Source organism: Cyrtonyx montezumae, unplaced genomic scaffold (assembly GCF_038088225.1).
Source record: "Cyrtonyx montezumae isolate F1298 unplaced genomic scaffold, pur_monq_1.0 scaffold_22, whole genome shotgun sequence".
NCBI lineage: Eukaryota > Metazoa > Chordata > Aves > Galliformes > Odontophoridae > Cyrtonyx > Cyrtonyx montezumae.
In genome coordinates, this window is record NW_027071959.1 from 54,353 (window position 1) to 175,911 (window position 121,559).

Consider the following 121,559-nt stretch of genomic DNA (forward strand, 5'->3'; position numbering starts at 1 on the left):
GCGAGATCTGAGGCGGCGGCGGGAGACGAACCCCAAGGAAGGGGGCGCGCCCGGAGACGGGATGCGGGGCGCCTCACGCCGGTTAGACCAGGGGGCGGACGCCGCCCGGCGGGCTCGAGAGGCCGGGGGGGAGGCGCGCCGCCGCGTCTTCTCTCACACCCCGCGCCCTTTCCCGGCGGCCGGCCGACCGCCCCCCGGCCCCGCACCCTCGCGGAACGCGCCGCGGGCAGCCCGAGTCTTTAAACCTCCGCCCGGCTCTGCGGCCGGGGTGGTGGTGGGGGGGGAAAGGGAACGCGGCCAGGGGCCGGTCCTGCCCCCACACCAACCCCCCCTCCTCCCCCCCACCCCCCCACGACGCGCAGGCGACGCACGGAAACCTTTTCAAGAGCTAGGCTACGTTTGCCACCTGTTTAGAGTAGAGGTAAGGAAAATAATCATAACCCTTGAAATCTCCTTCAAAAATGTATTTACAATGACATTTACTATTGTATTTCCATCAAAAAACTCGCAGTGAAACTTAACTTCTAATCATGTCTTCACAATGATATTATAAACTCACAGCAGAACGTGGAAATTCAATTAATGAGTTCAGAAAACAGTATGTATTAAAGAAGAACAAGTACAGAATGGGGAAAGCACCCCTCGGGTAAGGCTTTAGCACCTGTTAACTGCTGTGCTTCACTGCAGAAAAGGAGTCAATGCCCAAAGGAGTGAGCAGCACTGGGAAGAAATGTAAACGGAACCATCTTTCAAGATAAACTTGAAGGTGCTGGAAAGCACTCAGAAGAGGCCCCTCAGTCATGTAGCCCTCTGTGGGGTAAATAACTCCCAGGGATGGTACTCCGCAAAGAGATAGTATAACCTCAAACTATGAGAAAGATTTGCATTCTGAAGGTCAGATCACAGCTCCGAAGGGCCTCAGGGAGATGCATCATAACTCTCATTAAGGGAAAGCCAACTCTTTTCCAGCTTCACAGACTGCATTGCCCACATCTGCAGGTACTGCAGAGGGTGACGGACACATGCCTGAGTAGATGTTCCTATACTCTGAAAGAGCTCTGGCTGCAGAGGATCTAACAGCCGTGAGGGCTGTTTCTGGGTGGGGGCTTGCTCTGAAGAAGGTGTCCACGATAAAGGCAGTTATATGTTTTCTTCTGAGAAACTCTTCCCCTCAAAAGATTAAGCTATTACTTTTCTCTCATTCCCCGATCATATCTCTCATGCCTGCAGACTTTTCACCTGGAAAGTGTTTCCTCATCTTTTTCCTGTTTCAACATACAGACACCAGCTCAGATGCAATGCATTCCTATTTGTTGATCAGAACCCATCCTGTTAGCAGGCACTGTGTAGGTGCCTGTTCATTTTTGCAAGTGAGAGAGGGAACACAAGAGAATCTCAATTGGTTCAGCAAGGAAAATACACGCTCATAAGAACAAGAGAGACTGAAAGCATTTTAGGACTCTCAGCTGTGTGCTCAAACATGATATATGATGTTCTGTTTCTCACTTTACATCTTTACACTCCCCTGGAAGCAGAAAATAGGAAACACAGCAGAAAATCCCAGTATTGGTCTTCCTTGTGGAAATTCCCCTTTGGTGCAGAGTAGCTGTGAGCTCTTTGCCCCTGGGCAGCTTCCTGGGCAGGCTGAGTGCTGAGCCTGGCAGGCGGCAGAGTCCCTACCCCGGCACGCAGCCCCTTGGGGCACAGCATTGACCCTGCTCTGCACGACAGCCCTGGGCACCCGGCTGCACAGCCTGCAGCCGTCCTGGGACAAGTGTGGCTGGGCAAGGCTGGGATGCTGGGGGAAGTTTTCTGCTGTGTGCCTTGCTTTCATTAGAGACAATCTTCTCCTGAGGGAAGGCCATTTGTAGCACCCATCTTTGTATATGAATGTGCACTTCTAGGAGCTGGTTTGGAAGGTGCTGAAAACTTTTGTTCCCAATGCTCAGCATGTGGTACAGCACAGGGAGCTGGAGATGGCAGGCTCGGGTGCTGAGAGCACTGTGAGGAACAGGAGTTGTCCAGGAATGGCACTTGGTATCTACAGGGAGACAGTGGCTTTGCACAGGAAAATACAGAGGACTTTACAATTGGTGGGAGCTGATTTCAGCCCCCTCGTATCAGAAGGATAGTCCTGACTAGATAAGGCCAAAGTGGAAGTTAGAAGAGGTGCTGGGGGCAGGAGGGGGGAGTTAAGGCTTTCATTTCATTACCTGAATTCCAAACAGCCTGAGCCAAACGCGTTGCCTCTCATTCAGATGGAGACCTCAGCAACCTGAGGCAGTCTGTGCTCAGCACTGCAGGACTGCTCCTTGTCATGACAGATCCATCATGCTCAGCCCAGACTGCCCTGCTCTCACACCGAGGGCTGGGGATGGCCCACAGCGTGGCTCACCGACTGCCTCCTTTCTGTGCATCTTTTTGCTTTTGTTTTTTTTCCTTAAAGGAAAATGTAACAAATAGCATTCCCAAATGAAGAAACTAACTCTTCTACCTGGTAATTCCTGGTAACTTGGCTCACAGTGCTTTTTTTATTATTATTATTTTTAACTCTTTCTTTCTGACTGCCAGACTTATGTCTGGAACATGTAACAACTCTTCTAGACAGAAGCTTAAAACATCAGCTTTGCACAATAACATAGGACCATAAGGTGCTGTTACTGAAACAGCCCTAGGCAAGGCTACAAGACTAAAAGAAGCTGAAGACAGGTCAGCTACTAGAAGCAGATCTTATTTATGATTCAAAGTAACCATGAAACCTCTGCTTAAATAAAAGAAACAACCCCACATCTGATGTAAGCACCCTTTAACTTTCACAGCTGTGTCCTAACTGCAGGACCTCCAGCTTTTTTTTAAAACATCAGAGATTCTGAAGTTCTTTAGCCACTCAGAACGGGAATAGCCTTGCTATTTATCAGTGAGCATTTATAAATCCTATATCTCTAGTATAGCTTGCAATCCCTGTCTAATGAAATGGATGTGCTTTATAAGGCGGGGTTGTAGTTAGTCCTGGGAAGTCTGGGAGGCTGCATGGGGTGGGTGCCTGGCTTTTCTTACAGTACAGAAAGCTTTTAAATTCTGAGGACAGTGGTATTGGTGTATTACAGAGTGCACTGGCCTTCTGTCCCTACTTCTAACTGAATGCTGCTATCAGCTACACTTGTGGTACAGGAGGGAATACTGTTTCACAGCGCACACATAGCACACAACTATTCTGCATGTGCCACGACTTTGCAGGGATCCCCTTGCCAACACAGAACTGAAAGGTTACAGCGAGCTGTGTCCTGCGGCCTTCAGCTTAAGGTCAGTAGGAGCACTAGCTGCTCCAAAAGCTGCAGGACCTGGCCTGGGGCAGATAGCTGGCAGTGCAGCTCACTCAGACATAGCAGCCCTCAGGGCTGTGCTCTGATGCTGCAGCAGGGAAGCCCTCAGCTGGAGCAGAGGTTATTCCCTGTTGAAGAAACTTACAGTCTGCAGCCTAACATGCAATAGTATGTCCCAGATTTAGTGAACCCTCCAGGAAAAGTGGCTTCATTGCCTACAGTGAGAGACTTACCTTGCCAAGGGCTGTGAGAATTGTTCCTGCGGTGAGCTCACAGCCTGCTTATGTGCCACACAGCCTGAAAGCTCTCTTCCTTCTCTTCTCTCCCCTTCACGGGCAGTTCAAGTCCCTAGCCCTGCTGTGTGCTGCACGAGTGCTGCTCCTGGGCACAGCTGTCTCTCTGCAGCACTGCCCACTCATAGAAGCTCCATGTGTCCCAGGTGCCCCACACAGCTCAGCAGCAGGGGATGTGATTTCTTCTTCCCAGTCATCTCCCCTGAGATGTCCTGGGGATTCCAGGGCTGACAGCTCCTGAAAGGCAGCAGGATCATCACTGCAATACATACTTTCAAGTCAGATCAGTTAATCACCACATGTCCACTGGATTCCAGGAGCATGGTTGGACACGTCTGCACATGAGTGAAGCAGATGTCCAATCTGGAAACCTCTGCTCGTGGCATGTATGACTAAGGGGACAGATCAGGACAGGGAGGGGTTGGCTTCCCTTATACAGCCCAGTGATGCAGCTCAGGCAGTGCAGACATAACATTACACAATCATAGAATGGTTCAGGTTGGAGGGGACTTTACAGATCACCTAGTTCTGGCCTCTAACCACAGGCAGATTTGTAAACCATTAGATCAGGTTCCCAAGGATCCCATCCAACCTGGCTTTGAATCTCTCCAAGTTTGGATGGTGCTTACAGAAATTTGTCCTATTACTATCAGATACTCTCATCCTAACTCTAGGGTTAGGCACCTCATCCACTGATGGAAACCCTGGGGTTGAAATTGGATTAAGTTCCCCACTGGACTCTGGCACTCAGGAATCCTCTTAGTTGAGTTCAGATGTGTACAATGAGGTGTCTGCTTGTGATCCCCACATCCAATCCTTGGTCTTTATTCAGCAGTAACTCAGTCGCTCACACACTACTCAGTGATGATGAAGGTGCATGGGGTGCTGGGGTGCTGTGTGCTAGTGCTTGCAAACTGTGGTGGAAAATCTCTGAGATAGACACCTCCTTCCTGAGCATCAGTTGGAGCCAGAAGGAGGTATGCTTGGCCATCCTAAATGCCACCAGAACCCTGTGCCTTTTGCACCTATCCCCATGGAGCATGTAGTGTTATTCCGCTGACCAAATGGATGAGCTCACAAAAGAAGAGCCGGATCTTCCTCTCTGCTCCATCTGTGGCATACTGTGGAGTTGAAGGCATTACAAAGCTATGACGCATCTCCATTCTTTCTGTGATGACACTTGAGCTTGCTCTGGGCTCTCATTTTAAAGGCATCAGAAGAAGCCTAAGGATATGTCTGTTCCCAGTTGACAGGAAGGTAGCAAAAAAGGTTGTTCCAGTTCTAAAGAAGAGCAAGAAAGAAGACCCCAGCAATTAAGGACCTGTCAGTGTCACTTCAGTGCCAGATAAAATTATGGTTAAAGTGATGTAGAGAGTTATTGAAAAACAGTTGCTTTTGGTCACAGCCAACTCTGGTTCACGAGGGGAAGATCTTGTTTAACTTCATGTCCTTTGGTGACACGGTCACCCATGTAGTTGATCAAGGGAAGCCAGTTGATGTTATATGTTAGGATTTCAGTAGAGCATTTGTTTCTCACGTTATCCTTCTAGAAAAATGGTCTGGCATATGGAGAGATAGAAATGCACTGTGATGGGTGAGCGTTTGGCTGAAGGGTCAGTAAAATAACCCAGTGGGTTATTGTAAATGGGGTTCCATCAGCTTGGCAAGTGGTCACTAACAGGGATTCGCAGGGCTGTGTTTTAGAGCCACTTCTCTTTAATGTTTTCATCACCGGCTTACATGAAGAACTAGAAGATGTTTTCAGGAAATTTTCTGATGATTTTGGATCGGGTGGAGCTGTTGACTCCACTGAAGGTGCATAGGCCTTGCAGAGAGATGTGGATGACTTAGAGAACTAGCCAATCACAAACCACTTGAAGTGAAACAAGAACAAGTGCCTGATTCTGCAGCTGCGTAGGGGCAACCCTGGCTGTACTCACGGAGTAGGGTATGGGACAGGATATTCTAGGATTCTGTGATAGTGGATATGAGCACGGTGATGTTGGAGTCACTGTGCTGTCTCAGTGCACAGAAGCTCAGTGACAAGAGCCATGTGACAAGAGACTTGGTGGTATGGACATCAGTGATGTCAGAATTACTGAGTTGTTGCAGTGGTCTGTATTACAGTGATGCCAGAGTCACTGGGCTGTCACAGCAGGCAGGAGTGTGTTGATGTTGGAGTTACAGCACAGAGATGCCAGAGTCACAGTGCTGTGAAGGAGAGATAAGGAGTGATGACACATCAATACAGACTGAGGGCTGATCTGCAGGAAAGGAGCTCTGCACATGAATTAGCATCAAACATGCCAAACTCTCCCAGTGAGGTTGTGGTGCCTCCACCTTGAGCCTGAGAGATCTGAAGTTCAAAGATTCATTGTGCTTGACTACTTGTTCAGACTGGGCCCTTCTCACATCCAAATCCTGTGATGAGGCACATTGCCCATGTGGGACTTGGTCCTCACAACATCTTGCACCCCACGAAGAGAGCTGCTGTTCCCTTGACTTTCACTTGATATCACACAAACCTCCATCCCTATGCCACAGGAAGGTCCCTGAGCCAACATGAGGGACAGGATCTCCCTTCCAATGCTCTGGGGATCAGGGCTCGGCCTTTCTGCTTCGTGAGATAACAAAGGGTTTTCTCAGCATCACAGCCATGATCACAGTCCCTTTGTCAGCCTGTAACCATGACTTCCAATGATCTGCTCCAACAAGTCCCTGGAGAGGCTGTGTTGATAATGGCCCTCCGTGGGGCCTATTCTTACTCCAAAGTCACTGCTACTTCTGACTTTAACTTCTTGAGCTCTTTCTGCTAACTTCTCTCTGCAATGGATGTTGGACTCAGCAGCAAATTTCCCCTGGGGCCCATTTCAGTCCAAGAGCCCTCGTGTGCCCTGTGCCTTCCTATCATCTTCTTCAAGTGTTCAGAACTTGTACAGCACGTTGGAGAAGTGTCTGGAGAGAGTCTAAAGATGAAGAGGCTCATGAACATCTAACAGGCCAAATTGTTTACTTAATTACAGTCTGGCTTCAAAAAGAATTTGGAGCAGCACTCAGCAATGGATGTTGATCCAGGATGTTCCCGAATTAATTTGTTCTGACACTGTGCAGACAAACATCCTCCTTGACTTTCCCACCCCATTTCTACTCACATTGGCCCCATGGGAAATGCATGACTTTTCCTCTGAAGTCACCCTCTCAGTGTTAAACCTCCTCTGCACGGACTCCACCTTGCTTTCCTTAGAGAACCAGCTGCACATGGACAAAGAAAGATTTATTTTTTTTGTGAACAAACAGAAAGAGACACGATGCAATTGAATGAATAGTAAAACAGTCTTCAACTGCATGCCATGTCCAAGCTGCATCTCATAAAGCTTGTCTTTCACAGGGAACATTTGTATAAGAAATGAGTTAGACAGAGATAGGAAGGGATAGATATAAATACAGTTAAGGAGTTGTCAAAAGAGTTCATTTGACTTTGGATAGATGGATGGAGCAAGTTCCAAACTCCCTGATGGTCACGAAGCAGCCAGGGAATTGGGAGGTATCTGAGTGAAGACCGAGCGAGGGATGGGGGAAATCTGGAGAGCAGTGGGAAGAGCATGTGTCCAGATGACCTGCTGAAAACATGCCCTGACTTGTGGTCATTTATTTTTTTATTCTCTTTTGCAATGTTACTGACATTAGCATCTTTCAGATTTATAGCTTCAAAAAGGAAAGAAGATCCATTTGTGTCTTGCACAGAGCCTGGTGCCCCCAAAACATCCTGCCCAGAACTGCCCGTGGTAGCCCTCAGGGTTTGCACTGACTGAGTCACACTGTGTACCGATCTCTTTTCATTTCCTCAGATCTTGTTTTAGATGGTCACATGCAGCACAGGATGCTTCATGCCCTGTAAACATCTGCTCTCTTCCCATCAGCAGTCAGCCATAGGGTCCCATGATAAGCCAGGCTGGAAGAGAACCTGGGGGATGTCTGCAGCCCAACCTGTCAGAAAGAGGGACACACCAAGTTGTTCAGAATTTGCACCTGATGAATTTTCCAAGCCTCCATGGGCAGAGACTGCAGAGCCTCATTGGATGACATGCACCAATTCTTGTATCAGCTGGTGGTGAAAAATGTGCTTTTCTGAAGCACAGGCCAAAACTCTTTTATCTCCCAACACACACCATGGGGAAGGGCTTGGCTTTGTGCTCTCCATCACGTCCTCCAGGTTCTGGCAGGCTGCAGTGAGATCCCCTTCAGCCTTCCCTTCTCCAGGCTGGACAGGCCCAGGTCCCTCAGCCTCTCCTCACGCGTGAAGTGTTCAAACCCAGTCCTCTTGTTTGAGCCTTCCCAACCCCAGTTCAGCTTGCTGACATCTTTCTTGTGTCGAGCCTCTGAAATGACTAGGCACTACTCTGCGTATTGCTTTCTCTCCTTCCAACCCAAAGCCATTCAAGGTTTCTGTGATTTCTGTCAGTCTCTTCCAACTCTGGATCCTGTTTCCTTAGGTGCTCGGTGTTCACCTCTTCTTGCATCAGCATTTCCCAACTGTTTCTGGCATTTAGGATACCAAGATGTCCAATCCAACTGATAAACAGTGAGATCAGGAAGGAAATGAGTATCAGTGATTTTTCCATGTCCTGTCTCACCAGGTTCCTTGCCCCATTCTACTGTCGGCCCACAGTCTCCCTAGCCTTCCTTTTCTTGCTTACACATTTCTTTAAGCTCTCTCTCCCTTTGATATGCCTGGACACGTTCAATTGCAGTGGAACTCTAGCTTTGCTAAACTCATCTCAGCAGGAACACTGGGAAAAATCTCTGCATTGCTCTGTTTGGGTTTGATCAGGGCGATCTTTCCCATTCCTGCAGGACTTCTGACATTGCTGCTTGGCTTTCTCTTCCTTGGAATGGACTTTTTCTTCTTGGAAGTTCTGATCCTTAGGTAGATAAGACCTTTTTTGACCCCATTCCCCTCAGAGATTTACCTTGCCTTCCGGTATTCCACAGACACTTGAAGAATCCAAGCTGTGTTCCGCTGAAGCCCAAAGTTGTGAGCTTCTCTTTTGCCCTCCCTACAGACACCTGAGCTCCACCATGCCATGGCTACTGCAGCCCAGGATGCCTTTGACCTTCACATTCCTCACAAACCCTCCTTGCTGGTGAGTATGAGATCCAGCAGAGCACCTCTTCTCTTTAGTTCCTCTTTGGCTTGGTCATGAAGCTGTCAGCCGTGCTCTCCAGGGATCTTCTGGATGGCTTATGCCCTGCTGTGCTGTCTCTCCAGAAGATGCTGGAGTGAGTATAGCCCCTGACTGTGACAAGGGCCTCAAAATGTGGGGCTCCTGTTTGTCTTTTTAGGTCCCCTTCCTCTTGTTCTTCCTGATCAGGAAACCAGTAACAGGCACTGCTGGTCTCCTCTTTAAGCCATTTCCATCAGTTCACAGTGGGATCCTCTCCAGGCAGAGCACAGTGTGCTCTCATATAGAGAGCAGTAGTAGTCCTTGACCACCCCCTGTGAAGAGTCCTTATCCCTCTTTTTCATCGCTTCACAGGTGGGAACCATCCTGCCATGTTTCGGTGATCCAAGAAGAACCTAAGTCTGCAAATGCAAAAAAGATTTCTAGCTCAAGGAGTTCATATTTTCGGTGTTCTCCTTAGTTTAAAGACACTTTAGAAAGCTTTCCATTCCCAAAGCATCACTGGATGTATCCTGGCTGGATCCTGTGTCTACACAATGGTAGTGGTGCTCAGAAGGTGGCACGCGAGCAACAGAGCCATTGTGGGGCTTGGAGCTGTCCAGCCAGCACCAACACTCCTAGGGCATGGCTTTCCTGAAGGTGCTGTGCTGCATTTTGCCAGCTGACTGTGGGTGTGCTGGAGACCCGAGGGAACTGCCATTCAAAAGAGAGCCCAGAACAAACTCAGGTGTCATCATTGAAGGAGCGTAGGTGTGTCCTAGCTTTGTAATGCCTTGAACTCCAGAATATGGCACAGATGGAGCAGAGACAATGACCTGGCTCTTACGCTGAGCTCATCCATTCGGTCAGCGGTATAACTCGGCATGCTCCAAGGGGACAGGTGAAAAATGATACTCTCAGGTGTCCTAAAATCAGAGCTCTGGTGTCATTTAGGATGGCCAAGAATACTCCCATTCACATTTGGCCCCCAGATAATGCTCAGAAAGGAGGTGGCTATCTCTGAGGTTGTCTACCGCAGCTTGCAGGCAGTGTTGCCCACATCTAGGAGCACCCCAAGCACCTTGTTCATCAGCAATTGTCTGTAAGTGAGCAAGTGACTCTCCTGAAATTTTTACACACGGACGGTAGTGAGGCTCTGGAACAGACTGCCCAAGGAGGTGGTGGATGCCCCAACCATGGAGGCATTCAAGGCCATGTTGGATGGGTTGTTGGACAACATGATCTGGGGGTTGGCAACGCTGCCCACGGCAGGGGGGTTGGGAGTGAGTGACTTTAATGTCCCTTCCAACCTAAGCCATTCTGTGTTTCCATTATGTGTGATTCTGTGATGATCCAGAAGCCTTTCAGAAGCTGTTGGCCATGGAGACTCATGGACATCTCCAGGGAGATGGGGAGAAGAAAATCACATCCTCTCCCGCTGAGTTGGGCTGGTCCCCTGCGACACAAGGAGCTCATACAAGCGGGCAGAGCTGCAGAGAAACAGCTGTGCCCGGGAGCAGCTCCTGTGCACCACGTATTAATGCTGGGGGCATGATCTGCAGGTGATAGGGGGAGAAGAGAGAAAGGAGAGGGAACTTACAGGATGTGTGGGATGTGAGCAGGCTGTGAGCTCACTGGAGCAGCATTACTCACAGCCTTAAACACAGTAAGTCTCTCGCTGCAGGCAATGCAGCTGCTTTTCCTGGAGGGATCAGTAAATCGGGGATATCTCATGGCAGCTCAGGCTGCAATCGCTCTGTGTTTCTTTCTCATGGAAAAAGACCTGCTCCATCTGAGGGCTTCCCTGCTGCAACTTCAGAACACAGCCCTGAGGGCTGCGTGTCCCACGACGGCTGCAGGCTGTGCTGCTGGGGTTGCAGTCGGGTGCCCAGGGCTGTCGTGCAGAGCAGGGTCCCTGCTGTGCCCCAGGGGCTGTGCCGGGGCAGGGACTCTGCCGCCTGCCAGGCTCAGCACTCAGCCTGCCCGGGGAGCTGCCCAGGGTGCTGTGGGGAGACGTGTGGGCAGGGCAGGGGACTTCTGCTGCCACAGCTGCTGTCTGGGGCAGGGCATCACAGCTCCACTGCACCCCAGAATGTTTCCAAGGGTTTTTTGCAAGAGGAGAGACAAGGCAGGAATTTTCCATTTGCTGTTCTTAGGGAAGGGAAAAGGGTTGGATTCAGGAATCTGAAAGGAGCTGGGAAATAGCAACACGTCTCCGAGAATCCTGCATTGCTCCTTTCTCAATCTGCCGTTCTGTGAACAGTCTCCTAAGATGCTTTCAGCCTTCCCTCTCCCTTGTCATTTACAGCAGACATGAACACGTGCTTACCCTGCCAACAGGACACTTTATCAAAGGCAAACCTAATTGCACAGAGTTTGGATTGAGAGCTCTGAGAGTAGACGTGGTAAAGGTATGGGATGTGGAAACTGACTGTCTCTGAGGATGGTCTTGATTTGTCATTGTCTTCTGAACTCCTAACAGCAACTCCACGCCCAGGAACAGCAGAGCAGATGCCCAACAGCAGCTCCATCAGCGAGTTCCTCCTGCTGGTGTTGACAGACATGCGGCAGCTGCAGCTCCTGCACTTCTGGCTCTTCCTGGGCATCTACCTGGCTGCCCTCCTGGGCAACGGCCTCATCAGCACAGCCGTAGCCTGCGACCAGCGCCTGCACACCCCCATGGACTTCTTCCTCCTCAACCTAGCCCTCCTCGACCTGGGCTGCATCTCCACCACTCTGCCCAAATCCATGACCAATGCCCTCTGGGACACCAGGGCCATCTCCTACGCAGGATGTGCTGCACAGATATTTTTCTTTTTTTTTTTTGTTTTCAGCACAGTATTCCCTTCTCACAGTCATGGCCTATGACCGCTTTGTTGCCATCTGCAAGCCCCTGCACTACAGGACCCTCCTGGGCAGCAGAGCTTGTGCCACCATGGCTGAAGCTGCCTGAGGCACTGGGTTTTTCTTTTCCCAGCTGCACACTGCCAATACATTTTCTATACCACTTTGCCTGGGCAATGTTCTGGACCTTTTTTTTTTTTTTGTGTGTGTGTGTGTGAAATTCCACAGATCCTCAAGCTCTCATGCTCGCAATCAGACTACCTCAGGGAAACTGGATTTACTGTGGTAAGTGTTCTTGCCATATTTGGGTGCTTTGTATTCATAGTGCTGTCCTACGTGCACATTTTCAGGGCCGCGCTGAGGATGCCCTCTAAGCAAGGCCGGCAAAAAGCCTTCTCCATGTGCCTCCCTCACCTGGCCGTGGTTTCCCTGTGTGGGCACGGACTTCTTTGCCTACCTGAATCCCCCTTCCCTGTTCTCCCCATCCCTGAACCTGGTGGTGTCATTTTTGTACTCAGTAGCGCCTCCAACACTGAACCCCCTCATCTACAGCATGAGGAACCACGAACTCAAGGATGCAGTGGGGAAAATGATGGCAAGGACACATTTCAGCAGGGATTAACTTCTCATCTTTCTCTACAACTGACTCACTGTTGTTCCTGTAGGAGGCTCATATTACGCATTTTCACCTTTAAAATGCTTATTTATTTCTATTAATTGATACTTTTTTTTTCTGTTCATATATATGTGTGAGTGCACAATTTATATTATTGGTTATTATGTTCCTAAACATGCGTTTGGATTCTGTCTGCTTCTACTGAGGCATCACGCTGCTCTCTATCTCCTGAAGCCCATATGAATTCTGGGTCAGTGCTGACTCTCACACAGCCTCTGTTCTTATCTCTGTATCTATAGAGAAATGAGATGCCAGCAGGCACTGTGGTGATACAGGCTGGATTAGCAAAAGGGATGCACGTTTTAGCCTACGGACCAATATATTAGTTCATCAAAAGGAATCCAATTGTGCTCATCCTGAAACTTTTTCTTGGGTTGCTCTGGTTTCGCTTAGGACGGCCAAGAATACTCCCATTTAATCTCTGTCGAAACCGGGTAGACGTCACCGCAGACCGCAAGCCTCCCCAGCAGCGCCCTCTTGACGCCTCCTCGGATCGCTCAGCTCTGTCGGAGTAGGGTAGACGTGGCCGAACATTGCACGACGACCCTGGGGCGCCCTCTAGGCGCCTCAGCTTAGCACGCTCAGCTCCGTGGAAACCGGGTAGACGTGGCCGAAGATCGCACGGCGCCCCGGCTGCCACCTCCGTCTTTGGCCGCCGCCGCTCGCGACGAGAGACCGAGTCGTCCGTAGCCGGGAAGACGTTTCCGGCGTTCCCTAGCGGCACCAGCATCGAGACACGGACGCCACCGTTCGAGACGCGCGAGACGGCTGTTGTGTAGACCTGGCCGGCATTTCGAGACGCAATGTGCAGCGACCTCTTCCCGCCGCCATTAGGGAAGCGAGCGACGGATGTAGCCGGGTAGACGTGGCCGGCATTTTTAAAACGCGCTGTGATTTCTCACCACCGAGAAGCGCGTTTCTCCCCCCTGGCTGGGTGGCAGGGGCTATTGTGGCTGGTAGGTGTCATACTCCAATATAAAGGAGGGAGAGGAGGTTCTTTATATGTATATGTATACCCGATGGCGAGATTAAGACACAACAGATCAAATGTTAGCCCAACCAGTTTATTACAAATACTAGTTGCTTAGGGATATGGGGAAGGGAACGTGGGCAATAGAAAAGAGATGAAAAGCAAGAAGACTTGGCAGAAAGCAAGAGAGATATCATCACCACCATGGATCCAGCGAGGTTCGTGGTAGGCCCGTTGATCTCAGGAACTTGTCTGGTCACCACAGGGGATGGGAGATGGCAGCAAGCAGGCCTCAGGGTCCATCCTAAGTCTCTTTGGGAGTTCTCCTCAAAGATTTTTACTTTGGGAGTTCTTCTCCAAAGTTCATTTCTGAAAGTTCTTCTCCCTCCCAAAATCCTTAGTTCAGTGAAGGCCTTTTATCCCTCATTTCTCAGGCGTTTATTTGTGTCACATATCTGGCCCTACAGATAAGCCAGCAGCAGATGTCACCTTCATTGCCATGCAGGAGCATTGTCTTTGTGGTGGTCAGCTTCTCCAATCCGTACCCCCACGGAAAAGACTATTTGCACCTATTTCTGCTTATCTTTACAACCATAAGCAGAGACAATGGCACCATAACACCCATCCAGATAACCGGCAGTTATCAGTCAGAGTCTTGTCACCAGAAAAGGCCTTATGAAGCAAACTTTGAGACAAAGAAAAACAGTTTCTGTCTTTCACACCACCCGTGGCTCAAAGATTGCTTGAAACTTATGCGCAAACATCTGTCCAGGGTGTTGAGGGAAAGAAAAAAAAAAAAAACAAGCAGAAGGAAAAAGAGTTGTGGGGGGAGTAAGGAGGAATTAAATGTTACAAAATTGCTGTAACAGATTTCTCGGGCTTAGTTACAAATGTTACTCTGATCTGTTGGATTTGTCCATCATTAGTTGAAGCAGTTACAATGTGCATTGAAGATACTGAATAAGTTGAATATAACAAGGAATCATTCAAGGAATAGACAGAAGGTTTGCAACAACACACAATAGTTAAAATAGAATACATTTCACCTATGAGCCACCCGGAGGCCAGGGAAAATAAAAACGATTCGAGTCCAGGCCTTTCCAAGTTTGGACAGCAACATGGGCAATTTTCCATATACCCTGGGCAATTTGTTAAACAGCTTTACCATTTCCATCGATTTTAGACAACAACTAGAGTTATTCTCTTTGCCACAAACAACCTATTCCTTAACAACATACCAAGCACTAACTGGTTTTGTAATGCCATTATCAGTACTTGTTGCATTGGTGATTTTATTTCTCAGAAAGTATATCTAGTCTAATTCAACAATACGTGGATTTGCCATGTAATGTTTTCAAAGATCATAGATGGAACAAACATGTTTTCTAATAGGCTGAGTGAAGGTATAACTTCACCACACTGCAATACTGCATGTTGCTTCAAGGTTAAATATGAACAGAATTGTCATTTAAGCATCTCAAAAGTGACTGAAATGCTGAGAAAGATATATACCAGTTTTGCAAGTTCAAGTATTGTTATTGTCCATAGAACTTTCACGGGATAGTGTGTTTAGGATATCCCATAATATAAAACATTAGAGAAACACACACAGAAACATCACAGAAACATACACCTTACTTAACAAAACATAAACACTTTCCAACAACCATGTTTTGGATGGAACTCCTGGACTGGTGTTACAATAAACATCATAATGGGTTTCTTTTTGTGGCCACATCTGACCAACATTAGATGGGTCCCTTGGTTCATTTCCAAATTTATCAGGAAGTTGGAAACACCATAGCAGAGTTACATGCAAATCATAATCAGTTTGATAAAAAGAGGTGGAAGAAGGGATCAAAAGGAATGGCATTACTGTGCAGGGAGTAGCCAGTAAGCCAGCAAAACCTGTGAAAACTCAAACCCAAGTGTGACGCACCTAAAGACAACACCCACACCCACAACAACCTGAAACACGATACTATGCAACCCAAATACAATGTAATACAGTGTAATCAAGAGGTATAGTCAGCGTTCTAGTACGATCAAATCTTGAGCATTTGTCCCAAAACACAAATGATTAAAGTCAGCTGTCTGCCTTTCTGTGTCCAGCGGGCGTCTTCTGTAAAACAAAAGAGGACATCGTCTTGCCCTTTTGGGGCTTGTTAATATGGTTAAAATGAGGGAATAATTCTGTGAGTGGTACTTTGGTATTCTTTTCCCAGGCATCCTTAGCCTTCTAAGCGTATTTAACAGGTCGTTTCCTTTTGTTGTAAGTTTTCTAATGTACATCCACCCTCCTCCCCCCTACTCACTTGAGAGGGGTGAGAGCATTAGTTTTCCTGCGGTCCTAGTGCCCATACTGACTCCAAAGTTGGGGACACTTCGAGGTGGAGTGTCACTTCTTTCGGGCTTTTGTTTTGGCCAGCCATTAACTAACTTCTCTAATCTGTCTGTAGGCAATCCATCCATTAGTTCTCGCGGAATGCCCTTCTGCCGGCCCAGCATCCAAAAACTATTACGTTTATGATTTATATTTTGCCCACTTGGTTTCACTGAAAATGAGAACCTTTTAGATCTGTGGGGGTCCCGGTTAGATAGGGGAGGGGTCGAATTGGCCAGTGCACTCCTCACTGCCTTTATCTCAAATTTACTGTTGGAAGAAGTCACTGGTCCATATTTTCTCCCATAGTTAATTAATTCTTGGACAACCTCCCCCCACGTCCATACTTTGCATCCTGACTGCAGACGATTAGGGGTTGCAGCACCTTCTGAAGCTGCCTGAATTCTTTCTCCCTGAGGCATAGCCTGTATTTTTCCTTGTAGTTGTATACCTATAGGTTTTAATGATTCAGGAAGCCCCCTTATTAAAGGAGTCATCCTCTCAGGATCAACAGGCATCATCATAGGTGATTTATGGTGGGGCTGCAGCTGTCTATCATACATCATTTGCAGACAAGCAGCCTTTTGAACACTTTCCACTAACTGATCAACTGTCCCAGTAATGGCAAGGGGGTCTCCTCTTTCTAAAGGGTTAAGACCACCTGCCCAATAGGCAACTCTCTGTGTTAGGGACCAAGGAGCACAATTGTTACCAGTAGTTAAAAATACTCCTGGTCCCCAATAGCTTTCAGCCTCTTTTTCGGTTAAAAGTATCTGGTCTCCACCCGTGAGGCTGACCCTCCATACGCACTCTGTTTCTGATTCTTTAGGAGAGCGGCCAAAATCTCTTTTCAATTTTGCTAGCTCAGTAGCAGAGAAAGGGGTTTCTTTAATGTTCATTTGAGGATCTAAATCCTCACCATTATCGTATGAATACTCAGTTTTTATTAAAGGATGCAACTGAGCTGGGGGAGCTTCTAATTTGTCAATATTTGCCTTTAAACCTTGCAATTCTTCCCTTGGATAAGTTTTCTCTTGAGGTGCACTAGTATCACTAGCATCCTTACCCGTTAACACTTCCCTTAAGACCATTTGCAACAGATCAGAATTATGTTTTTCCCTTTCTAACTGCTTCTCTAGGTTTGCAATTTGATTTTGCAGAGATTTTATCAGCTCCTGACTAACTGATTCCTGCAGTGCTTGTAAAGCTTGGCTCTCTGCTTTAAGCTGCTGGTCGCGGAATTCTATGGCTGCAACCAGAGCTGAACCCAATACCGCACAAATGAATGCCTTCCCTTTCCCAGCTCGGGTACGAGCGTTCTTTTGCAGAACATTAATACAGTCTGAAACACTCTGCAAGTTATGCCAGTTCTGCCATGCCCACTCTACCCCTGTTAACGAGGGTTTGGCACCGTGCTTTTCTAAAAGGTCAAATAACAAATCTTCACCTTTCATTGTGACTACACTGTCACTCATTTTTCAATGTGCAGAAAGATCTACACGGAGAAAGAGAGAGGGAACAGTATCCAAAACTTTGAGTCAAACAAATGCAATTGCTCAAATCACTCCTCTGTTTACTGAGAGGAGTATGCAAAAGTCAAAGAAGATCAAAGAAAATGCAAATACGTAAATCGCTTCTCACTTCCCTGTGAAGCCACAGAGAAAAAAAAAAAAAAAAAAGTCAAACCCCACACCTAAGTTATGAAGAACCCTTACATTTCGAGAATGCACAGTAATCTTCATCTTTGGGATGAGGTTCAATAAGACCAAGTGCCGGGTCCTGCACTTTGGCCACAATAACCCCATGCAATGCTATAGGCTTGGGGCAGAATGGCTTGAAGAATGTAGAGAGGAAAAGGACCTGGCAGTGTTGGTTGATGCTCGGCTTAACATGAGCCGGCAGTGTGCCCAAGTGGTTCACTCTTCTCTGGGTGGAGAACTGGCTGGAGGGCTGTGCCCAGAGGGTAGTGGTTAATGGAGTTAAGTCCAGCTGGCGTCCTGTTACAAGTGGTGTCCCCCAAGGGTCAGTTTTGGGGCCCATCTTGTTTAATATCTTTATTGATAACCTAGACGAGGGGATTGAGTGTACCCTCAGTAAGTTTGAAGATGACACCAAGTTGGGAGGATGTGTCAAACTACCTGAGGGTAGGGAGGCCTTTCAGAGGGATTTGGATAGGCTGAACATCTGGGCTGAGCTCAATGGGATGAGGTTCAATGAGAGCAAGTGCCGGGTCCTGCACTTTGGCCACAATAACCCCATGCAATGCTATAGGCTTGGGGCAGAATGGCTTGAAGAATGTAGAGAGGAAAAGGACCTGGCAGTGTTGGTTGATGCTCAGCTTAACATGAGCCGGCAGTGTGCCCAGGTGGCCAAGAAGGCCAACAGCATCCTGGCCTGTATTAGAAATAGTGTAGCCAGCAGGAGCAGGGAGGTGATCATCCCCCTGTACTCAGCTCTGGTGCGGCTGCACCTCGAGTACTGTGTTCAGTTTTGGGCCCCTCACTACAAGAAGCACATTGAGGCCCTGGAGCGTGATCAGAGAAGGGCAACCAAACTGGGGAGGGGTCTGGAGCACAAGTCTTATGAGGAGCGGCTGAGGCAGCTGGGATTGTTTAGTCTGGAGAAGAGGAGGCTCAGAGGAGACCTTATTGCACTCTACCACTTCCTGAAGGGGGGTTGTGGTGAGGAGAGGGTGGGCCTCTTCTCCCTGATAAATAATGACAGGACAAGAGGGAATGGCCAGAAGTTGCACCGGGGAAGATTTAGATTAGACCTGAGGAAACATTTTTTTTCTGAAAGAGTGGTCAGGCACTGGAATGGCCTGCCTAGGGAGGTGGTTGAGGCACCATCCCTAGTGCTGTTCAAGAAGCGTTTAGATGAGGTGCTAAGGGATTTGATTTAGTACTTGGGTAGGGACAGTGATAGGAGGATGGTTGGACTAGATGATCTTGTAGGTCCCTTCCAACCTTATGAACCTATGAACCTATGAACCTATGAACGGGACTCAAAATTACTTCCCAAGAGGCATACACATAAACAGTTCTAAAGACACAGTTAAGTTTCAATATGCGGAGTGATTCTTCCTGGAGAAGTGCTCACGTCTAAATTATCACAATTATCACTCCTTGCAACTCCAGGAGGCACACACAGGAAAAAAGGTTCAAATTTCACACTTAAAACTCAGTATGCGGAGTGATTCTTTCTGGAGAGGCACTCACATCTAGATTATCAAAAATATCACTCCGGGCAACTCCAGAAGGTACACACATCAACTGTACCTGGAAGGGCAACACTCTCACATCCGGGTATCCTGCCGACTACGCCATTAAAAATGTCACGCTCCAATATAAAGGAGGGAGAGGAGGTTCTTTATATGTATATGTATACCCGATGGCGAGATTAAGACACAACAGATCAAATGTTAGCCCAACCAGTTTATTACAAATACTAGTTGCTTAGGGATATGGGGAAGGGAACGTGGGCAATAGAAAAGAGATGAAAAGCAAGAAGACTTGGCAGAAAGCAAGAGAGATATCATCACCACCATGGATCCAGCGAGGTTCGTGGTAGGCCCGTTGATCTCAGGAACTTGTCTGGTCACCACAGGGGATGGGAGATGGCAGCAAGCAGGCCTCAGGGTCCATCCTAAGTCTCTTTGGGAGTTCTCCTCAAAGATTTTTACTTTGGGAGTTCTTCTCCAAAGTTCATTTCTGAAAGTTCTTCTCCCTCCCAAAATCCTTAGTTCAGTGAAGGCCTTTTATCCCTCATTTCTCAGGCGTTTATTTGTGTGACATATCTGGCCCTACAGATAAGCCAGCAGCAGATGTCACCTTCATTGCCATGCAGGAGCATTGTCTTTGTGGTGGTCAGCTTCTCCAAGCTGTACCCCCACGGAAAAGACTATTTGCACCTATTTCTGCTTATCTTTACAACCATAAGCAGAGACAATGGCACCATAACACCCATCCAGATAACCGGCAGTTATCAGTCAGAGTCTTGTCACCAGAAAAGGCCTTATGAAGCAAACTTTGAGACAAAGAAAAACAGTTTCTGTCTTTCACAGTAGGTACCTGGCTCAGTTCTGAAGGAGTACCGTGCAGACAGGAGGATGTCTCGCTTGGACTGGAGGGCGTCTCTTTCAGGTTGGAAGATGTCCATGTTGGATTGGAGAGCTTCTTGTTGAGACTGGAGGGCAACTCACTTGGTCAGGAGGGAGTCTAGATTGGACTGGAGAGTCTGATTGTCAGCTAAATGACTCTCTTTCTGGATCGGGAGATTGTCCCTTTCAGCTCGGAGACTCTCTCGCTCTATTTCAAAAACTCGATGCCTCTCTGGGATAGTATTGAATAAGGCCCGGTAAGCATAAGCCAGACCCCAAATACTTTGGGCCTCCTCAGATCTGTTTGAGCCGCAACATCCCTGTCTCAAATATCCGCATAAGTTCTCAGGATCTTGCAGGTGTTCAGGAGAAAAGTTCTATGACACCGGTGATGCCCATTTCTCTAAAGTCTCTCTTAAGTCCCTCCAAACTCCCTGCCAGTCAGTATTCTCTGGCTCTGGGGAAGGCTTTCTCAAAGTATTATAAATACAGATACTGATGAAGAGTACATTCAGGGAGACTGACACCACAATCATTATGAGCACTGGATGATGTATGGGAACTGCTGAATCACGGCCTGAACCACTGATTGGTCACCTGAGGTGAGCACCAAGTCAGCCATGGGGGCACAGGTGAAGGTGATATACCTGTGTGGGTGGAAGGGGTGGAGCCTAGTTCCTCCTCTCTCAAACCCCATTTAAGGGCTGACCACCACCAGGGAAGGATCTCTTCTTGGAGATCCCTCCCATGTGGAGTCCTCTGCGAGCCTTGTCATCTTAAAGGTGAGCCATCTTCTCTTTTGTATTACCTGTATAACTGTTTGTATAGAACTACTTGAAATATACCATCTTCTATACTATTCCCTGGTGGAGTATCGTCATTAGGAGTTATTTACTCTACATTTGGCGAGCCAGGCAGCTCTAACTAAATCCATAATGTCGTTTATTTGGAGTATATTTAAATGGGCCAAGGGGGAGAACGTTACCCCCCTAGAACAGATAATCCCTGGTCTAATTCCAGGATTCATGGGGTCACCCTACTATGGATTGGCATCCGTTATTGAGAAATGGGGACCCATGCGGGTTCCAGGGACTGCCGCTCCTTCTCCATCTTATTTGACTGACTACTTTGTAGGATTAGATAAAGACATACTTATTACCAAGGAGCGGCGGTTAGCTGCCTCTGCAGTAGCCTGGCCATTAGTAATGGCCATACTCAAGTTAGATGTCGCAAATGTTAATATGGAAACTGAAAATCAGTTATTACGAGACCGTATTGAGAAACTGGAACAACAGCTGGGTACGTTAACAACCAAAAAGCCTGGCCTAAATGTCCCCACAAGACAAATAAGGAATATATTGGTAGAAGACACCCCAAAATCAGAGGAAGAAGACTCTGATATGACAGGGGAAAAGATCTCTAAGGCAGATCTCGAAACTCCATCTATGATGGACCCATTCGAGATTCGGCCTATTATAACTCAAAAAACAAAGAAGGTACAGGATAGACCAGCAGGGGTGCCTCCTGACCAATGGCCCCCTGCAGAAACCTGCCTCCATGTGACCGCTCGTCCATACACAGCTAATGAGTTGATGGACCTAGTACAACGGTTCCATCAGAAACCAAGAGAAAGCATACCATCATGGCTCCTAAGGTTATGGGATGCAGGAGCTGAAAGTGTTTTAGTAAATGGAACAGAAATGTCAAAATTAGCATCTATAACGATAAACCCGGCATTAAGACAAAGATTATATGCAGCTGTCCATTATAATGAGGAAAACCATTCTATTATAGATTGGTTGATGGCTGCATGCCGCTTAACATGGCCCAATAAAACCGATATCCCTCTTAATACTGGTTTGTGGTCCTCTATGGAGGACCTCCAGACCTATATCAGAGAACTGGGTATGAGGGAGGCTCTGTATGCGGACACTTTTGAAAGCCCCGATACGGAAAAATTTACAGCGGGCATGAGAGATCTAATACTACAGCAGGCCCCCTCCCACCTATATGGGATGTTGGTTTCCATATTAAATCCGTTGGTGGCATCAGAAGCCATCGTACAGCAGGCAGCCCAGTTAGTAGCAGACTTAGGGGAGACGGAGCGCGTAAGAACCAGGCGTAATGTTCGTATAGTGGAAGATGCTGAGGCCTTCCCTATTAGAACTAAAAAGCCTGCTCCACGGATGCCCCGATCAGGCCCCGTACGGGTATCCCGGAGGACTATGTTTAATGATCTCATACGGGCTGGGGTTGCATTTACCAAAATTGATGGGCAACCCAACCATGTTTTGTTACAGCTGTGGAAACAGCTTAGAAATGATCAGAAATTTCAGAGTGCTCCCAGAAAATCGGGAGTACGAATTATAGAAAAAACACCAACAACAACCTGGAATTTGGCTGACTTTATAATACCGAACAGAAGGAAAAAATATCCGCAGGTGTCACAGGCTACAGTGCCTGAGCCACCTGTGGCAAAAGATTTAGATCTGGCAAAATTCATGGATTAACGGAAAATTCTGGTCCCCATAGGGCCTCTAGCTGTGACCGGAGGCCCTATGTAGAACTAACAATATTCTGGTCCAGGACAAATGTGCAGAAGGTGATGGCTCTAGTGGATACTGGCGCAGAAACATCGATTATATATGGAGACCCAACGAAATTTAAGGGTAATAGAGTGATGATTGGTGGGTTTGGGGGACAGACTATTCCAGTCACCCAGACGTGGTTGAAACTGGGGGTTGGGCGTCTCCCGCCCCGGGAGTATAAGGTGTCGATTGCCCCAATTCCAGAATATATCTTGGGCATAGACATTCTATGGGGTCTGGCTCTCCAGACAACAGTGGGAGAGTTCAGACTACGGCAGAGGTACATTAGTATCCGGGCAATACGGACAATATTGAGGGGCCATGCGAAACATGAGCCCATTTGTTTGCCAAAACCACGCCGGATTACTAATGTAAGACAGTACAGACTCCCGGGTGGACAAGAAGAAATATCAAAAACAGTGCAGGAATTAGAGAAAGTAGGTATTATAAGGCCTGCACACAGCCCATATAATTCCCCCATATGGCCAGTACGGAAGTCGGATGGAACATGGAGAATGACGGTGGATTATAGGGAACTGAATAAGGTCACGCCGCCCATCCATGCGGCCGTACCCAATATTGCCTCCTTAATGGACACTCTTAGTAGGGAAATTAAAACCTACCATTGTGTCCTGGATTTAGCGAATGCGTTTTTTAGCATACCTATTGCTAAAGAATCACAAGATCAATTTGCATTTACGTGGGGAGGCAGGCAGTGGACCTTTCAGGTCTTGCCACAGGGGTACGTGCACTCACCAACATACTGTCATAATTTGGTGGCACGTGACCTGGCTGATTGGAGGAAACCAAACAGTGTGAACCTATACCACTATATTGATGACCTCCTGTTAACATCCGACTCACTGGAAGCAGTAGGGGAGGCAGCAGATTCATTAACTGCCTACCTAAGTGAAAGAGGATGGGCTATCAATCCTCAAAAAGTGCAAGGTCCAGGACTGTCCGTAAAATTTCTAGGGGTAGTCTGGTCAGGAAAGACCAAAGTATTACCTGATGCCGTCATAGATAAGGTTCAGGCATTTCCAGTCCCTACAACACCAAAGCAGCTGCAGGAATTCCTGGGTATATTGGGATATTGGCGTTCCTTTATACCTCATTTGGCGCAGCTGCTGAGACCTTTATATAGACTTACCAAAAAGGGCCAATTATGGGACTGGGGGAGAACAGAACAGGATGCTTTTCAACAGGCGAAACAGGCGGTTAAACAAGCCCAGGCACTGGGTATATTTGATCCTACCCTTCCAGCTGAGCTAGATGTTCATGTAACTCAAGATGGCTTTGGCTGGGGCCTGTGGCAACGTCAGAGTTCTGTTCGGACCCCCATTGGATTTTGGTCTCAGGTGTGGCATGGAGCAGAGGAAAGATATAGTATGATTGAAAAACAGTTATTGGCTGCCTATTCTGCATTACAAGCGGTAGAGCCAATAACCCAAACGGCCGAAGTTATAGTCAAGACTACATTGCCAATCCAGGGGTGGGTAAGAGATCTGACCCACCTTCCTAAGACGGGGGTGGCCCAGGCACAGACGGTGGCACGATGGGTTGCCTATCTCAGTCAGAGGAGTAGTCTATCTTCCTCACCGTTGAAAGAAGAGCTTCAGAAGATTCTTGGCCCAGTAACGTATCATAGTGATGCACCAAAACAAACTTCGGTTGCTCCACCACAGAAGAGTCCCGTCCAGGAAGGAAAATATCCTATTCCTGAAGATGCCTGGTACACGGATGGGTCCAGCAAGGGCAACCCAAGTAAGTGGAGAGCAGTAGCGTACCATCCTGCCACAGACACAATCTGGTTCGAAGAGGGGGATGGTCAAAGCAGCCAGTGGGCAGAGCTGCGGGCGGTGTGGATGGTTATAACCAAAGAACCTGGTGATGGTATCCTGAATATTTGCACAGATAGTTGGGCTGTGTATCGGGGGCTCACTCTTTGGATCGCACAGTGGGCCACCCAGGATTGGACTATCCACTCCCGACCGATCTGGGGCAAAGATATGTGGTTAGACATATGGAATACAGTCAAACACAGAACTGTGTGTGTCTACCATGTTTCTGGTCATCAACCCCTACAGTCACCAGGAAATGATGAAGCCGACACACTGGCCCGAGTTAGATGGGTTGAGAACTCTCCATCTGAGAATATCGCTTACTGGCTACATCAAAAGCTGCGGCATGCTGGGCAGAAGACCATGTGGGCAGCCGCTAAAGCGTGGGGACTGCCCGTACAACTATCGGACATCGCTCAAGCATGCCGAGACTGTGACGCCTGCTCTAAGATAAGACCGAGGTCGTTGCCTGAAACTACAGCCCATCTTGCTAGAGGACACAATCCTCTACAGAGGTGGCAGGTTGATTATATTGGGCCTCTCCCTCGGTCTGAGGGGGCGAGATATGCCCTAACCTGTGTCGACACCGCGAGTGGGCTAATGCAGGCCTATCCAGTACCAAAAGCCAACCAGGCATACACTATAAAGGCACTCACAAGGTTGATGGCTGCCTACGGGACACCGCAAGTCATCGAGAGTGACCAAGGAAGTCATTTCACGGGTGCAGTGATACAACGCTGGGCAGAAGAAAATAATATTGAGTGGCGATTCCACCTGCCATATAATCCAACGGGGGCAGGCCTTATCGAACGTTACAATGGTATTCTCAAGGCTGCCCTGAAGACAGACTCTCAGTCCCTGCAGGGGTGGACAAAGAGACTCCATGAGACCCTGCGGGACCTGAATGAAAGACCTAGAGATGGCAGACCCAGTGCCTTGAAAATGTTACAAACAATATGGGCCTCCCCACTTAGGATCCAAATTACGGGCACCGATAATGAAGTGAAACCTCAGATTGGCAATGAGAACAACCTTCTGCTCCCTGCCCCTGAGGACCTAGAACCAGGTACCAATAGAATAAAATGGCCCTGGAAGGTGCAGGTAGGACCACGATGGTGCGGCCTACTTGCACCTTGGGGGAGATTATTGGAGGTGGGGGGTTCGGTAGCTCCTCCGGTTATAGGTACATGGCCTACTGAAATAATGGTTAACACTCCAGTCTTCATTGCTAAGGGGACCCCTATCATGTCTCTGTGGCAGATCAGGACACCCCCTTTGGTGCCTGATATAGTCGTACAGCCACAGACATCGGGTCAAAGGGTCTGGTACAGGCGACCAGGGCGTGCCCCTGTACAAGCTGAAGTGTTAACCCAAGACAGGAATACGGCCTGTATCTTGCCCTGGAAAGCGGATCTTCCCCTCTTGGTACCTCTAAAACACTTGTATTACTCCCCATAAGTCTATGAATCACCAGAAGGAATCAAAACAATACTGCAGTGTTCCAGAGTTGTTATAAGACCATGTGAAGCATCTGGTGATGGTCTAACCGGGACTGATGACACGTAAGATGGACCTGCACTGTATGATTACATGCTTCCAGTAGATACCACCGAGCACTGGCCCAAAGAAGAGTTCGACGGATGCGCCGATCATCACTCATATCAGATTACATCAGCATGCGTTGCGACGGGCAATTATGTAAGCGTCGCGATGTATTGGGTCTCTGTATCAAGGGGAACTCACCTTATGGTTACTTGATCAGTGGTTCATGTCGTGAAGGGGTGGAGTGTATGGGAACTGCTGAATCACGGCCTGAACCACTGATTGGTCACCTGAGGTGAGCACCAAGTCAGCCATGGGGGCACAGGTGAAGGTGATATACCTGTGTGGGTGGAAGGGGTGGAGCCTAGTTCCTCCTCTCTCAAACCCCATTTAAGGGCTGACCACCACCAGGGAAGGATCTCTTCTTGGAGATCCCTCCCATGTGGAGTCCTCTGCGAGCCTTGTCATCTTAAAGGTGAGCCATCTTCTCTTTTGTATTACCTGTATAACTGTTTGTATAGAACTACTTGAAATATACCATCTTCTATACTATTCCCTGGTGGAGTATCGTCATTAGGAGTTATTTACTCTACAGATGAGCATCCAGAAAATGCATAATGAATTCAAATGAGAGGCCAGCAGTCTGTTTAAAAATCACCAGTTCCATAGAGTTAGCAACTCCATCTGGAGTTAAACCCTCCGGAAGTGAATGCCACATTGTGTACGAAAGCCAGGTAGGTAAGTCCATCAGTGTTTTTAGTTTATCATATAGAGACCAAGCTCCATGGATCAGACTGATCCGCGGAGCGCTCGACTCCGTCGGAACCGGGTAGACGTGGCAAGCGATGGCAAGCCGCCCTAGCAGCGCCCTCTAGACGCCGGCTCGGATCGCTCAGCTCCGTCGGAGCAGGGAAGACGTGGCCGGACATTGCACGATGCCCCTGAAGCGCCCTCTAGGCGCTTCGGTTTGGCACGCCGTAATACGTCGAAACGGGGTAGACGTGGCCGCGGATGGCACGGCGCTTGGCTGCCACCCTCGTCCGCCGCCGCTGGCGACGAGCGACCGGATCGGCTGTAGCCGGGAAGACGTGGCCGGCGTTCCCAAGCAGCACCAGCATCGAGCACTGGACGCCAACGTTCGAGACTCGCGAGACGGCATTAGCTGGGGAGACCTGGCCGGCATTTCGAGATGCAACGGGCAGCGAGCTCTCGCCGCCGCCGTTCGGGAAGCGCGGAACGGCTGTAGCTGCGTAAACGTGGCCGGCGTTTTTAAAATACACGCGCTGTGATCTCTCGCCGCCGCCGTTCGGGAAGCGCGAGAGGTTCGCCCGAGACGGGCTCACTTAGCCGGAGACAGCAAGCCACCCGGCAGCGCCATCTCCAAGCCGCCGCAGAGCGCTCGACTCCGTGCGAGCCGGGCAGACCTGGCCCGGGGAACGCCAGCCGCACCGGGAGCGAACTCTGGCAGACGCCGTACGGGACACGCGGTTCGCTGCGGGGCGGGGCCGGGCCGTCCTGGTCGGAGATCCCGTGCGCTCGCACGGGAACCGCCGCCGATGAGATTTCGGGTGTGCTCCGGGTAGACCTGGCCGGAGATCGCGAGCCCCCGCCGGCAGCGCCCTCTGGCCGCCACTGCGCGAGTCGGGCGGAGCCGTAGGGGCCGGGCGGAGCCCTCCCGACATTCCCGAGCCCGAACCGGAAGTGACCGTCCGCCATCTTGTCGGCAGTAGCGTGGCGCGGTCGGGCGGGAGCGCGCCCGTTGCATGTCGGCATCGCTCTCCCGTTTGTTTCCTTTGACTCCCGACGCGGGTATTTGAGACCTAAGTCGCACCGGGCTCGCGGCGGGTGCTGCGGAGGGACCCGGGCAGAGCGGGCGGACGGGCCGAGGTAAGCCGTACGCGCTTGAAGGGGGCCAAGCGGCGGGAGCTCGGGGTCGGTCACGGCCACCGCGGGCCGCTGCACGGGCTCGGGGAGGAGCGGGCGGAAAAGCGCCTGACGGGGCGGGACCTCGACCTCCCGGAAGAACCGGGCGGCCGGGGAGATGGGTCGGCGCCGCGAGCGGGAAAAAACGGAAAATCGGGAAAGCGAGGCGCTACGGGCGTGCAGACGTGCAGCCCCTCTCCCGCCCCCAAAAGGATCTCTATGGGTCTCTATGGGAAACTGCGGGTCGCTGTGTGGGCACAACGGGGTTCCTGTGGATCTCTGTGGGGCACTAAGGATTCTCTAAAGTTCTACCGAGTCTCTGTGGGGCACTATGGGGTAGAATGTTCTCTTTATGGGGTCCCTATGGGGCTCTGTGGGGAACAGTGTAATCTCTATGGTCCCTGTGGGGCACAGTGGGGTCTCTGTGGCTCTCCTTTGGTCACTGTGGGGTCCCTGTTGCTCTCCATGGGGCACTAAGGGGTCTCTGTAAGGCTCTATAGGGTGTCTGTGAGACTCTGGGTCCCAGTGTGTCCTTATGGGGCTCTATGGTTTTGGATGGGGCACTATGGGGTCTTAATGAGGTATCCGTGGAATGGGTATTTTTTGTGGGGGAGATCTCTATAGGGATGTGTGGGGCATCTGTGGGGCAGATGTTGGGAAGGATCTGGTCCAGCTACAGGGCGGCTGTGGGGCACAGGTGAGGAGGATGAGAATCTTGGCGGCCTCATCAGGTGGGAGACATTCTCTGAAGTCTCAGTGTCCCTCCTCCGCTGGTTTGTTTCTTTCTTTGTGTCTCCTCTCGCTCTCTGTTTCCTTTTCACCAGGTGCCCGGGTGACTCTCGATGCAATTAAACATCCAGGACTTGAGACCTAAGAGGCCCGGTGAATGCCCTTCTGCCGGTAAAGCTGCTGCTGTGCCATGACAGACCCGCCTCACACCCCCCCCCCCCTCTTGAGCTGAAGGGCGCTACGGACGGACCCGGGCAGAGCAGGTGGATGGGCTGAGTCAAAGCCGTACATGCTTGAAAGGGGGGCCACCGCACGGGCTTGGGGAGGAGCAGGTGGAAAAGCGCCTGATGGGGCAAAACCTCGGCGTGCCCGCTGACAGCTTTCCAAGCAGGAGCCAGCAGTGTGCCCGGGCAGCCCAGCAGGGTCTATGTGTCCCTATGGGGCTCTGCGGTGCACAGTGTTATCTCTATGGTCTTCTGTGGGTCCCTATGGGGGTCCCTTTGGTGCACTAAGGGGCCTCTGTAAGGCTCTATGAGTCCCAGTGTGTCTCTGTGGGGCCTCTATGGGGCTCATTGGACTGCTAAGGGGTCTCTGTGGGTCTCTATGGGTTTTGATGGGGCACTATGGGGTTTTAATGGGGTCTCCATGGGACAGGTTTTTTTGGGGGGGAGAACTCTATAGGGATGCGTGAAGCATCTGTGGGGTGGATGTGGGGAAGGATCTGGGGCGGCTCTGGTTTAAGTATGGGGCACAGGTGATACAGGACTGATGTGGGAACCTGCACTGAATCTATGGGGGAAACAGTGGGGCACTGACAAACCCCATGGGGCAGCCATGGGGCTGATGGTGTTATCTGCCTTGCTCCTCTGCCCTGCATCTCTGCCCCACCCCACTGCCTTACAAAAAAGAATAAAAAAACCAACATCCCCAAAACAACCAAAGGAAGGGCAGCCCAAAGGAAGGACACCAGGCCAAGGCGGGTCCACAGTGAGGGGGATGGGGAGCAAGGTGGAAAAACCCCACGGCTCGCTCAATCGAGCTAAGTCCTGGTGAGCAGAAGGAAGGACGGACTGGCAGCTGACAAGACGATTGATCTCAGGGAAGGAAGGAAGGGAGGGAGGAAGGTTATGGGGGAGGAAAAAATCAAAAGCAATTGGCCGGAGGATCCGGGGTGGAGGTTCAGGGAAAGCTGGCTGCCGAGTCTGGCTGGAGCGTTGTGACTGGGAGAAAAAAAAAAAAAGAAACATGGTTTAGGTGCACAATACAAACGTACGTACGTACATACATACCTACATACGTATATGAGTTATATAAAAATAAAGAGACAGCCCTCCTGACCAACCACTCCCCCCCCATTGAAAAAAAAAATGACCAGAAATTGGAAAAACAAAAAAATAAAGGTAAATACGAGGAAAACAAATTAAAAAGATGAAAGCGTATTTTTATCTTAAGACAAAAAATAATAAATAAAATAATAATAAATAAATTATAAATTAATAATAAATAATAAATAATAAAAAGTTTGGTAAAATAAAAAATAATTTAAAAAAATTAAATATTTTTGTGAAACAAACAAATAAAAAATGAAAAAAAAAAAATTTTTTTGGGGATATAAATAATTTTTAAAATGAAAAAAATAATAAAAGGTGAGAATACATAAGTTTTCTTTTTAAAAAGTTTTCGTGAAAATAGATTTGAAAATGGAAAGAAATCATTTAAATTGTGGAAAATATATAAATAATTAAACAGGAGTAAAATTACTGCAAAAAAGAAAAATAATTAAAAATATATAATTTATAAACTGTCATGAAATAAAAATAATTTAAAATATATTTCGTGAAATAAATACATAAAAATAAATAAGTAATTAGAAATGGAAAAGTAAATAATTAAAAAATTGAACAATGAAAAAAATAAATTGTGAACTAAATAATGAAAAAATAATTAAAAAGAACTACTGTTGCGGTGACCCCAGGAGGATGAACCACGGCTGCGCCGGAACCCTTTTACAAATATATTAACAGCCGGAGAAAAACTAAGGAAAATTTCCCTCCTTTACTCAACGAGGCAAGCAATATAACCACAGATGATAAGGAAAAGGCTGAGGTTCTCAATGCCTTCTTCACATCTGTCTTTAATAGACAGGACAGTTATCCACATGGTACTTGCCCTGACCTGGAAGTCCGGGACGGGGTGCATAATGCACCTCCTGTGATTCAAGCAGAGACGGTCAGAGATCTTCTCCATCTGAACTGCCACAAGTCCATGGGGCCAGATGGGATCCACCCAAGGGTGCTGAGGGAGCTAGCAGAGGTGATTGCCGAGCCACTTTCTGCCATCTATCAGCATTCCTGGTTATCTGGAGAGGTCCCACAAGATTGGAGGCTTGCCGATGTGACTCCCATCTTCAAGAAAGGCCGTAAGGAAGACCCGGGGAACTACAGGCCTGTCAGCCTGACCTCGGTATCAGGGAAAGTTATGGAACAGATGATATTGAGGGAGATCACACGACACGTGCATGGCAATAAAGGGATCAGACCCAGCCAGCACGGGTTCACCAGGGGCAGGTCGTGCTTGTCCAACCTCATCTCCTTCTATGACTGGGTGACCAGACAGGTAGATGAGGGAAAGGCTGTTGATGTAGTCTACCTGGACTTCAGCAAGGCCTTTGACACGGTCTCCCACAGTATTCTCCTAAGGAAACTGGCAGCCCGTGGTGTGGACAGGTTCACTCTTCTCTGGGTGGAGAACTGGCTGGAGGGCCGTGCCCAGAGGGTAGTGGTTAATGGAGTTAAGTCCAGCTGGCGTCCTGTAACGAGTGGTGTCCCCCAAGGGTCAGTTTTGGGGCCCATCTTGTTTAATATCTTTATTGATGACCTAGACGAGGGAATTGAGTGTATGCTCAGTAAGTTTGCAGATGACACAAAGCTGGGAGGATGTGTCAAACTGCCTGAGGGTAGGGAGGCCCTTCAGAGGGATTTGGATAGGCTGAACAGCTGGGCTGAGCTAAATGGGATGAGGTTCAATAAGACCAAGTGCCGGGTCCTGCACTTTGGCCACAATAACCCCATGCAATGCTATAGGCTTGGGGCAGAATGGCTTGAAGAATGTAGAGAGGAAAAGGACCTGGGGGTGTTGGTTGATGCTCGGCTCAACATGAGTGTAGCCAGCAGGAGCAGGGAGGTGATCATCCCCCTGTACTCAGCTCTGGTACGGCCACACCTCGAGTACTGTGTTCAGTTTTGGGCCCCTCACTACAAGAAGGACATTGAGGCCCTGGAGCGTGTTCAGAGAAGGGCAACAAAACTGGTGAGGGGCCTGGAGCACGAGTCTTATGAGGAGCGGCTGAGGGAGCTGGGATTGTTCAGTCTGGAGAAGAGGAGGCTCAGAGGAGACCTTATTGCACTCTACTACTTCCTGAAGGGGGGTTGTGGTGAGGAGGGGGTGGGCCTCTTCTCCCTGATAAGTAATGACAGGACGAGAGGGAATGGCCACAAGTTGCGCCGGGGAAGATTTAGATTAGACCTGAGGAAGCATTTCTTTTCTGAAAGAGTGGTCAGGCACTGGAATGGCCTGCCTAGGGAGGTGGGTGAGGCACCATCCCTAGCGCTGTTCAAGAAGCGTTTAGATGAGGTGCTAAAGGACTTAATTTAGTAGTTGGGTAGAGATAGTGATAGGAGGATGGTTGGACTAGATGATCTTATAGGTCCTTTCCAACCTTATGAACTTATGAACTTATGAACGATCTTAAGATGCCGATGCAAGGACTCAGAGAGACATCAATATGATTATGCAGCTGAGCCAACTTTATTGCGCAGGTTACATACTTTTATACCCCTTGAACATATGCTATTTTTAGAATAATTGTTAAGCAGTGGTTCTTGCTCTGTCCTTGCAAGATAAGTAGTGTCCAATTAGTTCTTCTTTTCCCACACATACCAGGGCCATCTGGTTCCACAGCAAACTTACTCCCTCATCGTTGCCTGGTCAACGGTGCACTACTTCTCAAAATTCAGTAATCTGAACATGCTGTTTTGTTCGCACTGCTACAAAGATAAGCACACACAACCTCCTTTCCTAAGCCAGTTCTCCACAAACTACAATAAAATAAAACTGATTAAAGATTTGAATATATATATATTTGGATTTAAATAAATGATAACTAATTAAAAAATAAAAATTTAAAAAATACAATTAAAAACGGATGAAAAGTAAATAATTAAGAAAGAGAATAATTAAAAAGTTAAATATTTTGAGATAAAGAACAGAACTAAAAAATACAAAAATAATTTTTTTCTGAAATAATGATGAAAAGTGAAAAATTAAATAACTAAATATTTTCAAAGAATTTTTTTGAAATTTTGTGAAAGAATAAAAAAAATTAAAAAGAGCAAAAAGCAAATAAATAAGAATTTGAATGATGAAAAATTAAATATATATTTCGAAATAAATAAATAAATGAATAAATAAATGTTGCCGCAAAAAAGTTAAAGAAATAATGAAATGTTAGGTGGAAAAAAAAAAATACGCTGCAGCCCTGGGGACGGGAGGGGGAAGCGAGCCGGCCCACAGCTCTACCCGTCTGCTCGCGGCCGGCCAGGCAGGCAGCTCTCGTGGCAGACGCCGCAAGTGGGGGGTGGGGGCTCTGGAAGAGAATATTAGATGGTAGATAGACAGACAGACAGATGGACAAGGAAAGAGGAAAGGAAAGAAGAAAGGAAAAATGAAAGCAGAAGGAAAATTGAAAGGGGCAGGGAAGGGAAAGAAAGAAAAAGTCGGCCAGGTCAACCCCCTGGCTCTGGGCAGAAAAGGCCGCCGGGAAGCTCGGCCCGCCAGGTCTACCCCCAGCTGTGCCGGAGGGAAAGAAGCGGTGCACCCCGCCGGTTCAGCCGCCCGACCTCCCCCTTCGCGCCGCGCGGCGCGAGATCTGACGCTGCAGCGGGAGACGAACCCCAAGGAAGGGGGCGCGCCCGGAGACGGGATGCGGGACGCCCCACGCCGGCGAGACCGGGGGCGGACGCCGCCCGGCGGGCTCGAGAGGCCGGGGGGGAGGCGCGCCACCGCGTCTCCTCTCACACCCCGCGCCCTTTCCCGCCGGCCGGCCGACCGCCCCCCGGCCCCGCGCCCTCGCGGAACGCGCCGCGGGCAGCCCGAGTCTTTAAACCTCCGCCCGGCTCTTCGGCCGGGGTGGTGGTGGGGGGGGAAAGGGAACGCGGCCAGGGGCCGGTCCCGCCCCCACACCAACCCCCCTGCCCCCCCCCCCCCCCCCCCCCCCACGACGCGCAGGCGACGCACGGAAACCTTTTCAAGAGCTAGGCTACGTTTGCCACCTGTTTAGAGTAGAAGTACGGAAAATAATCATAACCGTTGAAATCTCCTTCTTCAAAAATGTATTTTCATTGACATTTACTGTTGTATTTCCATCAATAAACTCGCAGTGAAACTTAACTTCTAATCACGTCTTCACAATGATATTATAAACTCACTGCAGAACGTGGAAATTCCATTAATGAGTTCAGAAAACAGTATGTATTAAAGAAGAACAAGTACAGAATGGGGAAAGTTTTGAAAGTATTTGAGTATTTCTACTTTGTGTTCTGGAGTCTTTCACAACTTGACAGAAAGCTTTGTGAACATGCATTAATCCCACACCATTAATCTCTTGCTATTCAATACATATTGCAAGGCTTAAAAGAGGAAAGAAAAAACATCATAGAATTAGATTATACTGAGTTGGCTAATGTTTAAACTTCCCATAATGCTTACAGAATTTAGGTGCCCACCGTCCTACTGAAACCACTACTGCAAAAAGACAAGACATGGTGTTCATACAGAAAAGCACAGACGGTCTTACTTTGTGATAGACAAAAAGCCTAATGGTGCTCCAACTTGAGAATTACTCACATTAATTACTCATTCAATCAGACATTCACACATAACATCTAAGACTTCAAGAATATTAAACTAAAAAAGCTTTATTAAATAATTTCTGTACTCCCATTTACTCAAGTTTCATGCTTTTTTTTTCTTGTTTTATTTTTTGCTATACTAAATCCTGCTGTTTGATCACGCTCACACCAGGAGGAAAAAAAAAAAAGAAGAAAAAAGAAAAGCTGCCTGGTAGTCAACTTTGGCCACCTGGGAAGGAGGAAGCAGCAGCCAGATACAAATCTGCATCATAAATGACTGCCCATATGTTCAAGTACTATCACAACCAGGCTCCTAAAATATTTAGCAGCTTGCATGGTCTCAAGTTTCCCATCATTCCTCTACAATCATTCCTCTAAAAAATAAATAAAGAAAAAGTCACATCTTATCATCACACGTTCTGATGCTGGCACTTTCTAAGGAAAGTATTTCCCAAACTTCACTGGTACACTACTTTAGGAACAGCTAGACAACCCACAGGTTTATTCAGTTTCAATACCCACCCCAATAGATATGGCAGCTATTTCTACTATTTAAAGATGAACTTTTGTGCTCAGGCAAAAGATATGCATTAATTCTTGGAAATTCTGCTTTTACCTTTCAGGAATTCTTTCCTGGGTTCTTTGCCAGAAATGCTACATTTGCAAAGGAATCAGTAAGGCCAATCCCTCCACCCATTTATCCCTGCTGTCGACTCACAGTAACGGGGAGTGAAGTTTTGATTAAAGCCCCAAGAGCATGAATAGACAGCAGACAAAAGGAGATGAGGAATTCTGCAATAATTTCATCAGCATAAGATTAGGAAGAATAAAATAAATCACATCAATACCTGAAAGGTAAATTCATGTCTATATAGTTTATAAAGTTTGGCTAAGAGTTCTTCTTTAAAAGGGTTAGCTGTTATATAAAGTAGGATGATTAACATTTCAACCAAACGGACAACAAACCACAATGTAGGTTGGCCCAAACTACAGTGTTTTATTAAAATCTTTGCTGTTTTCATCTTAGCATAACCTACATTCCCCACATGCTTCCCTTTGTGACCCAAAAACTCCCACTAGATTCACATGCAGATCCTGGATTAGCAAATGGCCATCATCTTTCAAGATTTAGGGGTACAGAGAAAAAATTGAAACTATGGAAAACTGTCGAGGTATTTTTTATTTTATTCAGTATCACTAATAAAAGTCTATCAGCTTAATTTGAATTGGTAAATTTACAAGTTATTAAACATAAAAGCTTTATGCAGTCAAGGGAGTGCTTATATAGAAAAATGAATGAAAATGGCTTAAGTAAAATGTTTCACCCAAAGTGATTTCAGCTGCTGTCATAGCTGTGCAAATGCTTTTTCCACCTAAACTAAAAATACAAAACATTTACAAAAAAGTTCACTTTCTTGAAACAAAAGATAGTTTTAATTCTAGATTGTACAGGCATATATATTAATAGGTTTTTCAGGAAACAGTTACACAAAAATGTTCTCTTTGCTTCCAAACATTATTGTCTCTAAGTCAACTTAATTGGATTTAAAATCAAAATGGCATGTTTTGTTTCATTTTGCAAGAGTTAAGGAATTTTGGGGAAATTAAGGGCAGAATTCATCCTCATTATTTTTTCTCCCTTAGAACTTCATGCAAGTGCTCGAGACGCGTAGCAAATTTCATTAGAGAAAAGGACAGACCTTTTCTCCACTATGCACTGAAGTACCTAATTTAGAATCACGTACTTTAAAACCATAGAAGTTCATCTTGTCTACATTGCTACATACTTCTGCACATGCCATCTGACTTCTGCCTTCTGTTAGTCTCTTGTTCATCTCTTCTCACCGCTGCTACTAGTATTACTCATTCCTAACATTTGTGAGGGAAATGAAATGGGAACAGTAATAAAATCACCATAAATGACCTCTACTCATGCATCCTTCTTGCCATACTGTGTTAGAAGTCTGCTGTGTTGTTTCTCTTGTTTTTTAATTGAAATTACTTTTGATTTAGTGGTTGGAAAAGCTTGTGTATATTCATGCTGTGGGGTAAATAACTCCCAAGGATGGTACTTCACAACAAAATAATATAGAAAACAATACACGTCAATACATTTAAACTCAGCATAAAACAGAAGTGTTTCCAATATGCAATTTTCCAATTTTCCTCTTAGTTTATTTCTAGTTGTCTAGTAGCAGTTCACTGCCAAGTTAGGAAGACGAGGGGCAGTTAACTGCAAAGACTGAAAGAAACCCTAAGGAATGATCCCGATGGTAGAAATCTCGATGGTACCCTTATTACTTACTCTAAGCACCAAATCCCCTCCCTCCCACCTCCCAAGAAACAAAAACAATTGAGGGACAGAATTCACTTAAAGGGAATCAATAGGGCAGACCTTGTGGAGGCCTGCCATCAAAGCCTAGCTGTGTCAGTTGCACAGGAAGACACCCCTTTTCTTCCTATTACAAGCCATCGACGTAAGGGAACACTGTGATTAATATCAGGTAGTGTTAACAGCTTTAATGAAGGAAAAATATGACCACATAAAAGCCAAATGTCACAGCGCAGAAATGTAGCACCAAATCATCTGCAATTTATGTAAATGGAAGAATTCTTTGCCTTTGGCTTCCTTTCTGTTCCTCTAATCATCTCATTTTTTCACAAGACAAATTTGAGTATTTTAAAAACACTGTTGGTAAATCAACTTGAAAATTAATAATGTCTGTTGGTATAATAAGCAAAGTTTACCAGGCAAGCAAACAGGCAAACGGTGTTACTCAAAGGTCAGCACTTTGAGGAAGTTCTTTAAATTCTTTATTCCTAAACTTTAAAGCAATGAAAAGAGTTAAACTGTTTCATGAATACCTCCTGAACTCAAGAGACCATCATCCAATCAGGATCATTTGCTGTTCAAACACAGTGTGTATCAAGCAGAAAACCATGCCTATCAATTACTCAGGATAATAATCATCAAGCTTAAGACAGTGAAAACACTTCCATCAACTTTTCTGTTCAAGCTGCACAAAAGTCTTATCCTAAGACAAAACCTTTAAAGATGTATACAAAAACTGAATGCTATCCCTTTTCAACTCTACCACGATGGATGGACTTACAACAGCAGTACAAAGCAAGTGTGTTTTCTGTATTACTCAAGACTAATTTCCTACTACAAAGAGTTTGAGGTGCTTAATTTTCAGTGGCTGCTCAAATACTGGCCTAATATGGTTTCTATTTTGTCTTTAATACACCTAGGGATAAATTATCTCATCAGTTACAGGCACATGGCTCTCATTAACAAAGACAGCCAAGCACTTAAGCACAAACAAAATGTGGGTCTAGGAGATTTTTCATTACATATATATACAAGTCTCCGGAACTGGCATTGTGCTTATAGATGTGCCTTGAAAAAATTAAAAAAAACAAAAAACACAACTTCCAATTTAGCTCTTCCTTATTTTCTTTCCCCTCCTTTTTAAAAAGGAGAAATACACTTGGGAATGTAAAAGGAGATTTAAATATTTTGTCCATTTAATAGTTTCTGCTTAAAGCCACCTTTGGGAATAAGACACGGAAAATGTGGTTTGAATCAAAAAAGTCTACAGCTAGAAATGAGATGCCTTCCTCAAAGTTCATGAGTGGACGAAAGATGAAAGCCAAATAAATAAAAGTTGATTTGCTTACTTTGGTATTCATTCTGAGAGAACTCCAGAATAGTTATCAACTCTTGTCCACGCATTAGGATGTTCTTTTAAGTCAGTCAAGACTTCTTGAGCCATTTTCTGCTAAAAGGAAGTTTTGAGGGGAAAAAAGTATTAGGAGAGGATTATTTCAGGAAACATAGTACAATTAAATATATTAATATCATGTCACCTTTAAATCATATAATCCAAGACTTAGAACTGAACAAGAAGCAAAACGTTCACAGATCATTCAAGAAATGCACTAGGGCAAGACAGTCACTGCCTTACTTCCACTCTTCCATACTGAACGACTGCCCTAGACCAATAGCAACACGTGAGAAAAGCACACATAAGGAAACTATACTAGGAATGGATGGTATCTTCCGTTCAAGAAATCTAGATAACCAGATAAAATTTTATTCAGGGGCACCTCAGGCTTCTTTTTCATTTTATTTTCAAGAACCACAGAGCAGAATCAGAAGACCCCAGTCTCTACTCGAGAGGAACCCCCTGATATATTTACCGGCATACAAAAACAGGAACTGTTTATTGAGGGACAGCAGGCCAGCTGGTCATGCCAGTCCTTTGGTTCTCCCTGGAGACTGACATTGCCAATTATTATACTAGATACCATAGCTTCAGTAACTTGCAAAACCTACTGCAAACTGCATCACGTACAAGCATCAGACACTGCCTTCCAACAACGTGAACATCTTCTTAGTTACAAGAAACAAGTAACATGACAACTAACAGAAGTTAACTCACTCTTTCACTGCATTGTAGATCCAACTCAGTGGAATTAAAGCTGTTAATGCTCTAGCTTCCCCAGTTACAACCTTACTACAGATACACAGATTTATAGTTAGCTACAAGAATTGGTAGAAAGAAAGAGAGATATAATCACCACCGTGGATCCAGCGAGGTTCGTAGTAGGGCCGTTGTTCTCAGGAACTTGTCTGGGCACCGCGGGGGATGGGAGAAAGCCGGGAGGCTTCACAGCAAGCAGGCCAAGGGCTACTTCCAAAGAGTTTTTCCCCTCAAGGAATTCTCCGTCAAAGGTTTTTTCTCTTCAGGACTTCTCCGTCAAAGATGTTTTTCTTTGGAGTTCTTCTCCAAAGCCGTTAGTTCAGTGAAGGCCTTTTATCCCCCATTTCTCATTTTTCTTTCCTTTTCTCTCTGTTAGTGTGACATACCTGGCCCAACAGATAAGCCAGCAGGGAGTGCTACCTTCGTTGCCACGCACAGCATTATCGTCTTTCGCAGTGATCAGCTTCTCCAAGCCGAACCCCGAAAAAAACAGGCTTGTCTTTTGTAAAGATATTTCTGCGTATCTTTACCGCCGTAAGCAGAGACAAGCGGAAGTGCGGCCCCGCGCAGGAGCGGAAGTGCGGCCCCGCGCCGCTCTCGGCAGTCGCTGCCGCTGGAGGGCTGCACCGCCCAGCGGGCGTGTGGCGGAGCGGGGCCGGGCCGGGCCGGGCCGGGCCGAGCCGAGCCGAGCCGCGCCGCGCCAAGCCGCGCCGCACAGCGGAGATGAACACAGTGCTCGCTGTGGAGCAGTACGTGTCGAAAATGACCGAGGACAGCGGGCCAGGCATGGAGGGGCTCCGGACGGATCGGGAGACGGTGAGCAGCGGGCGGGGCGCGGCGCGGGGCCGTTATTCGGCGCGCGGTGACGCGGCGCTCCCCGCAGCCCGGCGCGGTCAGCATGGTGTACGCGCAGCCCGAGATCCTGCACGAGGAGGTGTATCTCTGTGAGCGCATCGACTCCCCCGGCAGGGAGCCCGGGAAGCACCTGAAGGCCGTCTGCTTCCTGCAGCCCACCGAGCTGAGAGCCCTCCCCGCGGGGATGGGGGATGGGGCTGAGCCCCTCTCGTTGCCGCGCTGTTGCTGTGTGTACCTTGAGGAGAACGTGGACTGTCTCATTCAGGAGCTGCAGGGGGTTAGAACAGAATTTATTTTGGTTGTAATGTACTGACAAATGTTTGAGGAACAGACTCTGAATCCACTGTGTCACTAGAGGAATCACTTAAGTGTTTTGGGTGCGGAGGGCCTCTGTGTTTTAGCTCTATCAGGACGTTCACGTGGTTTTCTCTCAGATCCCCTCCTTTTTCCATGCAAAACGTGTTACTGCCAATCTCTGCAAAGTTCAGGTCCATCAGGAATATTATGGGGGATTTCCAGAAGAGGAAACCTGAGGAGCTGCAGAAGCTGGAATCCATGGCAGGTATGAGGGTACAGACAGGACTTGTTAAAGCCCATGTGTTGCAGGACAGTGCAGGTCACTGTATGCTGACTGTATGCTGACAGTCCACTTCAGACCTCTGCAGTGAGTGATCTGTGGGGGCAGGAACCACTGCCCTGTGTTCAGCACGGTATTTTTTTTAATGGAGGTCAGGCCCTGTGGTAGGCCATTCTGCACCACTGCAGCACAGCCTACAAGCCTGCTCATTCCGACTGCTCCCTGAGCTGCTGTTTAGAGCCTGCTGGATTCCAGAAGCCCCACAGTTGAATCAAGTTCACCCACCAAGTGGGTGGCTAAGTGATAACATCAGCTCTCTGAGCACTGTCATCTGTCACCAAATGCTGAGCTGATTTTAATTGGTATAGACCTGTTGAAGTCACCACAGCTGTACAGATCTGTGAGCAGTTAGATGTGATTTAATAGCTTACATTTGGTAGAATTTTGGTGACCAGGTACTGTAGTGGGATTGTAACTATATAATGCATTTGCTAAACACAACCTCTGATGTTCTCTTGCTATGTTGTGATTTCTGGTTTCGGCTTGTGCTGCAGGTTCAGAGTCAAATGTTTGACTTCTAATCTGTCAGCAAATCATGTCTGTGCTGAGATCTTTGTTTCTGATTTTATGAGCAGATACTCTGCTGAAGACTTAGCACAGAGCATGAGTGTTGAAAGTTGGGTGCTTGGCACTGGGGTCCGTTTTGGAAAACGTTGGTCTTTTTTAGTTAGAGGTTATCTCGGATTCCCTGGAGAAAGGGATGACACAAACTTCTGGAGGTGGAGCAGTTGGATGTTACTGTGTTATGCTTAGAGGAATATGTGGCAGTGCTGGAAACTGGGTGGAGGTGCAGGGAGGTCAGCCCCCACTTCATGCTGTGGTGGTAAGGTTGTTAGCTAGAATCACCTCGATGCTAACTCAGGTCTCAGTCTGCACTGAGCGGTGTTTCTGTGGTTTTTAAGGCACACAGGCTGCCTGTTTTTGTTTACATGCCTGAATGGCTCTACTGTGTTTCTGTTAACTGAGAGTGACTGAAAACCACGTAGCAGCTAGAAGACAAAAGCAAAATGCAAAAATGGAAGCGGTATTTTTCTACATGAGAGAGAGAGATCTCTCTAGTTGCAGTGCCCCAGGCTGTTTTCTGCTGCAGTCTCCTTATGGCAGCGAAGGGGCAAAGTCACAGACGTGATGAAGAATAACCAGTGCACAATATAAAGGCAGAATTGTGCTCCCACTGATGAAACTTCAGCAGTTGCTCATGTCTCTGGTGGCCAAGGGCCCTTGAGCAGAGTACATTTTGGTTATTCTTTTCCCAGTCTCTTATTAATCCTGACACTGGATGTGAGGCTTGAGAGATGAATGGGAGGTTTTGAATCCCATCTCCTCAGATGGACAATAGCTTTTCTGTTTTACAAGCTTCCCACTTCTATAGGCATTGCTTCTGTGCTGCTAGCACAGGATCCAAAATCTGGCAAGCAGGCATTTCTGTGGGACTCTGTCTTTACCCTGACAGGTGAATTCCTGACCTCAACAAGAGTTTTCTTCATTACCCTCGTGAACTGCTCACAGCCAGGATGTTAGCCCATGTTTCTAAAACTGGTCTGCATCAGAGGGAAGATAACAACAAACACAGCTGAATCAGCTCAGTCAGTAACAACTGTTGCAGCATTGTTTCACATTATTTCTCTGGGAGGCTGGGAGAGTGTTGCCAAGGTGTGCTGGGATTCTTGGGGTGTTTGAAGATCATGTTCTCTTGCAGCATGGAAAAATTCCTCCTAGCTGGTTTTGTCCCTGTCTTGGAACTGCCCTTTCAACCCCTGTATGTCTGGAAGCTCTGCTGCTCTCCTACAGGTGAGCCAGTACAGGCTGATCTTTTGCTTTAATGTTCAGTGCAGGGAGAATTGTGGACTCTGTAGTGCTCTGATGTGGTTTGTTTTTTGGATGCTTTGTCCCCACGCGAACTTTAGTTTTCCACAAGAAGACTAACAGTGTAGCTCTGCTAGCACTCTTTTGTTGATGATTCATATTATGATGGAACCTGTGGGTTACTTTTGCTGTACTTGAGTTGGAAAAGTAAAAGGGCAGACATTAAAGGTTTCTAGGAGCATCATAGGATGCCCCTTTTGGGAGGAATGCACTGAGCTGGGCTCACTGTGCAGCACACTATGGTGTGTTACAGAGGATTACAGAGAATGCCCAGCCCCATGAAATCAACTTGCAGTCCATTTTACCCCAATAAATCTTATCTGCAGAGCACATAGAAAGCTCAGGTCTGTTGCTTATGATACGGTGCATGCAGTTTTGTTACTAGGCAGTGGGACTGATATTAGTCTGATTTAATGTGCTTTGAAGGCCCCTCCATTAATCCCACTTTGTATCTTGCTGCAGGATGTGTGGTGCCTCCTGCATAACCCCAAGGTGACAGAGCTCGATGCTGCCCGACTGGTGATGCTCCATGCCCTGCACTACGAGTGGCACAGCAGCAACAGCCTACCAGGGCTGATGGCAGATCTCAAGGACGGGTGTTTCAGAGAGATATCAAAAGGTAATGCAGTATTTCTCCTGCTGCTGGACGAATGGCAGGAGGGCACACAGCAGTCAAACTGTTCTTAGTTGGTGGCAGTGCCTGTTGCTTGCCTGGACTTTGCACAGTAATGTTTTCTGTTGAATTGCACCACACCTTTCAAAAGGAGCACGAAGCTTGACTGGGGCCTGTAGGTGTTAAAGGCATAAATAATTACTTAATTTCCACTTCCTAAATCAGTGATATTAGGAAGAATTCAACAAAGCATAGATGCTGTGCTTGCCTGGCATCTAGACTTGTGTATGGCATGCAGACAGCCTGGTGCACGCTTCCTTTCTCCCTCCTCCACCTCCTGCTGAGTAGACTATAGCTGTAGCAAGGAACTTAACCAGAACAGTAAGGGGGGCTTGGCTGGGAGGGAGAGGGTGGCAGAGCTTGACGAATGTAGTGAGGAGGTGGAGAAGCAGAATGATGTCAGTGTGTAAAAGATCTGCTATCACTGCATAGGACTGTGGAAATGAAAGCCTGTCCTTATGCAGGCAGAGCCATGGCACACACTTGCTTCTTGACTTCAGAGAATTCTTCTCTCCCTTCGTTTTTCTCTTAGGACTGCATCAGTCTCTCTGACTTCTTGGTCATTGTTCCAGTGCCTCTACTGAACCTGACTGAACAACTGCTTGGCATCTTGTTTCCCAGATTAATAGGACTCTGGTTTTGCCTCTCCATGTACAGCTAGTGCCTGTTGTGGAATATGGAGGGAAACGGGTCCTTGTTTGGTCCCAAGGATGCTGTAGCCATCACCAAACAGTTCCTCAAAGGACTGAAGGTATGGATCTGCCATCTTATGCCATGTGTTTTGGCATTCAGAGGTGTCATGCTCTAGACCTAGGGCTGTCTTCTTGACAGGGGGCCTACATGCTCCACGGCCAGAAGGGTGGTGGCAGGGGGATGGGCCTAGATAGAAGAGGAACCACAAAAACCACTGGCAATAATCTGAGGAAAATAACTTAGTTACAGTAGTGAAATACAAATTAAGTGGGATTGAAGCTAATAAATCCAATAAATGAAAGAGAGTTTTTGATACTGAGTCTCTGATGCTGCGTTGGCCATCAGGGAGCTGGAAAGAGACAGAGATCGTATGACCTCTCTGCTCTTTCATGTTTTCCCTCCCTCTGGAAGACAGAAAATAACAAAATGAAGTCTTCTGGGCGTGCCGTGTCTTTTCCTGGCCCATGGAGGCTGTAGTTCATTCTTCTCTTCAGAAGACAGAACTGCTGCATTAACTCTTCAACTCCAACCATGGCGTGATGCTATGAATGTGGAGTACTGATGCAGAAAACCATATAACCATGACACAGACGTTCAGTAGTAAGTGCACTGAACGTTTGAGGTGTGATTCTCATTTTAGACAATGGAAGTTGGTTGCTGAACAGCCCTCTAAGTCTCGACTCAGTGGTTAATACTTGTTATATCCATCAGATGCTGGGGCTCTTTGAGTGTGGGTTTGCTGATCAGCTCTCTTGCTGCCTTGCTGTATTAATTCATAGCAGGAGCTTCTTTTGCACTGTAGGGTGTTGAGAATACGTAAACACAGCACCAGCCTCTCCTTCATGAAACACTGGATCAGCTCATCAAAGGAAAGCTGTAGGATAGCCAGTACCCCTGCTTGGGTCCCAGCACCCTCTGGGACAGGTATGTGGGGTCTTGCTGGGTAGCGCCAGGAATTGAGTCACATCTGCTCCTCCCATTGCTCCCACTTGCTTTCTTGTTTGCCCATAAGTGAAAAAAATCAGGCTTGCCAAATACATGTTTCAATCAAGTACATATTTCATGAGTTTTCAGGTAGGTACCAGGGTATTAAAACTGAAATAGTCTTCTTTTCTCCATGTTCAGTGTTGACCAGAACATGACATTCCCGTTATATGTAGAGAGCTTAGGTAGGGATAAAGCCATTGCACCAAGCTGCCAGGATGTTCGGGTGATGGATTTCAACATGGCCTCTAACTTCAGTCCACGCCATCTGGTGTGTATTTGCAGAGAACCAAAGACAGTCCAACTGCTAACTCTCCCTTCTGAGCCAGTTACTATTTCTGATTAGAACGGGATCTTGCTGAATATGGTCGAGAGCTGTAATTGGAAAGAACTCTGTCTGTCTGGTTCAGTCTGATTTTGTTAGAGCTAAGCTGATCTGCTCTCAGTGAAGTCATTAAAGATAAATATGGGCCTCAAGGGTGAGGGCACTGAGTTGTCAGAGAGAGGGCTACAAGTTCTCTAAGAGTTTTCTTTATAAATCACTGATCTGTTTGGTACCTCAGTTTCCTTTCTGTAAGTTCCATCAAGTTCTGCAGAATGCTGTTGGGGCATTTTTTATTCCTCCTAGTAGCAGTGTCCTTTGAGGGGAAGATCTTGCCTTGGTTCATGTGGGTGATCTGTGGTGAGACCATCACGGCTATTCTCTGAATCTTCTCACATGTTTGCTGAATGCCCCAGGGTTTTACTTGCAGCATGACAACCATCATCACGCCCTTGGCACGCTGCATATGACTGGCTTCTTATCAGCAACTGCCACCTTTGTAGTGAGGCAGAAAAGAAAGTCCAGGTAGCAGTTCTCAGCAAATGAGGTGGCTGCTGCAGGGAAGTTTGAGTTAAATTAAACCTCTAGGTTCATTTGGAGCAGGGGGGAGTGGGCCTGGGGGCCAAGAGTCAGCAGTGTCAGCTAGGTGGGAGGGGCAGGAGCCACTGTTTGTGTCTGGCTCTTTGAGGTGAACACACACACACTGGTCTTCCCCCTTAGCCCGGCCTTGGGGCGTTTACATCTACCTGATGAAAGCAAAAATGTATTTTGTAACAGGGAAGCATCCAAATTCTATGCCAAACTGACAGCAGGGGATATAAGTCACTTCGTAAATGGAATAAAGTAAAATAAAATAAAAAAATCTAGTCATAGAAGAATCAGTTTGTTTACCTACGTCCTTGGTAGACCAAAACCTACCTTCCTCGCTCCAGATTTTCCCTTAAAAATCAAGATGGTGGATTTTGGACAGGATGGGTGGGTGGTTTTAATGAGTGTGAGATATCAAGGCCCCTCCTTAGCAACAGATATGGCAGCAAGAATGCCATTCTCCATCTCCTTGAAACAGGATACATTTCAGCCCAACAAAAAGAGCTGGAGGGATGAGATCTGAAATAGAGTGGGCAGAAGAGCAGAGACAGCATCCGTGCAGCCCTGACCCTGGCTCCTTCTGAGCTAACTGTAAGCAAATAGTCTTCTGACCTTTGTTTTTTCATTCTTAGTACCCATTTACATTCTGCTGAGTTGTGTGTCACTTGGATTCTTCTTTACATGTTTAAGAGCACGTGGTTATTGGGGCTGTTCCCTTATGAGAAAATCTTGTTCAGCTTAAGACATGAGAACTCTTGGAATCAAAGGTTCTGTAGCTTTGACAAGAGATTGATGCCAAAATACTTCTGTGCCTGGTCTATATTTGCTTTATGAAATGGAGGTGCAACACTTCACTGTCTCTTGAGTACGAATATTAAAGATCATGAAAATGGGTTCTCATCTAAAGGCAGATTTTAACTATCAGTTTTGGAAGATAAAGGACTGCTGTATGATGTTGCCATAGTGCCAAATTAGTTGAGTGAGTAATTTACATGAAATAGTTTCAAAGAATGTCACCTGTTTGCGGGGCAGTTTGACCCGGTACGGTGACAATTGAGGCAGGGGACCCACAGGCCCACACCCCGGGGAATGGGGAAAGGGAAAAAGGAGAAGGGAGATGGGCCTAGGAACAAAACAGTGGCAACGATCTGAGGAGGAAAGCTATTTTTCTAAATAAGATATCAGAATGGAAAATAACACAATATAATATAATTGGAATTGAGGCAAATGAATCAAATAAAATGAGCAAGTGAGAGAGAGTGTCCGATAAACTGAAGGCCTTACGCTAACGCTGAAGGCGGACGGCTGCAACAAACACCCACTGCCGAGCTCGGTCCCAAAGGGAAGAGTGAGTCCTGTGACTGCAGACAGTTTTTATCTTTCCCTCTGGGCAGAAATATGTAAAAATGCAAAGCATCGCAAAGTCCTCTGGGGAATGTAGTTCTTCTCTTCTGAGACAGGTACACCCAGAACTATCAATGATCCACGGAGCTGGAGCATTAACTCCTTAACTCCCAATACACCACATGATGTTATGATGTGGAATATCAACAATACAACAAAAATCACAAAACCATAACATTCCACCCCTTATTCAACATCATTACATCATGCTTTATATATATATATATATTCATAAAGAAACAGTGATTAACAAGCATTAAATACAAACACATACAACATACATATATACATACTAATAGAATTACTGAGTTCGCTCTCCCCACATCAAATTCCCTTGTGGTACACACTGAACATCCCCATTCTTCTGCATCACCCACCAGGTAGACCCAGATCCCTGAGCAATAACAGTTCCACGGAGAGGTTTGCCCTCTCCAGAAGCTGGAAGAATCCAAACCGCTTTTCCCAACATGTTCTTCACATGTACTACAGGGGCCTTATCTCCCTCTCCAGAACAGTATATATACCTCGGTAAGCATAAGCCAAGCCCCAGATAAGCTGTTCCACCTCAGATCTTTCTGAGCCGCAACAGCCAATACTCAGATACAGGCCTAGCTCCTCAGGATCCTGCAAGTGCTCAGGAGTAAAATCCCATGGCACCGGGGGTCCCCATGCTTCTAATTTCTTTCCTAAAACGCTCCACTTTCCCTGCCATTCAGCATTCTCTGTTTCTGGAAAAAGCTTCCTCCATGCGATGTAAAATCCTATTACAGAGAGTACATTCAGGAGGACTAATATCCCAGTCGTTAACAAAGAGCTTTCACTAAACCACAGCCCAAAGCAAACAGGGCTATCCTGTCTTTGTTTCCAGAGGATGGTTTTACTGTGATTGACAGCAGTTCAGCAGCAGGTCGGGGCAAAAGGCTTTGTATTTTTTGATCAAAGGGAGGCAGTTGCTTGAACAGCAGAGAATTTAAAAGGGTTCTTTTTTAACTGTTTATTTTTGTATTACACATCACACTGTTGCGAGGGAGGAAAAGCTCATGGTCCAAATCTGTGGAAGCTGGCAGCAGTGAAGGAGAGGGAATCTTTGTAAAAGACTGAGCAGGGTTCCTCGGAGAGAGTAGTAAGCAATTCTGCTTTCTTTTGCTTCTCTTTTCTTTCCTGCTGTCTTAACTACCGTCCTTTTCCAGCATGCCACAAGCCTGCAGTCCCTTCCACCTTTCTGCTGGAAAGTACCAACCAGAAAAGCTCCTTCCCATTGCTGTGGTCAGTGGGAGCCCAGCTGCGCTGTGAAGTGCCTCTGAAGGTTGGTGACACATTCAGAGCACTGGCTAGGAGTAAAGCTAGGAGCAAAGCCTGCCCTTTGGGTGGAGCTTCTGTCTTGTTTGTGCTTTGGAATTGCCTGGGAATTTCTTTTAACAGGGCATTTGTCCCAGCAGACCAAGTGGGCCTGAAGGTGCTTACACACGAGAGCTCACCGATACCATCCAGTGTAGGGTATGCTGTGACTCACAGCCTGAGTGTGATCTTTCTCCCATGATTGTGTTGAAGGAAGAGTTGCTCTTGACTGCTTGAGGAGAGGAAGAATGTGGAAGCAGCTCGCCATTATGAGTGTGACACACATCTGAAGGAATGGGTGAGATATCTCCATAGGCAGCACGTATAAAATCTCCTTTTTTGGAAACCTCAGCATGCAGCATGTGATGTGGCACCATTTAGCTATGTGCTTTTTCACCTGAGCTCACACAGTGCGGCCCTAAAGATGAGGGAAAGTAGTACTATTGCTAAATCATCTGTTGGGTTTAGTATGACTGGTGTTTTATGGGTTTTTTTTCAATCCATAACTCCTGCCGTGTCCTTGTTTGTTCAAAGCAGTTGCTTTATCCTCCTCTGTGAAATGCTCAAGCATTCATCTGTTAAATTGGCAGTTAACCCAAGGAAATACATAGCCATATCTACAAATGGGAGCTGAGGAGCACTACAGCTGGAGGCAGTGTTCCTGTAGATTGTTTTCCCACTAATCCTAGAGCAGCCTATAACTGTCTTGTGGTTTCTTCCTGTTCCAAAATTGTTTGTTGTTTGTCCTTGCTAGAAATAATAATTCCCTACGCACTCCATGAGAACACCAAAACCTTTTGTTCTTCCTGTGGCACATATGTATGTGTGTATATATACATATATATGTATATTTTTTCCTTGCTGTTGATGTGTGTAAATATATATATATGTATATGTATAAAACCCACCCTAAACTTTGATCTCTAAGGCTTCTTAGTTCAGCCTCTCTTAGCAGTGCTGCATGAATTGTGGCTGTTCCTGGCAGTATAAGTCTGCTCCTGCTGTCATTTAACCTTTAATTTAAGGTGGTAGAGGAGTAACACAGGCAGGAATGATCTCATTATTTGCTGCTGCTTTTCCTGTGTGTACTTAGTTCCTCTTTAACCTGATGTGGTTTGGGGGAATCCGTGATGCTGGGACTTGGGACTGTTGTCTGTGATGAGAATGAGCAGGGGAGGTGTGTTAGTGGCAGCAAAAGGTGATGGCAGATTCAAGGACTGGTTCATGTAGAGCTGATGTGTTGATGGTTAGGATGCGTTGGTGGTTGGACTTAATGATCTCAGTGGTCTTTTCCAGCCTTTATGATTCTATGTTTCTAATAGTGGGCACAGGGGAGATGGGTTAGCACTGAACTTGCTCTTAGTGGTCTTTTCCAAACTTTATGATATGCCAGAGGAGCACGTGGGAGCTGACCACACAACCTCTCCATTGAAATCTTTAGGTCTCTTACAGTTCCAACCTAAAATGCATAAATGATGGTATTGGAGGTTGACGCTGTGGACTTCAGTCTCCTGATAAGATCAGCTGCCTTCTTCGTTTCCCTGTTGTTCCTGTGGTCCAATTAGTAAAGATATGGTATGTACCCACAGGACTTTGGGAGCTGTAGCTTCCACCACCTGAAAGGTATTCTCCCTAAGAGCTGTGGTGTGGCCTACTTGGCACATCTCTTACACATATTGTGATACAAAAGGGGTTTATAAGGATTTTGTATGTGCTTTTTTTTTTGACAATCTACAGCTGCTTATCAGATCACTTCATTGCTACACCTTTCCTTCCCTTTGATTTCCATTCCCAAGAGAGTTGGGCACATTTGCATCTAGTTTTCAAAGCAGCATGCCTGAATGCAGGCAAAAAGACAAGGTACTGCACTGCTCTGTCCTGTGGGGCTGCTCAGTACTCGTGCTGTCACTATGGGGCAAAACCCTTTGTCTGCCTGATTGAGATATTTGAAGCTGCACGCCCTGGGTGTACAATTGCTATATAGAACCTGTTTATCATAAGGCTGCAGTGCAGCTTTCACAGCCTGTTCCTGCACAGGAGGTGCAGAGTTGTTCTGCAGGAAGCCGAGTGCACTGAATCGCAGTCTCTGCACGGGAAGCTAATGCAGCACAGACTGAAATCCTGTCCCGTGCTCCTGGATGCAGGGGCTAAGCCATGCACAAGGGAACACTTGCCACTGTGTCCAGGGAGTGCAGGCGTAAAGCTTCTGATAGAGCATGTTGCTGTCATGCTGAATTCTCTGCAGAGGATTCCACTCTAACTCTTGTTCTTTCAAGGAAGCTCTGCAGTATGTTGCTCACAGATTGCAGGCACTGAAGCCACGGTTCTCCCTCTCTGCCCCACAACAGTGGTCTGCCTGCATGTCCTAAAGTACCCTAAAAATGTTTTTTTGTCTGTTCAGGGCATGTTATGCTGACCTAAGGTAAGCTTCCAGAAAACACCCATGCCCTGGATGATTATTGGTAACAACAGTCGTTTTGATTTTTCTTACCTTTCTGCATCCTTTCCAGGGGCAAGGAAGCGATAGTGTGCACCTGATGGCTGATGCACTTGTTCTGAGCCAGCATCTCATTCTGATGGCAGAAGCGGTTTTGCTCCCTGTGGAGTTCTCTTATCATTGATGGCTCTCCTGAGGTGAATGCTGCTGCTCCTCTGGACATTAACAGGTGCCAAGGGCTTTCCAGGGTGTCTTCTTAGCAAGGAGTAACCAAAGACAGTGTGGAGGTGCATGGCAGGGTCGTCCCTGTCTCATGCTCCATTTGATTTATCACTGATCCCAAGTTTGTGCAGACAGCAGATGAATGCGTGCTGCTTTTCACCACTGCAGCAAACAGCTTGGTTCTAATACAAGTACCTGCTTGGAAAGCAGAGAGTAGTTTTGAGACTGCAACATAAAGTTAATTGTGTTGAGACTTTCTTGTTCTCCAGAGCAGGGGATGGTATGGAGCTGGTGGGATGTCCACTATAGATTCTGCAGAAATCACTCTTTCAGCTTCTAGGTGGTGGCAAAAGCTGATTTCTGGGTAGCAAGCACATTGTGCTATCCCTGAGAGTGGAAAACATAAGGAATTGGGGAGAGCAGTGCAAGGAAGGCCCAGCTTTCCCTTGAAAGCAGAATGTGCAGGGGATGTGCCTGGTTTTGCATTTGCTAGATGCAGACACTTCCCTTCTCCCTTTCTCCTTTTCCCTCTGTGAAATCCTGTATTTCGGGGCTACGTAGGGAGTGTAACCTCAGAGTTGAGCTGAAGCATAAATCCCCTGTTCTGTAATCATCCAGCAAAACTGTGGCTGGCCTGTGCCCTTCCAACCAAGCCCGAGAGCTCTGAAGCCCCACTGCTGTCCTCGTTTGACTCCAGATCGATCTGGATTGAACAGCTGCAGCAGCATCTCCATCGTGCATTAAACACTGGTGATGTGTCACGGTGGAGCTCCGCAGGGATACGGTGTGTGGGTGTGCTGAGGAGGCTGTGAGGACCGTGAGCACAGTGTGTAAATGTTTAGGAGAGATGGTGTTTTAAAGGCGATTTCCTGGGCTGTGTGTTTTGTTGGTCTTCATCCCAATGCATCACAGAAATGAAATGTGATGTGGGGAGATAACAGCAGGATTGCTGCCTCCACGCCCATGGCTGCTGCAGGATTATTCCAGCTTTGTATTTGTGTCTTTCTTACAGGCCTCAGGATACTGCTGTCTGCATCATTGGAGGGGCACTGACCGTGTGCAGCCTGAACCGCTCCAACCCGGGTGTCAAGCTGAAGGTTTGATGTGTGCTTTGCTGAATGCAGGTAGATCGGTGTAGGTCTTCCTGCTTATAGTTCACCATACATTGTACTGTGAATGAAAAGCCAATGCAGCACGCAGGGATGCAGAGCTGACTGTGGTCTCACTGCTTCCGTTGAAATCTGGAGCAGTTGGCACTCAATAGCAGTGAAGTTAACGTACCTATGATTAGAATGGAGTTCTGTGATCACGCTGCTCGCAGGCCCTCTGCCACCCACAAGCCTGCAGAGCACTGGCTGTGCCTTTTGCATTTGTCCCTGGAGAAAAGAGTTTTCTTTATTGTTTTGTTTTGCACTCCAAGCTGTCTGCGAGGCCTGACAATTTTGAGGGCTCAGTGCCTTTGTTTCTTGCTTCCACTGAACGACATCTGAGCAGAAAGAATGTCCTCTGTTATAGAATCGCCCCCTGTAACATCCTATCATCTTATTCCAGGAGAATGATTTTTGTTCTTGTAGGAAGCAGTCCCCTGTCTTGTGTATGTGAGGTCTATCAGGACACCAGAGGTCAGTCAGTGGAACAGCCTCCGTAGGACAGTGCTCTCAGAAGGAGGGAGTGTGACAGGTGACACGTCTCTCCCACTTGTTGCAGCAGGAAGTGTGGTGAAATTCAGTCCCAGGACAAGCCCCTGGGTTGTCCAGCAGCTGCTTGGAGCTGAGAGGGAGCACCAAGCTGGGAGGGAAGGGCAGCTCCAGCATGACCAAAGGAAGCACCAACAGAGTGGTGCCGCACGGGAAGAAGTTGTGCTTCTCAGCATTCTGGATAGCATTTTCAGAGCTGACCAACCACTCTGGGTGCCTCAGCAGTGCTCTGGAGCTCAGGAGGCACACAGTGTTAGTGCCATAGGCTTTGTATGTCAGAAATGCAGTTGCCAAGCGCTTCCTTGATCTCAGTTACTGACAGGTGAATGCAGGTATGGTGCATGAGCTAAAAAATGGATTTGGTTTTAGGCCATATCTGTGCACTGTTGCTGCATTAGAGCACAGTGTGATGTTTTTAACACTCCTGCACTTTTGCCCTCCCCTTTCACTCCTTCAGACTCCAAAGCTGCCTACCCAGAGCAGTAACAACTCTTAAGCAAGGTGTTCCAGTGGTTCTCATGGTCACTTTGCTAAGAAAAAAATGCCCAAACTAACTGAATTCCCTCTCCAAAATGTGTCCCGTTCTTGTGTTTGATATCAACTGATGAGAAAGCTTCTGAGCTGGTGATAGCCCAGAAGCAAAGTAGTGTCATACGCTGGGTTGCAGAGGCGAGTCTGTATTAGCCCTGATGTCATCCAGTACCTGTCCAAATTACCAGGCTTCCTTGACCTTCTGCTTTCCAGAGTGGCCTTTGAACTAAATCCTGTGCTAGCCAGACCTGGAAATAGTAAGAGACCAGCAGATAGACTAGCTGCTCTTTATTTAGGAAAAGGAATTAAATGTCCTCTTGTAAGGATGTGGAAGAACTGGTTCATGTTCAGCCTGACATCCAGTGCAACCTCACAGTCTGCCATTGCATTCTGGCACTGATTTTGACATCTGCCAACAGCCTGCATTAAACCTTGACCAGTGTCTGTGCTGAGAACCTGGATGATGCTGTCATCACACCACGCTAAATACAAAAGAACAGAGTGAGTCTAGGAAGGTGGCACAGTTTTTCACTCCAGGTTGGAGGCTGAGACCTGCCCTGTCAGGGTATCAGTGCAGCACATTCGCCAAAAACAGTCAGTGGGGGAGTGGGAATGGAGGAAACCTCCTGGCAGTGTTGGATCTAGAAGGAAAAGAAACAGGACAGGCAGGAAGGGATGGTGTTAGTTTGAGGTTCCCTCCCCAGTTCTGCTGCTGACCTGTGAGGTGCCAGCAGGCAGCTTTCTGCTTTGTCTGTTTGTCTCTGAAGGTGTCTGAGATTTGTGACATTCAGAATTTGCAACTACACTCCTTAGATTTGTGCTGTAAGGAGGAACATTAGCTAGGTGGGGCTTCCACTGTGAGTGAGTTTTGGCAAAGCCTCTGAATTATTTACAGAAAAATGAGGATACTGTATCAGAATGTGCATTTCAAGGAATGAAGTGCAGAAAAGAAAAAATAAATCATTTAGAAAGACTGTTGCTTTGTAGGGGATGAATGCTATGGGGTCCAATCTGGGAACACTGAGACAAGGGTTCTCAGGAGTCCTGCTCTGGAAATAACCCTGTCCCAAGAGAGTCCTGCTCTGAAAATAGCCCCGTCCCAGTGAGTTGCTTTTCCCTCTTGGTTTGAATAAAATTTCCTGAATGATGAAAGGCCGCACTGGTAGTAACTGTAGAGCTTCTAAGACAAAGATCTTGGTGATTTTCAGGGGCTGGCTGACACTGGCTGGAGATCAGCAAAGAGATCAGCTGGCTGGAGATCAGCAAAGAGACCAGTGTGTGAGCAAACCTGATGTGGTGGTCTTCTAACTCCCCCAGTAATCCACCAGCATTCCTTTAAGGAACTGCTGCTTATTTCTGCTGGATTAGGGCTGAAAGGTCCCAGTAAAGAAGGAGAGTTTGAGATTGATGCAGGGAGCAGCCCGTATAAGCACACTAATCCTGTGCCTTCATTGTTCTTACAGCCCACCTTAAACTGTGATCAACATCTGTGTTTATGGAGTGGGGGACGGCTTTGGGATGCACTTCTTCTCAAGGCACAGCACAAACAAGCCCTTGGAGCTGGCTGTGTTACAGCTCTACGTTGGTGAGAAGCCTATTTGTGAAAGAGTCCATCTGTACTGTCCAATGGGATGCTTGAAAAGTGTGGGGGTGAAAATGCTCCTTTACACCCTGTGTTTGCAAAGGTCTCAACTTGGGCATAGGAAGGCCCTTCTTGAATTTCCCTTATGCTGCATAGTGGCGTCAAGGAGAATCTGTCTGTGTTCATCTTTATGGATTTATGTCTGCATATATGCAAAATAAGAGCAGGTATTTCATAGCAACGCTCACATAGAGGGGTTTCTTGTAAATAAATCAGGTTACAGGCTCTCTCGTTGGAGATTATTCCTCGATTTAAGAAACTTAACAGGCAGTCCCTTGCCATTTGGTGTATGGAAGTACATCAGTACCTATTGGAAGTGCCGTGAGATCCTATGAGAAATGCCAGCAGGGTGGAAAAAAATCAGTTGTTGTCAGGTTTTCCATTGTTTTTGTAATCAAACCAGGTTGGCTGCCTGTCACTTTGGAAATGTTGGCTGCCCTACTACAAACACTTCCATTCTTAGATGATTTTGAGAACAAGAAAGGGCTTATCTGTACGAGGAGCCCAGGCAGGGCACCCTGCAGAGCTGTGCCCCGTGGAACAGATCCCAGATGTGCCCACTGTATGCATCTCTTCTGCTCAGCGCTCTGGGGATGGAGGGGATGGCACGGACTGCCAGGGCCATGCCCCAAGGCTGCATTCATAGGGTTTGCTTTTTATTTTCTTATCAGTGTTTCTGTTTTATTGCTTTTATTTTTCTCTTCCCAGTAGTTTATGGAGGACTGTTTTATGATTTCTCATCAAGTTTATTTCCTTTTTCCAGAAATTTTTCAGAAATGCGTCACTTTTTATCTCAAAAATTTTCAGTCATCATTTTCAGAGTTCCTTATTTCAGGAAGTTTCTTCACGAGTTTTTCATTTTTTTGCTCAGATTGCTTTATTTCACAAGTTTGATGAGTATGTCACGGATTGTAAGGAGAAATTGCTGCCGGTCCTTCTGGCTCAGGAGCTGCAAGCCACGTGGCGGACAGCTGGCAGCTGAGCAAAGGAGAGACTCGTCTCCTGCCTGCCCCTCTGGGCTGCAAGGCGTGGGGGGCAGGAAGCAAAGCTCACCTGTGGCCTCCGTCAGGGCAGCCCATCAGTAACTCCTCTGCTCTTGCCTTTAGGCTTTGGAGGCATCTCTGCGCCAGCATGGACGGAGCCTGGGTGGGGACGTGGAGACCTCATCGCCCACGCGGCCTCATCTCGGCCCAGTTCCCCAGCCCCGGGCCCCAGTACTGCATCCCGGGGACAACAGGTACAGCGACCGTTCCCAGGGCATGGGGCGCGCTGGGGCCGTCATGGGGCAGAGCAGCTCCCGAGCCTTTCCCCTTTCTGTCACAGCCTCCCGGCTCTCTGGCGCACCAGCGAGCCAGGCCTGGCTGAGGAAGGCCGATCCCACCGGCGCTGCCCTGTGTGACCCAGGGAAAGAGGGGCCCTCTTCTGCCCAGCACAGGCTCAGCTTTGCAGCTGTACAGAGGCGTTACGGGGTCTTGCAGAACAGCTGACCCTTAGGGGGCTCTCGCTGTGGAGTGCCTGCATGGGTGGTGCGGAAAATCCTTTGGAAACTGCTGGGTACAGGCAGCGTGCTGGCCAAAGCTCCGCTGTCTTTTTCTGGTGACTTTGCAAGGCACTCACATGGCTGCTTGCACTAAGGGACTGACTGTTGTGCTCCGAGGTCCTGCACAACTTTCCTGCTTTGCTCTTGGAGGAAGAAGTCACGCGGGAAGGGAAATTCGGGGCCGGGCACTTAACTGCCCCTGTTCCAAAGCAGCTAGAAACATGCAGCCACACAGAGGTGTGCTCTCTTCTGCTTTTCCTCCTAGGTTACGTGGGCCACAGCCCCACCAAAGCCCGCGCCCCCGCGTACAGCTTTATAGGGTTTAAACTGCCTGCAGTGGACAGCTGCGGGCCAGGTCGCTGCTACTTTGTGGAGCCTGCCATCACCAGGAAGGGGAAGTACATGGCTCCAGGCACCCACCTCCAGGGACGACCCAGGACAAAGACTGCCATCACCCCCGGACCAAGTGAGTACCACTTGTGCAGCACATTTGCCGTGGGTCAGCTCATGCCATGATGGAGCTGTAGGTCTTTTGTGAGAGAACACAAAATGCTCTGAGCAGTGATAGAGAAGGACAGGTGCCCAGGACCATGGGCCAAGGGAATGAGGACCCCAAGTCCTGAAAGAACTAAGGAGCAGGGGGCTGACAGGAGGGGCAGCAAGGCAGGACACAGTGGTGGGGTGCGGAAAAGCATTCCCAGGTGCTGCCTGGGTCCCGCAGCATTTCTGCAGCTCTTCAGAAGAGCCTCTCCTCGGGAAGTTGTCTCTGTGGCTGTGGAAGGGAACCAGGAATTCACTTTCTTTCCCTGCCACCGTCCCACCTCCGAGCTGAGGAAGGGACAGCAGCTTCCCGCTCCCTTTCCCTTCAGTGGGATGCACTGGGACAGCGGGCTGCCAGGGCAGCAGAGAAGAGAAGGGCCCTTGCTGATCTGCCTTTCCTTTTTCCTCCTTCCAGGTGATGCTGATCAAGCCCCAGGCACCTGTGTGCACTTTTGGAATCCAGCATTCCATCTACACAACCCCTCTCATTGATGAATAAAGCAGCAATTTCTGAAAGGCCTTGTTTGCTTGCCTGGAAGGGAAGGGGACGCAAAGACACACAAATCAACTGCTGCTTTCAGTTTGATTCCGTTTCTGTTTATTGACTTTGGCTTTTGCCTCTTGGACATTAGTGACAGTAGAACATCATTAAAAAAAAATTAAAAAATTAATTACCTATATGTATGCTTTCTTGTTATTCCTTTTTCCTATCTGCTGCATACAGGAACACGCCACGGCTTCATGAAGCCTTTCAAACATCAGTGAGTTGGAAAGCACTGATGCTTGCCTTATCAGTAATCTGTGTTACTGATGTTGGCCATGTGCTGAAGTAAATCATAAGAGAGCAAACAGCAAAGGGCAGCCGGCCTGGGGCAGTGCTGTCAGAAACATGGGGAGGGGAGGGAGGATGTTTAGAGTAGCCTTTCTCTTGCTGTGCTGCAGAAAACGGAGACTGCACTGTAGTAACTGAGGCACCTTCTGTTCCCTACATGTACCTCAGCAAGTGTGAGCTGGAAGGCTGTTGTATTGCACGGTGTTATCAACAAACCTCCCCTCTTCTGTTTAGTGAATCTTGAATGCCCAACATGTGGTCTCCTGTTTGTGTTTGGCCAGCACACGCTTCATTGTGCGCCCACCCACTCACAGCATCATCTTCTGTAGAAGCTGAGACAGACTGTGCTCCCATTCCCATCCGCTGGGGCTGGATGAAGGGGGAGAAGTGGAACTGAAAGGAAAGAAGAGGAACCAGAGATGCAAAACAAATCCTTTACATGAGGTGACCACTAAGATCTTTCTCAGAATGACAGCTAAAAGATCTTGATAAGTGAAGCCTGTGAAAGGTGAGCACGTGATGGAGGGGCGAGGGGCACGGCAGGTGTCTCCCAGCCTTGGGAGCAAGCCCTGGGCTGTGGAGGTGGCTCTGCTGGCTGCCTGGCTGAGAACCTGGCCCTGTCTGGCACTTTGTTTTTATAAATGTTGTGTCTAAATTGACAACTTGAAGTGCAGCAGGAAGAGGCTCTCCTGGAATATATTGCTCCTGATGAGACTGTCTGTCCTTCAGGGTGACCGCTGATTTGCAGGAGGGGAGACTTTGGTTTTTGCGTATGTGCCTTTTGTGGACCCGTTGTGTTGCTCTGGTTATCACTTCCAGGAGCCTCCTGCCCCAGGACATTAAGCCAGAGCCCAAAAACACAAATCTCACCCCCAAAACACACCCCCAAATCTTTCCCTAGGTATCAGGAGTCGGACACCTGAACAGAGCTGACTAGAAGAACAAAGCCTAATTCTCGTGAGTGGGCCCAAAAGCTGGCAGTGAGAAGTGGTTGGACAGTGCCACCTGGTGGGAGCACGCAGGGATAACCCACTCCACATTCATTCCTGCTCCCTCAGTTTATTCCTTCCCTTCTCTCTCCTTTTTTTCTCGTGACCCTGACGTGGGCTCTGTGAAACGTGTGAGGCCAAACCAAACGCAATAACCCTCGGTCATTACAGGTGTCCCCCCCCAGAGAGGACCTGCTAAAAGTCCTCCTGATTACTTTTGCTATTAATTGCCAATGAGCCATATGCCTGCTGTGTCAGAATCCCCCTGGCTGCTGCCATCTGTCTGCCCACACCGTCTGTGCTGAGCTATTTCTGCTGCCCTGTCGTGCTGGGTGAGAAGGAGGGAGGCCTGAAGATGCCCAGGCCGCTTTGTTGTTTGCTACGCAGCGGTCAGGGCCGCTCTGTGACGGGCAGACGAGCAGCAGTAGGGGTACTGGCACATGAGCACAAAGTCACCTTGTCCTTTGGCTTTAGAGATCCCTGCTGTGGCCCTGAACTGGCTTTCCAGGTTTTTCTTTTTACTGTTAATTACTGAGGCAGAGGCACAAGCACACATGTACCCAGGAATAGTTTTTAACCTGGCTTGATTAATGCTGTCACGTTGTACATCTGAGTGTGAGCTCAGTGGGACTGTTGCTTTTGCTTAGTACCACAAGACACCTCAGTCTGGATTGCTGCATTACAGTACAAATAAAAAACAGAAACAAAACCACATCTGCATCATAAAAAGTGAGAATATGAGAATTCTAAATATTTACAGAGGAGGGCAGTGGGGAAACCACAAAAAATATTTACATAAAAATACATGAGCTTCTCGGCATATACATTTCAAACCAGTAAACACACACACACAAAAAAAAAAAAGACATGATGTAAATTAGAATGAAGTGAACTCCAAAGGTAACCCACGACTTTCTGGGACATTTCTATCATGTGGCTCACGGAAAGAAAAGCCAACACAACCCTGTCCTCCCCTCAACCCCCACAACCCTAAAGACCGGGCAAGGCCAGACTGCACACAAAGGTATTCTGCTGTACGGTTGCTTACACCATGCCTTCAGTATTGGGTTTCTGTAGCACCAGGTTTTGGGAAGATTTGCAAGCCTAAGCCACTGTAACAAAGGAAACTGAAACAATTTCTCATCTGTGTTTCCTACAACGCAACACATGGCTTCAGTCAGTGCCCTGGCCACGCAGTGCGGGATGGCAGAGTCCTTTCTGGGGTTAAAGAGGAACCGTGTGATTTTGGCTTGGCTTTGGTTTTGTGTAGCTATTTACTGCACAGTCCTTACCGACCCCCTTGAAATGATGAGTGCAAAATGAGGATCTCTGGGAAGACGCAGGCACAAAGTTGTGGGTGTTCTGTCTCTTCTGCATAAAGATTTCACCTGATAAGTCTCTTTTGAAGATCAGAAATGACTTTATAGGGGCTAGGTCCTCGTTACTCAGAGGTCTCCTGCGGGTCATTCGCTGCTCCTGAGTGGAGCTGGAAATCCAGAGCTGGAGTAGGCTATTGAGTCCTGACTCTTGCATTGCACGAGGGAGAACTCAGCTGAAAACTTAGGAAGTGGTGATTTAAGATGTAGACAGCTTGGGGCAAGTTTAGGGGTATTACTTATGATCATAGCTGCTCCTCATCTTGGCTGGAGATGAGGTTAGGCAAAAAATCACATAATCTGAGCAGAATTGATTGCTCTTTACTTGCCTTGCCATCCCCTGGCTCTCTCTCCCATTTCTCTGCTAGGATGCTGAGAACTGCGCTGCCAACTTAACCTTCCCAGTACTCCTGCTGTAACTCCTCTCACTGTGATGCACAATGCACTTTTTTTTCATATCGGTTATGATTTTTGGAAAGACATCTGGACTGACTTACTGTGAATCCATTAAAGGACATGGAAAAACTTTCTAAGGACCATCAGCTTAACCACAGTGCAAGAGCAGAACTGCATAGTTGGCTATATGGCTTTGCGTGGGGTGGATGTGGGGATGACTGCTGAATCCTAGTAGTTCACCAAAACCAAAAGGTGCTCATCTGTACTTCTGTCTGGGAAAAGCTGGGACTTAACCTCACGGTCCAGCACTGTGTTAGGCTGTTCTCTGGCAGTGTGCAGCCCTGGAGCATGCACTGGTGTGGCTGGGCAAGGCTAGGATGCTGGGAGAAGTTTTCTGCTGTGTGCCTTGCTTTCAATAGAGACATTCCTGTCCTGAGGGAAGGCCATTTGTAGCACCCATCTTGGTAAAATAAATAATTTCGGTTTCCCGGAAGCAGTATGATTGTGAGCATGAGAGCTTGAGGATCTGGGCGATTTCACAGAAGAAGTGGTCCACAGCATTGTCCTGTCACAGTGCTATAGGAAATGTATTGGCAGTGTACAGCAAAGCATAGAGAACTCCAGTGCCCCAGGCAGCTGCTGCCATGGTGGCACAAGCTCTGCTGCCCAGGAGAGTCCCGTAGTGCAGGGGCTTGCACATGGAAACAAAGCAGTCATAGGCCATGACTGTGTGACGGCTGTGCTGATGAGGCCGTTGCCCAGGAGGGCAGCCAGGGAGATGCCCAGGAAGAGCCAGAAGTGCAGGAGCTGCAGCTGCCACGTGTCTGCCAACGCCAGCAGGAGGAACTCGCTGATGGAGCTGCTGTTGGGCATTTGGCACTTCTGGGTATCAGGACCTGTGGGCATGAGGACCTGACACAAGAAATGTGTGGTTTGAAAATCAAAGTCTTAGGGATGCTTTTTCTCCTACGGTCTCATCCTACTCATGATGCCCAAAGGGTGCTCAGTGAAGTCAGAAATCCTGAGCACTTCTGCTGCACTCATTGTGAACGGCTGTGATTGAGACCTGGGAGGCAAAGAGATTCACTGCTGCTTAGTGCAGGATAAAGGGAGCTCGTGGGCTTGTTTCCAGTTGCTGTGAAATAGCACAGATTGGAGATGGAAGGCAAGTGCATTCACAAGTTACCTTCCAAAGAAGCCAGACCCTGCTGAGAGAAGAGGAACCGACTGCTCATCACACAACGCCCATCCTTTCTCAAGGGACGTGAGCAAGACCTCATCACTGTGCTTCTTAAAACAGACACCTAACGTCCATTTCACCAACCCCACAGCATTTCCATGCATATAGCATCACTCTGCTTCTTCCCGCGACTTTGTTCTTCAGGCTATGGGAAAGATTTGCATCCCGAAGGTCAGATCACAGCTCCGAAGGGCATCAGGGAGATACATCATAACTCTCATTAAGGGAAAGCCAACTCTTTTCCAGCTTCACAGACTGCATTGCCCACATATGCAGGTACTGCAGAGGGTGACGGACACATGCCTGAGTAGATATTCCTATACTCTGAAGCAGCTCTGGCTGCAGAGGATCTAACAGCCGTGAGGGCTGTTTCTGGGTGGGGGCTTGCTTTGAAGAAGGTGTCCACGTTAAAGGCAGTTATATGTTTTCTTCTGGGAAATTCTTCCTCTCAAAAGATTAAGCTATTACTTTTTTCTCATTCCCCGATCATATCTCTCATGCCTGCAGACTTTTCACCTGGAAAGTGTTTCCTCATCTTTTCCCTGTCTGAACATACAGACACCAGCTCAGATGCAATGCATTCCTATTTGTTGATCAGAACCCATCCTGTTAGCAGGCACTGTGTAGGTGCATGCTCATGTTTGCAAATGAGAAAGGGAACATAAGAGAATCTCAATTGGTTCAGCAAGGAAAATGCACGCTCATAAGAACAAGAGAGACTGAAAGCATTTTAGGACTCTCAGCTGTGTGCTCAAACATGATATATGATGTTCTGATTCTCACTTTACATCTTTACACTCCCCTAGAAGCAGAAAATAGAAAAATAAAACAGCAGAAAATCCCAGTATTGGTCTTCCTTGTGGAAATTCCCCTTTGGTGCAGTGTAGCTGTGAGCTCTTTGCCCCTGGGCAGCTCCCTGGGCAGGCTGAGTACTGAGCCTGGCAGGCAACAGAGTCCCTACCCCGGCACGCAGCCCCTTGGGGCACAGCATTGACCCTGCTCTGCATGACAGCCCTGGGCACCTGGCTGCACAGCCTGCAGCCATCCTGGGACAAGTGTGGCTGGGCAAGGCTGGGATGCTGGGGGAAGTTTTCTGCTGTGTGCCTTGTTTTCATTAGAGACATTCTTCTCCTGAGGGAAGGCCATTTGTAGCACCCATCTTGGTGTATGGATGTGCACTTCTAGGAGCTGTTTTGGAAGGTGCTGAAAAATTTTGTTCCCAATGCTCAGCACGTGGTACAGCATGGGGAGCTGGAGATGGCAGGCTCGGGTGCTGAGAGCACTATGAGGAACAGGAGTTGTCCAGGAATGGCGCTTGGTATCTACAGGGAGACAGTGGCTTTGCACAGGAAAATACAGAGGCATTTGCAATTGGTGGGAGCTGATTTCAGCCCCCTTGTATCAGAAGGATAGTCTTGATTAGATAAGGCCAAAGTGGAAGTTAGGAGAGGTGCTGGGGGCAGGAGGGGGGAGTTAAGGCTTTCATTTCATTACCTGAATCCCAAACAGCCTGAGCCAAACGCGTTGCCTCTCGTTCAGATGGAGACCTCAGCAACCTCAGGCAGTCTGTGCTCAGCACTGCAGGACTGCTCCTTGTCATGACAGATCCATCGTGCTCAGCCCAGACTGCCCTGCTCTCACACCGAGGGCTGGGGATGGCCCACAGTGTGGCTCACTGACTGCCTCCTTTCTGTGCATCTTTTTGCTTTTGTTTTTTTTCCTTAAAGGAAAATGTAACAAATCGCATTCCCGAATGAAGAAACTAACTCTTCTACCTGGTAATTCCTGGTAACTTGGCTCACAGTGCTTTTTTATTATTATTTTTAACTCTTTTTTTCTGACTGCCAGACTTATGTCTGGAACATGTAACAACTCTTCTAGACAGAAGCTTAAAACAACAGCTTTGCACAATAACATAGGACCATAAGGTGCTGTTACTGAAACAGGCCCAGGCAAGGCTACAAGACTAAAAGAAGCTGAAGACAGGTCAGCTACTAGAAGCAGATCTTATTTATGATTCAAAGTAACCATGAAACCTCTGCTTAAATAAAAGAAACAACCCCACACCTGATGTAAGCACCCTTTAACTTTCACAGCTGTGTCCTAACTGCAGGACCTCCATCTTTTTTTTAAACATCAGAGATTCTGAAATTCTTTAGCCACTCGGAACAGGAATAGCCTTGGTATTTATCAGTGAGCATTTATAAATCCTATATCTCTAGTATAGCTTGCAATCCCTGTCTAATGAAATGGATGTGCTTTTTTTTTTTTCCTTTTCATATATATGTGAGTGCACAATTTATATTATTGGTTATTATGTTCCTAAACATGCGTTTGGATTCTGTCTGCTTCTACTGAGGCATCACGCTGCTCTCTATCTCCTGAAGCCCATATGAATTCTGGGTCAGTGCTGACTCTCACACAGCCTCTGTTCTTATCTCTGTATCTATAGAGAAATGAGATGCCAGCAGGCACTGTGGAGGTGATACAGGCTGGATTAGCAAAAGGGATGCACGTTTTAGCCTATGGACCAATATATTAGTTCATCAAAAGGAATCCAATTGTGCTCATCCTGAAACTTTTTCTTGGGTAGCTGTCATAAACGCTCAGAGTCCAATCTGAGTTTTTAGAATATTTTATTATAATCAAAAGGTGAAAAGCAATAAGCAAGCAGCGCTGGGTGTGCCGGGGAGTCTTGCTCCACCAACGACACACCGCAAAGAAAGAAAGAATACCTATTTAAAAGTATAGTTCATACATATTCATCACATTCCAAACTCTGATTTATAGAGAGGATTACACTTAAGGGTTGATTTTGATGTAAATCTTCAAACCTTGAAGGGGAAGAGCCCCTCACTGGTATTTTGTTAGGAGGGGTAGCGATAAGCTTAACACAGCTGGTCCAACAGATAAATCAGTAAGGGAGTAGCACCTTTGGCGCCATGTGGTCCTTTTCCAGGGATTAGCTTCCCCAAGCTAAGTACCCCGAAAAAGGGCCACTGGCCCCATCTCTTGGTGCATTCCAGGCTAATCTTCCAAGGTCTGTGTTAGTTTCACCCCTTGGTGTGAGGAATACGCTTTTTGTTACACAAGACTGGTGTAGATAAATGTAGATAAAGTTCTATCCTTCCATGTCTCACAAGGACATTTTACTCCTTTAAGTAACTTTGTATACCAATTGGAATTAATGCCAGTCTGAAGGTATTGTGTCAGCAGCTTTGACTTTTTATCTTTGACACGAATCACCTTTACATGTTTCACAATCCCCCATTTCCTTTTTGATCCCCATCAGTGATTCGTGTCCGGTATTCTAAATTCAATCCTGCTTTCCTAGCAGCTTGCAAAAATGGAGCCGCTTCAGTTTTTACTACCATCAATTTGTGGGTCCTTCCAGACTTTGCTTCTTCTGGATCTATTGGCATTGCAGAAATCTGCATTCCTTGTATCATGGAAGGTATTATCCGAATGAGGCATGGAATTACACAAGGTATAAATATTAGTCCAATCATCCCACACAGTATCATGAAACCCAGTCGTTTCCACCATGCGCCCCCAAATAATTGATTCCACCAATCATCGTTTAGAATTGAATTCCACCTCTGGACCGGAACATGGGCAATTCTTTTTATCTCTTCTGCAATATTTGTTATGGCTTGTCCGCTATCGTCTATTTCGAGACAGCATTTGGAGGTGTTAAACCTTCCACAGACCCCTCCTTCCTCCGCCAGTAAGTAATCTAGAGCTAACCAATTTTGATATACTGCTGCCCTGGTTTGTGAGAGTTATCGGTCTATTAATTTTAAGGCCTCTGCTGTTTGGTTTGTTACTACTTCTACCACGGCTTGTAACCTAATAGTTCGATTCAGCATATAGATGGGAGTTCTATATCCCCAACTACCATCTTGGGCCCACGTAGCTGGGTCATAGTATTCTGTTATTCTCTGTGGAGGCCATTCATCATCCTTCCAGGTTTGAGTCCCTCCTATTTTTAATTCTCGTTTTTGTCTAGCCAGAGTTTCGTATAGTGGTACTCCCAGAGTTTTCCCCCATTGTCTAGGTAATAGGAAAAAGGCTGGTTGTATTATCCCAATAGTACAAGTGCCTTTCCAGTCTTTTAGCAATTTATTAAATGCCCGTCTTCCACAGATCCAAAATAGTCCGTCAGGAGATCTCCAATCTGAGACATTCCTTCCCGGCTCTTCCCAAAATTCCTTTAAGGCTTCTATTTCCCTGAAGGGATTTTCATTGCTCTCATTCTTCCAACATAGGGAGTGCTTAGTAAGAGATGTACAATTATTTGTCCAATATCCCTGGGGAGGGCCGGGCCACCAATATCCCGGTCCCTCCGTGGAGTTTGTGGTTAATACCATTTTGCAGGGGGTAACTCCCAAATGTCGTTTAAATTGCCTTCCTTCCCTTGATATACAGATTTGTCCAATAACTTCATGACTAAGTATCCATCCCTCTGGTCTCATTTCAGTTGACCTGTGAGTATGATTCCAATTTAGTAATTGCCATGGTTCTAGTCCCTCCCCTCTCCAGGGCCATTGTTCTGTCATCTGAGACCCCTCGCATATCCAACATGAGGATATATTTAATTCAGTGGCAATTTCTTGCATGAGGTTAATGAACAGGTTAACCTCCTTGGTAGGTCCAGATTCCCCTAGGATTTTTCTCACCTCATCATAGAGGGGTGACTGTTTGTTTTCCTGTATTTTGTTCTTCTGTATTTTGTTTTCCTGCATTTTTTGCTTGACCTGCAGTTGCTTGGTAACATTTCTCACTAGCTCTTCCTTGTATTGATCTTGGACCCTCCCCGCCATCAGAATATCCCCACATCCCTGATTTAGTGAAACAGATGTTCTCCTCTCCCTTTGGACAAGCATGGCCATTTACAAATCCACTTTTTCCTTTGTTAGCTGCCACCCAGAGGTCATGCCTAGCAATTATAATGCGTTCCTATCATAACAGGCCGCGTTTATGTGGGTATGGAATGATAATGCCCATTCTGTGGTTCGACTGTATTTAACGTATTGGTAGCACTTTGAGCATGGGTTTGCAGTTCCACTGCCAGGATAGCTCAGTATGGTTAAGAGCATCACTATACCCCACCGTTCTCTCATCCCTCTGCCTCCTCCGCCTACCGGGTTGCATCCGGCAGCGGGGTAAACCATCTTCTCGGCAGCAAGGATAGTCTTCAGGGGCTCCATACGAGCAGTCATATCCCGCGCACCCCTGCCCAAAATTTCCCAATTTGTATTCTCACAAGTCGAACACTACAGGGCACCCAGTTTTGTTGGTAGTCCTCTATTCTTTATATTTTCTGCTCCCTGTTCCTTGGTCCTGTGAATGAAGAGCTCTCACCGTCTCTGTCAGGAGCCTGAGTTCCCTGAGCGGTTACCTCCCTCCCTACATATATATATAATCGTCCTACCTTCAACTACTCATTGCAAAATTTTCCCTTTTGCAGACACCCCCCCCTGCAGTGGTATCACCACTTCTCCTTACAATAATAACACATACAAGTCATGCAACAAGGTAACATCCACACTTATCCTTAAAGGGGGCGATTTAGTCCCTTGCATGAACTTTATCGTTGAATTCGTATTTTCAGTTCTCCTGGAGACGATGTAACCTTCCAGTCCTTAGTGTCGATGGGGCCTTTTACACGGGAGGCGTGAGTCCAGCCCTTCTCTGCCGTGCGCACACTGTTTCTGTAGTTAAGAGAACGAGAAAAGCTCCCTCCCCACATGGGGTTAACGAAGTTTCTTTCCAGGTTTTTATTAACGCTTTATCTCCTGGCTTTATCTTGTGTATTGTAAATTCTAAGGGGGTACTTTGAGCTAACAGCCCCTTTTCCCTTAGTTCTTCCAAGTTCTTAGTCAGAGTTGTTATATATTGCTGTATAGTACTCTCTCCCAATCTGAGATGATCGATGGGTATTCCCTGAATATAAGGCATTCCATACAGCATCTCATAGGGGGATATCCCATGTTCTGAATTGGGCATACTCCTAATATTAAGTAAGGCTAAAGGTAAGCATTTTATCCAAGACATCTTAGTTTCTAACATTAACTTAGTTAACTGGGCCTTCAAGGTACCATTCATCCTTTCTACCCGCCCCGAACTTTGTGGATGCCATGGGGTGTGATATTCCCACCTTATTCCCAGGGCTTCTGCTAGGCCTTTCAAAATTCGTGAGGTAAAATGAGTTCCTTGATCTGAGTCAATAACCCCTATTAAACCATACCTGAGGATAATATCTTCCAAGAGATGTTTGGCCGCTGTTTGAGCAGTGGCCCTAGTTGTGGGAAATGCCTCTACCCAGTGAGTTAATTGGTCTACTATTACTAGTAAATACTTATACTTTCCTGCCTTTGGTAATTCAGTAAAATCTATTTGTACTCGTTCAAAAGGTCTGTGTGCCAATGGCCTTCCCCCTGAGGGTGTTTGTTGTAGATTTCTTTTGTTAACCTTCTGGCAAATTAAGCAACCTCTTGTTTCTTGCTTTGCTACTTCAAATATCCCTATGCACCCATATAATTTTAAGAAACAATCTGCCAGTGCCCTTCTTCCCCAGTGGGTTCTCTGGTGCATTTGCTGCACAATTCTTTGGGCAAAGTTCTTGGGTAATAATTCCTGGCCATCGGGCAAAATTATTATTAGTCCATTTTACTCCTAATTTCTCAAAGCTCTCTCTTTCTTTTTGAGAATAGATTTTTGGTGTTACCTTTTCGTCATCTTGGGTTCTTATTTCCTCTCTAGTTAGCCTGCCCCTTTTGCCTCCTCATCTGCCCGATTAACTCAGTTTCTATTAAAGGATGCAATTGAGCTGGGGGGGCTTCTAATTTTTCTAGCCTTGCTTTTATTCCTCCCAGTCACTGGTATCCATACAATTACCCTTCAGAGCCTCTAGTAAGAGAGCTGCATTATGTTTTTCATTTTCTAATTGTCCTTTGAGTTCATCTATCTATTTCTGCAGAGTTTTAACCAATTCCTGAAGTGACTCTGTAGTTTGGCTTTCTGATTTCAACTGCTGGTCACTGAATTCTATGGCTGCAACCGGAGCCGAATCTAATACTGCATAAATAATTATCTTCCCTTTTGCAGCTCGGGTACGACCGTTTTTCTGCAGGATACCGTCTGAAACACTGCAAATTATGCCAGTTCTGCCGTGCCCAGTCTACCTCTGTTAATGAGGGTCTGGCACCACGCCTTTCTAAGAGGTCGAATAATACCTCTTCACTTTTCATTGTGACTACACTGTCGCTCATTTCTCTGTACTCAGAAAAGGTCTACACTGAGGGAGAGGACATACTCAAAAGCTCAATTAACACCTCATCACCCCCCATCCAGGAAGGCATAACACAGCTATTAAGCAAATGTAAATACTGTTCCAATCACTCCTCCCTCTTGCTGAGGGGAGCACACAAAAAGACGAAAGCTAAAGACAACACTTTCATAAGCTACAGTAAATAAACTTCTTGGAGAGCTACACAGTTCCTCACTTCCCCAAGCTTAACGCTTATGGGTGGAATTCCCAGTTTTCCTGTGGTTCCTTTCGGATGCCACCGCTGGGGATTGATTTCTTCCTCATCTTTTTGCGTGAGAACACACAGTCTTGAAACTCTCTCTCCTTCATTTATGGCAAGGTTTATTCCTAATACCACTATTAAATCCCTCCCCAGTAAGTTATGTTCTGCCTCGGGGACCACTAATAAATTCCCTAAACAAGTTTTTGTTTCAGCTTCAATCGTTACACCTTTTTATTTTCATTTTTATTATTTTTTTTTTTCCTTTTTTTCCAGTTGGGACCCATAAGGGTTCATGTTTCACCCTGACTACCAGGCTTTTATCCTTGCTCACTATACACCCTTTAGGTAGTTTCTGTATTGTGGACCCTTCAGCTCCTGTATCTATTAAGAATATAATTTCTTCCACCTGGGGACCTACTTTTAACCTTATCATGGGCTCTTTAGTTGGTCTCGTCCCCAGGATGTATATAGCCCCAACACCTCTATTCTTTAAATGCATCCATCCTGTCGTGTTTATCTATTCATTTATTTATTTTAAATTTCGATTCAGTGTCCTTTCTTCCCACAATAATAACATTCTATTCCTCGTTCGGATCCCTTTTGCAGAGGCTTTCCAATGCTCTTAGTATTCCTAAGGTTTTCTCTTTTCTTAGGAATCTCCTCCTTTTTTCACCTCTCACAGCCGCGACAAATATTCGGGCCTTTGCTTTTTGTTTCTCCTCGTCCCACCTTACATATACTTTCTGTGCTTCTCTCAGTAATTCATCTAGTCCCTGTTTCCTGCCAGTCTTCTAACTTTTCCGATTTCTTTCTAATGTCCGTCCAAAACCTGGCCACAAACTGGGTTATTGCCTGCCCACTGGAGTATCAGGATCTCCTTAACCCTTTTGCCCACAATCCATACCCTCAATTACACTTTCGTATACCGTTAACAATTGCACTTCTATATGCTACCTTATCCCGTTTCCCTTCTCGCCTAAGAAACAATGTTAGTTGATCTTATAGCTTAAAGTCCCATTTAGGGCTATGGACACCTTTCCTCTATTGGTCTGCCCTCCTCATTTAAAAGACAGAAACTCCCATCCTTTACACCTATGACATACATATAGACAAAAGACAAGTGGTGTACACACAAAGAGAACAATGACAGTTGTTGTCACTCGCTTCGTCCGTCTCCGGCCGTTTCCCTCGCGGGAGGACGGAACCGCGGATCGGGACTCCGCACTCGCTCCGCAGCGATGCTGCGTCTCACGTATCCAGCACACTCATTCACGACTCACAAACATCGGCCAATGCACCCGATCAGGTCTTATTTGTTTTCCACCCGACATTTCAACAATTTCAACAGATTCACAATAATGGACCATCAATTTTTGTTTTGTTTTCCCTTTCTGGGATGGCCCATTTCCCCAATATTTTACCATTAACCCCAGCGGACTGTCTGGGGGTGTTTCAAGTAATTTGCTCCCTTTCTTATCCTTGGGGCCTCTCTGTGGGTCCCTCCTGGGGTCAGCAGATTTCAACTTTCTCTGCCCCATGTCCCCAGTATTTTATCATTAACCCCAGCGGACTGTCTGGGGGTATTTCAAGTAATTTGCTCCCTTCCTTATCCTTGGGGCCTCTCTGTGGGTCCCTCCTGGGGTCAGCAGACTTAGACTTTCTCTGCCCCATATTCTTATTCCGGGGTTTCCTTCTTTAAGCTATTTCCCCTCCTAATTCTAGGTGATCTATTCCCTTCCTCTGGGCCTCTCTGTGGGTCCCCGGGAATTTCTAACCACCCTCTCGAGAGGCTTTCCTCAACTTAATTCTCTCCACCCCGGAACTCGCCCTCCCAACCAAGCGATACTCACAGTCCGATGTTCTCGCCTGGATCTTCGTGCACAAGAATTACAGGATATTTACTGCAGTTTTTCCAAGGGAGCTCTTTTCCTTGCTTATTGCTTTTCCAAGTTCGTGTGATGCGAAAGGTCGGGCAAGGATCCTTTTCTCCCGAGGCTACCAAAAAGGTAGGGCGCCTCCCCGGGAGTCAGGATGTCCCGCTCGAGTCCAGTCGCATCACGTCGGGGTCACCAATTTGTCATAAACGCTCAGAGTCCAATCTGAGTTTTTAGAATATTTTATTATAATCAAAAGGTGAAAAGCAATAAGCAAGCAGCGCTGGGTGTGCCGGGGAGTCTTGCTCCACCAACGACACACCGCAAAGAAAGAAAGAATACCTATTTAAAAGTATAGTTCATACATATTCATCACATTCCAAACTCTGATTTATAGAGAGGATTACACTTAAGGGTTGATTTTGATGTAAATCTTCAAACCTTGAAGGGGAAGAGCCCCTCACTGGTATTTTGTTAGGAGGGGTAGCGATAAGCTTAACACAGCTGGTCCAACAGATAAATCAGTAAGGGAGTAGCACCTTTGGCGCCATGTGGTCCTTTTCCAGGGATTAGCTTCCCCAAGCTAAGTACCCCGAAAAAGGGCCACTGGCCCCATCTCTTGGTGCATTCCAGGCTAATCTTCCAAGGTCTGTGTTAGTTTCACCCCTTGGTGTGAGGAATACGCTTTTTGTTACACAAGACTGGTGTAGATAAATGTAGATAAAGTTCTATCCTTCCATGTCTCACAAGGACATTTTACTCCTTTAAGTAACTTTGTATACCAATTGGAATTAATGCCAGTCTGAAGGTATTGTGTCAGCAGCTTTGACTTTTTATCTTTGACACGAATCACCTTTACATGTTTCACAGTAGCTCTGGTTTCGCTTGTGATGGCCAAGAATACTCCCATTTAATCTCTGTCGAAACCGGGTAGACGTCACCGCAGACCGCAAACCGCCCCAGCAGCGCCCTCTTGACGCCTCCTCGGATCGCTCAGCTCCGTCGGAGTAGGGTAGACGTGGCCGAACATTGCACGACGACCCTGGGGCGCCCTTTAGGCGCCTCCGCTTAGCACGCTCAGCTCCGTGGAAACCGGGTAGACGTGGCCGAAGATCGCACGGCGCCCCGGCTGCCACCTCCGTCTTTGGCCGCCGCCGCTCGCGACGAGAGACCGGGTCGGCCGTAGCCGGGAAGACATGTCCGGCGTTCCCTAGCGGCACCGGCAACGAGCATCAGACGCTACCGTTAGAGACGCGCGAGACGGCTGTTGTGTAGACCCGGCCGGCTTTTCGAGACGCAATGGGCAGCGAGCTCTCCCAGCCACCGTTAAGGGAAGTTCGAGACGGATGTAGCCGGGTAGACGTGGCCGGCATTTTTAAAACGCGCGCTGTGATTTCTCGCCACCGAGAAGCGCGTTTCCCCCCCCTGGCTGGGGGGCAGGGGTTATTGTGGCTGGCAGGTACCTGGCTCAGTTCTGAAGGAGTACCTTTCAGACAGGAGGATGTCTCGCTTGGACTGGAGGGCGTCTCTTTCAGGTTGGAAGATGTCCATGTTGGATTGGAGAGCTTCTTGTTGAGACTGGAGGGCAACTCACTTGGTCTGGAGGGAGTCTAGATTGGACTGGAGAGTCTGATTGTCAGCTAAATGAGTCTCGTTCTGGATCGGGAGATTGTCCCTTTCGGCTTGGAGACTCTCTCGCTCTATTTCAAAAACTCGATGCCTCTCTGGGATAGTATTGAATAAGGCCCGGTAAGCATAAGCCAGACCCCAAATACTTTGGGCCTCCTCAGGTCTCTTTGAGCTGCAACATCCCTGTCTCAAATATCTGCATAAGTTCTCAGGATCTTGCAGGTGTTCAGGAGAAAAGTTCTATGACACCGGTGATGCCCATTTCTCTAAAGTCTCTCTTAAGTCCCTCCAAACTCCCTGCCAGTCAGTATTCTCTGGCTCTGGGGAAGGCTTTCTCAAAGTATTATAAATACAGATACTGATGAAGAGTACGTTCAGGGAGACTGACACCACAATCATTATGAGCACTGGATGAGCATCCAGAAAATGCATAATGAATACAAAGGAGAGGCCAGGAGTCTGTTTAAAAATCACCAATTCCATAGAGTTAGCAACTCCATCTGGAGTTATTCCCTCCGGAAATGAATGGCACATTGTATACAAAAGCCAGGTAGGTATGTCCATCAGTGTTTATCATATAGAGACCAAGCTCCATGGATCAGACTGGCAAAGTTAATTAAGTCCCAGTACGTTCTAAGCATAACAAGTTAAAAAATGATGAAATGCAGACCCTTTAAGAGCAGTTTAAAAAGAGAAAGCATTTTTTTTTTCTTTATTGACACTTTATTAAACTAAGAACCCTCCGCTGTTTGGGAAGCGCGAGAGTTTCGCCCGATTCCGGGCACACTTGCCTGGAGTCGGCAAGCCAACCGGCTGCGCCATTTGCAATCCGCCGCGGAGCGCTCGACTCCGTCGGAACCGGGTAGACGTGGCAGGCGATGGCGAGCCGCCCTAGCAGCGCCCTTTAGACGCCGGCTCGGATCGCTCAGCTCCGTTGGAGCAGGGTAGACGTGGCCGGATATTGCACGACGACCTCGGAGCGCCCTCTAGGCGCCTCGGCTTGGCACGCCCAACACCGAAGAAACCGGGTAGACGACGTCGCAGAGCGCAAGCCGCCCCGGCAGCGCCCTCTAGTCGCCTCCTCGGATCGCTCAGCTCCGTTGGAGCAGGGTAGACGTGGCCGGATATTGCACGACGCCCCTGAAGCGCCCTCTAGGCGCTTCGGCTTGGCACGCCCTACTTCGTCGAAACCGGGTAGACGTGGCCGGGGATGGCACGGCGTTTGGCTGCCACCCTCGTCCGCCGCCGCTGGCGACGAGCGACCGGATCGGCTGTAGCCGGGAAGACGTGGCCGGCGTTCCCAAGCGGCACCAGCATCGAGCACTGGACGCCAACGTTCGAGACTCGCGAGACGGCATTAGCTGGGTAGACCTGGCCGGCATTTCGAGATGCAACGGGCAGCGGGCTCTCGCCGCCGCCGTTCGGGAAGCGCGGAACGGCTGTAGCTGCGTAAACGTGGCCGGTGTTTTTAAAATACACGCGCTGTGATCTCTAACTGCCGCCATTCGGGAAGCGCGAGAGGTTCGCCCGAGACGGGTACACTTAGCCGGAGACAGCAAGCCACCCGGCAGCGCCATCTCCAAGCTGCCACGGAGCGCTCGACTCTGTCCGAGCCGGGCAGACCTGGCCCGGGGAACGCCAGCCGCACCGGGAGCGAACTCTGGCAGACGCCGTACGGGACGCACGGTTCGCTGCAGGGCCGGGCCGTCCCGGTCGGAGATCCCGATGAGATCCCTATGAGATCCCGATGAGGTTTGCTCTGAAGAAGGTGTCCACGATAAAGGCAGTTATATGTTTTCTTCTGGGAAATTCTTCCACTCAAAAGATTAAGCTATTACTTTTCTCTCATTCCCCGATCATATCTCTCATGCCTGCAGACTTTTCACCTGGAAAGTGTTTCCTCATCTTTTCCCTGTCTGAACATACAGACACCAGCTCAGATGCAATGCATTCCTATTTGTTGATCAGAACCCATCCTGTTAGCAGGCACTGTGTAGGTGCATGCTCATGTTTGCAAATGAGAAAGGGAACATAAGAGAATCTCAATTGGTTCAGCAAGGAAAATACATGCTCATAAGAACAAGAGAGACTGAAAGCATTTTAGGACTCTCAGCTGTGTGCATGATATATGATGTTCTGTTTCTCACTTTACATCTTTACACTCCCCTAGAAGCAGAAAATAGAAAAATAAAACAGCAGAAAATCCCAGTATTGGTCTTCCTTGTGGAAATTCCCCTTTGGTGCAGTGTAGCTGTGAGCTCTTTGGCCCTGGGCAGCTCCCTGGGCAGGCTGAGTACTGAGCCTGGCAGGCAACAGAGTCCCTACCCCGGCACGCAGCCCCTTGGGGCACAGCATTGACCCTGCTCTGCACGACAGCCCTGGGCACCCGGCTGCACAGCCTGCAGCCGTCCTGGGACAAGTGTGGCTGGGCAAGGCTGGGATGCTGGGGGAAGTTTTCTGCTGTGTGCCTTGCTTTCATTAGAGACATTCTTCTCCTGAGGGAAGGCCATTTGTAGCACCCATCTTGGTATATGGATGTGCACTTCTAGGAGCTGTTTTGGAAGGTGCCGAAAACTTTTGTTCCCAATGGGGTGCTCAGCACGTGGTACAGCACGGGGAGATGGAGATGGCAGGCTCGGGTGCTGAGAGCACTGTGAGGAACAGGAGTTGTCCAGGAATGGCGCTTGGTATCTACAGGGAGACAGTGGCTTTGCACAGGAAAATACAGAGGCATTTGCAATTGGTGGGAGCTGATTTCAGCCCCCTTGTATCAGAAGGATAGTCTTGATTAGATAAGGCCAAAGTGGAAGTTAGGAGAGGTGCTGGGGGCAGGAGGGGGGAGTTAAGGCTTTCATTTCATTACCTGAATCCCAAACAGCCTGAGCCAAACGCGTTGCCTCTCGTTCAGATGGAGACCTCAGCAACCTCAGGCAGTCTGTGCTCAGCACTGCAGGACTGCTCCTTGTCATGACAGACCCATCGTGCTCAGCCCAGACTGCCCTGCTCTCACACCGAGGGCTGGGGATGGCCCACAGTGTGGCTCACCGACTGCCTCCTTTCTGTGCATCTTTTTGCTTTTGTTTTTTTTTCCTTAAAGGAAAATGTAACAAATAGCATTCCCAAATGAAGAAACTAACTCTTCTACCTGGTAATTCCTGGTAACTTGGCTCACAGTGCTTTTTTTTTATTATTATTTTTAACTCTTTTTTTCTGACTGCCAGACTTATGTCTGGAACATGTAACAACTCTTCTAGACAGAAGCTTAAAACAACAGCTTTGTACAATAACATAGGACCATAAGGTGCTGTTACTGAAACAGCCCCAGGCAAGGCTACAAGACTAAAAGAAGCTGAAGACAGGTCAGCTACTAGAAGCAGATCTTATTTATGATTCAAAGTAACCATGAAACCTCTGCTTAAATAAAAGAAACAACCCCACATCTGATGTAAGCACCCTTTAACTTTCACAGCTGTGTCCTAACTGCAGGACCTCCAGCTTTTTGTTCTTTAGCCACTCGGAACAGGAATAGCCTTGGTATTTATCAGTGAGCATTTATAAATCCTATATCTCTAGTATAGCTTGCAATCCCTGTCTAATGAAACGGATGTGCTTTATAAGGCGGGGTTGTAGTTAGTCCTGGGAAGTCTGGGAGGCTGCATGGGGTGGGTGCCTGGCTTTTCTTACAGTACAGAAAGCTTTTAAATACTGAGGACAGTGGTATTGGTGTATTACAGAGTGCACTGGCCTTCTGTCCCTACTTCTAACTGAATGCTGCTATCAGCTACACTTGTGGTACAGGAGGGAATACTGTTTCACAGCGCACACATAGCACACAACTATTCTGCATGTGCCACGACTTCGCAGGGATCCCCTTGCCAACACAGAACTGAAAGGTTACAGCGAGCTGTGTCCTGCGGCCTTCAGCTTAAGGTCAGTAGGAGCACTCGCTGCTCCAAAAGCTGCAGGACCTGGCCTGGGGCAGATAGCTGGCAGTGCAGCTCACTCAGACAAGCAGCCCTCAGGGCTGTGCTCTGATGCTGCAGCAGGGAAGCCCTCAGCTGGAGCAGAGGTTATTCCCTGTTGAAGAAACTTACAGTCTGCAGCCTGACATGCAATAGTATGTCCCAGATTTAGTGAATCCTCCAGGAAATGTGGCTTCCTTGCCTGCAGTGAGAGACTTACCTTGCCAAGGGCTGTGAGAATTGTTCCTGCGGTGAGCTCACAGCCTGCTTATGTGCCACACAGCCTGAAAGCTCTCTTCCTTCTCTTCTCTCCCCTTCACGGGCAGTTCAAGTCCCTAGCCCTGCTGTGTGCTGCACGAGTGCTGCTCCTGGGCACAGCTGTCTCTCTGCAGCACTGCCCACTCATAGAAGCTCCATGTGTCCCAGGTGCCCCACACAGCTCAGCAGCAGAAGATGTGATTTCTTCTTCCCAGTCATCTCCCCTGAGATGTCCTGGGGATTCCAGGGCTGACAGCTCCTGAAAGGCAGCGGGATCATCACTGCAATACATACTTTCAAGTCAAATCAGTTAATCACCACATGTCCACTGGATTCCAGGAGCATGGTTGGACACTTCTGCACATGAGAGAAGCAGATGTCCAATCTGGAAACCTCTGCTCGTGGCATGTATGACTAAGGGGACAGATCAGGACAGGGAGGGGTTGGCTTCCCTTATACAGCCCAGTGATTCAGCTCAGGCAGTGCAGACATAACATTACACAATCATAGAATGGTTCAGGTTGGAGGGGACTTTACAGATCACCTAGTTCTGGCCTCTAACCACAGGCAGATTTGTAAACCAAAGTGGAAGTTAGGAGAGGTGCTGGGGGCAGGAGGGGGGAGTTAAGGCTTTCATTTCATTACCTGAATCCCAAACAGCTTGAGCCAAACGCGTTGCCTCTCGTTCAGATGGAGACCTCAGCAACCTCAGGCAGTCTGTGCTCAGCACTGCAGGACTGCTCCTTGTCATGACAGATCCATCGTGCTCAGCCCAGACTGCCCTGCTCTCACACCGAGGGCTGGGGATGGCCCACAGCGTGGCTCACCGACTGCCTCCTTTCTGTGCATCTTTTTGCTTTGTTTGTCTTTTTAGGTCCCCTTCCTCTTGTTCTTCCTGATCAGGAAACCAGTAACAGGCACTGCTGGTCTCCTCTTTAAGCCAGTTCACAGTGGGATCCTCTGCCCTCTCAAGGCAGAGCTCAGTGTGCTCTCACATACAGAGCAGTAGCCTATCCTTGTCTTCCTTGACCACCCACTGTGAAGAGTCCTTATCCCTCTTTTTCATCGCTTCACAGGTGGGAACCATCCTGCCATGTTTCTGTGATCCCAGAAGATTCTAGGTCTGCAAATGCAAAAAGATTTCTAGCTCAAGGAGTTCATAGTTTTGGTTTTCTCCTTAGTGTAAAGACACTTTAGAAAGCTTTCCATTCGCAAAGCATCACTGGATATACCGTGGCTGGATCCTGTGTCTACACAATGGTAGTGGTGCTCAGAAGGGGGCACACGGGCAATAGAGCCATTGTGGGGCTTATAATGCGGTATAACTCGGCATGCTCCAAGGGGACAGGTGAAAAATGATACTCTCAGGTGTCCTAAAATCAGAGCTCTGGTGTCATTTAGGATGGCCAAGAATACTCCCATTCACATTTGGCTCCCAGCTAATGCTCAGAAAGGAGGTGGCTATCTCTGAGGTTGTTTACCAGAGCTTGCAGGCAGTGTTGCCCACATCTAGGAGCACCCCAGGCACCTTGTTCATCAGCAATTGTCTGTAAGTGAGCAAGTGCCTCTTCTGAAATTTTTGCACATGGATGGTGGTGAGGCTCTGGAACAGACTGCCCAAGGAGGTGGTGGATGCCCCATCCATGGAGGCATTCAAGGCCATGTTGGATGGGTTGTTGGACAACATGATCTGGGGGTTGGCAACGCTTCCCATGGCAGGGGGGTTGGGAGTGAGTGACTTTAATGTCCCTTCCAACCTAAGCCATTCTACGTCTCCATTATGTGTGATTCTGTGATCATCCAGCAGCCTTTCAGAAGCTGTTGGCCATGGAGACTCACGGACATCTCCAGAGAGATGGGGAGAAGAAAATCACATCCTCTCCCGCTGAGTTGGGCTGGTCCCATGGGACACAAGGAGCTCATACAAGCGGGCAGAGCTGCAGAGAAACAGCTGTGCCCGGGAGCAGTTTCTGTGCACCACGTATTAATGCTGGGGACATGATCTGCAGGTGACGGGGAGAAGAGAGAAAGGAGAGGGAACTTACAGGATGTGTGGGATGTGAGCAGGCTGTGAGCTCACTGGAGCAGCATTACTCATGGCATTTAACACTGTAATTCAAGTAAGTAAGTCAGTAAAGCAAAACTAATTGCACATCTACCTGGCTGCCCTCCTGGGCAACAGCCTCATCAGCACTGCCGTAGCCTGCGAACAGCGCCTGCACACCCCCATGGACTTCTTCCTCCTCAACCTCGTCCTCCTCGACCTGGGCTGCATCTCCACCACTCTCCCCAAAGCCATAGCCAATGCCCTCTGGGACACCAGGGCCATCTCCTTCGCAGGATGTGCTGCACAGGTATTTTTCTTTTTGTTTTTGTTTTCAGCAGAGTATTCCCTTCTCACAGTCATGGCCTATGACTGCTTTGTTGCCATCTGCAAGCCCCTGCACTACGGGACCCTCCTGGACAGCAGAGCTTGTGCCACCATGGCTGCAGCTGTCTGAGGCACTGGGTTTTTATTTTCTCTGCTACACACTGCCAATACATTTTCTATACCACTTTGCCTGGGCAATGTTCTGGACCAGTTTTCTTGTCTGAAATTCCACAGATCCTCAAGCTCTCATGCTCGCAATCAGACTACCTCAGGGAAACTGGATTTACTGTGGTAAGTGTTCTTGCCATATTTGGGTGCTTTGTATTCATAGTGCTGTCCTACGTGCACATTTTCAGGGCCGCGCTGAGGATGCCCTCTGAGCAAGGCCGGCAAAAAGCCTTCTCCATGTGCCTCCCTCACCTGGCCGTGGTTTCCCTGTTTGTGGGCACGGACTTCTTTGCCTACCTGAATCCCCCTTCCCTGTTCTCCCCATCCCTGAACCTGGTGGTGTCATTTTGTACTCAGTAGCGCCTCCAACATTGAACCCCCTCATCTACAGCATGAGGAACCAGGAACTCAAGGATGCAGTGGGGAAAATGATGGCAAGGACACATTTCAGGAGGGATTAACTTCTCATCTTTCTCTACAAATGACTCACTGTTGTTTCTGTAGCAGGCTCATATTATGCCTTTTCACCTTTAAAATGCTTATTTATTTCTATTAATTGATACATTTTTTTTGCTGTTCATTTATATGTGTGAGTGTGTAATAAATATTATTGGTTATTATTCCTAAACATGCGTTTGGATTCTGTCTGCTTCTACTGAGGCATCACGCTGCTCTCTATCTCCTGGAGCCCATACGAATTCTGGGTCAGTGCTGACTCTCACACAGCCTCTGTTCTTATCTCTGTATCTATAGAGAAATGAGATGCCAGCAGGCACTGTGGAGATGATACAGGCTGGATTAGCAAAAGGGATGCACGTTTTAGCCTACGGACCAATAGATTAGTTCATCAAAAGGAATCCAATTGTGCTCATCCTGAAACTTTTTCTTGGGTAGCTCTGGTTTCGCTTAGGATGGCCAAGAATACTCCCATTTAATCTCTGTCGAAACCGGGTAGACGTCACCGCAGACCGCAAGCCTCCCCAGCAGCGCCCTCTTGATGCCTCGGATCGCTCAGCTCCGTCGGAGTAGGGTAGACGTGGCCGAACATTGCACGACGACCTGGGGCGCCCTCTAGGCGCCTCCGCTTAGCACGCTCAGCTCCGTCGAAACCGGGTAGACGTGGCCGAAGATCGCACGGCGCCCCGGCTGCCACCTCCGTCTGCTGCCGCCGCCTCTCGCAACGAGCGACCGGGTCGTCCGTAGCCGGGAAGACGTGTCCGGCGTTCCCTAGCAGCACCGGCATCGAGACACGGACGCCACCGTTAGAGATGCGCGAGACGGTTGTCGTGTAGGCCCGGCCGGCTTTTCGAGACGTAACAAGCAGTGAGCTCTCCCCGCTGTTGTTAGGGATGCGCGAGACGGATGTAGCCGGGTAGACGTGTACGGCATTTTTAAAACATGCGCTGTGATTTCTCGCCACCTAGAAGCGCGTGTTTCTCACCCCTGGCTGGGGGGCAGGGGCTATTGTGGCTGGTAGGTACCTCGCTCAGTTCTGAAGGAGTACCGTTCAGACAGGAGGATGTCTTGCTTGGACTGGAGGGTGTCTCTTTCAGGTTGGAGGATGTCCATGTTGGATTGGAGAGCTTCTTGTTGAGACTGGAGGGCAACTCACTTGGTCTGGAGGGAGTCTAAATTGGACTGGAGAGTCTGATTGTCTTAGGTTCATAGGTTCATAGGTTCATAAGGTTGGAAGGGACCTACAAGATCATCTAGTCCAACCATCCTCCTTTCACTGTCCCTACCCAAGTACTAAATCAAATCCCTTAGCACCTCTTCTAAACGCTTCTTGAACAGCACTAGGGATGGTGCCTCAACCACCTCCCTAGGCAGGCCATTCCAGTGCCTGACCACTCTTTCAGAAAAAAAATGTTTCCTCAGGTCTCATCTAAATCTTCCCCGGCGCAACTTGTGGCCATTCCCTCTCGTCCTGTCATTATTTATCAGGGAGAAGAGGCCCACCCCCTCCTCACCACAACCCCCCTTCAGGAAGTCGTAAACTACAATATGGTCTCCTCTGAGCCTCCTCTTCTCCAGACTAAACAATCCCAGCTCCCTCAGCCGCTCCTCATAAGACTTGTGCTCCAGACCCCTCACCAGTTTTGTTGCCCTTCTCTGATCACGCTCCAGGGCCTCAATGTCCTTCTTGTAGTGAGGGGCCCAAAACTGAACACAGTACTCGAGGTGCGGCCGTACCAGAGCTGAGTACAGGGGGATGATCACCTCCCTGCTCCTGCTGGCTACACTATTTCTAATACAGGCAAGAAATAGTTAATTAATCAGCTAAATGACTCTCTTTCTGGATCGGGAGATTGTCCCTTTCAGCTCGGAGACTCTCTCGCTCTATTTCAAAAACTCGATGCCTCTCTGGGTAGTACTGAATAAGGCCCAGTAAGCATAAGCCAGACCCCAAATACTTTGGGCCTCCTCAGATCTGTTTGAGCCGCAACATCCCTGTCTCAAATATCTGCTTAAGTTCTCAGGATCTTGCAGGTGTTCAGGAGAAAAGTTCTATGACACCGGTGATGCCCATTTCTCTAAAGTCTCTCTTAAATCTCTCCAAACCTCCTGCCAGTCAGTATTCTCTGGCTCTGAGGAAGGCTTTCTCAAAGTATTATAAATACAGATACTGATGAAGAGTACGTTCAGGGAGACTGACACCACAATCATTACGAGCATTGGATGAGCATCCAGAAAACGCATAATGAATTCAAAGCAGAGGCCAGGAGTCTGTTTAAAAATCACCAGTTCCATAGAGTTAGCAACTTCATCTGGAGTTACTCCCTCCAAAAGCCAGGGATACAAAAGCCAGGGAGGTATGTCCATCAGTGTTTTTAGTTTATCATATAGAGACCAAGCTCCATGGATCAGACTGGCAAAGTTAATTAAGTCCCGGTACGTTCTGAGCATAACAAGTTAAAAAAATGATGAAATGCTGTCCCTTTAAGAAAAGCTTAAAAAGAAAGCATTTTTTTTCCTTTTTTTTTTTATTTTTTACTAAAACTTTCTTAAACTTTACTAAGAACCCGCCGCTGTTAGGGCAGCACGAGAGTTTCGCCCGATTCCGGGCACATTTGGCCGGAGACTGCAAGCCACCCGTCTGCGCCATCTCCAAGCCGCCCAGGAGCGCTCGACTCCGTCGCAATCGAAAGACATGGCAGGCGACGGCAAGCCGCCCCGGCAGCGCTCACTAGACGCATCCTCATTTCGCTAAGCTCCGTCGGAGCTCGGTAGACGTGGCCGAACATTGCACGACGACCTCGGAGCGCCCTCTAGGCGCCTCCGTTTGGCACGCCCAACTGCGTCGGAACCGGGTAGACGTGGCCGGAGATCGCACGGCGCCCTCGCAGCCTCCTCTGTCCGCCGCCGCCGCCGTTCGCGACGAGCGACCGGATCGGCCTTAGCCGGGAAGAGGCGTCCGGCGTTCCCTAGCGGCACCGGCATGGAGCACCGGACACAAACGTTCTAGACGGCTTTAGCAGGGTAGACCTGGCTGGCGTTTCCGAAACGCACAGGCAGCGAGCTCTCGCCGCAGCCGTTCCCGTTAGCGCGTTACGGCTGTTGCCGGGTAGACGTGGCCGGACATTGCACGATGAAATCGTAGCGCCCTCAAGGCGCCTCCTATTGCCACGCCAACTACGTCGAAACCGGGTAGTCGTGGCCGGAGATGGCAAGCAGAACCGGTGGCGCCCTCTATCCGCCTCTTCGGATCGCTCCTCAGTCAGAACCGGGTAGACGTGGCCGAGGATCGCCAGGTGCCCCAGCTCGACCTCCGTCGCCGCCGCTCGAGACAAGCGATTGGATCGGCTGTAGCCAGGAAGACGAGGCCTGCGTTTTTAAAACACACGTGCTGTGATCTCTCGCCGCCGCCGTTCGGGAAGCGCAAGAGGTTTGCCCGATTCCGGGCACACTTGCCTGGAGTCGGCAAGCCAACCGGCTGCGCCATCTCCAATCCGCCGCGGAGCGCTCGACTCCATCGGAACCGGGTAGACGTGGCAGGCGATGGCAAGCCGCCCTAGCAGCGCCCTCTAGACGCCTCCTCGGATCGCTGATCCGTCGGAGAAGGGAAGACGTGGCCAGACATTGCACGACTCCCTTGAAGGGCCCTCTAGGCGCTTCGGCTTGGCACGCCCTACTACGTCGAAACCGGGCAGACGTGGCCGCAAATGGCACGGCGCTTGGCTGCCACTTTTGTCCGCCGCCGCTGGCGACGAGCGACCGGATCGGCTGTAGCCGGGAAGACGTGGCCGGCGTTCACAAGCGGCACCAGCATCGAGCACTGGACGCCAACGTTCGAGACTCGCGAAACGGTATTAGCTGGGGAGACCTGGCCGGCATTTCGAGATCTTGCCGCCACCGTTCGGGAAGTGCGGAACGGCTGTTGCTGCGTAAACGTGGCCAGCATTTTAATATTTTATAATTATAAATCTTAAATTATAAATTAAAGCTGCTGCCGCTGTGCCATGACATAACCCCCCCAGTTACCCCCCCACCCTTGTGCTGAAGGGCGCTATGGAGGGACCCGGGCAGAGCAGGTGGATGGGCTGAGGCAAAGCCATACGTGCTTGAAAGGGGGGCCAAGTGGCAGGCACTCGGGGTCGGTCACGGCCACCTCAGGCCACCGCATGGGCTCGGGGAGGAGAGGGCGGAAAAGCACCTGACAGGGCAAAACCTCGGCGTGCCAGCTGACAGCTGTCCGAGCAGGAGCCAGCAGCGTGCCCAGGCAGCCAAGCAGGGTCTATGGGACCCTATGGGGCTCTACGGTGCACGGTGTTATCTCTATGGTCCTCTGTGGGTCCCTATGGTGCACTAAGGGGCCTCTGTAAGGCTCTATGGGTCCCAGTGTGTCTCTGTGGGGCCTCTATGGGGGCTCAGTGGACTGCTAAGGGGTCTCTGAGGTGCTATATGTGTTTTCATGGGGCACTATGGGGTTTTAATGGGATCTTCATGTGACACGTTTTTTTGGGGGGGAGAACTCTATAGGGATGCGTGAAGCATCTGTGGGGTGGATGTGGGGAAGGATCTGGGGCGGCTCTGGTTCAAGTATGGGGCACAGGTGATACGGGGCTGATGTGGGACCCTGCACTGAATCTATGGGGGAAACAGCGGGGCACTGACAAACCCCATGGGGCAGCCATGGGGCTGGTGGTATCTGCCTTGCCCCTCTGCCCTGCATCTCTGCCCCACCCCACTGTCTTACAAAAAAGAATAAGAAAACCAACATCCCCAAACCAACCAAAGGAAGGGCAGCCCAAAGGAAGGACAGCAGGCCAGGGCGGCTCCACAGTGTGGGGGATAGGGAGCAAGGTGGAAAAACCCCATGGCTCCCTCAAGTGAGCAAAATCCCGGTGAGTAGAAGGAAGGACTGATGGGCAGCTGAGAAGACGATTGATCTCAGGGAAGGAAGGAAGGTAGGGAGGAAGAATATGGGGGAGGAAAAAATCAAAAGCAATTGGCCGGTGGATCCAGGGTGGAGGTTCAGAAAAAGCTGGCTGCCGAGTCTGGCTGGAGTGTTGTGACTGGGAGAAAAAAAAAAGAAAGAAACGTGGTTTAGGTGCACAATACAAATGTACGTACGTAGATACATACCTAAATACGTATATAAGTTATATACAAATAAAGAGGCAGCCCTCCCGACAAACCACTCCCTCCCCAGTGAAAAAAAAAAAACGGCCAGAAATTGAAAAAAAAAAAAGATAAATACGAGGAAAACAAATTAAAAAGATAAAAGTGTATTATTATCTTAAGACAAAAACCCCAAGAAAGCATTCATAATTCAAAAATTAATTCAATAATTAATCATTTTAATTAAAAAAAAATCAAACCGCCTTTCACCACCACCACCATCCCCTTCCCCCCCATAAAACCCACCGAAACACTTAAAATAAAAGTAATAAAAAGTTCGGTAAAAACATGACACAGACCTCGGGCAGGGTGGATCTGTGGGAGGTAGGGTTGGATGGGGGGGAGGGAGGGAGGGAGGCAGAGGGAGAGAGACGCCGAGCCCAGCCTGGCCGCCTCATCACGTGTACCCCGCTGAAGAAGGAATCTTCGGCCGGACAAAAATAATTAAGAAGTAAAAATAAAAACAATCACGAATAAATTAAAAACAAAAAACAAAAACAAAAGAAAAACGGGGCCGAGGGGACTGGGAGGGGGAAGCGAGCGGGCCGACAGGTCTACCCGTCTGCCCGCGGCCCGCCAGCCAGCCCGCCCTCGTGGAAGGCGCTGCAGCGGTGGGCGGGGAGAAGGATGGGGGCAGGGGGCGCGATCGCAGTGACATAAATAGTTAAATATATACGTATAGGAAAAAAAATAATCGAACGATGTTATATTTTTGTAATTAAAAAATCTACTTTCGAGAGACAAATATGAAAAAGATAATTTCAACAGATGGAAAGGAAATTAAAAATAATTTCAAAAAAATAAATATTTTTGTGAAACAAACGAATAAAAAAATGAAAAAAATATACATTTCTTGGGAAATAAATTTTAAAAATGAAGAAAACAATAAAAGGTGAGAATACATAAGTTTTCTTTTAAAAAAGGTTTTGTGAAAATAGATTTGAAAATGGAAAAAATCATTTAAATTGTGGAAAATATATAAATAAAAAGGAATAAAATTATTGCAAAAAAAGCAAAATAGTTAAAAAAATATAATTTAAAAACAGTCACGAAATAAAAATAATTTGAAAGATATTTCGTGAAATAAATACATAAAAATAAATATGTAATTAGAAATGGAAAAGTAAATAATTACAAAATTGAACAATGAGAAAAAATAAATTGTGAACTAAATAATGAAAAAACAATTAAAAAGAACTACAATAAAATAAAAATGATTAAAGATTTGAATATATATATATTTGGATTTAAATAAATGATAACTAATTAAAAAATAAAAATTTTAAAACAAATACAATTAAAAACGGTTGAAAAGTAAATAATTAAGAAAGAGAATAATTAAAAAAGTTAAATATTTTGAGATAAAGAACACAACTAAAAAAATACAAAAATAATTTTCTTTTTCTGAAATAATGATGAAAAGTGAAAAATTAAATGATAACTAAATATTTTTAAAGAATTTTTTTTTAATTTTGTGAAAGAATTAAAAAAAATTAAAAAGAGCAAAAAGCAAATAAATAAGAATTTGAATGATGAAAAATTATATATATATATATATATTTCGAAATAAATAAATAAATGAATGAATAAATGCTGCCGCAAAAAAGTTAAAGAAATAATGAAATGTTAGGTGGAAAAAAAAATACGCTGCAGCCCTGGGGACGGGAGGGGGAAGCGAGCCGGCCCACAGCTCTACCCGTCTACTCGCGGCCGGCCAGGCAGGCAGCTCTCGTGGCAGACGCCGCAAGTGGGGGGCGGGGGCTCTGGAAGAGAAGATTAGATGGTAGATAGACAGACAGATGGACAAGGAAAGAAGAAAGGAAAAAGGAAAGGAGAAGGGGAATTGAAAGGGGCGGGGAAGGGAAAGAAAGAAAAAAGTCGGCCAGGTCAACCCCCTGGCTCAGGGCGGAAAAGACCGCCGGGAAGCTCGGCCCGCCAGGTCTACCCCCAGCTGTGCCGGAGGGAAGGAAGCGGTGCACCCCGCCGGTTCAGCCGCCCGACCTCCCCCTTCGCGCCGCGCGGCGCGAGATCTGAGGCGGCGGCGGGAGACGAACCCCAAGGAAGGGGGCGCGCCCGGAGACGGGATGCGGGACGCCCCACGCCGGCGAGACCGAGGGCGAAAGCGCGGTGGGAGGCGGCGGCGACGAAGAAAGGGACGTGGCCTCGCGACGGGGCCGGGGTGGAAGCGGCGGCGAGGCCGTGAGTGTGCGGAGCCTCTCCGCCCGAGACTGAGACCGCGCAAGGGGGGGGGGGACGGGGTAACCCCTCTCCGGCCCGGGCCCGCCCACGCGGGAGCGCGGCGGCGGCGGGCTCGAGAGCCCGGGGGAAAGGCGCGCCACCGCGTCTCCTCTCACACCCGGCGCCCTTTCCCGCCGGCCGGCCAACCGCCCCCAGGCCCCGCGCCCTCGCGGAACGCGCCGCGGGCAGCCCGAGTCTTGGCCTACAGCACCCCCGGCTTGGGCACCCCGGCCGGGGTGGTTTGGGAAAGGGAACGCGGCCAGGGGCCGGTCCCGCCCCCTCAACAACGACCCCCCCACCCCCCTCACGACGCGCAGGCGACGCACGGAAACCTTTTCAAGAGCTAGGCTATGTTTGCCACCAGTTTAGACATAAGGGAAATAATCAGAAAAATAAATACAAAAAAGCACAGACAGTCTTACTCTGTGATAGACAAAAAGCCTAATGGTGCTCCAACTTGAGAATTACTTACATTAATTACTCATTCCTAAAATATTTAGCAGCTTGCATGGTCTCAAGTTTCCCATCATTCCTCTACAATCATTCCTCTAAAAAATAAATAAAGTCACATCTTATCATAACACGTTCTGATGCTGGCACTTTCTAAGGAAAGTATTTCCCAAACTTCACTGGTACACTACTTTAGGAACAGCTAGACAACCCACAGGTTTATTCAGTTTCAATACCCACCCCAATAGATATGGCAGCTATTTCTACTATTTAAAGATGAACTTTTGTGCTCAGTCAAAAGATATGCATTAATTCTTGGAAATTCTGTTTTTACCTTTCAGGAATTCTTTCCTGGGTTCTTTGCCAGAAATGCTACATTTGCAAAGGAATCAGTAAGGCCAATCCCTCCACCCATTTATCCCTGCTGTCGACTCACAGTAACAGGGAGTGAAGTTTTGATTAAAGCCCCAAGAGCATGAATAGACAGCAGACAAAAGGAGATGAGGAATTCTGCAATAATTTCATCAGCATAAGATTAGGAAGAATAAAATAAATCACATCAATACCTGAAAGGTAAATTCATGTCTATATAGTTTATAAAGTTTGGCTAAGAGTTCTTCTTTAAAAGGGTTAGCTGTTATATAAAGTAGGATGATTAACATTTCAACCAAACGGACAACAAACCACAATGTAGGTTGGCCCAAACTACAGTGTTTTATTAAAATCTTTGCTGTTTTCATCTTAGCATAACCTACATTCCCCACATGCTTCCCTTTGTGACCCAAAAACTCCCACTAGATTCACATGCAGATCCTGGATTAGCAAATGGCCATCATCTTTCAAGATCTAGGGGTACAGAGAAAAAATTGAAACTGTCGAGGTATTTTTTATTTTATTCCGTATCACTAATAAAAGTCTATCAGACTAATTTGAATTGGTAAATTTACAAGTTATTAAACATAAAAGCTTTATGCAGTCAAGGGAGTGCTTATATAGAAAAATGAATGAAAATGGCTTAAGTAAAATGTTTCACCCAAAGCGATTTCAGCTGCTGTCATAGCTGTGCAAATGCTTTTTCCACCTGAACTAAAAATACAAAACATTAACAAAATAGTTCACTTTCTTGAAACAAAAGATAGTTTTAATTCTAGATTGTACAGGCACATATATTAATAGGTTTTTCAGGAAACAGTTAAACAAAAATGTTCTCTTTGCTTCCAAGCATTATTGTCTCTAAGTCAACTTAATTGGATTTAAAATCAAAATGGCATGTTTTGTTTCATTTTGCAAGAGTTAAGGAATTTTGGGGAAATTAAGGGCAGAATTCATCTTCAGAATTTTTTCTCCCTTAGAACTTCATGCAAGTGCTCGAGACGCGTAGCAAATTTCATTAGAGAAAAGGACAGACCTTTTCTCCACTATGCACTGAAGTACCTAATTTAGAATCACGTACTTTAAAACCATAGAAGTTCATCTTGTCTACACTGCTACATACTTCTGCACATGCCATCTGACTTCTGCCTTCTGTTAGTCTCTTGTTCATCTCTTCTCACCGCTGCTACTAGTATTACTCATTCCTAACATTTGTGAGGGAAATGAAATGGGAACAGTAATAAAATCACCATAAATGACCTCTACTCATGCATCCATCTTGCCATACTGTGTTAGAAGTCTGCTGTGTTGTTTCTCTTGTTTTTTAATTGAAATTACTTTTGATTTAGTGGTTGGAAAAGCTTGTGTATCTTCATGCTGTGGGGTAAATAACTCCCAAGGATGGTACTTCACAACAAAATAATATAGATGACAGTATATTTTGAGTAGTTCTATATAGACGGGATACAAATAATACCAAAGAGAAGATGGCTCACCTTCAGGATGTCAAGGCTCGCAGGGGACTCCACGTGCGAGGGATCTCTGAGAAGAAATCCTTCCCTGGTGGTGGTCAGACCTTAATGGGGTTTGGGAGAGGTGGAGCCAGGCTCCACCCCTTCCAATCACACAGGTATATCACCTCCACCTGTGGCCCCATGGCTGACTCGGTGCTCACCTCAGGTGACCAATCAGTGATTCAGGCCGTGATTCAGCAGTTCCCATACACATGCCAATCAAGTATCAAAATGTCAAAGAAAAAAAAATAGCCACTGATGACAATTTTAAGATCTGCCATCTGAAGTATCAGACGTATCTTTATTAAGTCATAAAACAATACACGTCAATACATTTAAACTCAGCATAAAACAGAAGTGTTTCCAATATGCAATTTTCCAATTTTCCTCTTAGTTTATTTCTAGTTGTCTAGTAGCAGTTCACTGCCAAGTTAGGAAGACGAGGGGCAGTTAACTGCAAAGACTGAAAGAAACCCTAAGGAATGAACCCGATGGCAGAAATCTCGATGGTACCCTTATTACTTACTCTAAGGACCAAATCCCCTCCCTCCCACCTCCCAAGAAACAAAAACAATTGAGGGACAGAATTCACTTAAAGGGAATCAATAGGGCAGACCTTGTGGAGGCCTGCCATCAAAGCCTAGCTGTGTCAGTTGCACAGGAAGACACCCCTTTTCTTCCTATTACAAGCCATCGACGTAAGGGAACACTGTGATTAATATCAGGTAGTGTTAACAGCTTTAATGAAGGAAAAATATGACCACATAAAAGCCAAATGTCACAGCGCAGAAATGTAGCACCAAATCATCTGCAATTTATGTAAATGGAAGAATTCTTTACCTTTGGCTTCCTTTCTGTTCCTCTAATCATCTCATTTTTTCACAAGACAAATTTGAGTTTTTTAAAAACACTGTTGGTAAATCAACTTGAAAATTAATAATGTCTGTTGGTATAATAAGCAAAGTTTACCAGGCAAGCAAACAGGCAAACAGTGTTACTCAAAGGTCAGCACTTTGAGGAAGTTCTTTAAATTCTTTATTCCTAAACTTTAAAGCAATGAAAAGAGTTGAACTGTTTCATGAATACCTCCTGAACTCAAGAGACCATCATCCAATCAGGATCATTTGCTCATAAGTTCATAAGTTCATAAGGTTGGAAAGGACCTATAAGATCATCTAGTCCAACCATCCTCCTATCACTATCTCTACCCAACTACTAAATTAAATCCTTTAGCACCTCATCTAAACGCTTCTTGAACAGCGCTAGGGATGGTGCCTCAACCACCTCCCTAGGCAGGCCATCCCAGTGCCTGACCACTCTTTCAGAAAAGAAATGCTTCCTCAGGTCTCATCTAAATCTTCCCCGGCGCAACTTGTGGCCATTCCCTCTCGTCCTGTCGTTATTTATCAGGGAGAAGAGGCCCACCCCCTCCTCACCACAACCCCCCTTCAGGAAGTCGTAAACTACAATATGGTCTCCTCTGAGCCTCCTCTTCTCCAGACTAAAGAATCCCAGCTCCCTCAGCCGCTCCTCATAAGACTTGTGCTCCAGACCCCTCCCCAGTTTTGTTGCCCTTCTCTGAACACGCTCCAGGGCCTCAATGTCCTTCTTGTAGTGAGGGGCCCAAAACTGAACACAGTACTCGAGGTGCGGCCGTACCAGAGCTGAGTACAGGGGGATGATCACCTCCCTGCTCCTGCTGGCTACACTATTTCTAATACAGGCCAGGATGCTGTTGGCCTTCTTGGCCACCTGGGCACACTGCTGGCTCACGTTGAGCCGAGCATCAACCAACACCCCCAGGTCCTTTTCCTCTCTACATTCTTCAAGCCATTCTGCCCCAAGCCTATAGCATTGCATGGGGTTATTGTGGCCAAAGTGCAGGACCCGGCACTTGGCCTTATTGAACCTCATCCCATTTAGCTCAGCCCAGCTGTTCAGCCTATCCAAATCCCTCTGAAGGGCCTCCCTACCCTCAGGCAGTTTGACACATCCTCCCAACTTGGTGTCATCTGCAAACTTACTGAGGGTACACTCAATTCCCTCGTCTAGGTCATCAATAAAGATATTAAACAAGATGGGCCCCAAAACTGAACCTTGGGGGACACCACTCGTAACAGGACGCCAGCTGGACTTAACTCCATTAACCACTACCCTCTGGGCACGGCCCTCCAGCCAGTTCTCCACCCAGAGAAGAGTGAACCTGTCCACACCACGGGCTGCCAGTTTCCTTAGGAGAATACTGTGGGAGACCGTGTCAAAGGCCTTGCTGAAGTCCAGGTAGACTACATCAACAGCCTTTCCCTCATCTACCTATCTGGTCACCCAGTCATAGAAGGAGATGAGGTTGGACAAGCACGACCTGCCCCTGGTGAACCCGTGCTGGCTGGGTCTGATCCCTTTATTGCCATGCACGTGTCGTGTGATTTCCCTCAAGATCATCTGCTCCATAACTTTCCCTGATACCGAGGTCAGGCTGACAGGCCTGTAGTTCCCCAGGTCTTCCTTATGGCCTTTCTTGTAGATGGGAGTCACATCGGCAAGCCTCCAATCTTGTGGGACCTCTCCAGGTAACCAGGAATGCTGATAGATTGCAGAAAGTGGCTCGGCAATCACCTCTGCTAGCTCCCTCAGCACCCTTGGGTGGATCCCATCTGGCCCCATGGACTTGTGGCAGTTCAGATGGAGGAGTAGATCTCTGACCATCTCTGCTTGGATCACAGGGGGTGCATTATGCGCCCCGTCCCGGACTTCCAGGTCAGGGCAAGTACCATGTGGACAACTGTCCTGTCTATTAAAGACAGATGTGAAGAAGGCATTGAGAACCTCAGCCTTTTCCTTATCATCTGTGATTATACTGCCTGCCTTGTTGAGTAAAGGAGGGAAATTCTCCTTAGTTTTTCTCCTGCTGTTAATATATTTGTAAAAGGGTTTACTGTTCTCCTTTACAGCAGTAGCCAGCCTAATTTCAAGCTGGGCTTTAGCATTTCTAATTTTCTGCCTGCAGATCTTGGCCAGTTCTCTCTAGTCACCCCAAGTAGCCTGACCCATCTTCCAGAGGACATAGACTCTCTTTTTCTCTCGGAGTCTCAACAAAAGATCCCGGTTCATCCATACTGGTCTTTTTCTCCTCCAGCTTGATTTACGGGACTCCGGGACAGCCTGCTCCTGTGCCTTTTAAGATTTCCATCTTGAGGAGCATCCAGGCTTCCTGGAACCCTTTACCCCTCAGGAGCAAGTTCCAAGGGACCCTTGCAACAAGTGTCCTGAACAGGTCAAAGTCTGCCCTCCGGAAGTCCAAGGTAATAGTTTTGCTAATCACCCTCTTGACGTCACCCAGAATAGCAAACTCCACCATTTCATGGTCACTCTGGCCAAGACAATCTCCAACCTTCACATCCCCTACTAGTCCTTCCCTGTTAGTGAAAAGTAGGTCAAGCAAGGCATCTCCCCTGGTAGGCTCTTGCACCAGCTGTGTCAGGAAGCAATCCTCCACACATTCTAGAAATCTCAAGGACTGCTTCCTCTGCGCAGTATTGTATTTCCAGCATATATCAGGGAAGTTGAAGTCCCCCATGAGAACGAGTGCTGGCCATCGTGCAACATCTACGAGTTGTTTATAGAACACCTCGTCTATTTCTTCATCCTGACTAGGTGGTCTATAACAGACCCCCACCACGATGTCACTCCTAGAGACTATCCCCCTGATCCTTATCCATAGACACTCTACTTTGTCATTTCCAACCACTAGCTCTTCAACATCAAAACACTCTCTGATATAGAGAGCTATGCCACCACCCTTTCTTCCCTGTCTATCCCTTCTGAAGAGCTTGTAGCCATCAATCCCAGTATTCCAGTCATGGGAGAGGTCCCACCATGTTTCTGTAATAGCCACAAGGTCATAGTTAGCCTGCCTCACAATGGCTTCAAGCTCTTCTTGTTTATTGCCCATGCTGCGTGCGTTGGTGTAGATGCACTTCAGCTGAGATATCTGCCTCGCCCCTTTTTCCAGCACAGCCTCCTTAGGCTCTTTACTGGTGAGCCCTGTTTTATCCCCTTCCCCCGTCACAGCTAGTTTAAAGCTCTCTCAATGAGTCCAGCTAGCTCCTGTGCTAGGATTCGTTTCCCCCTTTGGGATAGGTGCGTCCCATCAACAGATAACAGGCCAGGAGCCGAGTAAACTGCCCCATGGTCAAAAAACCCAAAGTGTCTATCTCTACACCAACCTCTCAGCCAGTTATTCATCACCTGTGTTTTCCTAGCCCATTCTGTGTCCTTCACCGCCCCAGAAGGTATGGAAGCAAACACCACTTGTGCTCCCACCCATTGAACTAATCGCCCTAATCCACTGAAATCTCTTTTCATAGTTCAGTGGGGCTCCTGCAGGGAAAGAGGGCCCCGTGAGCAGCGTGTGGGCTCGGGCTGCCGCGCTCCCACGGACGGCGCTGGGGGAAGCGGACCTTACCCGGCACGGTGGGATCGGGGCGCCCCGAAACGACAGCGAGGACGCGGGGGCATCAGCGCGGCCCCCCGGGCGCGGCCCCGCCGCCCCAGCGCTCGGCTCCCTTGGCACGCAGGAAGGCGAGCAGCCCCAGCAGCAGGTGGGCGAGGCCCAGCACCAAGCTCCCCACGCCCAGCAGCAGCTCGCTCCTGCCCGCGTGCGCCGGGGGCTCTGCAGGGACGGCACGCGTGGCTCGGCGTGGGGCCGCACTCCCGCTGCAGGTGGCGGGGATCAGGTTGGGGGGGGGGCTTACCCCAGGGCTGGGTTTTGGGGTGCGGCAGGCTGGCGTGCTCCACGTGGCACACGTAGGTGTCCCCGTGCGGCTGTGGGCCGGGGTCGAGCAACAGCAGGAGCTGGTAGGTCCAGTCCCCGTTGCGTATGACGCCCGTGGACACCGCGCGCTCCGATTCCTCCTTCCCGTTGCGGAACCACTTCACCTCGATGTCCGGAGGGTAGAAACCCGAAACGTGGCACGCCAGGCGGGCACGATGCGACGCGGAGCCCGACGGCAGCGCCACGACCCTCAGCCTGGGCTCTGGGAGGGGGACAGCGGCGGGGCGGAAGATGCACTCGTGAGATCACAACTCTGAGTCACGACGGGACTCGTGAGCTCACCTCTCTTCTTTGAGTCACGATGGGACTCGTGAGCTCACCTCTCTTCTTTGAGTCACGATGGGACTCGTGAGCTCACCTCTCTTCTTTGAGTCACGACGGGACTCGTGAGCTCACCTCTGAGTCATGATGGGACTCGTGAGCTCACCTCTCTGAGTCACGACGGGACTCGTGAGCTCACCTCTCTTCTGCAGCGTCACGGGGGCCAGGATGTGGTAGTTGTGTGCGCAGAGCATCTCTGCCGCTGCCCTGTTCTTCTCCAGCACGTCGGGCTGCGTGTTGAAGAGCTCTGCCGAGGGCTCTCCCAGGACCGTGTCGGCCACGAAGAGCCCCACGTCGCTGTCGAAGTGCACGTACTGCTGCCGGTTGTAGACGTGGCGCACCACGAAGCGCACGCGCTCGGTGCCGTTCAGGAAGTGGCACTCGACGGAGGCGGACCACTGGAAAAAGGCTGCGGGCAACGGGGAGAAAAACCCACCACGGGAAGTGGTGCCGGGTGCCCAAAGCTGGGCCCGAAAACAGAGCTTGGGAGCAAAAATGCGACCAAAACCCCAAAGTTTCACCTTCGACTCGCAAATCACTGGCCCCAAATGGCACCAGAATGATAAACTTACACCCCAAACACAAACAACTTGAAAGAAAACCCCAAATTGGCCTCAAAATGGCATCAAAACCCCACAGTTTGAACAGAAACGGCATCAGATACACAAAGTTGGAAGCAAAACGCAAAGCATTGGCCCAAAAATTGGCTCTGGGTTCCCCCCCTAACAAAGCACAGCGAGGGGCTCTGGGTACCCCCCCTAACAAAGCACAGCGAGGGGCTCTGGGTACCCCCCCAACAAAGCACAGCGAGGGGCTCTGGGTACCCCCCCAACAAAGCACAGCGAGGGGCTCTGCCCCTTCAGGGTTTGGAGATTGACAGCAAAACCGACCCTTAAGTGTAACCCTCTGTATGATCAGAGCTTGGGATGCGATGGATACGGACGGACTGTCCCTTTAATTCGGCATTCCTCCTTTCCTCGCGGTGCGTCGCTGCGGAGCGAGGCTCCCCGGCACAGCCAGCGCCGCTCGCCGATCGCTTTCACCTTCTGACTGTAATAAAACGTCGCCAAAACTCCAATTGGGCTCTGAGCGCTTATGACATGAATGAAGACGGGCCCCCAGAGCGAGCCCCGGGGACAGCACTGGTAACGGGACGCCAGGCGGACGTAAGGCCATAAGCACGGGATCATACGGCGCTCCCACCGCGGCCGTTCCTCTGCAGAAGCGGCCGCTTTTCTCAGCAGTGATCCACGGCCCCACGGCCCGGCCCACGTTGTCTTTGGAGGGACGCGTCGGTAAACGCGGGGACGGGGCGGCCGCGCTCCGATGCTTCTTGACCCCGCGGGGCCGCCGTGGTCGGAGCGGTGCGCACGCGCAGGAGCTCCGCGTTGAGTTTCGTTGCGTTTGTCCGTTGCGCCGTGGCCGGAGTGGTGCGCATGCGCAGCAGCTCCTGTCGCTTTTTCGTTATTGTGGGCGCCGCCGCGCTCGCCATGCAGCCGGAGGGGCCGTGTGAGCCCGGTTTCGTGGGGATCCGCTTCTGCCAGGAGTGGTGAGGGGACCGAGCCCGGGACCGAGCCCGAGTGTGGCTCCGGCCGCGGCCCCGCGCTGATTTCGCGTCTCTCCTTAGCAACAACATGCTGTACCCCAAGGAGGACAAGGAGAGCCGCGTGCTGCTTTACGCGGTGAGATCCCGCGCGCCCCCGAGCGTCCCCCGGGGCCGGGCCGTGACCCTCCCCATCCCCATCCCCATCTGTGCCCCCCAGTGCCGCAACTGCGACTACCAGCAGGAGGCCGACAGCAGCTGCATCTACGTCAACAAGATCACGCACGAAGTGGAGTGAGTGCGGACCCCCGTGGGGCCCAGCCCCGCCCCCCCCTCCTCGAGCACCCCCCCTCCTCGAGCTCCGCCCCCTCCTCGAGCTCCGCCCCCCCTCCTCGAGCTCCGCCCCCCCTCCTCGAGCTCCGGCCCCCTTCTCGAGCTCCGGCCCCCTTCTCGAGCTCCGGCCCCCTTCTCGAGCCCCACCCCCTCCTCCTCGAACTCCGCCCCCCTCCTCGAGCCCCGCCCCCCTCCTCGAGCTCCCCACTTCAGGGGGTCCTAAGGCGGAGGTTGGGGCAAAGAGAGCGGAGGGGGTCGTTAGCGAGGGAGGCGGTGGGGTCCTTAACGAGCTCGGGCGCTGCGGGGTAACGAAGCTCTGCTCCTGTCCTGGCAGCGAGCTCACGCAGATCATCGCTGACGTCTCCCAGGACCCCACGCTGCCGCGCACCGAGGACCACCCCTGCCAGAAGTAAGGAGGATCCGGGGGTCCCTGTGCAGGGACGTGAGGGGCTCCCTCGGGCGCAGCGGGCGTCCCCAGCCCCGCCGCTCTCCCTCTGGGCTCCCACCTTCCCGACGTCGGGGCCGCGCCGTCCTTGCCGTGTTCCTGCTGCGGGGCTCCGCCGTCCCCTGCACGTCGGCTCCCGACGGCTCCGTGCCTTCCCCGTGGGGCTGCTGAGCGTCCCCTCCCGTGCTCTCTGTGCCACGCGGGGGCCCCGCCGCGTCACCGCCGTCCTTTCTCTCCCCCAGGTGTGGGCACAAGGAGGCCGTTTTCTTCCAGTCGCACAGCGCGAGAGCGGAGGTGAGGCTCCCCCCCGGCTCCCGCGGCCTCCCCGCTGCCGCCGCCGCCCCTTCCTATCCCTCTGCTGCGACCGCCGCCTCCCCCTCCCCTGCAGGATGCCATGAGGCTCTACTACGTCTGCACAGCCCCGCACTGCGGCCACCGCTGGACCGAGTGACGGCTGCGGCCCTGAGCCGGGATGCTCCCCCCACGCTGCTGCTGGCTGCCGTGTCCCCCCCGCCGCAGTCCCTCCCCGATCCTGTGGGGACGGCCTTTCCATACAGAGACGTCTGCCTGACGGCAGTGGGTCGTGGCCGTGCATCTGTGGGGCTCGTTGCCGTGCATCTGTGGGGCGGCAGGGGGTGGGAGGTGGGGCGGTGGGTCGTGGCGGTGGGGAGGGTCTGATCCCCTGGGTGCCCTCAAGGGGAGGGTCTGATCCCCTGGGTGCCATGGGGAGGGGGAGGGTCTGATCTTCTGGGTGCCATGGGGGGGAGGGGCAGGGTCTGATCCCCTGGGTGCCATGGGGAGGGGGAGGGTGTGATCCCCTGGGTGCCATGGGGAGGGGGAGAGTCTGATCCCCTGGGTGCCCTCAGGGGGAGGGGGAGGATGTGATCCCCTGGGTGCCCTCCGGGGGAGGGGGAGGGTCTGATCCCCTGGGTGCCCTCGGGGGGAGGGTCTGATCCCCTGGGTGCCATGGGGGGGAGGGGGAGGGTCTGATCCCCTGGATGCCCTCAAGGGGAGGGGGAGGGTGTGATCCCCTGGGTGCCCTCATGGGGAGGGGGAGGGTCTGATCTTCTGGGTGCCATGGGGAGGGGAAGGGTGTGATCCCCTGGGTGCCATGGGGAGGGGGAGGGTCTGATCTTCTGGGTGCCATGGGGGGGAGGGGCAGAGTCTGATCCCCTGGGTGCTCTCAGGGGGAGGGGGAGGGTCTGATCCCCTGGGTGCCATGTGGGGAGGGGGAGGGTCTGATCCCCTGGGTGCCATGTGGGGAGGGTCTGATCACCTGGGTGCTATGAGGGGGAGGGTCTGATCCCCTGGGTGCCATTGGGGGAGGGTCTGATCCCCTGGATGCCCTCAAGGGGAGGGGGAGGGTGTGATCCCCTGGGTGCCATGGGGAGGGGGAGAGTCTGATCCCCTTGGTGCCCTCAGGGGGAGGGGGAGGATGTGATCCCCTGGGTGCCCTCAGGGGGAGGGGGAGGGTCTGATCCCCTGGGTGCCCTCATGGGGAGGGGGAGGGTCTGACCTTCTGGGTGCCATGGGGAGTGGGAGGGTCTGATCTTCTGGGTGCCATGGGGAGGGGGAGGGTCTGATCTTCTGGGTGCCATGGGGGGGAGGGGCAGAGTCTGATCCCCTGGATGCCATGGGGAGGAGGAGGGTGTGATCCCCTGGGTGCCATGGGGAGGGGGAGGGTCTGATCCCCTGGGTGCTATGAGGGGGAGGGTCTGATCCCCTGGGTGCCATTGGGGGAGGGTCTGATCCCCTGGGTGCCCTCGGGGGGAGGGGGAGGGTCTGATCCCCTGGGTGCCATGGGGAGAGGGAGGGTCTGATCCCCTGGATGCCATAGGGGGAGGGTCTGATCCCCTGGGTGCCCTCGGGGGGAGGGGGAGGGTCTGATCCCCTGGGTGCTCTCAGGGGGAGGGGGAAGGTTTGATCCCCTGGGTGCCATGTGGAGGGGGAGGGTGTGATCCCCTGGGTGCCCTCAGGAGGAGGGTGTGATCCCCTAGGTGCCATGGGGAGGGGGAGGGTGTGATCCCCTGGGTGCCATGGGGAGGGGGAGGGTGTGATCCCCTGGGTGCCCTCAGGGGGAGGGGGAGGGTCTGATCCCCTGGGTGCTCTCAGGAGGTGGAGGAGGGTCTGATCCCCTGGGTGCCATGGGGAGGGGGAGGGTCTGATCCCCTGGGTGCCATCTGTTCCCCTTTAGGATTAGGACCCCATTTGGGGGCCGGGTGGGTTCTGTGAGCCATGGGGTGGGGGACCCACGGCCTGGTTTGTGGGGGGAGCACCCGGAAGTGTGGGTCCTGTGGGGCCAATCTGGTGTTGCCATGGGGTGACAGAGGAGCGCTGCGCGTGGGGGGGAATCTGTGCGTGACCGCGGTGGGAAATGGGAGGGACACGGGGCTGCGTGTGAGCCAGGTCGTGTTGAGAAGGGGACAGAGCCTGCGGGGGGTGGGGTGGGGGGAGGGGACGGGTGGGGCAGGAGGGGACAGGAAGGGACAAGGTGGGGCAGGAGGAGATGGGGTGGAATAGGGATCACAGTGGGGCAGAAGGGGACAGGAAGGGACAGGGTGGGGCAGGAGGGGATGGGGTGGAATAAGGAACGCGGTGGGGCAGGAGGGGCAGGAAGGGACAGGGTAGGGCAGGAGGGGACGGGGTTGAATAAGGGATGGGATGGGGCAGGAGGAGATGGGGTGGTATAGGGATCACAGTGGGGCAGGAGGGGATGAGAAGGGACAGAGTGGGGCAGGAGGGGACAGGAAGGGACAGGGTGGGGCAGGAGGGGACGGGGTGGGGCAGGAGGGGATGGGGTGGAATAGGGATCATAGTGGGGCAGGAGGGGATGGGAAGGGACAGGGTGGGGCAGGAGGGGACGGGGTGGGGCAGGAGGGGACAGGAAGGGACAAGGTGGGGCAGGAGGGGATGGGAAGGGACATGATGGGGCAGGAGGGGATGGGGTGGAATAGGGATCACGGTGGGGCAGGAGGGGATGGGAAGGGACACGGTGGGGCAGGAGGGGATGGGGTGGAATAGGGATCACGGTGGGGCAGGAGGGGATGGGGTGGAATAGGGATCACGGTGGGGCAGGAGGGGATGGGGTGGGGCAGGAGGGGACGGGGTGGGCTAGGAGGGGACGGGATGAGAGCCCGAAGTGAAACCCAACTGAGGAGTGGGGCTCTCCGCCGCGCCGGCGGAGCGGCATCGGGGCAGCTCTGCAGTGAATCACAGAATCACAGAATCACAGAACTGTAGGGGTTGGAAGGGACCTCTAGAGATCAAGGAGTCCAACCCCCTGCCAAAGCAGCTCCCTAGCCCAGGTTGCACAGGTAGGCGTCCAGGCGGGTCTGGAACGTCTCCAGAGAAGGAGACTCCACCACCTCTCTGGGCAGCTGTGCCAGTGCTCCATCACTGCACTGGGAAGAAGTTCCCACACACATATGTGTGGAACTTTCTGTGCATCAGTTTGTGGCCATTTCCCCTCATCCTATCAGCACACACTGCTAAGAGTCCAGTCTCATCCCTTTGCCTCTCACTCCTTAGATATTTACACATGTGGATCAGATCCCCTCTGAGTCTTCTCTTTTCATGGCTGAACAGACCCAGATCTCTCAGCTTTTCCTCGTAAAAGAGGTGTTCCATGCCCCTTATCTTTGTAGCCCTCTGCTGGACTCTTTCAAGGAAATCTGTCTAAAAAGACAGGCCACGGGCTGCCAGTTTCCTTAGGAGAATACTGTGGGAGACTGTGTCAAAGGCATTGCTGAAGTCCAGGTAGACTACATCAACAGCCTTTCCCTCATCTACCTGTCTGGTTCAAACACAGTGTGTATCAAGAAGAAAACCATGCCTATCAATTACTCAGGATAATAATTATCAAGCTTAAGACAGTGAAAACACTTCCATCAACTTTTCTGTTCAAGCTGCACAAAAGTCTTATCCTAAGACAAAACCTTTAAAGATGTATACAAAAACTGAATGCTATCCCTTTTCATCTCTACCACGATGGATGGACTTACAACAGCAGTACAAAGCAAGTGTGTTTTCTGTATTACTCAAGACTAATTTCCTACTACAAAGAGTCTGAAGTGCTTAATTTTCAGTGGCTGCTCAAATACTGGCCTAAAATGGTTTCTATTTTGTCTTTAATACACCTAGGGATAAATTATCTCATCAGTTACAGGCACATGGCTCTCATTAACAAAGACAGCCAAGCACTTAAGCACAAACAAAATGTGGGTCTAGGAGATTTTTCATTACATATATATACAAGTCTCCGGAACTGGCATTGTGCTTATAAATGTGCCTTGAAAAAATTAAAAAACAACAAAAAAAACCCACAACTTCCAATTTAGCTCTTCCTTATTTTCTTTCCCCTCCTTTTTGAAAAGGAGAAATACACTTGGGAATGTAAAAGGAGATTTAAATATTTTGTCCATTTAATAGTTTCTGCTTAAAGCCACCTTTGGGAATAAGACACGGAAAATGTGGTTTGAATCAAAAAAGTCTACAGCTAGAAATGAGATGCCTTCCTCAAAGTTCAGGAGTGGACAAAAGATGAAAGACAAATAAATAAAAGTTGATTTGCTTACTTTGGTATTCATTCTGAGAGAACTCCAGAATAGTTATCATCTCTTGTCCACGCATTAGGATGTTCTTTTAAGTCAGTCAAGACATCCTGAGCCATTGTCTGCTAAAAGGAAGTTTTGAGGGAAAAAAAGTATTAGGAGAGGATTGTTTTAGGAAACATAGTACAATTAAATATATTAATATCATGTCACCTTTAAATCATATAATCCAAGACTTAGAACTAAACAAGAAGCAAAACGTTCACAGATCATTCAAGAAATGCACTAGGGCAAGACAGTCACTGCCTTACTTCCACTCTTCCATACTGAACAACTGCCCTAGACCAATAGCAACACGTGAGAAAAGCACACATAAGGAAACTATACTAGGAATGGATGGTATCTTCCGTTCAAGAAATCTAGATAACCAGATAAAATTTTATTCAAGGGCACCCCAGGCTTCTTTTTCATTTTATTTTCAAGAACCACAGAGCAGAATCAGTAGTCCCCAGTCTCTACTCGAGAGGAACCCCCTGATATATTTACCGGCATACAAAAACAGGAACTGTTTATTGAGGGACAGCAGGCCAGCTGGTCATGCCAGTCCTTTGGTTCTCCCTGGAGACTGACATTGCCAATTATTATACTAGATACCATAGCTTCAGTAACTTGCAAAACCTACTGCAAACTTCATCACGTACAAGCATCAGACACTGCCTTCCAACAACGTGAACATCTTCTTAGTTACAAGAAACAAGTAACATGACAACTAACAGAAGTTAACTCACTCTTTCACTGCATTGTAGATCCAACTCAGTGGAATTAAAGCTGTTAATGCTCTAGCTTCCCCAGTTACAACCTTACTACAGATACACAGATTTATAGTTAGCTACAAGAATTGGTAGAAAGAAAGAGAGATATAATCACCACCGTGGATCCAGCGAGGTTCGTAGTAGGGCCGTTGTTCTCAGGAACTTGTCTGGGCACCGCGGGGGATGGGAGAAAGCCGGGAGGCTTCACAGCAAGCAGGCCAAGGGCTACTTCCAAAGAGTTTTTCCCCTCAAGGAATTCTCCGTCAAAGGTTTTTTCTCTTCAGGACTTCTCCGTCAAAGATGTTTTTCTTTGGAGTTCTTCTCCAAAGCCGTTAGTTCAGTGAAGGCCTTTTATCCCCCATTTCTCATTTTTCTTTCCTTTTCTCTCTGTTAGTGTGACATACCTGGCCCAACAGATAAGCCAGCAGGGAGTGCTACCTTCGTTGCCACGCACAGCATTATCGTCTTTCGCAGTGATCAGCTTCTCCAAGCCGAACCCCGAAAAAAACAGGCTTGTCTTTTGTAAAGATATTTCTGCGCATCTTTACCGCCGTAAGCAGAGACAAGCGGAAGTGCGGCCCCGCGCAGGAGCGGAAGTGCGGCCCCGCGCCGCTCTCGGCAGTCGCTGCCGCTGGAGGGCTGCACAGCCCAGCGGGCGTGTGGCGGAGCGGGGCCGGGCCGGGCCGGGCCGAGCCGCGCCGCACAGCGGAGATGAACACGGTGCTCGCTGTGGAGCAGAACGTGTCGAAAATGACCGAGGACAGCGGGCCAGGCATGGAGGGGCTCCGGACGGATCGGGAGACGGTGAGCAGCGGGCGGGGCGCGGCGCGGGGCCGTTATTCGGCGCGCGGTGACGCGGCGCTCCCCGCAGCCCGGCGCGGTCAGCATGGTGTACGCGCAGCCCGAGATCCTGCACGAGGAGGTGTATCTCTGTGAGCGCATCGACTCCCCCGGCAGGGAGCCCGGGAAGCACCTGAAGGCCGTCTGCTTCCTGCAGCCCACCGAGCTGAGAGCCCTCCCCGCGGGGATGGGGGATGGGGCTGAGCCCCTCTCGTTGCCGCGCTGTTGCTGTGTGTACCTTGAGGAGAGCGTGGACTGTCTCATTCAGGAGCTGCAGGGGGTTAGAACAGAATTTATTTTGGTTGTAATGTACTGACAAATGTTTGAGGAACAGACTCTGAATCCACTGTGTCACTAGAGGAATCACTTAAGTGTTTTGGGTGCGGAGGGCCTCTGTGTTTTAGCTCTATCAGGACGTTCACGTGGTTTTCTCTCAGATCCCCTCCTTTTTCCATGCAAAACGTGTTACTGCCAATCTCTGCAAAGTTCAGGTCCATCAGGAATATTATGGGGGATTTCCAGAAGAGGAAACCTGAGGAGCTGCAGAAGCTGGAATCCATGGCAGGTATGAGGGTACAGACAGGACTTGTTAAAGCCCATGTGTTGCAGGACAGTGCAGGTCACTGCTGACTGTATGCTGACAGTCCACTTCAGACCTCTGCAGTGAGTGATCTGTGGGGGCAGGAACCACTGCCCTGTGTTGAGCACGGTATTTTTTTTACTGGGGGTCAGACCCTGTGGTAGGCCATTCTGCACCACTGCAGCACAGCCTACAAGCCTGCTCATTCCGACTGCTCCCTGAGCTGCTGTTTAGAGCCTGCTGGATTCCAGAAGCCCCACAGTTGAATCAAGTTCACCCACCAAGTGGGTGGCTAAGTGATAACATCAGCTCTCTGAGCACTGTCATCTGTCACCAAATGCTGAGCTGATGTGAATCGGTATAGACCTGTTGAAGTCACCACAGCTGTACAGATCTGTGAGCAGTTAGATGTGATTTAATAGCTTACATTTGGTAGAATTTTGGTGACCAGGTACTGTAGTGGGATTGTAACTATATAATGCATTTGCTAAACACAACCTCTGATGTTCTCTTGCTATGTTGTGGTTTCTGGTTTAGGCTTGTGCTGCAGGTTCAGAGTCAAATGTTTGACTTCTAATCTGTCAGCAAATCATGTCTGTGCTGAGATCTTTGTTTCTGATTTTGTGAGCAGATAATCTGCTGAAGACTTAGCACAGAGCATGAGTGTTGAAAGTTGGGTGCTTGGCACTGGGGTCCATTTTGGAAGACGTTGGTCTTTTTTAGTTAGAGGTTATCTCAGATTCCCTGGAGAAAGGGATGACACAAACTTCTGGAGGTGGAGCAGTTGGATGTTACTGCGTTATGCTTAGAGGAATATGTGGCAGTGCTGGAAACTGGGTGGAGGTGCAGGGAGGTCAGCCCCCACTTCATGCTGTGGTGGTAAGGTTGTTAGCTAGAATCACCTCGATGCTAACTCAGGTCTCAGTCTGCACAGAGCGGTGTTTCTGTGGTTTTTAAGGCACACAGGCTGCCTGTTTTTGTTTACATGCCTGAATGGCTCTACTGTGTTTCTGTTAACTGAGAGTGACTGAAAACCACGTAGCAGCTAGAAGACAAAAGCAAAATGCAAAAATGGAAGCGGTATTTTTCTACATGAGAGAGAGAGATCTCTCTAGTTGCAGTGCCCCAGGCTGTTTTCTGCTGCAGTCTCCTTATGGCAGCGAAGGGGCAAAGTCACAGACGTGATGAAGAATAACCAGTGCACAATATAAAGGCAGAATTGTGCTCCCACTGATGAAACTTCAGCAGTTGCTCATGTCTCTGGTGGCCAAGGGCCCTTGAGCAGAGTACATTTTGGTTATTCTTTTCCCAGTCTCTTATTAATCCTGACACTGGATGTGAGGCTTGAGAGATGAATGGGAGGTTTTGAATCCCATCTCCTCAGATGGACAATAGCTTTTCTGTTTTACAAGCTTCCCACTTCTATAGGCATTGCTTCTGTGCTGCTAGCACAAGATCCAAAATCTGGCAAGCAGGCATTTCTGTGGGACTCTGTCTTTACCCTGACAGGTGAATTCCTGACCTCAACAAGAGTTTTCTTCATTACCCTCGTGAACTGCTCACAGCCAGGATGTTAGCCCATATTTCTAAAACTGGTCTGCATCAGAGGGAAGAGAACAACAAACACAGCTGAATCAGCTCAGTCAGTAACAACTGTTGCAGCATTGTTTCACATTATTTCTCTGGGAGGCTGGGAGAGTGTTGCCAAGGTGTGCTGGGATTCTTGGGGTGTTTGAAGATCATGTTCTCTTGCAGCATGGAAAAATTCCTCCTAGCTGGTTTTGTCCCTGTCTTGGAACTGCCCTTTCAACCCCTGTATGTCTGGAAGCTCTGCTGCTCTCCTACAGGTGAGCCAGTACAGGCTGATCTTTTGCTTTAATGTTCAGTGCAGGGAGAATTGTGGACTCTGTAGTGCTCTGATGTGGATTGTTTTTTGGATGCTTTGTCCCCACACAGACTTTAGTTTTCCACGAGAAGACTAACAGTGTAGCTCTGCTAGCACTCTTTTGTTGATGATTCATATTATGATGGAACCTGTGGGTTAGCTTTTGCTGTACTTGGGTTGGAAAAGTAAAAGGGCAGACATTAAAGGTTTCTAGGAGCATCATAGGATGCCCCTTTTGGGAGGAATGCACTGAGCTGGGCTCACTGTGCAGCACACTATGGTGTGTTAAAGAGGATTACAGAGAATGCCCAGCCCCATGAAATCAACTTGCAGTCCATTTTACCCCAATAAATCTTATCTGCAGAGCACATAGAAAGCTCAGGTCTGTTGCTTATGATACGGTGCATGCAGTTTTGTTACTAGGCAGTGGGACTGATATTAGTCTGATTTAATGTGCTTTGAAGGCCCCTCCATTAATCCCACTTTGTATCTTGCTGCAGGATGTGTGGTGCCTCCTGCATAACCCCAAGGTGACAGAGCTCGATGCTGCCCGACTGGTGATGCTCCATGCCCTGCACTACGAGTGGCACAGCAGCAACAGCCTACCAGGGCTGATGGCAGATCTCAAGGACGGGTGTTTCAGAGAGATATCAAAAGGTAATGCAGTATTTCTCCTGCTGCTGGACGAATGGCAGGAGGGCACACAGCAGTCAAACTGTTCTTAGTTGGTGGCAGTGCCTGTTGCTTGCCTGGACTTTGCACAGTAATGTTTTCTGTTGAATTGCACCATACCTCTCAAAAGGAGCACGAAGCTTGACTGGGGCCTGTAGGTGTTAAAGGCATAAATAATTACTTAATTTCCATTTCCTAAATCAGTGATATTAGGAAGAATTCAACAAAGCAGAGATGCTGTGCTTGCCTGGCATCTAGACTTGTGTATGGCATGCAGACAGCCTGGTGCACGCTTCCTTTCTCCCTCCTCCACCTCCCGCTGAGTAGGCAATAGCTGTAGCAAGGAACTTAACCAGAACAGTAAGGGGGGCTTGGCTGGGAGGGAGAGGGTGGGAGACCTTGACGAATGTAGTGAGGAGGTGGAGAAGCAGAATGATGTCAGTGTGTAAAAGATCTGCTATCACTGCATAGGACTGTGGAAATGAAAGCCTGTCCTTATGCAGGCAGAGCCATGGCACACACTTGCTTCTTGACTTCAGAGAATTCTTCTCTCCCTTCGTTTTTCTCTTAGGACTGCATCAGTCTCTCTGACTTCTTGGTCATTGTTCCAGTGCCTCTACTGAACCTGACTGAACAACTGCTTGGCATCTTGTTTCCCAGATTAATAGGACTCTGGTTTTGCCTCTCCATGTACAGCTAGTGCCTGTTGTGGAATATGGAGGGAAACGGGTCCTTGTTTGGTCCCAAGGATGCTGTAGCCATCACCAAACAGTTCCTCAAAGGACTGAAGGTATGGATCTGCCATCTTATGCCGTGTGTTTTGGCTTTCAGGGGGTTTCATGGTCTAGACCTAGGGCTGTCTTCTTGACAGGGGGCCTACATGCTCCACGGCCAGAAGGGTGGTGGCAGGGGGATGGGCCTAGATAGAAGAGGAACCAAAAAAAACAGTGGCAATAATCTGAGGAAAATAACTTAGTTACAGTAGTGAAATACAAATTAAGTGGGATTGAAGCTAATAAATCCAATAAATGAAAGAGAGTTTTTGATACTGAGTCTCTGATGCTGCGTTGGCCATCAGGGAGCTGGAAAGAGACAGAGATCGTATGACCTCTCTGCTCTTTCATGTTTTCCCTCCCTCTGGAAGACAGAAAATAACAAAATGAAGTCTTCTGGGCGTGCCGTGTCTTTTCCTGGCCCATGGAGGCTGTAGTTCATTCTTCTCTTCAGAAGACAGAACTGCTGCATTAACTCTTCAACTCCAACCATGGCGTGATGCTATGAATGTGGAGTACTGATGCAGAAAACCATATAACCATGACACAGACGTTCAGTAGTAAGTGCACTGAACGTTTGAGGTGTGATTCTCATTTTAGACAATGGAAGTTGGTTGCTGAACAGCCCTCTAAGTCTCGACTCAGTGGTTAATACTTGTTATATCCATCAGATGCTGGGGCTCTTTGAGTGTGGGTTTGCTGATCAGCTCTCTTGCTGCCTTGCTGTATTAATTCATAGCAGGAGCTTCTTTTGCACTGTAGGGTGTTGAGAATACGTACACACAGCACCAGCCTCTCCTTCATGAAACACTGGATCAGCTCATCAAAGGAAAGCTGAAGGATAGCCAGTACCCCTGCTTGGGTCCCAGCACCCTCTGAGACAGCTATGTGGGGTCTTGCTGGGCAGCGCCAGGAATTGAGTCACATCTGCTCCTCCCATTGCTCCCACTTGCTTTCTTGTTTGCCCATAGGTGAAAAAAATCAGGCATGCCAAATACATGTTTTAATCAAGTACGTATTTCTTGAGTTTTCAGGTAGGTACCAGGGTATTAAAACTGAAATACAGTCTTCTTTTCTCCATGTTCAGTGTTGACCAGAACATGACATTCCCGTTTTATGTAGAGAGCTTAGGTAGGGATAAAGCCATTGCACCAAGCTGCCAGGATGTTCGGGTGATGGATTTCAACATGGCCTCTAACTTCAGTCCACGCCATCTGGTGTGTATTTGCAGAGAACCAAAGACAGTCCAACTGCTAACTCTCCCTTCTGAGCCAGTTACTATTTCTGATTAGAACGGGATCTTGCTGAATATGGTCGAGAGCTGTAATTGGAAAGAACTCTGTCTGTCTGGTTCAGTCTGATTTTGTTAGAGCTAAGCTGATCTGCTCTCAGTGAAGTCATTAAAGATAAATATGGGCCTCAAGGGTGAGGGCACTGAGTTGATAGAGAGAGGGCTACAAGTTCTCTAAGAGCTTTCTTTACAAATCACTGATTTGTTTGGTACCTCAGTTTCCTTTCTGTAAGTTCCATCAAGTTCTGCAGAATGCTGTTGGGGCATTTTTTTTTCCTCCTAGTAGCAGTGTCCTTTGAGGGGAAGATCTTGCCTTGGTTCATGTGGGTGATCTGTGGTGAGACCATCACGGCTATTCTCTGAATCTTCTCACATGTTTGCTGAATGCCCCAGGGTTTTACTTGCAGCATGACAACCATCATCACGCCCTTGGCACGCTGCATATGACTGGCTTCTTATCAGCAACTGCCACCTTTGTAGTGAGGCAGAAAAGAAAGTCCAGGTAGCAGTTCTCAGCAAATGAGGTGGCTGCTGCAGGGAAGTTTGAGTTAAGTTAAACCTCTAGGTTCATTTGGAGCAGGGGGGAGTGGGCCTGGGGGCCAAGAGTCAGCAGTGTCAGCTAGGTGGGTGGGGCAGGAGCCACTGTTTGTGTCTGGCTCTTTGAGGTGAACACACACACACTGGTCTTCCCCCTTAGCCTGGCCTTGGGGCGTTTACATCTACCTGATGAAAGCAAAAATGTATTTTGTAACAGGGAAGCATCCAAATTCTATGCCAAGCTGACAGCAGGGGATATAAGTCACTTCGTAAATGGAATAAAGTAAAATAAAATAAAATAAAAAAATAAAATAAATAAAATAAATCTAGTCATACAAGAGTCAATCTGTTTACCTACGTTCTTGGTAGACCAAAACCTACCTTCCTCGCTCCAGATTTTCCTTTAAAAATAAGATGGTGGATTTTGGACAGGATGGGTGGGTGGTTTTAATGAGTGTGAGATATCAAGGCCCCTCCTTAGCAACAGATATGGCAGCAAGAATGCCATTCTCCATCTCCTTGAAACAAGATACATTGCAGCCCAACAAAAAGAGCTGGAGGGATGGGACCTGAAACAGAGTGGGCAGAAGAGCAGAGACAGCATCCGTGCAGCCCTGACCCTGGCTCCTTCTGAGCTAACTGTAAGCAAATGGTCTTCTGACCTTTGTTTTCTCATTCTTAGTACCCATTTACATTCTGCTGAGTTGTGTGTCACTTGGATTCTTCTTTACATGTTTAAGAGCACGTGGTTATTGGTGCTGTTCCCTTATGGGAAAATCTTGTTCAGCTTGTACATGAGAACTCTTGGAATCAAAGGTTCTGTAGCTTTGACAAGAGATTGATGCCAAAATACTTCTGTGCCTGGTCTATATTTGCTTTATAAAATGGAGGTGCAACACTTCACTGTTTCTTGAGTACGAATATTAAAGATCATGAAAATGGGTTCTCATCTAAAGGCAGATTTTAACTATCAGTTTTGGAAGATAAAGGACTGCTGTATGATGTTGCCATAGTGCCAAATGAGTTGAGTGAGTAATTTACATGAAATAGTTTCAAAGTACTTTCACTAAACCACAGCCCAAATCAAACAGGGCTGTCATGTCTTTGTTTCCAGAGGATGGTTTTACTGTGATTGACAGCAGTTCAGCAGCAGGTTGGGGCAAAAGGCTTTGTATTTTTTGATCAAAGGGAGGCAGTTGCTTGAACAGCAGAGAATTTAAATGGATTCTTTTTTAACTGTTTCTTTTTGTATTACACATCACGCTGTTGTGAGGGAGGAAAAGCTCATGGTCCAAATCTGTGGAAGCTGGCAGCAGTGAAGGAGAGGGAATCTTTGCAAAAGACTGAGCAGGGTTCCTCGGAGAGAGTAGTAAGCAATTCTGCTTTCTTTTGCTTCTCTTCTCTTTCCTGCTGTCTTAACTACCGTCCTTTTCCAGCATGCCACAAGCCTGCAGTCCCTTCCACCTTTCTGCTGGAAAGTACCAACCAGAAAAGCTCCTTCCCATTGCTGTGGTCAGTGGGAGCCCAGCTGCACTGTGAAGTGCCTCTGAAGGTTGGTGACACATTCAGAGCACTGGCTAGGAGTAAAGCTAGGAGCAAAGCCTGCCCTTTGGGTGGAGCTTCTGTCTTGTTTGTGCTTTGGAATTGCCTGGGAATTTCTTTTAACAGGGCATTTGTCCCAGCAGACCAAGTGGGCCTGAAGGTGCTTACACACGAGAGCTCACCGATACCATCCAGTGTAGGGTATGCTGTGACTCACAGCCTGAGTGTGATCTTTCTCCCATGATTGTGTTGAAGGAAGAGTTGCTCTTGACTGCTTGAGGAGAGGAAGAATTTGGAAGCAGCTCGCCATTATGAGTGTGACACACATCTGAAGGAATGGGTGAGATATCTCCATTGGCAACACGTATAAAATCTCCTTTTTTGGAAACCTCAGCATGCAGCATGTGATGTGGCACCATTTAGCTGTGTGCTTTTTCATCTGAGCTCACACAGTGCTGCCCTAAAGATGAGGGAAAGTAGTACTATTGCTAAATCATCTCTTGGGTTTAGAAAAAAAACCGGTGTTTTATGGTTTTTTTTTCAATCCATAACTCTGACCATGTCCTTGTTTGTTCAAAGCAGTTGCTTTATCCTCCTCTGTGAAATGCTCAAGCATTCATCTGTTAAATTGGCAGTTAACCCAAGGAAATACATAGCCATATCCACAAACTGGAGCTGAGGAGCACTACAGCTGGAGGCAGTGTTCCTGTAGATTGTTTTCCCACTAATCCTAGAGCAGCCTATAACTGTCTTGTGGTTTCTTCCTGTTCCAAAATTGTTTGTTGTTTGTCCTTGCTAGAAATAATAATTCCCTACGCACTCCATGAGAACACCAAAACCTTTTGTTCTTCCTGTGGCACATATGTATGTGTGTATATATACATATATATGTATATTTTTTCCTTGCTGTTGATTTGTGTAAATATATATATGTTTATGTATAAAACCCACCCTAAACTTTGATCTCTAAGGCTTCTTAGTTCAGCCTCTCTTAGCAGTGCTGCATGAATTGTGGCTGTTCCTGGCAGTATAAGTCTGCTCCTGCTGTCATTTAACCTTTAATTTAAGGTGGTAGAGGAGTAACACAGGCAGGAATGATCTCATTATTTGCTGCTTCTTTTCCTGTGTGTACTTAGTTCCTCTTTAACCTGATGCGGTTTGAAGCAGACTTAATTGTTTTCAAACCTATTTTAACACACTTGTAAATGCCTTTGTAAGATACTTGTCTCTTCTTGACCCTGAAAAACTATCCTCTCATCCCTCCTGTGTATCTGGGCTTTGCATAAGAAGAAACAGAGTTTCCCTTCCTCAGTCAAGCCTTGTGTCTGTGAACTGTGACCGCTGGTACTGCACAGCCACCTCGTTTGTGGAGCTCCAACATCTTGTTAGACCAATTCCTGTAACCCCAAGTCCTAGGGGGAATCCGTGATGCTGGGACTTGGGACTGTTGTCTGTGATGAGAATGAGCAGGGGTGGTGTGCTAGTGGCAGCGAAAGGTGATGGCAGATTCAAGGACTGGTTCATGTAGAGCTGATGTGTTGATGGTTAGGATGCATTGGTGGTTGGACTTAATGATCTCAGTGGTCTTTTCCAGCCTTTATGATTCTATGTTTCTAATAGTGGGCACAGGGGAGATGGGTTAGCACTGAACTTGCTCTTAGTGGTCTTTTCCAAACTTTATGATATGCCAGAGGAGCACGTGGGAGCTGACCACACAACCTCTCCATTGAAATCTTTAGGTCTCTTACAGTTCCAACCTAAAATGCATAAATGATGGTATTGGAGGTTGATGCTGTGGACTTCAGTCTGCTGATAAGATCAGCTGCCTTCTTTGTTTCCCTGTTGTTCCTGTGGTCCAATTAGTAAAGATATGGTATGTACCCACAGGACTTTGGGAGCTGTAGCTTCCACCACCTGAAAGGTATTCTCCCTTGTGAGAGAGCTGTGGTGTGAGTCTGAATGCAGGCAAAAAGACAAGGTACTGCACTGCTCTGTCCTGTGGGGCTGCTCAGTACTCGTGCTGTCACTATGGGGCAAAACCTTTTGTCTGCCTGAGCAAGATATTTGAAGCTGCACGCCCTGGGTGTACAATTGCTATATAGAACCTGTTTATCATAAGGCTGCAGTGCAGCTTTCACAGCCTGTTCCTGCACATGAGGTGCAGAGTTGTTCTGCAGGAAGCCGAGTGCACTGAATCGCAGTCTCTGCACGGGAAGCTAATGCAGCACAGACTGAAATCCTGTCCCATGCTCCTGGATGCAGGGGCTAAGCCATGCACAAGGGAACACTTGCCACTGTGTCCAGGGACTGCAGGCGTAAAGCATCTGATAGAGCATGTTGCTGTCATGCTGAATTCTCTGCAGAGGATTCCACTCTAACTCTTGTTCTTTCCAAGGAAGCTCTGCAGTAAGTTGCTCACAGGTTGCAGGCACTGAAGCCACGGTTCTCCCTCTCTGCCCCACAACAGTGGTCTGCCTGCACGTCCTAAAGTACCCTAAATATGTTTTTTTGTCTGTTCAGGGCATGTTATGCTGACCTAAGGTAAGCTTCCAGAAAACACCCATGCCCTGGATGATTATTGGTAACAACAGTCGTTTTGATTTTTCTTACCTTTCTGCATCCTTTCCAGGGGCAAGGAAGCGATAGTGTGCACCTGATGGCTGATGCACTTGTTCTGAGCCAGCATCTCATTCTGATGGCAGAAGCGGTTTTGCTCCCTGTGGAGTTCTCTTATCATTGATGGCTCTCCTGAGGTGAATGCTGCTGCTCCTCTGGACATTAACAGGTGCCAAGGGCTTTCCAGGGTGTCTTCTTAGCAAGGAGTAACCAAAGACAGTGTGGAGGTGCATGGCAGGGTCGTCCCTGTCTCATGCTCCATTTGATTTATCACTGATCCCAAGTTTGTGCAGACAGCAGATGAATGCGTGCTGCTTTTCACCACTGCAGCAAACAGCTTGGTTCTAATAAAAGTACCTGCTTGGAAAGCAGAGAGTAGTTTTGAGACTGCAACATAAAGTTAATTGTGTTGAGACTTTCTTGTTCTCCAGAGCAGGGGATGGTATGGAGCTGGTGGGATGTCCACTATAGATTCTGCAGAAATCACTCTTTCAGCTTCTAGGTGGTGGCAAAAGCTGATTTCTGGGTAGCAAGCACATTGTGCTATCCCTGAGAGTGGAAAACATAAGGAATTGGGGAGAGCAGTGCAAGGAAGGCCCAGCTTTCCCTTGAAAGCAGAATGTGCAGGGGATGTGCCTGGTTTTGCATTTGCTAGATGCAGACACTTCCCTTTTCCCTTTCTCCTTTTCCCTCTGTGAAATCCTGTATTTCGGGGCTACGTAGGGAGTGTAACCTCAGAGTTAAGCTGAAGCATAAATCCCCTGTTCTGTAATCATCCAGCAAAACTGTGGCTGGCCTGTGCCCTTCCAACCAAGCCCGAGAGCTCTGAAGCCCCACTGCTGTCCTCGTTTGACTCCAGATCGATCTGGATTGAACAGCTGCAGCAGCATCTCCATCGTGCATTAAACACTGGTGATGTGTCACGGTGGAGCTCCGCAGGGATACGGTGTGTGGGTGTGCTGAGGAGGCTGTCAGGACTGTGAGCACAGTGTGTAAATGTTTAGGAGAGATGGTGTTTTAAAGGCGATTTCCTGGGCTGTGTGTTTTGTTGGTCTTCATCCCAATGCATCACAGAAATGAAATGTGATGTGGGGAGATAACAGCAGGATTGCTGCCTCCACGCCCATGGCTGCTGCAGGATTATTCCAGCTTTGTATTTGTGTCTTTCTTACAGGCCTCAGGATACTGCTGTCTGCATCATTGGAGGGGCACTGACCGTGTGCAGCCTGAACCGCTCCAACCCGGGTCTCAAGCTGAAGCTTTGATGTGTGCTTTGCTGAATGCAAGTAGATCGGTGTAGGTCTTCCTGCTTATAGTTCACCATACATTGTACTGTGAATGAAAAGCCAATGCAGCACGCAGGGATGCAGAGCTGACTGTGGTCTCACTGCTTCCGTTGAAATCTGGAGCAGTTGGCATTCAATAGCAGTGAAGTTAACGTACCTATGATTAGAATGGAGTTCTGTGATCACGCTGCTCGCAGGCCCTCTGCCACCCACAAGCCTGCAGAGCACTGGCTGTGCCTTTTGCATTTGTCCCTGGAGAAAAGAGTTTTCTTTATTGTTTTGTTTTGCACTCCAAGCTGTCTGGGAGGCCTGACAGTTGTGAGGTGCTGCAGGGCCGAGCAAGGTCAGGGAGCACTGAACACACTGAGCTTCACAGATCTTCTGGGCACTGTCTGAGACGTTCTAGCACCTGGCTGAAAATGTAGGTCACGCTGGGAATTGTTTTCAGTGAGCACAGCATGCTGCTAGCAAAGTAGAGGCAATTGTTGTATGTATTACAGATAGTTTACTTTGAAAGCGCTTCTGCTCCCTGACTGATGTGCCTTTGTCTCTTGCTTCCACTGAACAACATCTGAGCAGAAAGAATGTCCTCTGTTACAGAATCGCCCCCTGTAATATCCCATGATCTTATTCCAGGAGAATGATTTTTGTTCTTGTAGAAAGCAATCCCCTGTCTTGTGTATGTGAGGTCTATCGGGACACCAGAGGTCAGTCAGTGGAACAGCCTCCGTAGGACAGTGCTCTCAGAAGGAGGGAGTGTGACAGGTGACACGTCTCTCCCACTTGTTGCAGCAGGAAGTGTGGTGAAATTCAGTCCCAGGACAAGCCCCTGGGTTGTCCAGCAGCTGCTTGGAGTTGAGAGGGAGCACCAAGCTGGGAGGGAAGGGCAGCTCCAGCATGACCCAAGGAAGCACCAACAGAATGGTGCTGCACGGGAAGAAGTTGTGCTTCTCAGCATTCTGGATAGCATTTTCAGAGCTGACCAACCACTCTGGGTGCCTCAGCAGTGCTCTGGAGCTCAGGAGGCACACAGTGTTAGTGCCATAGGCTTTGTGTGTCAGAAATGCAGTTGCCAAGCGCTTCCTTGATCTCAGTTACTGACAGGTGAATGCAGGTATGGTGCATGAGCTAAAAAATGGATTTGGTTTTAGGCCATATCTGTGCACTGTTGCTGCATTAGAGCACAGCGTGATGTTTTTAACACTCCTGCACTTTTGCCCTCCCCTTTCACTCCTTCAGACTCCAAAGCTGCCTACCCAGAGCAGTAACAACTCTTAAGCAAGGTGTTCCAGTGGTTCTCATGGTCACTTTGCTAAGAAAAAAATGCCCAAACTCACTGAATTCCCTCTCCAAAATGTGGCCCTTTCTTGTGTTTGATATCAACTGACGAGAAAGCTTCTGACCATGGGCGAAGGGAACGAGGACCCCAAGTCCTGAAAGAACTAAGGAGCAGGGGGCTGACAGGAGGGGCAGCAAGGCAGGACACAGTGGCGGGGCACAGAAAAGCGTTCCCAGGTGCTGCCTGGGTCCCGCAGCATTTCTGCAGCTCTTCAGAAGAGCCTCTCCTCGGGAAATTGTCTCTGCAGCTGTGGAAGGGGACCAGGAATTCACTTTCTTGCTCTTCTCCTCTGCTCCAGGTGACTATTGCATCGAGGCAGCCAGCAGGCACGTCTTCAAGTGCCCTCCAGTGCCGTCCGTGGCCTTCTGGCGGGAGCCCATCTGGACAGACCGCACTCCAGGTACGCTGACCATAGACAAAGGCAGACCCTTTGGGCTGAGCATCCTCCAGGGACAGCTGGGCTGCTGCTCAGCACCAGCAGTGTCCACCTACTGCACAGCCTGCGTGGCAGGAGGCGGTGCTGGGGCCGCAAGCTTTCTTGGAGGACCAGCTCCGCTCGGCCCGCCTCAGCGCCGGCTGCTCGGGATTGGAGCTGCTGGCACTCGCCCGGTGCCAGAGTCGAGGGAGGGACTGGCAGAGGGGCCAGACCTCCGTCCTGCTCCCAGCAGCGGGCTGGGCAGGCTGCCCCTCTCTGCTGCTTCCGTCTCCTCCAGCCCAGCCCCTCACGCACTCACTCTCTGCTGCTGCTCCTCTTGCAGGTCCTGACACCTACATGTTGCCCAGGCTGATAGGGCCCAACACAGCCTACACATCGGCCAGCCCTTGCTACTCCTTGACAGGAAGGAGCCAGCGCGGTCACTTTGATGAAGACCTTGCCAAGGTGAGCTCTGCTGCTCCTCTTTTCCATGTTAGCGTTGGAACCTGGGCCGCTCTCCCTGTGCCACAGGGGCTTCCAAGCCTGCTGCGCCTTTGCCTGACGCAGGCTTGCAGGGAGAAAGAGCCTTGGGTGTGATACCAGCCCCGTGCGGCCATGACTCTCTTGCAGACTCCGGGTCCTCCGGTGCTCCCCAGAGTTGCTGTGGATGCCTACAGAACCAGGGCTCCCGCGTACACCATGGAACGGCCAATGCTGCGAAGCCCGGGCCGGTAGACTACAGCATGGGCCAGGGGGTAAGGCAGCTGCTCAGCTCTCCCCCTCTGTTTCACAAGCACAGCCTTCACGCCTCTCCCCCTTCCCCTGAGGCTTCCTCCAGCCCAAGAACTGCTGCCTGCAAGGACCCAGTGCCAGGACAGCAGGCCTGCTCCCTGCCACCGTCCCACTTCCGAGCAGAGGAAGGGACAGCAGCTTCCCGCTCCCTTTCCCTTCAGTGGGATGCACTGGGACAGCGGGCTGCCAGGGCAGCAGAGAAGAGAAGGGCCCTTGCTGATCTGCCTTTCCTTTTTCCTCCTTCCAGGTGATGCTGATCAAGCCCCAGGCTCCTGCGTGCACTTTTGGAATCCAGCATTCCATCTACACAACCCCTCTCATTGCTGAATAAAGCAGCAATTTCTGAAAGGCCTTGTTTGCTTGCCTGGAAGGGAAGGGGACGCAAAGACACAGAAATCAACTGCTGCTTTCAGTCTGATTCCGTTTCTGTGTATTGAGTTTGGCTTTTGCCTCTTGGACATTAGTGACAGTAGAACATCATTAAAAAAAATTAAAAAATTAATTACCTATGTGTATGCTTTCTTGTTATTCCTTTTTCCTATCTGCTGCATACAGGAACACGCCACGGCTTCATGAAGCCTTTCAAACATCAGTGAGTTGGAAAGCACTGATGCTTGCTTTATCAGTAATCTGTGTTACTGATGTTGGCCATGTGCTGAAGTAAATCATAAGAGAGCAAACAGCAAAGGGCAGCCGGCCTTGGGCAGTGCTGTCAGAAACATGGGGAGGGGAGGGAGGATGTTTAGAGTAGCCTTTCTCTTGCTGTGCTGCAGAAAACGGAGACTGCACTGTAGTAACTGAGGCACCTTCTGTTCCCTACATGTACCTCAGCAAGTGTGAGCTGGAAGGCTGTTGTATTGCACGGTGTTATCAACAAACCTCCCCTCTTCTGTTTAGTGAATCTTGAATGCCCAACATGTGGTCTCCTGTTTGTGTTTGGCCAGCACACACTTCATTGTGCGCCCACCCACTCACACCATCATCTTCTATAGAAGCTGAGACAGACTGTGCTCCCATTCCCATCCGCTGGGGCTGGATGAAGAGGGAGAAGTGGAAGTGAAAGGAAAGAAGAGGAACCAGAGATGCATAACAAATCCTTTACATGAGGTGACCACTAAGATCTTTCTCAGAAAGACAGCTAAAAGATCTTGATAAGTGAAGCCTGTGAAAGGTGAGCACGTGATGGAGGGGCGAGGGGCACGGCAGGTGTCTCCCAGCCTTGGGAGCAAGCCCTGGGCTGTGGAGGTGGCTCTGCTGGCTGCCTGGCTGAGAACTTGGCCCTGTCTGGCACTTTGTTTTTATAAATGTTGTGTCTAAATTGACAACTTGAAGTGCAGCAGGAAGAGGCTCTCCTGGAATATATTGCTCCTGATGAGACTGTCTGTCCTTCAGGGTGACCGCTGATTTGCAGGAGGGGAGACTTTGGTTTTTGCATGTGTGCCTTTTGTGGACCCGTTGTGTTGCTCTGGTTATCACTTCCAGGAGCCCCCTGCACCAGGACATTAAGCCAGAGGCTAAAAACCCAAATCTCACCCCCAAAACACACCCCCAAATCTTTCCCTAGGTATCAGGAGTCGGGCACCTGAACAGAGTTGACTAGAAGAACAAAGCCTAATTTTCGTGAGTGGGCCCAAAAGCTGGCAGTGAGAAGTGGTTGGACAGTGCCACCTGGTGGGAGCACGCAGGGATAACCCACTCCACATTCATTCCTGCTCCCCCAGTTTGTTCCTTCCCTTCTCTCTCCTTTTTTTCTCGTGTCCCTGACGTGGGCTCTGTGAAACGTGTGAGGCCAAACCAAACGCAATAACCCTCGGTCATTACAGGTGTCCCCCCCCAGAGAGGACCTGCTAAAAGTCCTCCTGATTACTTTTGCTATTAATTGCCAATGAGCCATATGCCTGCTGTGTCAGAATCCCCATGGCCGCTGCCATCTGTCTGCCCACACCGTCTGTGCTGAGCTATTTCTGCTGCCCTGTCGTGCTGGGTGAGAAGGAGGGAGGCCCGAAGATGCCCAGGCCGCTTTGTTGTTCGCTACGCAGCGGTCAGGGCCGCTCTGTGATGGACAGACGAGCAGCAGTAGGGGTACTGGCACATGAGCACAAAGTCACCTTGTCCTTTGGCTTTAGAGATCCCTGCTGTGGCCCTGAACTGGCTTTCCAGGTTTTTCTTTTTACTGTTAATTACTGAGGCAGAGGCACAAGCACACATGTACCCAGGAATAGTTTTTAACCTGGCTTGATTAATGCTGTCACGTTGTACATCTGAGTGTGAGCTCAGTGGGACTGTTGCTTTTGCTTAGTACCACAAGACACCTCAGTCTGGATTGCTGCATTACAGTACAAATAAAAAACAGAAACAAAACCACATCTGCATCATAAAAAGTGAGAATATGAGAATTCTAAATATTTACAGAGGAGGGCAGTGGGGAAACCACAAAAAATATTTACATAAAAATACATGAGCTTCTTGGCATATACATTTCACACCAGTACACACACACATACACACACAAAAAAAAAAAAAAAAAAAAAAAAAAGACACTATGTAAATTAGAATGAAGTGAACTCCAAAGGTATCCCACGACTTTCTGGGACATTTCTATCATGTGGCTCACGGAAAGAAAAGCCAACACAACCCTGTCCTCCCTCCACCCCCCGCAACCCCACAGACCGAGCGAGGCCAGACTGCACACAAAGGTATTCTGCTGTACGGTTCCTTACACCAGACCATGCCTTCAGTATTGGGTTTCTGTAGCACCAGGTTTTGGGAAGAGTCGCAAGCCTAAGCCACTGTAACAAAGGAAACTGAAACAATTTCTCATCTGTGTTTCCTACAACGCAACACATGGCTTCAGTCAGTGCCCTGGCCACGCAGTGCGGGATGGCAGAGTCCTTTCTGGGGTTGAAGAGGAACCGTGTGCTTTTGGCTTGGCTTTGGTTTTGTGTAGCTATTTACTGCACAGTCCTTACCGACCCCCTTGAAATGATGAGTGCAAAGTGAGGATCTCTGGGAAGACGCAGGCACAAAGTTGTGGGTGTTCTGTCTCTTCTGCATAAAGATTTCACCTGATAAGTCTCTTTTGAAGATCAGAAATGACTTTATAGGAGCTAGGTCCTCGTTCCTCAGAGGTCTCCTGCGGGTCACTCACTGCTCCTGAGTGGAGCTGGAAATCCAGAGCTGGAGTAGGCTATTGAGTCCTGACTCTTGCATTGCACGAGGGAGAACTCAGCTGAAAACTTAGGAAGTGGTGATTTAAGATGTAGACAGCTTGGGGCAAGTTTAGCGGTATTACTTATGATCATAGCTGCTCCTCATCTTGGCTGGAGATGAGGTTAGGCAATAAATAATATAATCTGAGCAGAATTGGCCTTGCAATTGATTGCTCTTTACTTGCCTTGCCATCCCCTGGCTCTCTCTCCCATTTCTCTGCTAGGATGCTGAGAACTGCGCTGCCAACTTAACCTTCCCGGTACTCCTGCTGTAACCCCTCTCACTGTGATGCACAATGCACTTTTTTTTCATATCGGTTATGATTTTTGGAAGGACATCTGGACTGACTTACTGTGAATCCATTAATGGACATGGAAGAACTTTCTAAGGACCATCAGCTTAACCACAGTGCAAGAGCAGAACTGCATAGTTGGCTATATGGCTTTGCGTGAGGTGGATGTGGGGATGACTGCTGAATCCTAGTAGTTCACCAAAACCAAAAGGTGCTCATCTGTACTTCTGTCTGGGAAAAGCTGGGACTTAACCTCACGGTCCAGCACTGTGTTAGGCTGTTCTCTGGCAGTTTGCAGCCCTGGAGCATGCACTGGTGTGGCTGGGCAAGGCTGGGATGCTGGGGGAAGTTTTCTGCTGTGTGCCTTGCTTTCAATAGAGACATTCCTGTCCTGAGGGAAGGCCATTTGTAGCACCCATCTTGGTAAAATAAATAATTTCGGTTTCCCGGAAGCAGTATGATTGTGAGCATGAGAGCTTGAGGATCTGGGCGATTTCACAGAAGAAGTGGTCCAAAGCATTGCCCTGCTACAGTGCTATAGGAAATGTATTGGCAGTGTACAGCAGAGCATAGAGAACACCAGTGCCCCAGGCAGCTGCTGCCATGGTGGCACAAGCTCTGCTGCCCTGGAGGGTCCTGTAGTGCAGGGGCTTGCAGATGGCAACAAAGCAGTCATAGACCATGACTGCTGTGCTGATGAGGCCGTTGCCCAGGAGGGCAGCCAGGTAGATGCCCAGGAAGAGCCAGAAGTGCAGGAGCTGCAGCTGCTGCGTTGTCTGCCAATGCAAGCAGGAGGAACTCGCTGATGGAGCTGCTGTTGGGCATTTGGCACTTCTGGGTATCAGGACCTGTGGGCATGAGGACCTGTCCAAGGAGTATGAAAGTTAGAGACAGGTCTTTCCAAGGGGGAAATGTTCATTGAGGTCAGTGATGTAAGCTACAGTTCATGACATTGAGTTTGCCATGAAGGCCTCTGCCTTTCTTCTCTCAAGGAAACAACCACGTCCCTGTGAGGAATGTGTTGGTACTGTGGTCACAGATTTTCTTTTAGAATTTGTCAGTTGAAATCACTTCTAATGCAAAAGTA

General features: G+C 48.6%; 3 protein-coding genes across 3 annotated transcripts; 2 read left to right on the plus strand and 1 right to left on the minus strand.

Annotated features, from left to right (window-relative positions):
* Window positions 1-55,771: 55,771 nt before the first annotated feature.
* LOC136049860 (ciliary microtubule associated protein 1A-like) lies at window positions 55,772-117,355 on the plus strand. Its single transcript, XM_065738368.1, is given in 7 exon segments — window positions 55,772-55,895; window positions 56,464-56,664; window positions 116,062-116,163; window positions 116,522-116,643; window positions 116,809-116,887; window positions 116,890-116,933; window positions 117,218-117,355. Coding segments are annotated over 7 exon segments (738 nt in total). The 5' UTR covers window positions 55,772-55,789; the 3' UTR covers window positions 117,302-117,355.
* LOC136049842 (class II histocompatibility antigen, B-L beta chain-like) lies at window positions 94,082-103,802 on the minus strand. The gene is made up of 5 exons (XM_065738344.1): window positions 103,712-103,802; window positions 103,376-103,480; window positions 94,859-95,128; window positions 94,319-94,600; window positions 94,082-94,236 (listed from the first exon to the last, which is right to left on the minus strand). Exons 1-5 carry the CDS (start codon window positions 103,800-103,802, stop codon window positions 94,082-94,084), a joined length of 903 nt encoding a protein of 300 aa, XP_065594416.1.
* LOC136049858 (DNA-directed RNA polymerase II subunit RPB9) lies at window positions 96,207-97,532 on the plus strand. Its single transcript, XM_065738367.1, has 6 exons — window positions 96,207-96,268; window positions 96,347-96,401; window positions 96,483-96,556; window positions 96,930-97,004; window positions 97,283-97,334; window positions 97,429-97,532. Exons 1-6 carry the CDS (start codon window positions 96,210-96,212, stop codon window positions 97,489-97,491), a joined length of 378 nt encoding a protein of 125 aa, XP_065594439.1. The 5' UTR covers window positions 96,207-96,209; the 3' UTR covers window positions 97,492-97,532.
* Window positions 117,356-121,559: the final 4,204 nt, after the last annotated feature.

Coding starts and splice junctions, on each gene's coding strand:
- LOC136049858 (XM_065738367.1), top strand. CDS start 96,210: ATGCAGCCGGAGGGGCCGTGTGAGCCCGGTTTCGTGGGGATCCGCTTC. Junction 97,005..97,282: donor GAGGACCACCCCTGCCAGAA/GTAAGGAGGATC, acceptor TCTCTCCCCCAG/GTGTGGGCACAAGGAGGCCG. Junction 97,335..97,428: donor CGCACAGCGCGAGAGCGGAG/GTGAGGCTCCCC, acceptor CCTCCCCTGCAG/GATGCCATGAGGCTCTACTA.
- LOC136049842 (XM_065738344.1), bottom strand. CDS start 103,802: ATGGATTCCAGCTTCTGCAGCTCCTCAGGTTTCCTCTTCTGGAAATCC. Junction 103,481..103,711: donor GAACTTTGCAGAGATTGGCA/GTAACACGTTTT, acceptor GCTCTCCTCAAG/GTACACACAGCAACAGCGCG. Junction 95,129..103,375: donor AGGAAGCAGACGGCCTTCAG/GTGCTTCCCGGG, acceptor CGTTGCCCGCAG/CCTTTTTCCAGTGGTCCGCC.